The sequence below is a fragment of the Cyrtonyx montezumae genome, unplaced genomic scaffold (genome assembly GCF_038088225.1).
Source record: "Cyrtonyx montezumae isolate F1298 unplaced genomic scaffold, pur_monq_1.0 scaffold_8, whole genome shotgun sequence".
In the NCBI taxonomy this organism is placed as follows: Eukaryota; Metazoa; Chordata; class Aves; order Galliformes; family Odontophoridae; genus Cyrtonyx; species Cyrtonyx montezumae.
The window spans coordinates 81,727,350-81,866,942 of NW_027072089.1; the positions used below are offsets into that span (position 1 = coordinate 81,727,350).

Consider the following 139,593-nt stretch of genomic DNA (forward strand, 5'->3'; position numbering starts at 1 on the left):
TCCAGGTGCTACTGATCTCGTACTGCTCTTAGGCAGTCAGAATGCATCAATGTAGGACTACCCTGACCTATCTGAGGACAGTAGTGTTTCTCCTTCCAAAGTGCCAGAATCACTTAGCACTGATCTAGGCTGTTCCAGTTGTCTGCTTGAAAAAGTGGTAGCTTCTAGTCTGAGGACCAAGGACATCTGGTGTCTTCTGACTCAGTTTTAGAGGATTCAATAAGGAAAGCAAGATGCATGTTTTGGAACAGCCAGCATATATGGAATTCCTAAAGGAGCCTGCCACTCTGAATAGTTTTTTAAGGGTCCAAGTTAAAAGTTGCAGGCTGGGATTGGAGTGATGGAGTGGCCTCATTAAGACAGGAGGTAACTTCTGGCAGCAGTGTAGTGTGGAAAGACCAGTAGCTCTGGAACAAACTTTTGCAATGCATAGAATTAATTACCCCAAATGTCTTAAATGGCACTCTTTTTTTTTTCTTCGTTAAATGGGGTATGCTCTATACAGATGTTTAGTTATGGGAAGAAAACAACTGAATTTGAAGTACTAGATATGAATGACAATTCTTAGCCTAGATCCCTCTGGAGGGATTGGTATTCTGAGACACTGCTCATCTGCTGCCTCAAAGATGAACCCAGTTAATTTTCTCAGGATGAGTCCACAATGAGCATGATGGTTAAATCTAATTGCCAGTGCAAGGATATACAGGGTAAACAAGTAAATTCATGTTGTGAAGACTGAGTTTTGAAAGCCTACCTTGTATGATTATTACATACGGTTAAGTTTAAATGCCACAAGATACCAGAAATATACAATTCTTTCCTTCTTAGAAGGTTCTGCTTCTTACATGGCTTGTATGGCCTTAAAATGCTTTTCTCCCAAATACCATATGCTTTGACTGTTGCTTGTACGTCACTCACAATTATTGTATCCTCTATATAACAAAATCACAGCGAGAAGAGTTAATGAAATTAACCTAGTAATTTCTAACAAGGGAAAGGAGTTCTATGAGAACCATTACGCTTCATGGATTGCTACAAGCAGGTTTCACAACCGAGTCCATGTGCCACAATGAAGATGGAATGAATCAGGATGTGTGCAGCATCCAGTTAAATATGCTGAAGAAACCAGCAGTATATACAAAAGATATGCACTGCTTACCCGACGCATACTTTTTAAGGTGCTTAATGATGTTTTAAAGAGTGGAGCCACATATACACATACGGAGGGTACACATAACTCAATGTATATTAGAAACATAATACAGAGCCAGATATTTTCCCAGATCCCTGATTTCATTAGATTCTCTAACTCTCTTAAGAACGTATTTAAAGCATTTTGTATAAAACATCTCCACAAAGTAAATGGTAACGTTTACATAAAAATACTCCAGTTCCTTTGATTTGATTGGGTTCAGCTTTGCTTCATAAGGATGACATCTGGACCAGCGAGAGTTTGAACTGCTGTGCGTGATAAGACAGCTCTGTCACTCGGTTCACCATCTCCTGCAGTGCTGCTGTGTTTGGGTACTGCAGGGCCGCCACCTTGGTAGCCATCACGATGCCCTTGAGCAGTTCACACAGCTGGTCGCTGGAGCTGCGCACCTTGTTGCGTATGTCCTGAGATGTCAGCTGCCTCGTGAGCGTGTCTCCGATGAACACCAGTTTGTGGGCACTCAAAATGACAAGTTTGCTGTGAGCCACAAAGATCCGGGGGGGCTGAGAAGCGCTGACGCAACTGAAAAAGGCATCGATGGTGTTCAGGAGGGAGTTGAAATGAGTCTCGTATTGGTCAGAATAGAACAAAAGCGGGTGTCTGTCATGGGAGGCAATGGTGCTGTTGGCAGTCTGGAGAGCCTGAGACGGCTTCCATTTTGAGATGTCATTCTCCACAGGCTTCGTGATTTCCTGCTCCAGCCGCTGGAACTGATTGATCTGAAAGGTGAATAAAAAGTCTCTTTTCAAAGCCCGTTCCCACAAGATGTTATGTACTACAATTACATCTACCTCAGAACAGCAGCAGGTACTCTAGGACAGTCTTACACTCAAAGAAAACTAGTGTATGCTTTTAAAAATATCTTATATTGGAGAGTGAGGTGTGCTTTCAGTAACAAAAGTCCAGGCAGAGGTTGGAAGACAAACGCATCAATATCACTTCATTTGTATTTAGAAGCCTACTGCATTTACAGGCTGCTGATCATTTAGAGCATGCTGAAATCAAAAGCGAGAGCTGGATCTGAGTGGCACTGACACCTACGCAGCCTTTAAAAGCCTGCCATCCCTGTGGGATTTTGAGATGACAAACCTTCAACTCTCAGCTCCCGATTACTTCTGAAGAAAACAGAAACAAATGAGAAATTAAAGACGGAACACTTAAAAGTGATGATGAAGCTAAAGTTTAATGTGCTCAGAAGGGAGGAAAAGCAGAAGACATGGGGTCTCTTATCACTATCAAAAGCCCTCCTTATCAAAAGTGGAGGGAATGGAAATGTTCTCAGCTCTTGTTTCTTTGACTTGCCATGCAATTTTCTGCCATGTAATATGGCAGCGACACACTGCCATTAATGTCACGGTGGCAACCCTCAATCTTACACCGCCTGCTTTTTGAGCATTCAAAGTGATGTTAAGCAGTATTAAAAGTACTGCTGTTCACTGAGCAGATGTGCAGGTAATATATGTATTCAGTGTGGTCCAGTGATGAAAAGACTGCATTACAGGTCTGGAAACTTGAGTTCTCTAGCTGGTTTTGTGATTGATGTGCTCACTGTGAGATGTTACAGAAGACTGCTTTTAGAGACAGACACTACTCTGTATCATGCATATGCCACAAGCACCACAATGCTGCAATTGTAATAAAAACAAAAATTGTCTCTTAAACTGAGATAGTTGGAAACTGCTTTCAAGAGAAAGGCTTATCTGTGCCATGAGAAATGTCACTGCAAACGCTGAGAGCTGTGGCTCTGCTTCCACTCTGAGTGGAGCAAGGAAACAAGCAGAGCAGAGATGCTGGTTTTCATATATGCAGTAAATCCCTGAGCTTTCTTTGTCAGCAATGGCTGCCACGCATCCCCAAGGTCAAGAAGGTGCTGCTATCCTGATCCTCACCATTTCCTATCTGAAGCATGGCAGTCCACGTTTTTGTCCTTTGCATTCCTAAACCCCTTAATTCTGGAGACAATCTTGCTTGGAAAGAAACTAGCCTGGGGCCACTTCTTAGCCAAGACCCAATACCTTCCATCTTCACCTTATGGCATATCGGACTTCCCAACTGTTTGTTCTGGTGCTCACGCACACCTCACAGCCATGCTGCTAACAGTCACACACTGCTAAGGGAAGGGCCCCTCCTGCTTTATTTGCCCAGTACTCCTTATGTGCGAGGAACATTGCATTTCCATGTGATTACTGCACCTGAGCAAACATACCTGATGGTGTTCTAGCTCCATTTTGCTCTGCTTGATGATATTTTCTTTTTCCAGTAGTTCCTTCTGTTGCCTTTCAAACTCTTCTTTCCCCTGTTTTGCATAATGTAAAAAGACACTGTGTTAAATAAAAACCGTTCCTGAGCTAAATGACAACTTGTAGACCAAACAGCAGGTTTTTTCACTTGCAGCACACCCCTGAGAGTTCGGAGAAGAAAAGGATAGTGTGGCAAGGGCGAAAGGCTATTGCTATTGTCTATGCAACAGTCCTATTTGAGAGCAAGTAATCGCTCGGGTCAACTTGCTCTTGAATGTGACAATCTGATTGCAGCTTTCTGCCAACAGCCCCCACTTGGTCTTGCACTGAATAAGGTGTTGGTTTTACCTACCTGCAGGTGAACATAATCGTAGTCATCCATCCAGCTCTTTTCTGAGTTCTCACTAGTGGCACTGTGAAGAGGCTGACCTTTACTCAGGAGAGGAGGAAGAGAACTAAAGTGATTCTGCGGTTTTTCTCCATGACGCTGCATATGAGGATTGTTATATGCATAGTCAGGAGCATTCATATTCTCTGGGACACTCCTGAAACGTGAGCTGCCTGACACCTGTTTGAACAGGAGCTCTGCATTGACGCTGATGGTGGTGGTCAACTGCTTGGCGTCATCTGGGACTGTCTTTGCCACCATAACAAACCGATCCAGGTCATCACACTTGTTCTGCAGTCTGTTAACAGCGAGAACATTCAAAGACCAGTTGTAGCTGTTCAGGTCATGGCTGGTTTGGGTAAGGATCTGGTGAGAGTCCTCCAGCCTTTGCACCTCCCTCCTCATTTTGTTGTGGAGGCTGAACTCAGAGAGACAGGAAGCATTGGCTGCTGATCCTTTCGCAAACTGAAGGTATTCCAGCAGCGACTGCTCTACCTTATCCACAGCGGTGTGAATTTCATTGATGTGTTTCTCCATGTAGCCGTAAGACCGCCAGTCTGCTGTAGTGAAGGCCATGAGGTTACTGACAGCTGCCTCCACCGTCTGCTGAAGGCAATAAAGCCTCTCTATAGCAGTGTCTGGATCGAGGTTTAGTCTTTTGTCCTGCGCAGTTGATGCTGAGAAAGAAGAGTCCTTTGATGTTGTTGAAGATGTGGACATGTTACTCCTTGTGCTTCCCGTGCTGGAGAAAGACAACCTATTCATCCCATCAGTCACATCCTGTAAGCCTTTAGTGTCTTGGAGGATTGCTGGTGGCACATCATATACACCTTCTCTTCCCTCTGAGACTAGACTTTCATTGAGTCCTGCCTGTTGTGCTGGGAACACAGTTCCTCTCGGGGTATCATAAACATCTTTCTGAGGTGCAATTTGCTGTCCGAGAAAATGGTTTTGATGGTTTACAGGGATGTCATAAACACTCTGTTTGTGTGGCACCCCGTCAGTCAATACAAGGCCCTCAGAGGAGTATTTCTTGATCAGTTCTTTCCCAGTTGCTTTGGTGATAGGAGGAGGAATATCATACACTCCTTCTTGCCTTGCGCTGTGCCCCATTGGAGATGAAAAATCCTGCACATTGTCCCTCAGGCCTACATCATCTCGGCATGCAGATGGGGGTGTAGCATAGACCTGAAATACAGAAAGCAAACTGTGAAAACTTCGGCTAGAATACAAAAAAAATTACATATTCCACATGGCAAATAAAATGCTCCGATGGAAGATCTGCCACTGAATTCCACAGAATCAGACGCTTGTGTTTGATGGAGCATCAGCTGTAATACTTCACTTTTTAATCTCCATCTTGATGCACTTTCTTACAGGCAGCAAAATCAAAGAAGACAGGATGCTGCCACAGAGATAATCTACGTCTAGGGACCAAATCATGCTACAGTACTTCACTATATCAGTTTTATCAAACACCGTAAAAGCTTAAGGAAATCCTTAAAGTTCTGAATCTCCTTTTCCTTCAGGATCATACATGAACTCTTGCTTAAACATGTGTTCGATCACATATGAAAATACAGGATCTTGTGGAAACTGTACACTTACCCCTTTGGTAGGTGGCACATCGTAGACTCCTAAGGCTTTTGCATCTCCAACAGGAACTGGATGTGCAGTCCCCTTGGCCGATGTGGGGGGAATGTCATATATCTAAAGAAAGAATAAATGGGTTACAGAATGAAGTCACCTCATAAAAATGCTGGTCTAGGTGACTTTTCTTGGTTTCCATGTCTCCTTTCAACAGCCTGAAGATGACTAGAGCTGTGCAAATACTATGGTATGTATTAGGACCATGAATCTGCTTCATCAGGTGTAGTGCGGGTGGTCTTAATAACAGGGAGCACAGCTGTTCCAAGTATTCCACTTGGTGGCATGTCCTGCATTACAGTGAGTTCTACGTGTGGTCTTAGGCTAACTCACATCTGAATGCCTCTTGCTCCAGATTTCCCAATAGCTCCAGCCACTCAGTGTCTGTCTGTTACGTACTACTTACTGCACATCAGTGTTGCTCCCTCAATGAGCTGCACTGTCAAAAGAGCCACAGAGAGATGTGGGGCTGCTGAGTTACAGTGTGCATTGCATTACTCTGTGCATTTACTTTGGATGTCCACCATCTTGGGGACCATGTGCTAAGGTGTTCCCAGAACAAAGATGTATTTCAAGTTCAGTGACATGGAGTGGCAAATATATGATGAAAACAATTCCCTGCATGGTAGCTGTTCATCTGGGAGATAATTTTACCCTTACTGAGTGAATTACTGTCAACTACACAACAACAAAGTAAGGGGAAAAATGTTCCCAGGCATTAAGTTTATTCTGTTTAGATATTCTGTTTGATCAGAACACAGAAAACAAATGGGACTTTTGTGTTTGGTGTGCTGCCAGACCTTACTCAACATCAAAACAACTCTGAAACACTTTCTGCACTTTGTGAAAAAGCCACTGAATCTAATTGAAATAATGCTTTCTCTCAGAGAGGACTCAATTTGCTCATAAACTTCTGGTAGAAATTAATCATGTTTTGTGCCCTTACAGTGCTGTCAACAGTTTTATTGGTACTTACCCCTTGAAGAGGGCGAACAGGAGGGATATCGTAGGTATCCTTCTGGTATTTGGAAGGGAATTCATAAACATAACCTTGTCCTGACCTGACTGGAGTTACTACCTGTGAGATAAAAGAAGAGGAAACATAAGCCTTTGAACATCTTGGCACATTCTCTCTGTCACTGCATATGGTTCTTGGTGTAAACATTCTAGAATAATCAACATTCACATTTTAGGTGGCAGTGTAAGTAACACTGGTCTGCATGTATGTTTGACAGTTGAATGCTGAAAGCATTTGTTGTACTACAGTTGTACTGTTTTTTTACTTTCAGACCAGTTCTGACATAGCTGCTTGCTTATCTCCTATTTATCAAGCACAGATTCTCCATCAGATCTAAGGGAACTTAGCCCTTTCATCTCACTGACTGCCCTTTAGCACAGGCCACATAATGTGATGGTCACAGCACCCACTCACTGAGATCAGCACTTTGTACACCTTGCTAACCCTGCTGAGGTGTTGAGTGCCCTTCCATACTGACAGAGGCTCAAAGTAACACAGCCAGGCTCTGGAAGTGTTCCCCCTTTTGGTCGTGAAAGAGTCTCTCACCAACACCAGCAGAATGTCTTGCATTGCTGTGTCCCATCGGACAACAACCCAAACAACAGAGTGTGAGTTATGGCTTTGAAAACTCTTTATGTAGAAAGGCTATGCTGAAATTTACCAAAGTGGGACACTCACTTGTGCTGTCTCCATTTGGTTTGTCTGTATTAGTGGCTGAGAGGAAATATGAAGCCATTGAAGTATACAGTGTAAGAACAATCTTGGAAAAAAGCATCAAATCTACATTTTTGTCATCTTCTAAAACATTAACTACCATAATGGCTTGAAATAAAATTTGGTCAAAAATAAATGCCTTGTGTTTTGAACAGCATCTGCATGGCAGAGTTTCAGTATAATGTGGTATAAAAGAAAAAAAAAAAGATATTACCTAACCTCCAGAAAGAGCAGTTTTTACAGTGGAAATGCTGACATCTTAGCCTCTGCCAATGCAATTTATCTCCAACAAGAAAAAATATAAATACCATAACCTGGAGGCATAAAATGACAAATTACACAGGGCCATACTAGATGTGGTTTTGTGCTCCGCTGGGGAGAATTCTTTACCAGAACTACTTAACTATCTTTAGAAATGTATGCAAGATGTGAAACTGAGTTTCTGACCACATGCTCAGTGAAGACCTCATAGCAGTTTTTGCTATAAGAAATCCTAGCATCCTGGCAAAATTTCAGTGTGAGTATCTTTGCTACCTTAACAACACAGGCTTTTCTTCTTTTCACTTGCTCTGCAAATATTGCTGTGTAATTTTTGGCACTGTACCATGAAACAATCACTGGATTTTTTTCCCCCTCGGGTGACTGTTGTTTCCAATCTGGAACACTGGGTTCCATTCAATCACAAGTAGCTCAAGGCAACGTGCCCTGCAGTGGCAGCAGCTGCACTGTGAGGTGGTGTTAGGTGTTACGTGAGGGGGGAAGGACAGCACTTTATTGGAGCTGCTTTTCCTTGAATTAGCATCAGAGAACAGGGAAGATGGAACTGGAAGCAATAGGATGTCCCTCAGCTCACTGCCCATGAGACAGGTCCTGCTGAAGTGGGTGCAGAATTGATGGGTCTTAAACATGAAGAATCTAAAAATGTATTGAATTTACTGAATTTCTTTTTTCTGCCCCAGACTCATCTACTGCATTGTAAGAGAGATCTACAAAACTTAAAGTAAGACCTCCCTTGTGTTACGAGAAGCTTCCCAAAATGATCACTCCAGACAGAGCCCCTCCCCAGCCATTCTCATGTAATCCTGGGATTATGTTGTTTGCCTGAGAAACTTTTAGCTTATGTCAACACCTCTACCTCATGCTATTTCTGCCCACAAGGGCCAGAGATCCAACCAGCACAGTTTGCACCCCTTTTTCCTCCAGTTGGGTGTTGCCAGTCGAACACTTTCCACCCAAGTTAGGAACAGAAGGACTCGGCTTTAAGCAACATGTAGTCCCAAGGATCCTTCCAAGGGTTTCAAAATTACAGCCATGGCCTTGCTTCAGTAATGAGCCACTGGACTTTGAAAAATCATCCTCCAGGAGGCAATGCACAGCACCTCCATCGAAGCTTTATGGCACCTCAAGGTCTTCAACATTTGCACAGCAGTAGCACCATGCAGCTGGTGTTATTCTTGTTGATAGTCCTTGGAGATGATCCCATTTCTCAGAGAAGGCTGATGTACCAGATGCTGTATGAAAGGCTTCAGTAGCTACAAGGCTGCTGATTTCACTTACTATGCCAAAATAGCCTGAGAGTGGCCTTTCAGTATCTAAAAGGGGCTCTACGAAAGAAGAGGACAGACTCTTTAGCAGGGTGAAAGGACAAGGGGAAATGAATTCAAACTAGTAGAGGGGAGATTTAGGTTGGATATTAAGAAGAAGTTTTTTATCGTAAGGGTGATAAGGCACTGGCACAGGTTGCCCAGAGAGGTGGTGGAAGCCCTGTCTCTGAAGACATTCAAGGCCAGGATGGATGGGGCTCTGGGCAACCTGATGTGCTGTAGGTGTCCCTGTTCACTGCAAAGGAGATGGACCAGATGGCCTTTAAAGGTCCCTTCCAGCTCAAGTGATTTATGATTCTATGATAATAGAACCCTAAATAACTTCACTAAAGCTAGAGTGGTCTGATGAAGAACACCAATTTCACTTAGCTTTTTGACGCTTTTGCATTTGCTCAGACTTGACTAAGCTGACTTAGTCAGCATCATGCCTTTATTTAGGTGAAATAAGCCCCCGCTCTGGGCGACTTTGGCTGTTGTCAAAGGCAGTGTGAGCCTTAAACACAACATACCCTATTCAGGGCATTCATGAGCACAGCCTGCCTACATGGGTGACTGTGGATACAAGACTGCAGGGCTGTACTTAGCAGTGAACTGGATTTAAGGTGGCATTCATTTTCCAAATAGAATTGCCTCAGGCTTTTACGTCTGTTCATTTTCAGGCTCCTGAAATAGCAAAGACGCAAAATACAGTTTTTAAAAAACAGCAACACCCAGCAACAGACGAGGATTGTTGATACTTTGAATGACAACTTTGTTCTCCTGGTGACTCAGGTGTATTTTCCTGTGTGAGGATTATGATCCAGTAACAACACGTTCTGAGTGATTTTGTCATAAAATTCCCCACAAATGCTGATGCGTTCTGTGCTGAGTACAAGAGCATTTCCCGTTATACCTCCACTCCTCTTTCCTCCCAACAGTTTTCACTAGGTTAAACTTGCCTTCTGTTGGACTGCTTGTTCCCAGTCAGTTCAGAACAGAAGCTGCTCATCACCAAAATGTACCTTGAGCAAAAGTTTTGTTTTGTTACACTTATTAAAAGAATGCCCATGCTGCTTGATGAAATGAAAATGAAAATGTCATTTCCTCTGACTCTCGTGTTACCCAAAACACAGGTATCTCATATAGGAAGCCGAAACACGGGGTTGTACTGCTTCTCTTGAAGGAGGAAGAGGGAGGTAGCTGGGTGGATGAAGTGAGAAAGCCATCAAACCCACTATCTGCAGAGGCAACTTTTGATATGGGGTATTCACCCTTAAATATACTAAATGAACTTGCTGTTTCTGAATGGGATGCTCAGCCCTTTCAAGGCACTGTTGAACTAGTTTGTATGGTTTTGCATGTCTGACAGAACTTTAGTTTTGAAGGTGGACTTCAGAAGGAAGAACGTGGCTGCAAAGAAATGGTCTCCTTTCTCTCACTTGTGAAAAAGGGATAGCAGCCCTGCCTTAAGGATTTGTTTCCCAACAAATGTCACTGAACTTCAGACCACAAGACAATTCCTTTTCGTCTAACCTCCTCTTTTAAGAATGCCTGTGGTTATCTGAGTTTAAATAATCCTGCATTTCAAACCAGCAATTGTCCTTGTTTACGCGTTAAAGGAAACAGATGGTGTCCCCACAAACTATCTAGCCCAACATTCTCAAAACATCATTAACCACTTAATCCATGCAGAGCAACTAACAGGGACCAGGTTTGGCTCTGGTGAAACACGTAATGAGTCTACTTTAAACTTTCAGTACTGGAAAACAAAGGCAATTGAACAGAAAGTTTGTTCTGTTCTTGCCGTAGACCACACTCTTCCAAAAGCAATTACTTGAGCGTTTTCCATGCCAATTGCATGCTTCCAACCAAAAAAAGAGCTGAATGTGCATGTACTTTGCAAAATATTGAGCCCTGCGGTTCATTAAAACCCTCTTCCTTAAACATAAGGAAAAAAAAATAACATTCTATTTCTTCCAGGATTAAAATGGAAGTTCGGTTATAACAGAGAACATTCCTAACCAAAGCGGTAACAAAACAGTTCTTGTGTTTCCTGCAGACACACGAAACTGTAGTTTACATTGTTTAAAGACTACATAGGGTGAATAAGCCTACAGAAGCCAACAGAATTACTCTGCATTTGCAGCAATACCATGGAGGGCAGAACACAGCCTCTTCTCAAGAACCGCAGCACGTGATGTGCAGAATGATGGGAAATGAGCTTTGCTGAATTTCTCAGGTAAGAAAACCGAAGCACGAGTATCCTGAACAACTTGCCCCAAATCACCCAGCTGATTGCTTTCAAGATAGATGAGCGCACTTCAGAGGCGAGAAAGCGATGGCATGTGTGGTAGATCTTATAGTTATGCTTTCAGTCTGGAGGAAGAGTTGTATTGAGATATGTTTCCTTCCATGACGTTCTCCTCTTCCACCTCATGTATGACTCTCAGCAGTGGGCAGGAGCTACAATCAGAAGCAGCTGCTAGTCTCAGCTGTCGGTTCTGGCTCTAGTAAAATCAGCTGTAGCTTGCCCTCAAAGGAGTTCTGAGCAGGAAAAGACCAGTAGTAGGGTATGAAAACTGGGGCTGTTCTAAAGCCTGGACATTGGAAAACTGATTTAAAATGTAAGTAAAGAAAGAAATAACGTTTGTTCCAAGGTACTTCTTAAGTTTGTTCAATACCAAATTCTACAATTGCTGAAATTCTGTTCCTGAGCCTCGTAGGTAGGTCTCTAACAGCTGTGTGGGCTCTCTTAGGTTTGTAAGGAGAATGGACCAGCTAAAGGGCATATGAGAAAGCTGTAAGTGAGATTTTGGGAAAAAGAGTTTCAGCTCCTGCTTTCTTGAACTCTGAGCCACTGAACTATGCTATGAACTATGTAGACAGTGAGCTAATTCTCAGCTCTTTCAGTTTTGCTTTGTGTGTTCAGGAAGCCAGGTGTGTCTATTTAAACTTTTTTGGGCGAGGGGGATGGTTCTATGACTATGTGAAAGAGCAAGAATGTTGTATTTCAAATGGGCATCTGAAAAAACTGAGAAGTGGGTTCAAGCTCTGTCCTTACTGCTGAAAACACAGTGTTTCCTCTGCTGGTGTTCACAAACAGTATCAAGATTTTCAGGGACTGATAATGCACTTTCTGTAAATAGCACCTATCACATCACTCAGTATTGTCTGGTATTTTTATGGAGCACTAGCTTTAACTTACTTACGTGCTATACGTGGTGATACCAAAACATTTCTAGCTGTTTGTAAATAAAGGTTGTGGCTTTGTTCTCACATGTATTATGTGAGCAAGTATGCTTGCACTTACTAATGTTTGTTTCTGCAAGTTGCCATAGGGCTTAGGATCAGCAAGCTATAACGCTTTACTCTGACCTGAACAGTCACCAGGCCGCTGTAAAAGGTCGTGGTGGAGTATTTTATGTCATCACCAAACTGTTGGAAAGCTTTTGATCAAGGTTCACAAGCTAAAGAGAGGAAAGGATGCCAGTAGGGGAACTTCTAATGCACTGGGTTTGTAGATACAACTGTGAGTTGTTTTCTAGTGCTCTGAGCCCAACCATTTCTGCAAGGTGAAAGAAAACCAGTAGCACTGACTATGTTCTCCTTCCTGGGCTCTGCTCTGGTCATGTGGTATCGACACCCACAGTGACACTGCAGCTTTTGTGCAGGCTGCCCATGTGTGGGTGCTCCCCAGTGAGTTTTCTAAGAAGTGAGATTGAGATGTGTGAAGATAAGGATACGTGACAAGTACAGCTTTGACAGAGAACGAATCTGTTCCTTGATGCTGGGTGCATCCTTACAATGCCTGCTTATTGTTTCATATGTCTTGTGTCTGTTTGCTGTCTGTGACCCTTGCTCATGATGATCTCCTTTTCTGCTCTAACTATATGGACTCTCAGGGCTAAAGCATGTCCAGATGTCACTGACTCACAGTGTGCTAAGTTAAAAATGCCTAACTTTGCAGACTCAGGGCTTTAAATGGAAACTTTATGATGTGGGTTGGAGTGCCTCACTAGTAGATATTCAGTCTTAAAAGAGTAAAAATAAAAATACCCCATGGTACTGCAATGCAAATAATAGCAAGTAACAAAAATGAACAATAGTGGGTTTTTTTTTGTTGTTGGTTTTTTCTCCTTTTGAGGTCACGGTACTTCAACCAGGTTTAAGCAAGACTGGAGTTGTGATTCTTGAAAATGTGAAATAGAAGTTGTGAAATAAATTTAAAAATTATTAAAAACAAAAAACAAAACAAAAACAAACAAACAAAAAAACAACAAGTGAAATCACAAGCTGTCCTTGATTCCAACCACAAACTACTAGTGAAATGGGTAGAGATAGCAACTTTGCAGCTGGCCTGATCGTGACTTTTTAACCCCTGGTCCAAGCCTTTCTATAAGCCAGCACACCTAAGTAAGTCCACTGCACTATACTTCAGTTTTGTACTTTTTCCTGTATCTGAAATACAGTCTTATTTAGTTCCCAAGTGACTTTGTTCTGGCTTTACTTTGTTTGCTCTGTTGGCTTTTTTTTTTTTTTTTAAGTTACGGAGTTGCACAGATTTTACACTAAGTTTCCACTAGCATAAAATCACAGAGCTGCACTAAGTACAGTGGAATGGTGCTGATTTGCATCAGCTGTAGATTTGGATTACAGCACTGCATTTTTTTTTGCTTGCTGCTGGTGTTTGTGTTCACAAACTAAATGCAGTCGCAAAGATCCATCTTACTACAGACCTTACTGAATTAGCAGTACAAGACAGAATATAAGATCAGCAATTTTATTTCTTAATTATGCTTTCATGACTCATTCCCACTTGTGCTCACATCAGCTCTGGAGTTTTCTGCCAGTTGTGTTATAAACAGCATTCCTGCTTGCTTCAGTGGAACAGGCTTGGTGCTGGCTGCCCTTGAATAGCAAAGCTGACTGGGAAGAGGGGTACTCCCAGCTTCTGAAGTCATTCTTGCTTACAAAATGTCATTAAAAAGAGCCAAGCTAATGCTTCTGAGGATATTCTCCTTTAGAGAAGAGGAAGTGGAGCATGTACCAGTTAGTAATAAGCTATCAGCATTTTTAAGAGAACTGTGAAATAGAATACTTGTCCAATAGTCTTGTCAAGAGTTTTGCCAGTGCCATCCCCATGACATTTACTTACTTCAGACAGACTGACATCATCATTTCTGCATGTGTTGGCCAACTGGGTTAAAGAGCTGATGTGTTACAGTGCTGCTGATAGAACAATAGAGTATTCTGAGTGCTGAAATAAATGTGGAGGAAAAAAAACCTGCCAAAATTATTGTGTGATAAGTTATTCTGGTGGAGAAGAATGTGCATTTGCTGAAGTGGTCTCTGGAAACCTCTGATCAAACTTGAGCATGAATTCTCAACAGTGAAAAGCCTGTGGCAAAACCTGGTATCTCACTGCTTCAGTAGCTTGCTTGTGCTAAATACCTGAAACAGCTTCTTGCTTTGCTCATCTCGGAGTGTCTGGTTTTCTCATTTTATAAAGGCCCCAACAAGAAGAACACTTTAGCAAATGCACACTTGTTTCCGATGTTGGTAATACTTTCTCACCTCAAAGACAGAAGCCTAAATTTAGGGCAGATTTGGAGGGCAAGAGGAAAAAAAGAACAAAGATGAAGTGCTGGGGTGCCTTGCTGGAACAGAGAATAGTCTTGCTGTTACAGATGACATGAAATCCCAAAGGCTTACAAACAATCAGTTTGGTTCAGTCCAGACTATACTTAAATTATTCTGAAGTCTTCCATCTTATTTCTATTATTTCCTCCTAAATTTCTAGGTAGAAAGTGTGTGTGTGTGGGGGGGGAGGGGAGGAACATTTGGAAAACATTGAAATCAGATGTTTTAATGACTTTTTGCTTCTCTTCGAATATTTCATTTCTTCATCTGAGACATTTCTCAGAAAAGACTCTACCCTGTTAACAGTTTCAGTTTTGGCAAATTGTCATTTCCTAGTGGGAGAAAAACTGGTTGCCATGAAGCGCTGCTGGTTTCAATTCCACAAGAGTGCTCTCATAGGTACACATAAGCAGAATAGTGAGGTGATTCTCCACTTGAGAATCATGCTTCCCTGAGAGAAGCAAGCAAATAAAGGATCCCATTAGAAAGAACAACGTAATTTGATTTGTAGGTGTTCTCTGGCTCATAATCTGTATTCTGGCTCTATTTCGACTGTTCAGACAAGCTCTCCTCCTAACTGATGTTTACATTCACATAGCTTATTTTGGCAAGTTAATGGGAGGTACAGACTCCTTTTAAACATACGTTAATGCAACAGGCAGGTAAGGATTTGATAATACAGTGATTATACTAAACCTCAGACAGGTCTGGTTGTGCATAGGAAAAAGAAGATGTGATAAGACCCAACTAGGAACATGTTAGCATTCTTTAAGAATTGAGGATGGACAGTTTTATGGTAGGTTTTTGTCTCTTAGGAACTTAAGTGCAGGAATTTCACTTCAGTTCTACTCCAGGGATCTGTTTTGGTAGAAAGCTTCATTTAGATTCAGGGTTTTTGAAGGAAAAAAAACCAAAAATATAATGGAGCCCAATATTAACATTGCTATTTAAAAAATGTGGAATCATAATGTTCGGATGCTAATTAGTTTTCTGCCAAAATATATAACTACAAAATAATCCAGCACCTGCAAAGCCTCCAGCTTTCCATAGAGCTATATTTCCTGACAAAGATGAGTCTTCTTCCAACCATTTCCCATCTCAGAAATCAGGCTTCCTCCTCATGATGACAGCCACTTTTGGAATAAGCAGTTTTCTATTCAAGTTTTCCAAAATGCTCAACTGCTATTCTTCTTGGGTTTTGGAACTTGTAGGGGAAATGTTAATTACCCCAACCTATTATTTGGCTAATCTGTTTTCAGATGTAACCAAAGATCCAGTTAGCTCTTACCACCAAGAGAGAGCCCATAAGCCTGTGTTATTTACTTATTTAATTTAAGCTAGTGTTTGATCCTATACTTGTGCCAGTGCAGGCAGATTTGTCTCCCCAGGGAGCTCATCTGTTGGTTGAGGTAGCAGGACTGGCCTTTTTTCTGATGCTACAGGGAAAAAATGATGCCTTCTGATCTACAAACAAAACTGATTAAAAAGATCCCTGTACTTAGGGAGAAGCAGGGAGTAATGTTGAGCTCATATGTTTACTCAGCCTAATAAAATGCAGTTTTTTCTTAAAATAGTTCTGTACAAATCACATTGGCGACTAACTGCTGCTTACTTGGACATGTGGATGAGGTTTTCTTCACTTGCTGGGTCTGTATGGAGACTGCTGAGGATAGGTTACTGATGCAAGGCCCCTGCAGTTAAAATGGCACTTCTCTTAATTTCACATGGAAAGTTACAAGAGAAATTCACAAGACTAAGGATGGAGCTGCGTGCTGCCTTTACTGTTCAGTTTGCATTTAGTTTGAGAGATTTTCATCCTTTAGGGCACACTTCATGAAAGAGAGCCCTGAGTGCTGAGGTATGCATTACAATTCCTGCAGCACTCAGCAATTTTGCTGGGTGTTCAGCACTTTAACACTGAAACAATATTTTGTTACAAAGGCTAAAAATCCCCAAAGTGGAATTTACAATGTGAAAGTAAAAGAGAGATGGTGAGATGACTGCTCCGGCCCTTTGAGTGAACTGGATCACAGGATTTTTAGATTCAAGGGTAAATAGGGACATTATTCTATCTCGGAATGCCAAAACACTATTATGATGTGAGGAAAAAGAAAGAAAGGGAGCATATGTACTGTTTTGTAGCTTATTGGCAAAATGTGTTTGCCATACTTAAACACAGCTCTTTAGTTTGCTAAATGTATGTATTTTCATATTAGATAGATGTGAAGCTAGGCAAGTAAAAAGATGGTCAGGGAAAAGCAGGCTTATTTCTGGAGCACACATTACATATAGCTGTTTGTAGCCTCCCAGCTAAGACATTACTTGTTTAACTGGAAGGAAAAATGTCATAACACAGCTACACGACTTTGCTAATCTGTGCCAGAGCAGTCAGGGTGGTGCTACTTGTGGGGCAGCATTTCCACTTTCTCATGGATTCAACCAATGTGACTCTGATTAAAATAAAGGCCACTGGGAAATTAGGTCTATTCCCTCAGCCTGTGCTTTACCCAAACCTCCTGCTGAAGGCACTGAACTACTGAAAAAGGTGGAGAGCACAGGATAGTGAGGTGTGAAAGGGTCTGCCAAGGGTGTGTTTACACTTCAAAACAGGCTGGGGATGTTCATGTGTGAGTATGAGCTCCTTCCCTCTTCTGCTTCATCCACTTTTAAAAGGCAGATAAGTCTAAGTGTTTCCTGAACTGCAGAGCTGTAGTTTAAAACAAACAAACAAAAAAGCTGGACTGTTCCAAGCTGGCATTAGTCTCCATGTAGCTGAGTTACATGATTCCCTACGAGAGCTGCATGTCAGGGCTGACACGCCCTGCAGGGCTGTCTCTTCCCCACTTGAGCAGCTGTTGTGTGTCAGCCTTGAATTCTGTTTTCTAGGGATTCCTTTGTGATCAAAAGTTCTCCTAAAAGCTATTGGTTCCTACAGGAACCTTTCAGAATCTGTTGTAATGGCTTTCCAATGTGCAAAACATTTCCCATAACCTTTTGGCTAAAGCTGTTTTCAGGATGGCTGGGACAGCAGAGCAGATCATGTAGAGATACACTGAACTATAAAAAGAAAAGACCTGAATTATGCGGGTGATGTCCTTTAATCATTGGTTCTCATTAGGGCTTTAAACTAGGGAACACTGTGTAATTGCAGATGCAAAAGACACTTGGTGCTTTGATAGCACCTTTCTCAAAGGATTTCCTGCCACCAGCCCGTCCAGAATGAGTTCCCTTACAATTATAGCCACATGTTTTGTAGATGAGATCACTTAGGTGCAGAGACTCTACTCCAGACTATGCAGTACTCTGTGGCAAGGATAAAACCCAGGTTTCCTGAATATGTGTGTCTAAAGGCTCTTTCTCTTTGCTTTTTGTGGTGAGTAAGGCTGAGGGCTGAGCACAGATAGGAGAAATAAACTGCAAGATGCAGCTTTTGTATCTTTAAGCTCCCCAGATGCACTTCATGCTTAAGGGTGTAACTGTTTTGTGACTGAACTGGCAGCAGAGCAGTAAAAGCTTGCTGCTGCACAAGGCTAACTTTAAACCACCCCTCCTTGTCTCTGTCATTTGTAGAGTAAGTTTCAGAAGGTGGCATTTTTATTTGATAGAAGAAGCTGATAAAAGCTCTGTTGTCATCAACTTGACTCGATTCATCATCATAATCACCTGCCTCAGGACTCCCTTTTTAGTTTGCATTGCCTTTCTGGCTAACTAGATGAGTTACCTCAGTGCGGCTTTATAACATGCTTGCTGTTGATTTACTGTTACCTGAGGCTAGACAATTACTGCCTGACAGCAGTTCCTGAGCTTTGCCTGTAAAACCTGTATGGCAGCCAAACCACACATTTGCAAAAAAAACAAAACAACAACAACGAAAAAAAAACAACCAAAAAAACAGACAAGTGTGCACAGAAACTGATAAGTTAGAAACTGCTGCTGGTCCTGCTTAGGATGGTGTTTAGGACACAGTCTTCTTGAGCTACTGCTATGAGAAAGGAGAAGGCTTACACATGCAACGAGTGCAGAGTAAAAGCCTTTTAACTTCCATAGCTCTGCCAAGATGCACAGCTTGCTGACAAGCTGTTTCTGCTGGAAGAAAGCAGTGGCTTAATTACACCATTTGGACGTGTGTCATAAGTCTGAGGAAAAGTATTAATCCCTTTGGAAATCCAAGCAAAGATTCCTCAAATCAATTTCCCCCTTTCCTCAATACTAAGGACTGCTCTTACAGATCTCTAGAGGAGGATCAGGACAGGCTGGTAACTTGGACATAGGAGGCAAGTGCTAAGGTGCTTCCCCAAAGTTAGATTTACTTTCACAAAAGCATTAGCAGGGAGTTGCAGCAGCTGCTTTTGGTGAGCATAGCTGTAAGCACAGCTTTGCAAGGTTAGGATGATAAAGAATGGAGCGTTTTCTTCTTTTTACCTCACTCTTCTGTTACTAATAAACCTACAGTTCTTTCTTGTTTATCATCATTTCAGTTCCAATGGGCTCTCTTTAGTCTAAACCAGAGAATTCCAAGGGACTAGACACACGTCTGCCTCTAATCAAAGCAGGACGCTGGAATGGAGTTTGCCATCCAGCAAGCCTGCCACTACATACTGAACACTGAGACTTGGGGCTCATACATCAAATAAACTGACTCAGGATTAAAGCAGTCCCATCCTGAGTAACAAATACTAGCCAACACGAACCATGTTGATAGCTGCTTTGGTATGGGTAAACTGCTTTATAAAATGTGCACCTAGTTTATTCTACAGCTGTCAATTCACTTGCTTTTGTGCAGCACAGCTGACTTCTCATAACTTGCAAGGAATTAAATGAAACAAGTTGTAAGCCAAAATAATCGCTCTTGCTCTTCTACAGAACGTGACTTATATTCAGAAAAATGCATATTCTGATTTTTTGAAAAGTTTCTATGAAGAAACTTAAGAGAAAACAGGTGTGTTAGCATCTCTGATTTTTCATCTCTACAAGAAGTTTGTACTCCAATCTGCTTCAGTTCTGTGCTAAAACCCTAAAATACATGCTGCATCCAGACTCATGCAGAATGTTGTAGTAATTTTGGTGGAGCTACAGAAAGCAGAGGGAAGGTGAAGAGATTTTGTATGCAGAGTGCACGCACACACATCCATCACATCACGTAAACTATCCTAGTGGTCATTTATGTAGGCCAGGTCCTAAAAGGAAAGTAGCTGGTCAGTACACAGCGCTTCATCTGAGCAAGGGGCTTCCTGTTGCACTCTGAGCAGCTCTGTAGTATGGTGTACTTTGCGTGGCCTGAGATAGCTAGCTGAGGTATCTCTGCACAGGACTGTGCTGTTCTGTGCAGACCAACACTAAAATGTGAACTCTGAGTCAGCTGACTCTGCTGGGTGTTTGTTGACTGCCTTGGTAGGTGTCTAAATACTAGTGCAGACAAATAAACCACACTGCCCTGAGAATTTAGGTTAAGTATTAGGAGGAAGTTTTTCACTCAGAGGGCGGTGATGCACTGGAACAGGTTGCCCAGAGAGGTTGTGGATGTCCCATCCCTGGAGGCATTCAAGGCAAGGTTGGGTGTGGCTCTGGGCAGCCTGGTCTGGCGGTTGATGACCTTGCTGATGGCAGGAGGGTTGAAACTAGATGATCTTTGAGGTCCTTTTCAACCCAGGCCATTATATGAAGATAAAGGTTTAACTGTATCTAGCCTGCATGGAAAGGAGACACAAGATGTGGGTTTTCTTGGGAAACCTAATATGATTGCTCCAACAAAGGTCTTACTTGCAGCAAGTGCAGTTTGCCCATCTTCTTCTCCTGCATGTCCTACACAGTGTAACTGTGGAAAAGCTGAACAAACAAACCTCTCCTGTAACTTGATTTGGAATGATTTCACAGATCTTTTGCTCTTGCGCAGGAGAAGAAAAAAGTCAATTTATTTTCATCAATGAAAATGAAATTATAACAAGGAAATAGAAGCATTAGAAGAACTCCTCCATGGAAAAGGCTTCGTTTATGGGCTAAGAACAAACAGACAGAAGAACCCAAAGCAGTCTTGACAATATAAATCAGAAGTTGGAAATGCGAACTAGTCACTGACTTGCTGGCAGACACATCCTCAGCTTATCTAACAGGTAGAAATGTTACACTTTAAGCTCTGTGGGTAAAGAAGATGCTAATTGCCAGAGCTACTGAGGTGGGAATGGAGGGAATGTAGGACAACTTATTTTTGCCTGGAAGGCCAGGAGACTCTACTTCCTCGTGCAGACATGCCTTCTCTAACTCTTTCAGCCACCAAGGCCCTGCTGCCACCTATGTAGGTGGCACTGTGTGCCAATTTACCTGAGAAGGTAACATGAGGAAAAGATAGGAGATAAGGAGGGGCACAAATAATGGAAGGTCTTTCCCATGCACACTAAAAGCCTGTGGAACACTCTGCTGTTCCAATTATAGCTGTACTGTGTAGCTGCTGTAGCTCCCACTCTTGGCTGAGAAATCTGCATTTAGCTATAGAAAGGCATCAAATTCATTTCTATAAACTTTAGGTTCTTTATTAAAACAACCCTTGTTAACATCCTCATGCTCCTTTGCTCTTCCAGGCATCTCATCTCAGCAATCACTGCTCTATCTTTGAAGTTTAGATCCACTGGGACTTCTCCAGAAAGGTAGTACATCATATTTAATTAAACAGAAATTACTTGGGCAGATGATGTTACTGTTCATTAACTTGAGGGAGAGTTAATCTCACTGCAGCAACTCTCTTGAGTACATAATGCAAGGCTACCGTATGCCAGATGTGCTTCAGGCTCCTTAGGGAGCCTGAGAGGACCTAAGATAACACACCTTGCTCACCTTCAGCAGCTGCATGCTTTACTGAGTTATGAAATAAGAGATCCATTCAGAGCTGGGCCTTTCTTTTTGTCCCATAGCAGTAAAGTTACAAGCAGGGAGTGAGTAAATAGTTCAATGTGTTTATTTATCCTTCCTGTTTCTTAAGTTCGTAGCCTAATTGCTATACGCTTCTACATCACTGACAATCAGCACAAGAAACATGTTTTGAAGCTGTGACACGAAAGTAAATGCACTCACCTTGTTAGTCAGAGGTGGACCATCGAGGCATCTCTGTGTGGAAGGTGGCACTTGGTAGATATCTTGCCCTGCTATACCATGACCAGTCGGTATTTGGTAAATTCCCTGATTCAGATGGGAAGGAGGCACCTGGTAGACAGGGTCACGTGCTGAGGCATGTGAGTTTGGCACTTGATAGATCTTTTGTTGGTTGAAGGATTGATGTGTCAGTCCTGAATTGGACATATCCTGGCTGGAAGGACTGTCCTGTACCACTGGACCTATCAGAAGCTTCACACGGTTGCCTGGAACAATGCCCTGCCGGCCATGTAAGGAGCACAGCCACCATCCTTCAAGGCCTTCAGTGTTCTGCTCTATCACAGTCAGAATGTCCCCTTTGCGGAAGGCCAACTCTTCTGCGCACTCTGGGACATTATCATAGAGAGCTCTTGCCATAAGATTCTGTGGAAAAAGAAAGAGAAGAAAAATGAACAAACATACTAGGCATCCTCTAAAGCTTCAAGCATGTTCTAGGTAGGGAGAAATAAGAACTGAATCAGACAAGTATGCAGGAAACCAAAATAACACAGAAAACGATGCAACTTAACGCAGGGTTTCTCTTTCCAGAGATGCTGATGTATTAGGAACTCTCACTCTGAAAAGTGAAAGCTTTTCCAGTAATACTATGTCCAGCAGAAGCTCTTTAAATGGTTTCTCTCTTGCTCCTGTCCTTTCCAGCAGAGCACCGCTCTCAGCTCTAAGTGTTCTTAACTACTTGGGGCTTGCAACCTCACTTCTTTCCACTGAATTCCCTAAAAACGTGTATGATCTGTGTATTGCTACAACTAGCTAGTTGATATTTTAAATCAAACCTGAACGAGACTCCAAGCAATATAAACCATGGATAACATGGTGAGGGGGGAAAAACAGTGTAAAGTAGAATCTACATTGATTTGTGATCTGTGGAGTTCAGATGTCTTACTGAAAAGTGCCATGGATTGAACTAGCTCCTATCCTCTCTTGCTGCATGACTGCATGGCGTGTTTCAGTTCCAAATTATTAGCCAAGCTTAGGTATTCAGTGGAAAGTAGGTGGGCAGAACATGCTGACATTCCTGGATTCCTCACAAAGGCTGTGAACATCTCATTTCTTGGCGCTGGTGATGTTTCCAAATGTTTTGGCAGGAACTGTTCTATGCCTGCCTGCTTTTTGGTGAAGGCAGTCAGCAGGAACAGTTATAAACTAATTGTAAGCACCTGAAAAAACACAAGATGCCCTGTATCTAGAGCATTTCAGCTGAAGTATTTGGATGCAGGACACAAACCAAAATGGTGTTAATCCACTGTAAGGTAGGATGTGCAGCTGTCTTGAAAGTTTACCTTTCCTCTGTCCTAAGAACAGTGGCAAATACAGTTCAGTGTTTTATCTAGCATATTTATCCTCCCTCTTGGACAAGTTACCACTTTTTCTTCTCCACTTGTTACATCTTTTCCTATTGTGAAATACTAGTTTAATGATTCCCCATCATCTCTGAGCTTCAATGAGACTGCAGCCTTCCATTTGACCTTGCTCAGTTCCACGTTTCTTAAGTGCAGCATACAGCCAGGAGGTTGCACGAAGGGGCGATTGGTGGGTGAAGAAGGGGAAGCTCAAGTATCACATAAAAGGTAGACAAGTATGTTTTTCTCAAGATGTGGTACTGAAACAGGGTGTATGAGATCAGTTCTTTCTTCTCTGACTGGGAGATCAGCTTTCAAACATATGAGAAACATCGGCTTTGCCTTTCATCAGCATCATTATGGAGGTCAGTATAAATTAAGCTCTGGCTTGGATTCTGGCAGGACTGCCGTTTAGAGCTCAGCACTAGGAGCCACAATTCTCTCTGACTGAAGTCTGCTCTGCTCATCTATCAGCAACGATAAGAAATAGGAGCAGAGAGAATGTGCAAAGCAATTTTGCCCATTCCTTGGCAGAATTGTAAAACTCTTCCTTAGCATGGCTAAAAACAGTTGCTCATGCTCTCCTGCTGGTCTGAATTTGCTGCTCAGCTGAGCCCTTTAATAAGGAAAAGCTCCTGTCTAGTCTGAATATTCAAGTTCATCTTTTATCTTTTTACATTTCATTTGAATGCGTCTTTCACATGAGAAATCTACTAACGTGACTGGCTCAGCCTGTGTAACCAACCACTTAAACAGGGCTTTTGCAGAGAATGGTGTTTAAAGGAGGATGGAAAATACAGAGGGTTCACAAACTGAGCAGGCTCAACTTATGATAAATGCTTATTTTCCTATACTTCATTGGTTTAGGGTATTTAAAAAGCCTGATTAGGTCCTACAGCATAGCAATTCTCAGAACAAAGAATAGAATGGTGGGTGGTACAATTAGAGCAGATGAAAGTTCCCATGTGAATTTTTTTTCTGGTTGCTCATTATCTCTGTCCTAGTGACCTTCTGATCACCTGGCATACAGCATGTTAATAACTTCTGGATGTGTTTCAAGAACTTCGCTGCAAATAGCTTCAGATTCTTGTTGTCAGTGTTAACTTGGGCATCAGCATTTGAATTACGTTAATTGGTTGCTGCTTGTTTCACAGCAATTTCCCCAAAGTCTTTTGAATGGCTCGTGGTCATGCCACCAGCATCAGTCACTGATGGAGCAGTGAACTAGACTATGTATTTCTCCACATAAGCACCAGGACCAGAAACAATACTGTTGCTTGCTTGCCAATTACAAGTGGTCATGCTAAGCAAACCTCCTGTGCCCTGAGTACTTCACTGACTCTGTTCTTCCTTCGCAGTTTCTTAATGCAAGCTGCACAAAGTGTCACAAATGCTCTCATTAGTCGGTTTGTTAATGCAAATGGAAAGCTGCACAAAAATCCTTTTATATTTTCAATACAAAAAGGAAAAAAAAAAAGATAACAGCTTGACTGTGTAGCTCTGAATCTCTGTAATTTTAAGGGAGAAATGATCTGATCCTAAATGGGAACAACTGAGGCTGTGCTGTGGAAATCAGCTGCATTTCATAAAATGAACTGAAGAGCTTCAGCCTTCTGCTAGGAAGATTAAGGATGGAAGTCTCTGTTGCTCTCCCTTGATCCATCTAACCAAACGCTACGTGCAGCTGTGCTCTCTTTGAAAACTGAAAGCACCTGTGGTCTAAATACAGCTCCACTCCCCTGAGCCCTGTCTTGCAGCAGCGTAGCAGGCACACTTTAGTTAATGACAGCTTTGATTTTCTTTGAGTGGAAAGATTCGGTTCAATTTCTGAATCCTCACGTCTTGCTAGTAATGCTGCAGTGTCTGAAAGCCTAAGCCAAGGTCAGGCCCCCTCTTTGTTAACATTCTGTACAAACAAAACAGACACACAAAAATCCAACTTAATTTTTTTAGTTCTATCTCTAGGTCCATTAGTTGGACCTTTTACCAGTATGGGCCTATAGGTCTGTTAGGTGGGCCTTGGAAAGGCTCAGTGCACATCCTCTGCATGCATTAGATTTTTCTGAGTCAGGGATGTGGTAAAAGCTGTTGAGAGCAGAAGTGCTGCCCTGAAAGCTGTCCGCTGTCCTACTTGAATAACTGTAAGCTGTTTCTCTTCTCAGACACTGAAAGGCTGACAGGCCAGATTCAGATGTGTAAAGATTGAATGACGTCTATCACAGAATAGTCCAAGGTGTGCCCTCTCTCCCAAGCTTAGAGAAATCAATGGCTAACATGCCCGCAGCTGAATACAAACACATGAAAATACTTTGAAGAGCACAATCTGTTTTGACTAGCCATCCTTGCAGCAAAGGGAACTGACAGAATTCTGTTCTTTGTGGTCTGAAGGATGAAAAAGCTGCTTGTTAACGAGGCCAAGAGGCAGAAGAGGGAACAGCTAGAGAGAGTGGTGGAAACATCTACACTTTCTGTCAGAGTAAACACAGCCAGTGACGTGCGTAACAGGAACGTGTGAGGTGCACGCAGCCGTGGAAGTAAACACAGGAATAATAAATGACACGCTATGAGATTAAGTACAATGGACTCCTTAAGCCTGAGGGCTGTGGTGCCAAGCTCCTCGCACAGGGCTGCCTCAGCCAGCACTGCCATCAATGAGCACTCATTCATGGGAAAGGTTCAACCACCCATGAGCTCAAAGAAGTTCAGTCGCTTCCCTCAGAGGTGCAATCTGAGGACGTTCCATGCAGGCTTGTGTGTACTGACTCTTACTCTGGTGGGTTGTTGTTCTTGGTGGCTTTTTTTTTTTCCCCCACTTTTTTTTTTCTTTAAGTATTGCTTCTTTCATATAGAGTTCATGTGAAAATAGAACCAGGGAAGTCATCTCCATTCTGATCTGAAAAGAGATGGGACTCCTTATTTCTATATTTGGACAAACTACTTCTTAAAATGCCAAATGCTGTTTCTTCTACATTAAGATAGCTTAGGAAAAGGAAGGAAGAGAGCAACAAAAGAAGGAAAACTGAGACGCCCTGAAGGAGTGGCTATGCACAAACTGGTATCTTTGTCTTGGTCGAATCACTCCGAATTCACCAGCACAGAATATTTTTGCACAGATTCTCTCATCTCCTTTTGGTTTTCATTATCCCTTGTTTCAGCTTTAGATTTCTTTAAAATGAATCACTGCTATTTAAGCATTTATGTACCCTTCTACGGTTGTAGTTAGGCCTAATAGTAATGATCTGCCCTTGAGAATAAATGCTCCAAACATCCAGTAAAGAGTTATATTCTGAGAGAATCTGCTTGACTACAAGCAGTATTGGTGGAAGAGGGGGAAGGTCATGCTTTCTTGCACTTTCTGATAGAAGAGCTTTGCTTTTGGACAGCATAACATTGGTGCCTTTAAGCTTCTGTCTCCCCTTCTATTACTTCTTGTCTCTGTACCTGAAATAAAGATTCTGCTGTGCTGTGTTAGAAGGAATGAAACTATTGATGCATAGTAGGTTACAGGTCTAGCTACAGTAAGCAACTTTTCACAGTGGCTATTTAATGCAAGTTGTGATAGGTCAGAACGAGCCATTTGGCCTCGGGAAATATCTGCTGCTGGTCTCCTCAAATATGGAAGGCAGCAAGAACAGCGTTTACATGGGAAATGGACTGCAAAATGGTCCCTTGCTGATAGTAGCCTACATACTGGTAACAGCTGACTGCCAGCAGCAAGCTGGCCGCAGGTACTTACGTTTTATCTTAAGTCAATACCTACACGGAGGAAGCAGGAAATGCTACCACAACTTGTATGAAAGGGCTTGCTGCAGCACTAGGGTGTTGCTGTTACCACAGTTACAGGGAGGCAAGCAGAAGGCCTTCAAGAAGCCCTTAGCATCCCGTTCAGACTGTGGCTCTGAGCTGTAAGGACTGAGCTTCCTTGGCTCACAGCTAATAACCAACATGGGAGCCTGGTTGCAGATGCACAGCATCGTAATGTTTCAGGCAAAGGCCACAGTTGCACTTTTTAGGCTCTCTCTTGCTTTTCTCCACCCAAAAACAAAAAACAAAACAACAACAACAAAACCAAGCTTGCTTTTAGAGCAGACACTTTTCTGGTTAAGTGTTACTAGCCAAATAATTACAAGTCCTATTGGTTGTAAATTAAGGCAGTTTTCCATTTACAGATTTGGAAGACTGACTTTACAGTTAAGAAGAGAGCAAGCTAGGAGGCAACAGCCTGAGCAGAGCCCTAATAAGGACTGTTCTTCCACCCTGCATATGCTTGTGGTCTGGTCCTGTGCATCTCTGAACAGAGGCTGCCAGTCATGCTAGAGTATGCCAAGCTGTCTGGAAGTTGTGATGTGGAAAATATTGGGTCTGCAGAGAGGAAAGGCAAGTGTCTTATTTCAGAGCTCCTCTTAGCTGTCCCAGCTCCTCTGTTTGGCCTCTGAGGCCTGAATTGCAGAGTTTGCTCCAGGCTGTTTTTTGTAGTGCAATCAGTTATGCAGTAAAGCTGAAAAGTGGGAATGTCCCCTCTGTAATGGTTCACACTGGGGTAAACCAAAGAGGGCATGATGCCTGTCATACTCTGGCTATATACAGTCAATTATGCAGGCACACTACTCCAGACAGGAGGGATGGCAGGCAGCTAGGGCTTGGGCACTTCACACTGATGCAGTCCATCAGTTCTTCCAAAATTGGGATTCAAATGTTAAGTAAACACATGAGAGACCAAGAGCTCTCAGCTCCAAGGACATTTTTCTTTCACCATAGCTATTCCATTTTAAGCAAATACAAGACATTGATGTATGCAGGTTTTTGCAGGAAGTCAGCAAAGTACTTTACAAATCTTTGCTTCTCTGGGCAACCTGTTCTGGTGTCTCACCACGTTCTGAATGAACAGTTTATTTCTAACATCTAAAACCGAAATCTCCTTTCTTTTAGTTTAAAACTATTTCCCCTCTTGTCCTATCAGTATCAAACTATATAAAAAGCAAGCCTCCCTCCTGATTATAAGTTCTCCTCAAGTTTTGGAAAGCCACAATGCAGTCTTCACAGAGACTTCTCCAGGCTGAACAAGCCCAGCTTCCTCAACTTTTCTTCATAGGAGAGATGCTCCAGCCCTCCCATCAGCTTCATGGTGCTCCACTGGATGTACCACAGATGCCATTTGTGTCATGTAAGACCACGGTGAGAATTCAGGAGGAGCTCAGCAGAGGCAGAGACTCCTCCTCACCTTCTGTTTTGCACCCTTTGCACTGTGACTGAACAGTCCATAGCTGGGCTAGAAAAGAGCCTGCCTGAGGCAATACACTTTGCTCAGCATCAGGGAACACCCATGAGATTCACACACAGCCTCTGTGTTGTCAGGCCACCCACTCTGTTTCAGAGCTATCAGAGAAGGCAGATCTGGTTAGTGACAGCAAAATTTACAGTGAGGCGAGCAGCAATCCACTGATTGCGTATCCTGATGTTATTCCCCTGCCCTCTTGAGTTTCTGGAAGGCTGAAATCCCATTTTCTTTGCTTTTTCTGGGAATGCAAACCATATCCCCTGACTTCTTACTTTCAGGACCTGTTGATATTTTGGGAAATTCCACCACACCTACTCAAAGAGTTTTCTGTATGGTATAACCAGTTTCCTTTCCCCCCCACCCAAGGAAGGGTGTGATCTAGCTCCATGACTTTAAAAAGCCTTTGCAAATCTGTCTGAGGGCTTTGTGCTTTCTGTGACATCAACAGAAAAAAAAAAAAAAGGGGGGGGGGGAAATAAAGCACGCAAACAATAGCCTCAGTGTAAATATGATCTCACTGTGATTAAACCACAGTAGATCGAAATCAAAGAGCATGTGGAAAACGTAACCTCTTTCCCTCAGGCAAGCAATTAAAAACTTAATGAAAGGAGATTGGATGATGAATGTGTAAGAATTGAAGAAGCAAAGCAGAAGGAAAAAAAAAAGAGGATAGAAAGAAAGAATCCAAAAACGTGTGTTTTGAGTTCTGTGCTTTAGATTTTCTGGCATTGGTGTGCAGCCTTTTCCCAGACAAGTTTTCCTTAAAAGAACCCCCTGCTGCTAAGTTTAACCCTTCCATAGACAGTGCTTTGGAGAAACAATCACAGCTCAACTCTCACGAAACCATAGCTGTGTAGCAATAAGACTTCAGTATTATTGCAGACTTTCACCTGATGTGTTTGGCTTTGGAAGGTATGATTTATTGGTTTTAGATCTAAAACTGAACCAGGGCATGCTTCTCCCATCTTTCTCCTAAAATTCTCCACAGAAGGGAAAGCTGCCCTTCTCTGTAACTTCACTGTCACCCACCAAGGTCAATGAAGAGCTGCTGCAACTTGTGGTGATGCCCTGAGAATCCAGGTTACCACCAGCACAGCACGTGGACAGGAAGGCAAAGCTGCCTGCTGGTCATATGTTCACAGGGAAGGAGGGCCTGGGTGGTAGGTGAGTCACAGATCCCATCAGAGTCTTCTCCAGGGTGCTTACTAAAAGCCAACAAGTATCCTAGCACAGCTTAATTTTTGGCAAGCTGGCATTTTCTAGGGAAGCAATCCCCAAGAGGTGCAAGCAGGGAGTATGCTTTAGCAAGCAATAGTTACCATGCTTATTCTCAAATTGAAATAACTTTAACTGTATTCTTGATTGCATGAGAGAACGATTCATGCAATTTAAGGGCTGCAAATGAGAGGGAGAAGGATAAGCAAGGAGAGAGGAAAAAAATTGAGGCTATATCTGCTTGTAAACAAGGCCTTTCTATAATAATAAAATGCTTAACTTTTATTTGAATGTAAAGTCCCTAGGACAAGGGCATTCATGGATCTACTACTGCAAACTGCATGCCAAACAGCCAATGTACACTTCCAGAAGTTTTGTACTTAACTCTTTGGATTAAAAATAAAAAATCCTCAAAGAGAATCACAGGTCACCAATCATGGTCTGCGCTTTCTTCCCACCACCTTCAAGTAAGCCAGACTGTAGGAACTGAGAAACAATTCTAAGATGGTCCAGTATGTACTGAGATTTGCTGTGATCAAATGAGTCACATTATTTCAGTTTTTCAGCCCTGCTGTGAGCGTGTCCTATTTAAGAAAGGACCTCTAATGCACTGACTGTATTTATGTAGTACTAAACCTGTTCTTAAGTTTTTTCCTTCTCCAGGCATTATAATCCACTCTGAATGTAGCACCTTTAGAACAAATATAAAAATAGAAAGGCAGGAATAGGCTTTCTCTATAGGGGAAACAAAAATGTAGGGAAACAAAAATTTTGTTGTGCTACGCGCTTGAGTTTCTAGGACTGCAAACTATAGCTTTAGCAGTCCTATTTCTTGTCAAACACAAGCTGTGTCCAAATCTGCTGTGGAAAAATGAACTCCTTAAAATTAAGAAAGTTTCCACTACTGTAATGTCTAGACCTACAGGCAAAAGAAAAAGGTCATTTGCCAAGAGTAGCCTGTGATAGGGAGCAAGACGCAAGGGCTATACTCTTTACTGCTGTAAAGGGACCCAGCTTCTCTGATACTGAGAGCTGCAGCCATTTACAGGTAGCAAGGAATACCTTTAAATGCAGCTTTACTTAGCAGTAGTCTGACTTACAAATATTTGTGGCATCTATTCAGCAATATTAATTTGTCAGTACAGTCCCAGAGGACTGTCCGATTAATTCCGCTGCAGACCTACTAGAAAAGCACGCTTTGGCAGAGTACTGCTGTAACAGATGAATATCCACTGCTTTTGTGGGTATTCAGAGAGCTTGTACAACATCAAGAACCAACTTATAAATGCCTTTCAAATTTATGATTCCAAATGTAACTGAATGTGGGCTCTTTATCGTCTCTCCAGAAGTTCAGTTATTTCTCTTCCTCCAGTGCAGCCAGAAACAAGAGCAGACAGAGATACAGTTTTTCCACCTTCTTACCTGTGATGGGAACATGATGCTCATTGTGCTTATGTTACTTTAAATAGGAAATTTAAATCTAGATCTCAGAGTGAGGCATGTGCCTAATTCCTACTGATATAAGTATTTGTCTGTGATAAGCTGAAGAAACTAAGCAAAACAAGTGACTGTCTCTAGCTTGATCTATTGCATGCAGAAGTCCCCCCACACCCCTAACATCTTTGGTAATGGCAGTGAGACACAGAAAAAGCCCCATGCTTCAACAGTGTTTTTCTACTCTATGCAGGCAGGTAGTTCACAAATAGGATTCTTCTTTCTTTTAGTTCCTGAAGTTGGCCAAAGAAGCCAAACAGGTACACCCATTCCAGAAATAGAGCACAGAGATTGTGTGCAAGTCAGAATTTCCTCATTTCAACTTTTACTCAGGTCACTTGTCACACCTGACCCTAATGCAATGACTCTGGTATTTGTAATGTTGGATTACCTAGTACCTGTTGCTTTACAACCAAATAAACTTTTCCTGAGACACCACACGTAGGAGGTTCAACGTTCAGTGATAACATATCAGTACAAGTACAATCTTTTCTAACCCTGACTGTTGCCATGCTAGAAATTATGAGATTCCAAAGGTGATGCTGTACACAGGGTTAGGAATTATGGTCCAGCTGTTATCACTCAGATCACAGTAAAACTTCATGACTTCTCCAAATGCAAGCCTGCATAATGCTAAGTGGTGGTTGTTGGCTTAGAAGAGCTGCAAAACTTTCCTTCTGCCCTTGAGTTTTTTTTTCCTTTGCAGAAGATGTTTCCATGGAGCCTTACTATTAGGCAGTTCTGCTCTCTGACCTGGCAGAGCCTCCTCTGATCAAGCCTTTAGATGGCATGACATTGTTTGGAATGATTAATGTTGTGTCAAGGTGTCTCAGCGCAAAGTAATAGCTCAAAGAAACTGCATTCTTTATCAGGCTCTTAAAAGTGCAGGTGAAACCCCGAGATAAGCAAACACCCAATGCCTCTTGTAACATCTAGGGTCACAATGAATTGGAACCATCAAAAAAATATAAGACTGTTCATTTGGCAGTTCTGCTTCCCATCCTATACTAGGAACTACTGGACAAATTGGACGACTAGTTCTTGATGAAGCAGGCTTACTAATGAGCATAAAAACACATAAGTTTAGAAAACATTAAAAAATAACAACAAAAAAAAAACCCAAGCAAGCTGCTTCCTGCTGTTAGCTGAAATGATTTGTCATGGCTCTTCTCCTTCCTCCAAAACAAATCCTGTAATGTCTCTAAGCCTCAGCATCTCCACCTGTAAAATGGAATTAACAGCATCTTGCTATCCTATAAAGTCTTTGAGACTGCAAACAAATTCTGTCATAAGTATCTCAAATACCCTGAGGTATTAGACCAAGCACTTCTCTTAAGTATACAAACACATACTTGACCCCAAATTGGAGACATATAAAGCAGTCTATAAGTCAACCAGGGAGTGAAGAGCAGAAATCTGAAAATTACAGTGGTTCTCCAACCATCAAAGAGGAGCAAGGCCTACTGCTACTTAGTGCTGTTGATGCTAAATGCCACCTGAAAGCCTGATCCTGCCTGACTGTGGCGATTACCCTCTGTACAGACATAGAGGAGAGAAAAATCATGAAACTTGCATTGTAAATTCATGACTATAACAGGCAGTTTTCAGTTTGTTGGTTTGTTTCTCTAATATGATTTTTTCCAAGGTTTTACAGCTCCTATTTACTTCTAGGTTTGATTGTCACACTGTGATTACTGAGACACCAAGGAAAAGGAAAAGAAAAAAAAAAAAGAAAAACAAAGAGGATTGGTTAGTAAAGTACAGGCAGTTCTTTTCCCTTTAACATGGCCCAATGCTTAAAGTCTTTCATTGCCAGGGTTACAAGCAGCTTTTCACAGGCATTTCTGGTTGGGAATATAGTATTTCTTCCCAGTGACACTATTTTGTTTGTCTTGGCATGCAAGCATTGTAATCAAGTCTATATATTACAGCACTGTGCCTAAGCACAAATGGCAGGCATTTCAAGCTCTATTTACTTGGGTTTCTTCCTTGCCCAACAAATTATCTAAAAATAGATAATCAAGACCTCATACTTTACATCTACGTCATTCCTTTTGGCTTAAGTGAGGTAAGGAATGTAGTTGTTCTTTTTCTCTCCTCTTTCACCAACTATTTGGAAAATTCAGTAAACAGCAAGTCTCCCTTCCTCCTTCCCCCTCTTTTTTGTCTCATTTGTGAACAGCCAGTAAGACACAAAAGCCTTGTTATGATAATGCCCCCTTCCTTTTGCTTGTGTCACAATTGTATTACAGAGATAGAGCATTGGAATTGACAGGCAGAGAGAACCTCTCTCATCCACTTTTTGATCATCGATATTTCTGTTCCTACATGTTGCACTTCAGCCGTAACTGCTCCATCCTTGGAATCCTGGTCAGGGTTTGGTTCCAGAAAGGGTGGATCCCACCTTCTGTATGGATCCCAAATTCTGGTGGATCCCAAATTCTGTAAAGAATCTTAGAATGGCATCCTGTGAGAACTTGATGGGATGTAATTTTGTGGTATATGGATGCTGTCATCAAACGAGGAAGAACTCTGGTATTGCTATAGGACAGCTGCACCCTATAGGAATTAATTTCTGAAAGCAGCTTTCAGTCAGAAATGCTACCAACCAACCTGAATGTATTTGTTATGCTCAACACTTCCTATCTTCCCATGGCTCAGTTGGAATAACTTCTGTATTCTCCAGTGTTTAACCTGAACAGGCCCTAACCTGGGGTCAGATCTGTCCTTAGCTTACATATCTTCACTGAATTTCACACAGTGAGCAGAAGACAGAAGTGTACAGACATTTAAGGTTAAATTCCAAAGTTGCTGAAATCCACAGGAATGTCTCACTGGCTTGGACTTGAGTATTATCTTAGAAGAAAGCTTAAAGACTGGAATGAAGATTAAAATAATTCTAGGTAAAAGAATAAAGAGAGGGAACAAGTTTTCAAAACGTTTTCTGAGTGAAAAAGGAGAGAAGATATAGACTTAGCAGCAGAAAGGAACCATAGACCAGAAATGACCCTGGGTTAGTCACACTGAAAGTGAAGACAGTAATGCTGGAGAGTTGCACTCAGGGTCTCCCACACAAACCAGTTCCTGTTCTGCCCAACTCTTATAGTAGTATCTCAGACACTTCAGTAAATATGGCTTTCTCTCTTAGACTATCACAGTGAAAGTACAGAATGACAGCTCCCAAAGTAATGCCACCTGGTAAACACTCAACCCTGCACCTGGAAGCTATGTCACCTCTGAAGTGCTGGCATGTTCCCAGGCAGGACATGAGTATGTTCTCTTCCTTTATTTTCTGTATAGAATAAGAAGTGCAAGACTGTTGTTTTCCCATGGAAAAAAAATTAAAAAGAAAGAAAATAGAGAAATAAAATAAGAGAGACTGAATGAATATATACTTTCTTTATGTTACTCCGGGGATACAAAGTAGATCTAAGGATGTTTGTCCTAGTTAAGCAGTGTAAGGAACTGCTTCACATTTCCCCAGGGAAAGTAAACACCCCAGTCTGACAAGGTTTTTAAGGCCCAAACTCTTCTTTTATGTAAGGTTTGCTCCTTCTTTGCTCTGTCTTGAGTTCCGTAATCACTTCTTCAAACCAAAATGTTCTTTCCAACCAGACAGGGCAAGAGAAGCATTACAGAGCAGGAAAGATTCACACATTTTAGACCACCACCTTAATCGCTATTCCTGCACTGTCACTGGGCTGCATAGGAAGCGTGATCCTACAGCGCAGGAAGGATGGATGCTGACAAGACAAGTCAGGAAGCTGCTATAACTAAGACCATTATTTTGCCACTGGGACACAAGTGTCACTCTGCCATGGACAGTTGGAAGGCATGTCACGAGGTCTGGACTGATAGCACCACACTGCTCTATTACTCCCAGTTGCCTGATGCTTTCTGGTAAAGCTTTTCTAAGCAGGTACAGTGTCTGCCTGAAGTGGTCTGACCAACAGGAAAGGAATTTGACCTCAGACTTGAAATGAACTGCTTATCAGAGAGGATTATAATAATAATAATAAATAAAGCACAACGAAAAGCATCAGATCTAGCTCAAAGTTTCCAAAGCCACAAAGTACCTTTGCCTGTCTGCATCTTATACGCATTCTTACCCCTGAGCTGACAGCAGCTTTGAACGTGACCTCTAAGCTTTCCAAGTCTGGGTACGAGAGCTCTGGCAAGTTCGGGCTGAGCTCAGAGATCCATGGCAGAGGTCTCATGAGAGTGTGTGCACCCGCATCTCGTTCTGCACAGATTCTCTCAGCTTTAACCCGGCGTTACAGGGATGTGAGCTCCTCTATGCTCTGCCCACGTTCAGCCAGAGAAGATAGACTCCTGCTTCCAAAATCTCCGACTGTATAACGCGTGTGAGACTCCTCCATCACCTCTTCATTGATGCCGGAGTTATTTTTGGCAGAGAGAGGAAGGTTTTTCCTTCCCACCCCCTTTTTTCCGATCACACAAGATTACGATATGTCTGCGGTAATCTAACGCCCCGTGGGCAACGCAGAGCCTTGCCCAGGCTGCTTCACGTAATTTTAGGGTGAAACCCTCCACTTCTGCGTCTTTTGAAACTGAAAAACCTTACAGTAAGAGGTCCAAATCCCGACTTTTGCCTAGAGGGAGAAGCTATCTATTCGCCTACTTAACTGAAGTAAGGAGTTGTATTATCCTGCCTCGCCGCCCCGCCAACAGACCACCCCCAGAAAAGGTTGGGTATAACCATCTCACGGGGAGGGAAGCAGCACTACCTGCCACGGATCCCGTGCGCAGCCACTGCAGGAAGCAGAGCCCCTTCCCCCGCACGACCCGAGCCCCCCACGCTCTGTCCCCGTCCCCACCGCCGCCGCTCACCTTGTACTTCATGGCTGCGGATGCAATCCCCCGCCCTGCGCTCAGCGCCGCATCGCCAGCGCCTCTCCGCGCCGCGCCGCCCGCCCCGCCGCCAGGCTACCCCGCTCATTTGCATAGCGCTCTCCCATTGGTCGCTCCCGGGCGAGCTGGCCCCGCCCTCGGTGGCTCCCCCACGCTGACACCCGTCCTTCTCGCGCCGAGGGTCGCGGGGTGGGAGGCGTGTTTAGACATTATACCCCGTAGGTCGGGGTGGCCTCGGTGGCTTCAGTGATCCAGAGATGGCCGATAGGAAGAGGCGACGTGGCAAAACGAGGGTTCTTTGAATGGGAATCCTTAACTTTGGTACCTTGATGGCTGGGCAGTGATCCTCTGTGCTTTTTAGTTGGACCCCTTAATCAGGCGTGATCCGTAGAGCACATAGAAATCTTTGTGTGTGGGACGCACTCCAGCTTGTTTAGATGAAGAGGGAATAAATCCTCTCCTTTTTGCCCAAGTTGGCTCTTACCCAACATTTCCAGGCCACAGATGGACTCAAGACTATTTCTAGTGGCCTAAGGACAAACAGCGTACAATAATCTTATACTACCGGCCTGCAAACATAACTTCATTCCACAGTGCAGTGATATCCTTAAATTCTTATGCGACTAATCCTCTGGAGAGGGATCCTATTGCTGAAATGGCTTCAGAGCTTCGAAAGAATGCAGTACTTTTATCTGTAATCTCCTCCTCCATTCTCTTGTTCTAGGATAAAATAAGTTCCATACATGTTTACAAATGTTTTTTTTTTGTCCCATTTTCTTGCCTGCACATGCCCTATAGTTCATCAAGTGTGTGCTCTGTGCGCACAGTCCCTACGCAGTGCCATAGCATTGCTGGCTCCTTGGCCTCGTGTTGTTGTTAGCTTTTCTTGGGGTCTTGGGCAACACTCTTCTGAGTGTAACATCAAAATGAATTTAAGTAGTTTCAACAGAATACAGCCGATTTATTTGCTGTACCTTTCAGACAGTTTTTAGAAGCAACAGTTATTTCAGTGATCATGCATGACTAGCTTACTGTTAGGAGAGTGTAAATCTCTTTGGAGTGCTTCTACAACCATAGAGTTTGACCTCTGAATTTCTTTTTTGCACGATTTTACCCTTCATTCTCTAGGGATAAAAATTTTTCCTAGGGTATATGTGCAAAGGGCAGAGAATGCAATGATCAAGGTGGTGACATGGTGTTCTACTGGCACCCAAATCCGTTCCCTGAATAAAGCCGACATAATCTCTTTATGTGAAAGCCTCCCTTTCTGGCACCATTGTCATGAAGATGAATGCATTAAAGGATGTAAAAGCACGCTAATAAGGTCTGGATAAGTATTAGAGACAAAAACGAGAAAAGTAGAATCATATTTCTGACTTCATCTATATTTTTATACAGACCTTGTCTGTTTTCCAGTCAACCCACCAGTACCAATACTTCTCATGTAATCAGTGTTTTCCCTTTTTTGGTGGGCCTTACAATCACATTACGAAACCCAAGCACAATTGAGCACAAATGCCTCCTGCATTTGTTTTAGCTTGCATTGCTTTTGATGTATTTGAAGTGTCCCTGACTGATTTTAGTATGAGGTAACGGATGTGTGAATGTAAAATTCTAGCTGGGTTGTTCCCTTGAATTTATTATTTTGCATGTATTGCTCTCCATAGATCATGTTAAAAAACTTTTAATTAGGTGACACTGGAATAAAATTTTAGGCATAAAATCCCAAAATGTATTGACGTTGATAGCTATACGTTATAATTAATATTTTACAGGGTTGGAAAAAGGTCTCACACCACCTCCTTGGTAAAGCCCCACTGCTCGTTTGACTCATGCATCCTCCCTCTCATACCTCCTCCATTTACAATCATAGCTTTTCTTTGCACTTTGAGTGGCTTTTTAATTTCCCCAAGGGTAAAATACTCCCCCATAGTATGACATGTAGCAGAGCTCACAGCATGGCAGAGCTCCCTTTTCTATCACGAATATCAGGAATTAGATACACCTTGAAAGAGAGATTTGTAAATCTGATCCTGTAACCTTGGCATGTGACTACATAAAGTGATCACTGGGGAAAGTACATGTCTGTGGTTAGTGCAAGCACTTTGCTTTCTGTGATGACCTTGTTGACGGTGATGCTTTTACTGTGTATTATTGTATTTCAGACATAGCCTTGGAAAGTTTTAAATTGGTTGCCTTGAATAATCAGCTAAATTATACAATGGAACATGCTGGTGAGGAAGCCAAGACCTGGCTCTGCTGATGTCTGTGCTGTAGAGGCAACTGCAGCAATGCTGCCAGGATTTATAACGATGGGGCCCTATTGAAGTTCTCAGGAGGGCAATTCATGTAATGTGTCTTTTTGCTTCACAGCCCAGCAATGAATTGAATCACTGCCTCATATTTTATGCTGCTGCAATTTCAGTGGAGTAGTAAATGGGTTTTGTGACTTTGCCTTGTGCCTCCATCAATGGCCTTTGTTTCTTTGCTTTTGCCGAGGGCAAATTAATATTACTCTCTGCTCATTTGAGCAACCCAGTGCTTGTATTCTCACACACCACCCTGGTGAGCTTATTACTTGCTTTATTGCTCACTGTGTCACTGTTTGGAGTCCTCTCTGTGCCCTCTGGACTGCCAGCTGAGTATATTTGAGGTGTCTAGCGGTCAGCAGCAGGTGAGATGGCCCTGCAGCCAAAGGGGTGCTTAGCCAAGATCAGTGCTTACCCCACAGCCCTCAGTGCACAACATGAAACAGAGCTGTGGGCCAGGCTGGGAGGGGAACAGCCATTGAAACAAATCAGCCAGTTATCACCCTGTGACAACTGATGGGAGATGAACATGAGACAGATATCCTGCTCTGAAAGGTTACTGAAACAAAACTCCCTTGTTCCGCTTTCCCCATGACACAACCTAGGAAAAGAGAGGCACAGCAGAGTGTCTCCCTCACAGCTGAGAGAGTCTTTTCAGGAAGGGTCTGTGTGCCTGCTGTTTTGGAAGCACTGAGTGATCTTTATTTCCTACACAAAGCCCCAGCTATCCTTTGGTTAATGTTGTGAAGCATCTGCATCACTTCTTGCTGTGATACTTGGACAGGGGATTAGGATTAAAATTAATTTAGTTGTAGTATCACTGTACTTTATGAACCAAGGAGAGCCTTGATGATCAACCTTGATCCTATCACCTATATAATACTATACAGAATGGTTCAGCTGGTATGCAATGGACAGAATTTCTTCACTACAGAACACTTATGTACACAGAATGGTGGAATTTGCTTGCTTGGAGGAATCTATGAAAACAAGATGAAATGCTGCTGTTTCCTGAAAAGAAAGCTAACAAAAATTCACTGCTGATGTGGGCTGGATTCTGTGACTGTGTGGACAGAAGAGCCACCTCTCCTACCTTAGTAAGAGATAATAAGAACAAGATTTCATTCTCATCCAAAGAAGGGAATATTATGCATTTCTGTAGATCAAAACATAATCTGCTCTGTTTTCCTCTGACTAATGAAGGAAATCTTTTCAAGCAAGCAGGTTATTTCATGTAACATAGCAGAAGTCTCTCCTAACAGCACAAGGTTAGACAGTGATCCCTGCCATAATCATGTTTAAATGCAAGGGTCAGATTGTGAAAGAGAAAATGTTAATAAAACATGTTAATTAAAAAAAGTTAACTCTTGTTTTTAAATGCGACTATACTTTACCATTCTACTTAGGTCATCTTTAAACTGCACATGGTTTCACTTGCCTTGGTCTATAATTCTACATTTCCTTTAACATTTACGGACTAATCTTACAGGCAGCCCACATCCTTTTTACAATAAAGGACAAAAGCTGTTAACATTCTCAAGAAGGGCATTTGAAGTGGTGTTTCTTCAGGAATCACTCGTTTAACTTTGTAAGTCAACCATCAAGGCCCTGCTTATTGAACCTCCTTCAGAATAAATGCAGCTCCCTCTGTCCCCTCTGTTTTGCTTCAAATGCCAACCAGAAAGAAACACACTGGTGTCCTCCCACCCAAAAGATTTAAAACTGAATCCAGCCTTTGTTAGCCTGAGAAATCCTGGAAGGCAATTGCAGTTTAGATATTCTGGCACTGGGCTATCACTAAGCTACCAGCCTGATTCTATGAACAAAAAAATGCAAAATCTATTCCAATTTAACATAAAGGATGAAAATAAATACTGCTACAATTTCCACTTGTTATTTGAACCAGGCAGTCAGGTTCTCAGGTGGAAATGAACATGGGAAAGGGAAACAGTGGAATCACTATTAAAACAGCATGAGGGACCCATCTCACTCTGGGGAAAGGGAAGGAGAGAATATAAAATCAAAACAAAGGACAGGTATCTCTGTTCTAAGGCTGAGTACTGACTGCAGATGGGGATGGAGGAGAACAGCTCATCCAGGCCTATGCAACACAGCTAACCCAGTAGAGTAAAGCACTTGAGTCAGCCAAAGGGATTCTCATCCTGACCAGCATGGGCAGGAATTTCTGGAAGATGGCAGGAATTGGAGCTGGGCTGCCACCTGTGGTGTAAGAAACCAAAACAAGTAGGAGCCTTGGAAACCTCAGTACCACTCTTGTAGAATCTGGTGCCAGTGCAGCCAGTTTCTGCACTTCACAGAGGCTGCAGCACTGTGGCAGATTGGGTCCCTAGCACTTGCCTGCCTATCACCTGGTAGTGTTGAGAGGGCAAGAAGAATTTAAGGTATTTTGGGAAGGCTGGAGACAGAAAAGAATGTCAGGATGCAGCATGCACTGGCCTATTTCTTCCAGAGATACCATAAAAGGCTTATTCATTTTCCAAACAAACAAAACAGTCTTAACAGTTGTGCTGGTAGAATACGCTCCTTTATTTTCCCTTCTGGCACTGAATGTTTTTAATACATGAGTTAAAATATACAGGCTTGCTTCCAGACGTGTGGCGTGCATGCCATTCAACCTACTGATGCCAAAAGAGGGATTTTTTTATTTTTCTTAGACAAGATGAAAAATAGCATAACTATGGAGACTGCAAAAGACTTCTGTTCTCTCTAGTTCACAGTTGTGTCCGTGACATATGATAGATATCATACAGGGAGATTGCTCAAGAAGAAGATATGCTTAGGCATCATACCTAGTTTAAGATGAAAAGAATGCAGAACTGGAACCGGAATTGCCTCAGATGAGAAATTTCCCTGTAACTTACGTATGTTAAGCTCTTCATGCAGTTACTTGAAGTCATAGTGTTAGCATCTACAACCTCAGATCTTTGCCTAGACTTCCTATGTGAGCTCTCCCCAGTTTGGGCAAAACTCTAGAGCTGAGTATTAAATGTTGAAGGTTTTTCTTTGCTCTTTGTTTTTCTTTTTCTTTCTCTTTGTTTTTGTGGGAGTTCTTGGCGAAGGCTGAGCAGCCCAGCCCAGCACTGTTATCCAACAGGCTTTTTTTACATACTAGATCTGTAAGAATGAAGGCCTGACTCAAAAAGCACATATCCCCATCGTAGTGGGAATGCTAAGTCACAGCCAGGACCAATGATTTAGCACCTGGTCTGGAAGGCAGGGCCAACCCAGGGGAGCTCAGGTGCAAGCAATGTACCTGAGTGACCTGAAGGGATGGAGTCAGGATCCACCCCTTCCCAGGCCTTACTTAAGGGTTGGAAGTGGAGGCAGGAGTGTTTTCTGTTGGAGGTCTCTGCTTATCTGAGGCCTTCTAAAGGTAAGCAGTCCCTGTCCTTCATTTCTGTATCTATGACTGCTGCATTTGAACTTATTCCCTTTTGCTGTAGCTGAAGGCTTTGCTACTCTGCTATTGTTGTGGTACTTTCCGTCTCCATTGCACCCACCCAAGAGAGAGGATCTCTTTTGTAGGCTGCCAAGTCTCACCTCCTAAGGAGTTCTTAATGATGAAAGGTGTATAAGTATGGATAATTAAATAGGAAATAGTGGCCTGGAATAAAGATTCTCTTTCCCGTGTAAAAAGTACCACAACTAATTTCTGATATCTAAGAAGGTAAAATTTGAAGCATCGCTAAGTGTTTTGTCAATGATGCATATGTAACATGTGGTAATTCCCACCTCCAGAAGCCTTGTCTTGAAGGTATTTTTCTCCTAGCTGTGTGGAGGGAGGTTGTAAAGGAATATGAAGCAGCAAAATGGCATATGGATTGGCATGTGCACTGAGATCCTTAAACATCTATTACATAAATTTAAAACCACATCAGATTCCTTTAAGTCTCATGAATACCCTTTGCAGATCACTTTTACATTGTAGCTGAATCCCAGGGACCCAGGATGAAAGAAGGCCCTTTACCTAAATGCTCTTTCCTTCTCCCTGTGCGGCAAATTATACACTAAGATTAGCAGAAATTCAAAACTGCCCCTAAAATTGAGTTCCTTCTGAGAATAAATTGCCCATCAGTTTTATACCTAATCGAAGTAATTGGCCTTTGACTAGACTAGGCAATTGCATCCATAGCCTGTGTTGGTTTTTTTGTCTGCTTTTAAGGACCTTGTTTTGAACATCTCCCATACTTATTTTAGCATTGATGATCTGCTGTTGTTGTATTATATATTCTCCCTTTTTCTATCCCCCATCAACCACCCTTCCATAGCACCGGAAGCATTTTCTCCAGTAGTGTCCCTTAACAGCAACCAGTTTGTTTCAGTGGGAGGAAGGGACTCAAAAGTGAAAATGAAATTAAATGTGAAATAGGGATTTTTTTTTTAATCAGTCCAAAGGGGAAAGTCCAGTTTTGCCTATATCACTAAACTTCCCATTACGCCCTAGCCTGGAGGTGATTTGAGGGTTGAGGAATTTCAGGGAAGTTTGCTTCTTTTGGATGTGTTTAGAGGGAGAATATGCAGTAGGAAAGTGAGTATCTTTCTTTTGCTTTAGCCATATTTGTGGAGACTTGTTGATACCCATAACAGAGGAAAGCTTGTGAAATATTTCACACTGACTTATATTTTTCTCTTCTTTGGGCGTTGGTGTTTAAACTCTCATCTCATCCTCAGTGCAAATTTTAATCTCCACAAAACTGCCAAAAATGGTTATCTTTGCTGCCATCTGCTTATGGTCTGCTCTCCCAAAATCATTCCTTAAAGGAAAACGACTGATTTCCAAACCACTCCTTCTCTCCTGTTATTTTTAACAAGCAATTCAGTCCAATGTCATTTAAAGAAAAGATCATTGCCTTACTTTGTGTTGCAGGACTCTTAGGAAACAACGCTAGAAGAGGAGGAACGTGGGAACTCTGTTCCTTCTCTTTTCCATTGCTATCGTTCATGAACTCTGAATGCTTCCAGCAATAGGGTAGCCAAAGATGGGGTGAAAAGGACAGAGTGTGTTCCCATTGGCAGAAGTTCCTTTGACTTTGTTGGGACTGGGATTTGGCACACACCACACATCACCCCAAGCTTTGGCTTTGACTTAATTGGCTCTTCTTAGCAGACTGTCTCTGCTGAGGGAAGCAGCACTGTAGACATCTCAGCTGTCACATAGATCCACCACTGTTATTCTTCCACTGACTTCAGAGTGGATACTGACTGGCTGAGCTGATAGAAGCACCTGTCTCCAGGCTATGTGAAGGGAAGACTGCACATGTCTCTTTGCTGATCTCTCCTTCAACTCCTACATTCTCTTTTCTGTCTTTACTTTCTGGGTCTGTCTTTTCCCACACATCCTGATTGACTCATGTTTGCTCCTGAAGTCTGATGTCGGCTTGAGTCATGGGGCTAACATGAAGATTTGACTCCCCACCTCCTCAGAGTTCAGCCTTGTCTGGGAGGTGTAAGGCTCTGTCTCCATGTATGCTCATGGCTTTTATGAAGCTACTTTCCAAGAAGAGGCATGGCTCATTTTCTGTGCCTTAAAGCCCTCAAGTATGTATGTCTGGAAGCCATTGCTATAAAGCTCTTGGGTATGTCAAGGTATTAGCAAAGCTATCCTTTTGCTTCAGAGTTTTGTGACAGTGTGATGGCTCTGCCTCTCTGGCCAGTAAATAGGCACTGTCAAAGGACCTCTCTTTCTTTCAAAAGCAGGGCCTTTCAAGGGGCTGGCAGCTACTGTGGAATGGTTCCACAATGGTGTTCCAGAAGTTACTGTTCCTGTGAAGATCATGGTATGGATGAGTCTTCACAGAAAAAGAAGATTGAGGGGGCTGTGCATACACAATCCCTTCTCCCCAGAACATAAGGAATGGTTGAATATGACTATCTAGTTGTGTAAATGTTGGCTCAGAAACATGAGTCAAAGATGTACTTGGGAAAGCTGTTTCCAGGTGTCTACATGTAGACAGGGTCAAGAGGTTTTGATTAAAACTGCTAGGCTTCTTCATTTCATTTTCCTCTTTACTCAGAATAGGTCTTCTGGTACTGGGATCCAAAGTCAGAAGGCAGGAGGAATGCAAATATCTCATATGCCAAGTCTTAGTCTGAGCAAATGTGAAAGAAAAGTCTGTTGGTCCAATCTGTATTTGAAGGACCAAGAACCGCTGTTTGGAAGAATGGAGGGAAACATTTGCATGAATTTGTGGGGAAAGAGTAAAAATAAAATAAAATAAAAAGATGTGTAGAGCAACAGGCTGTTATTAATCAACTTAATGAAAGAGAAATAGTCTCTTATTAGGATAGGAACATTAGAGATCCAAAGTACCTCACACTTTGTGAGGATCAGTACAGATTGTGCCCTTTTCTGCCTTTTGAAAAATCTGTTACTCTCCTTATTTTGCTATTTAAAGCATTCCACACTTGGTAAATAACAAAAAATACAGTTCTTAAAGATCAAATTGCATTTTGGTAGCAGCCAGGATAACTTTATGAAGACAGACAAACTTTTGTTAAATCAAATAAGTATATATATATCATGCTAGAAAGTTATGTAAGATTCTATTTTAAAATCATCTGGTCCTAATTTACTAAATTTACTGCCTCAGAGCTAATGCCAAACTGCTACATTTGATTTATAGAAATACTTTAGCACATTTTTCCATCAGGCTATTGTAGAGTATATTTACTGCCTTTTTACTATTGTGAAAAAAATGCAGACTTTTTGAAGAGCTTACTGATAGTTTCTCACACAATGCCAGGAGATGTGCAGATAGTAAACAATGCTGTGTGCTTAGGAACATTCCATTCGATTTTCAACCCTTTTTCCATCTTTCTTCTTTGTAATTGAACAAAGTGATCCATCTGGTAAATGGATGTTTGAAAATGTCCAGTTTGTGCCAAACCACTTTTCTTAAGCACAGACTACATTTTTTTGTCTTCAGAAAAACATTTAAACAGCAGCCATACTATGATGCATTACTAACCATTAAAAAAACACATGCAAAACCCAGACAGCGGGAGGGGGGGAGCTGGGGTGGAAGAAAGCTTAACAAATATTCCATTAAAAAACTATCTAAATATATCATGCTAAACAACCCTTTTTTTTTTCCTTTTTCTGAAGTCTGTCCAAATGGGAAATGACTGCTAGGGATTAAAACCTAAGTCCTGTATTCAGCTATTCCATTGGTCATTTGCTTAACTTTATGCATATTATCATTTGTATGTGTGCTTTGCTGAACTGGATTTTGATGTGTCTTTGTCTACTTCCACAAAAAAAAACCTGTGGTCCACGACAGTTGTTTTTTTTTTCTGAAGGTTTTAAGAAGAAGTTGTTAGCTTTATTTATTTATTTATTTATTTATTTATTTTGTCATCCTGCATCCATCTCCCATGGAACTCACCCCAAAGATGCAATGTGTTGTCACGGATTTTGAATGGAGCTCCAGTTCAAGCCGTTCCATAGCTTTTTTTTTTTTGTTCTCTGTATACTGAACCAGAAGTGCCAAAATACCACAAGCAAAGGGAATTTTTCTGGTATTTCCAGCTTGAGCAGAAGTAGGTAGTATTAGACATCTGTTCTTTAGTAACTAAGACTAAATCAGATCTAGTCTAATATCTAACCATACCAATACTAGATACTAGTCATACTCATACCTCTTCTCTAGAAGTCCCCGTGTACCTAAACTACCTGGAAATTTTATTGCCTGCTTTCATTTTCATACCTTTCTTTCCTCATCCTTCTCTACCGCTGCTCTCTGTTGAGTCTCAGCTTTGGACTCTGAAGTCTGCAAACAAGTTCCATAGACCTTATCTTCAGCCTGTTTTTGAGTCTATAAAATCCATCCTATTTTAAAGCCCAAATCTCTGAATAATTCTGAATATGAAGGTACTGGTATTTTTTTTTTAATTGATGCAGCAAAGCATCAGGATCTGAAAATCAATTTCAGAAAAGCATCGGTGCTTTTGAATTGTCTAGTCTCATTGGCAGTACATCCTGATGAGTTGAGTTTGGACAACAAAAAGCTTCAGTGAAAGTATGAGGGCATTTGATTAATCCTGATCCTAGCAAAGCTGACTTGAGTTTTCATCTGTTTAGTCTCAAGAAGATGTTGTCAGCTATCCCAGTCTCACAGTGCCAAGACAAAACTGATGTCTAGTTGATATCCATGACTGTTGTACATTTATTTCTTTCTCACATCCCAAGATTTGAGAGCATTTCAGTTTGTTTTTTGGGAAACAGCTTACCAGGTTCTTGTAGTTTTTGGAGTTGCTACAGAAAATGGGAACTGTGTTTTACCCACCATGAAAGGCTCCTGCTGTTCATCAAGTACAAATCTACTGAATCTTCTCAAATACTCCTGTGATGTAGGTGCTTGAGAGACACTCATAAAGAAACAAACTGACATGAAAGGGAAGTAGAAAGTTCACATCTGGGAAAAGGAATGATTCAGTGCTCGTTTTTGTAGGCTGGCATTTGTGTTTGCAGGTCAAAGTCAGTGTAGAGTTGTAAACGTTCTGTGTTCTGCTCTAGAAAAGAAGTAACTGCACAAGCAAAGTGCTGAAGGCTAAATTTAATCTGACACCCCATGAAAATGAGACAATTGTGTGCTAGCTGGTTGAGGTCCAGAGATGTCACCTCCCATTACTGTCATTTGTTGAGTGGTTGCCAACATTTGTCCATTTTCACAGCCCCATCAATGCTATAGAAGAGTGTTTCTGGGAGTTCTCGCAGTCTGAGGAAGAGTGGAGCTTTGTTTTTCTGGAGCTAATCCCCTTAAACCACTTCCTCTTCCTATTGGATTGAGGTTTTCTTAATGTCTTTTTGTATGTTTTGTTTTGTTTTAATGACCACTGCTCTTGGGGCTGTTTCCAGGTCTCCCTGAAAGGTCAAATCTACTTTTCTCTTTGCTTGCCGTTCATATGATGAGTGGCAATTGCTCCTCCTGCCCCATTCCCTCAGGCTTTTAGGCTGCTCTGTTTGCTGACCTCAGTCCTATTCTTTGACGGTGGTTATTCCTCTATTTTACTATTTAGAGGAAAATGAACAAACAGAAAGCACTGAGTTCCTTAAAAACTTGTGAATTTATATCTGTTCTTGCTTTTATCATTAATTCATTCAAATACCTGTGTAAATAAAAAGCGTGTTTACATCTTTCAGCTTTTTCTCTGCAGCGATACAATGAAAGACACCTGATGCAGAGAGGCATTTTTCCACCTGCAGAGCTGGACAGCTTTCAGCCAGTGGTTAATGTTTGTTGTTTTCTCTTGCAGATCTTGCTCTGCATTTTAGAAAACGAAAACAAACATGCATGTGACATGTTTATGTAGTTGTGGCTTTGGAGTTACAATGTATTATTAGTAACTAGATGTCCCCAGATAATGTAAATTATGTCAGGCATGTCATTTTTATAGATACATGTGCTGTAACCACTGATTAAACTAGTCATACCACGCTAAAGACCACATCTGTCTTTGATTTGTGCATGACCTTTGTGGTGTTGAGAACCCACAAGCTGTACCAAAGCTGCTCAGTTTTATGAGTGATTACTGCCTTTGGGACCAGTCCAGATGATAAAGCTTATGTTAGAGTAGGGGACAGTTGCATTCATATGTGTAGGGTAATAATTCTAACTTCCTATGTGTAGATAAATTCAAATAGATGAACTCTAGCTGTTCACCATAAATGATGTAGTTAGGTATGGAAAAATCTGTCAAGGCATGAGGAGATTTAATTTAAAAGCAAGTCTCGCCTTCAAGTATCAACTACTTCCTTTCTAATCAAGGACCTCTCTTCTTAGAAGTGTCAAGTTTCAAAATTCAGAGCTGAATGACGTGGTGAGTTTTGCTTCCTCTGTTCATCACTTGCAAACAATTTGTGATTTTTCTCAGGTTGGCTGATTTCTGTTCAATTAATCTGAAGGGTTTTTTGCTTAGATTGTGCTTTCACCTATTAGAGAATTTCTCTTGAAGTTCTCTCCTGCTAGTCATGACTCTAATGATTCCCCTTTGAAGTTTCATAAATGAATTAATTGCAGAGCATGCCACATTTGTACCAGGTAAGGTTAGATAACAAGTATTGAGATCTAAATATGAACTCACTTCTGGACCACAACTGCGACTGACGTGAGTAAGAAGTACAGGAGAAGAAACTGGTTTATTTAGGTGTTCTCTTTAGCAGAGAAAAATAAGGAAATGCTTACGGGTTTTTCTCTAATGCATGTTGTAGGTTGGCAGTGTCTGTGTTTCTGGCTGTGCCTTGAGTTAGAGTATTAGCATCATCAGTATTTTGCAGGCAGGAGACCAAGGCACTTAGTGGCTTACAGATGATGACAGAAGTTCATAGCAGCTGCAGTGCAGGCAGCCATGAGCTCAGTGGCAAGGAGAGTCGGATACCCAGCTGTTACAGCATGGCTCAATAGGGAGCATATATGTTTGCTTGAAGTAGTGCTGTGTCTGTGCTGGATCTTATCCTTGACTGTGTTGTAATGCTACAGATAGCAACTAGTGGAATTTTCCTTGCTCTTGGCTCTGTGTCCACATTCTTTTAAAAAATAGAAGTTTGGTTCACTTAGCCATGTGAATATTTAAGGAATTAATTTTCAAAAGCAAATGTGGGTCCAACAGGAATGGGTCTGTGTTGTCTAAGTAAGGAATCTATGGACAAGTGTCTTAGGCTATTTCAGCTGATATTTAGCTGCTACTCTAATAGATCTTGTAAAGCTCACCCTCGCACAGCTTGCTGAGAGCTGGGTGCGTGAGTCTTTTGAATCAGAACTGTGAATACTTTTGGGGGTCACAGCCAAGATATCTAAAGAGCCTGGCTCAGCAAGATGGAGCTTGAGACCTGCATCTCCTCTGTCCACAGCTGCATCTCTTCTGGCAGAAATGAGATATGCAGAGAAGAGAAAACACATAAAATAATAATCATCATGTCTTCAAAATATGTTTGAGCTCTTTCCAGGTGAAATTTTGATTTAGAAATTCTGGGAGCAAGAGAGATTTGGTAGTCAGAGTTACAGCAGTATGAAAATCCAGGCCAGTTTCTGATTCCTAGGGTTCAGCCAAGTGAAAATTAATCCATTGTAAAATTGTCAAGGCCTACTCACTTATGCTGCCATGACCTCTGTCATTTCTATCACATAAACAAAGTGGCCTCTTCCATGGTCCATCAAGGAGCAGAAAATGATTCACTACAGACACGCAACTCAGTGCTTGAAGTAGCCAGTACAATCTCTCCCAGAACTTTTGAAAAGCCTGTTAGTTTCATGGAAGGCATGAAGAATGCAGGGATATGGCAGAGGGAAATCACTCCTTTTAACTGTTGGTTGTTTTTACTAATTTGTACCATGCTTAAAAACAAAGATCCCTGAATGCATTACTGATCTGGTAATCTCTGCATCAATATCCTATTCTCTTCACTGGCAATTATTTTGCCAGCTACAGCTTCAAAATGTCTTTCTGGCTTATTTTTTTGAGCGTGAAAATACACCTCACTCTGAGAATTACTAGGTCATATGCTCACATTCAAAAGGATGTGGTTTTCCTGTTCAGTAGGTTGTGAAGCAGAGCTGCATCAAAATGGACTCTGTCAGAACAAGTGCCACAGCAGTGACAAGTGCTGACATTTGGGTGGGTGCTGAAGGGCACGGTGGTACTGAGAGCACCAAACTCTGCCTTATTTTCTAAATCTTGTTCACTGTCCTCAAGTATGAAGTTTTAACCACATGGCCAAAAGACAACAGTATGAAGGCCAAAGGTAGTATATACATGCAGTGCAATGGTTCTCAATGCAGCTGTTAGTACAGTTGGCCCTTACACTTTGCTTCTACTCATGCTGAATGTGCCACCTTGATATATTTCTTTCCTCTTCTGCGGCAAGTACCTAGCTAGACTTTGCTTCCTGGTTTGATTCCATATCCACAGAGCTGTGCTGAATGAGGAATCCATATATGGCACCTTTTTACTTTCCAAACATGTACTAAGTCCATACCAGGGCTTAGGAGGTCTAGTCTGTACTCTGCAGCTTTGGAGTGTGCAAAGGTCCTCACTGTGCTCATGGATATTAGTTTCTGTAACCAATTCTCAATGAGTTATGAGATCCTTAGCAGACTCCTTAGGCATGTAGAAGAAATGCAGATGGGAACATATGCTCCCTAAACCAAATGGCAAGGTGAAGCAGCTGTAGTGGTTAATCTAAAGCTTCTTCCAAATTCTTTCACATATCACAGTTCTCTGTCCTCCTTCCTGGTAGGTTTTGAAAGATCCATGAACGAAATGAGAAAAAGAAGTCACAATGTTAATGATATTCTTCCACCCAGTAGAAAGGAGTTGACACCTCCTGTGCTAAGCAGTGGGGGTAGCCTTGATCTGACCAGTACTGCGTGTACCCGTGCAATTAAAACATCCACCCACACCCTAGGAGCATCTGCCATACCCAGTGCCATCAGCTGGTGAGTGAATTAATGCCTCCTAATGTTCCTTGGTAAATCCACCACTTCGCCACGCTTGACAAAACTAGAACTGCTGAATATACTCATGGTTTTCTTTACTACTAGCACTGAAATCATGTCTCCTTCAGAGAACAAAAAAATTAGCTGTATAATCTGAAAGTCCTTGAAGTCACAATTTGAAAATGCTACTGAAGAGAAATTCTAAGGAAATATGCAGCCATCCAATTAGTAAACTGATCTTTAACAGCAAGCTCATGAGATTGTTGCACAATTCCCACTCTCCTACTCCATAATGGAAACAGTGCCCTTTCCCTAAAACCACCACCTAGCTACAAATCATGATTTCACTTCAAGGAAAGTACGGCAAATTAATTGGATTAATTATATACATTAAATTTTAAGAATCCTCAAAACCATATTGTCTATACTGAAGTGGCTTCTCTATTTTTTTAATACTAATGAAAATGTGTAAATAATAATTATTACGCATAGGGTTGGTTTATTTTACCCACAAATCTGGCAGGGGTTTCACAATTATTTGCTTTGGGGCATAATTTTGTGTGTTTTTAATGGGGTGTACGACTGTGTCAAAATGGCTTCCAACCTGAAGAATTCATCATTCTCCTAGCAGGGCTGGAAACTGCCTGTGATTACTTAAGAGACAGTAGCTTCTCCTGGGTCTCAGGCATCTTCTCACTCTCTTAACAGAAAGTTGTGCTTTACAGAGGGAAGATGTTACTGCAAAATTTTGGCCCTTAGTGAAGATAAAAAGGTTGGGTCAGGACAGGCATGATAGTTTGGGACTGCAAATATAGATGGCAAGCTCAGGGAGTGTTTGCACTTTCCCACTAAAAGGTACGTGACACTTTCTCCAGCTCTTTCTTTATTCAAATGTTGTTACAGGTCTGCATTATTTGAATTTTCCCAGTGCGTCTTCCAAAAGTACCCATGGCAAGCCACAATACTTCTATTTAATGTTTTTGTAGCGCTGATCTGCAACTGTGGAGCTTTTATCTGGAACATTAAAGAGCTTCAAGAGGGCTTCTGCTAATGGGAGAGTCTTGTGATTAATGTGCAAGCCACTCAGTGTAACAGCAAAGCAGTTTGGTGAACTACTCTGTGCCTGTCTCTTTCCAGTATAACTTTCTAAGGTTAAAGAATCCCAAAAAACAGATGAATTTTTCCCTCACTTTTCCACCAAGCTGGTGGTAGTTATTTTACTCTGTTTTTTTCACTCTGGTATGCAGTTCTAACAGTTTGAAACCCACCTATGTGCATTTAGCTCTGCTTTGTTACACTAATAGTGTTACTTAATGTGGAGCAAAGGCAACCAGGAGAATAGCATTATCAATAGATCTATTACCAGGCCATTCTTGTCCCAGATATTTTCTGAACACTGTTGTATTTCAAATAGTTTCCAACAGTCTAGCATTTAAATATCTAAACGGTGGTAAGTGCAACAGCTATTACTGTATGGAACTCTCTGAGCAAGATTGTTAAACTCTCTGGTCTCTCTTCTTCATTTGTGAAGTATCATAACCGGTTTCAATGGTGCTCCTCATCAGCTGAGACATTTCCAGTAAGAATAACAAAACACTGGAGTTTTTTTAACTTCAGATTCCTGCTTTTGCTGATCTAGTTTCTAATTGATAACAAATATTAAGACTTCTGCACGTGTGCACATTGTATTATATGGCCAAATATACTCATTATACAGTTCTTCTTGCTTACAACTAATATGTTAAAACATTTTTCTGCTTTTTAAATACAATGAACGTACCTTAGCAGAGGAAGTAAATACTGTCCACATACTTGGTTGAGAACGCTGGTCTTTCCTTACTCGTGTTGGTTAATCTCATTCATCTTATATTACTTCTATCAGTCCAACAGAGATGTAAATATTCTGACTGATAAAGGGTGATCAAGTCTGACCCAAGCGTCTGGGTTCATCAATACAGTATCCAGTTCTGCAGCAAGACCTCAAAGGAAAAGGAATGCGAAACGTGTGTTTGATGTGTTTGTTCCCTATTTTATGCCACATTTCACTGATTATTGAAGTCAGAGCTGGACATTCCAGTTTAAAAGGCATTGTCTTGAGTGAGGGAAAGGCATGGCTAAAAGTTCTTATTGTTTTTCACCAGTGACCCCTGAAACTTGATTTATATGAAATATAAATGAAGTCCCATTTGATGTCAACTGCAGTCTGAAGGGTGAACGTAAAAAATCAGACTTGCCCTGAGAGATAAGAATTAAGAACTAAAGGCAGTTTAATTTAGAAATGGCAAGCTTTCATTTCCCCTGGGATAAGATCCACTCATATCCAAGCAATATGTAGCATGGAGAACATACCTATGTTGTTTCCTTTTGTTAATTTACAAATAGCTGCTGTTTTAGGGCACAGAATTGTTTAATCTCATATATCTCAAGTTATTTTTATATAAGTCAAACTAACAAAAGTCAACTGTTTCCCACTCCACTGTTCAAGAGAACCTTTAAGACAGTGGAGATACTTTTCCCTTTATGTTGTATCTGTGAATATTGTCTGCATGTTGTTCTCAGATACTAAAAATGAGTGCAGATAGCACAGGAAACAGCATTCACAGATCTCCTTATTGCCTAGCTAGTAAGGGTACCTGATCAGATTTTTTGGTAAGTGGAATCAAATGAACGCAGTATCTTAAGGACAGTGGTACAACAGTAACTAAGTTTTGTGTGTTCAAAACCATCTGCTTACTGCAAAGAACAATACTGACTCAAACTAAAAAATAAAGAGATGTGCTTTTTAATATGAAATCGTTCAAGTTTTGCTGGCAGAGATTAAAAAAAAAATATTCCAGAAGACTTTTATTTCTACATAATTAATTTCTGGGAAAAGAAACAGCATGCTTGTATTTTGGGGATTTCCACCCAAATTTCTCTCATTTTTCTCTTATGCATAAAAGGAGGGTGAAGCAGTGGGGTTTCTAAAGTGTCAGGTTGTACCTCATTCCCAGCTGTGGAAAGAATACAGGTAATGCTTTACTCTCTCCTCCTCCTAAGCTTTTAAAAGTATTTTTATTTTACTTCTTCACAGTGAGGGTGACGGAGCACTGGCACAGCTGCACAGAGAGGTGGTGGAGTCTCCTTCTCTGGAGACGATCCAGACCTGTCTGGATGCCTACCTGTGCAACCTGGGCTAGGGAGCTGCTTTGGCAGGGGGGGTGGACTCAATGATCTCTAGAGCTCCCTTCCAACCCCTGCAATTCTGTAATTCTGTGATTTTCCAGCATTTTTTTTTTAATGAGAGAATAAAAGCTCTATAGTAACGGGGGTGTTTCCTTTCTTTTTTTTTTTTTCTAGTGTTCTATACCCCTTTAAAAGTGCAAGCTCTTGATATACTTCTCCCTCTTCCAGGGAGCATTTGGACTGTTAGCATTATTTGTTCCTTTAGTCTGATCCAATGATCTCCACTCATCTCCAGTGAGTGACTGTCACTGCAAACACTATCCACTAAAAAACTAAAGCTTTGTGTTTTTTACTCACCATGGCTCTGATTACAGCTGAAGCAGCTTATTAATGCAGAGTAGCAAAACAAGATTAAGGCTTTTTCGCAGTGTCTAAAACAGCTACTGAGCTATTTCAGATAGGGCTTTAAAGGACCTACCCCTGATACCATGTGTAAGACCTCACCTAAAATCCAGGCTGCCATAAGGGAGAAGCATTTACAGGATATTGTAAGATCTGGAACTCATCCACAGAAATGCAATAAGGTATGTTTAAATATACAAGAATCTTCCAAATATTTGGAAATTTGAGCAGGTAGCTTTGAGAATGCCCATAAGTTAAATACCTCCTAGACCTGCACATTACATCTGCTTGCCAAAGTTTAATCCCAAATAAAAGTGCACAAAGAATCTGGCTCAGGAAGCATGTAGGGGTGCTCCTATGTGCAGACAGATCATCTTATTTTGCAAAGTCCCTTACAAATCTACAATATTTTCAATGTACAGAATAAGCTTGCACCTGAGTAGCTCCTCTAAAGGGAATTTCTGCATTGCAAAGGCATGTTTTTGGTGGTATTACTTTGTATACATCAGTGACTTCACAAGTAACTTGATATTTCATCTCCCAGGGCTGGACTATGGATGAGCTACCAGCCCTGGTTCCCTGGAAGGCAAGAGTTTTGTATTTCTTAAGTTCGGACAAATGGTCATCCATGTACTCGGTCAACTTTCTTAAAAAATACACACAGAGACTGTTACCCTTTAAGCCTTCATTTCCTTTGAAAACCAGGCACTCACACTCCCTGCAGCACACGCATATGGACTGACAACGTACTAAACTATACTAATCCCTGAAGTGCTATTTTGTCCTGTTTCACCTTTACGTAGGTTGCATTGGTAATTGGCTTTAGGAGGCGAATTAGAGGGAGTGCAAGTGAGTGTTTGTGGTTGCTTCAACGTTCACATTATTGCAAATCCCTACTTCCTTGCATGTTGACCAGGCTTGGATTGTGCTTTTGCATATTTCTATTTCTGCAGAGGAAAATCTCTCCTCTTCCTGTTTATTGAATTCTGATATTGAAATCAGAACCCAGCAGCTAGGATAGTATTTTGGTACTTTATGGCTGATAGTTCATGCATATGGTTTGTGTTGGTGTTTGCATATTTTGAATCTCAGCTTAATTAATTTTATATTATTTCTTCTGTGTAATGAAGCGAGGGCTAGACTCCTGTATCAGTTTCTCATGAGTAAGCCTCTTCTTTTGCTGCTGGAATACGTGAGTTATTTATACAGTACTAAAATAGGACCAAGTTGCACTGTTTGGTTAATGTGTAGTTCATTGGATCCTTCCAGCAAGTGAGATGTGTAATTCATTGCAATCCATCAACTATTCAGTAGAATAATGTTATGGAGTAATGCATTTTTTCTTTTAGCTAGTCAGCAGATGAATGACAGCTCTCCCTGAGCCTGGAATGTTATTGTGGTGGACTCTTTTAAAAAGTTTTGTCAGTTTAAGTATAACAAATACGCTACCCATTTGCCTTTGGTTACAAAACAACAACTAGGTATTTACCATTGGTATAGAGGACCATAATTATAATCAATTACTAAGTATGCAAACATATTTTGTATACCCAGTGGATTTAGACCTATTTTCATTCCAGACTAATTAGAAAGCTACATGGTAATCTCCAGCCCCAGGCTTTTCCTACACACCCTTGAGTGACTGCTTAACCTCTCCCTTGGAAATAAACAAAATGCTGCTACATGCTCAGCTCAGCTCCAGATGGAGGCCCCAGCACTGACAGTTGGCATGTTTTGTAGTGATTCTCATTCCTTTCACTCTGCAGCATTGTCTGCTAAACTACTAGCTTCAATTGGAAGTTTTAACTTTGGTTTCACTATTTCTAGATCAAGTTAATGTTTTTCATACGTTATAAAAGAGGAGGAAAACAGCTACATTTGAAGCAAATATTAGCTAGCTTTAAGATGAAAAAAATGTTAAAGTCTAGGAGTTTAAAGTACTGAAGCAGGTATCTGAATGTAGATAGGTATTCTACTTTCTTGTATGCTTTCCAGAGCATAAGATATGCAACTACTGGAGCTAGCCTAGAGATATCTGCCCTGCCTCTGGGCAACAAATTGTATTAGGTGATTTCATGAGGTCTCTTTAAACTCTAATTTTCTAAGGTTAATGTCAAATTAGCTAGGAGGCTGAATTGTGCTGAACTTAATCCACTACTGCTACAAATCAGAGTGCACAATTTGCTTAGCCTGAGTCCCAGAAACAAGCTTTAGTCGTTGTGCCTTTTGGTAGAAGAGAGGTTGAGTACTCATAGCTCATAGGATATTGGATGGATTTCATGATGAAAATGACTGTAGAATCTGTATTTAGTGTGCATTAGGCACCAGACTGCTTTGAGCTGAATGAGAGAAGGGTGTGCAGTATCTCAGGCTGAGATCTATGATGGAGAACAGTCGTTATCACCCGATGTGCAGCCAGGAGGTGTTGGATGGCACAGCAATAATGCTTCCATGAAAATTCAGGGAGTTTAGAATAGAAGGTTCTTTGGCAAGTTTCAGTGAAGGGCAGATGCACATTTACAACCTTGCCCGGTGTGTGGAACAGTACACATAGGTTGGTTGTAGGATGGATCTGTATTTGGGCCGTGGGAGAGACCAGAACTGCTTTTATCCATTTATAATGTCAGGCAGCCTGCCCCAGATAAATCAGACTGCCGTATGTCTGTGTATTTTGCTCTTCTTTTCTATTTTATTATTATTATTTTTTTTTTTTACATTCTGGAATACAGAGGGATGTTAGGACCTCAGAAAGAGCTGCTTGTGCAAATTACCATGCAGATCAATGGTATGTACATTCCAAGGATTCATAACTCAGGCAGGGAAAAAAAACCATCATCAAATGGCTCAAAGGAGCTTGTTTAGGGTGGCAATTTCCTCACCATATTTCAGCTCTCTGTCTCCAACTATTCAGGCTGTCTAAATCATTACTTTTTTTTCCTTTTACTTGTATTTCTCTAACAATAGGGGAAGTTAGATCAGTTTGTGTTAACTCTTTTTGAATTCTCTTTGTCGTTAAAACCAAATAAATTGTCTGCTTTTGTTGACAACTCTACCCTAAGTCCTGAGCACGCAAAATGTCTCAATAGGGTTAAAGAAGCATTTTAACTGTGAGAAACCAAATAGCTGAACTGTCTTACCCACCACTGGAATGTAATACAAACTGTTTATACAAACCAGGCCTCACACATTAAAAAACTTTACTAAGAGGTAAGATCTGTTCCCTCCTCTAGAAGCTTTTGTCCTTCATTGGAGGGATACTTGAGTAATCCCGTATCCAGTTAGGTGACTTTATCCCAGACAATGGTGAGTCCACAAAAAAATCACTAGTTGTACTATTCTCTCAGCTTAATCTCAATGTATTTACCTTTGAAGTACTGTTGGTGACAAACATGATTTATTATGCATGGTGTTAACACTGTTTCAAAATTTTATCTCTGTTTTTATACTCAAATAAGAAGATGTCCTTGAGAGGTTGAGAGTGGCTTTATAATTACAATCTGCAATTGTTTTTTTTTTTTTTTTTTTTCCTCAGGAGGCTTCTCAAATGAAATAAAGGCTCTTCTGAGGAGTGGGAGACCAAAAGGATGTTTCTGAGCTAAAAGGCAGGCAGAATAGGCTTGGCTTGTCACCAAGTTGCGCTGAATTTGACAAATGAAATTTCATTAGAAGTGCAGGGGTGGTTGTGAAACTGCCAGTAAATAACTGTCTCCCCAGAGCTTCACACTTTTTCCAGTCTATTTTTTCTTTGGATTCCATTGTGCCAGCAACAGTATTTTAAAAGCAAGAAATGGAGTAAAGGGTTAGAGCTAGAAGTTAGTAGGTAATAAAGGTCAAATGGGATGTCCCCATGATGGGTGCAAAGGGAGGGGACACAACTTCCCCTCAGTTACAGAGTCTGTATCACCTGTGAGCAGCATCTCCAATTGGAGACTTGTGTTAAAGGGAGATGAAGGTATTCAATCTCTGTTTTCCTTTTTAAAAACACATGATCTTGAGAGTGCATGTTTTTGGCTAAATCCATACCTTCTGCTGTCTGAAGGGCAGAGCTGGAATTTCAACTCTGTAATTTGTTAAAATAACAATAATAATTTACTGGGAAACAAGTCCAGCGTATCACATGCTTCAGCTGGTAATAGCAGCAATACTTTGCTGCATTCTCTCATCAATCTGTATTCCATCTATTACTGTTGTAAACAGAAGTCATTGTACTCATATTTTACAGGAGCTTGATTTATGTTATAGAGAGAATAGAGCCACACTCCTTGCTCTTTTAAGTTTCCTAGAGCTGCAAGTGCTTGCAGAACTGACGTAAAGTGTATTTCTGGTGTAGATGAAGTTGGAGGACTTGGTTTCTTAGTATGATTTCTGTTTTCTAAAATGCTAATTAGAACTTTCAAAAAACACTGATAACCCAGCTGTCTTGCCTCTGCTCTCAGTGTAAAGTAATCCTAGATGACCTTCTGCAAATCCCTTTTAATTAGCCTTTTTCCCAGGGCGTACCATGCCAGCAGATGATTAACACATTAATCTTACTGTATTTGCAGCTGCAAAAGATGGAATTTTATTTTGAGGCCCAATGAAGTTTTAGGTCACAATCATCTACTGCAAAATCTATTCTCACCCTTAGGAAAGTCTAGCCATGACTTTCTGGGGGAAAGAGAATCTAAAATAAAAACTTGCAGATGCTATTGCACAAAACAATGGTCATATACAGTGTGCTGCCAGCAGTCCTGCTGCTTAAGGACAAATCTCTCTGTCCCCTCATGAAATCTGAATCTACAAGTTGATCATGATGCTATTGAGCAAGTTTGCAAATGCCTTACCACTGTACTGCTCATGCTGGAGGCAGTGCTAATGAATGTATTAACATTACCAAGCTGTGGGGTTGTGACATCAGATATATTCCTTATTCCCAAGAATTGAGAGTTTATGTTGTTTACTATTGAGAAATAATACAAAACAATTCACACAAGAAAAAAATTCCAATTATGGCACTCAATATTTATCATGGTATTTGATAGAAAACTACTACGTGAAAGTACAATCAGGGGGATCTTGCTGAGTTTGTTAGATCCTGCATATCACCTGTTGCAAATTGGATCAGAATTTGGATCTCCAATCAGATGTTAGATTGAAATGTAACATAATACTGGGGAGAGTTCACAGTATGAGACTTTGTAGTTAAAATACTGTAATCCTTGTCAGGCATTAACTATATCAGCTGCTGAGTATGGTACTAAACAAAGACTTTTGCAATTTGTATAAAAGCATTTTCTCTGAATCTTCTGATTGAGAAAAAAGGAAAAAAAAAGAAACAGGAAAATGTACTTTTGCCATCATCAGCATTCTGAATCACGTGAGGGCTGATGGCGGGAAGGAGGATGACAAGGTTCAGGGTGAGCAACTGGTCACAAAGTGCCTGGGGATCCTAAAAAGAGGAGCTATCAATGGATTTATCTGTCCAGGTGGTAATATGGGCACCAGCTGGTATCTGGTGGTTTATAGCAGGTATGGTAAAGACTGCAAATGCTCAGACCCAAGGCACAATCTGGCCTATCATCTAGATGGAGGTTAGGGACAAGCTTCCCCTTTGGATAAACCGGTGGGCCATTTGTGACTTAGCTAGGCAGCTGTTTTTTCATGAGAACCAGCACTCCAGACTAGATTTTGAAAGAAGTACGGTGATTCCTTTGTGCTCAAACTGCCATACTGCATAGAGAAGCTCTGTCAGATGGCAAAAGCGTGCACTTGGCAGATCTACCAGTACTTTCTTACAATAGCTGTATATATACCATACAGTTAAATGCAGAGAATTGGGTCCAACAAGGCACTACCAGCCCTGTTGTTTGCTGAGACACTTCTCACTTGAGGAACAAGGGGAAAAAATTAGAGGGCTGTGGAATCTGACAGCAGAGAGATCTGAGACAGGCTACAAAGAAAGGTTCAGCAGTGGAGTTTTGTATTGTGTCCCACTATGTGCTGGGAGCCAGTAAAGATTTCTGAAGATATTTGCTTGGTAGAAGACCCACTGCTTGTTTCAATTAGCTTGGTCTCATTTTTAATAGGCACCAGATGAAAATTTTGGGCAGGATCTTGCACGCATCTCAGTATCAAGGCAGAAAGATGGGCCTGACAAACAGCTTGAATCTCTGAGCCTGTCCTGGCAGTGCAGTGAGAGTGGCGTTACCCAACCAAATTCGTTGTTTTGGTTTGAGCTGTCTTTTATGTTTTGCTTGTGAGACTTGAATCATGAATTGTCCTTTTAGACGCCTTGTTGCCAGTCCCTCTGTTCAAGGTTGCTGAGGTCTTCCTTTGAAAGCAGTTGAGAATAATCAAATACTGCCAGTAGGGATAGCTTCTCTATTAAGTGATAGTTGAAGCATGTCAGCAATCCTTGATTGATAGCAGACAAACCAAGCTGCTCTCATGTTCTCTCCATGAGACTTTTAAGTCTTGCTGACATGCCCGGGAGTGGAAAAAGCCCATGATGAGAAGTGATAACAGCTTGTAAACACCGAATGTGGCCACACCTTGCAGTGCCTACAGCTTGAGGGAACAAATCTGCCAATCTGCATCTGCCCTTAAATTCCAGGAAACAAGTTATTGGTAATACAACACAATGACCGTTCTCCATCTGCAATCAATTGCTGTTTAACTAATGATTTTAAGTAGAAAATAGCTACAGTCATCTCTTATTAGGTCCTTGAATAAACAAAGGCTGTTGCTCGAATGCTTCATTATCATAAAAGGGATGTAGTCACTACATTTTTTTCCCAGGAGTTTGTAACTGCTAAGGGTGGCATAGCTGTGGGCAGGTAGGTGGGACCCATTGGGTTACGGCCATTGGTGTTTGTTCTGTGGTGGATGTGTGCTTCTGCTGCCCAATCTGGACCAGTGCACTGAGCTCGCATCTGTGAGGCCAGGTCTGCGACTCAGCAAAGGAAATCTTTCTATCAGTGGTGAATAGCTTTGGCTTCAACTACAAAAGAATTATCAAGGGAGGAGGAGTTGAGGCTGCTTGTGAGCTCTTGAACACAGAGCCTGAGGCAACCTGCCTTTAATTTTTCCTTTCTCCTCTAAAGTGGGCTTAGGGTACAGCTGCTAGTGGCATTGCAGCTCCATCTAACAACCCAGCTGCACATAGTCACGAAGTTCCTAAGGTTTTGAAACAGATAGAGCTTCAAGATGTAGGGTGGGAATCAAGGTCCAGTGCAAAAGATGTGAAAGGGTGATGATATACTTTTGATTTGGCTCATAAAAAGGCATACGTAAGTACTCTTCTCTCAACTTTTCTAGGCTTGAACTTATTCACCCTGAGTTAGTTTATGTGCCATCTACAAACTGCAAAGCCCTGCTCTACTCCAGTGGAAAGTCTATGCCCCATATGCAAACAGGGCTCTTCTGGTCTCATAAAGCAGAATGCCATGCCAAATAAGTAATCATGAGCTTTAGAAAATCTCATGAATGAGAGGGAGGAGAAGAATAAAATCAAATAAGACTCTTTAAAAAAGTATTCCAGAAAATGAGCAGAAAGACAACGATGTTATTTCTAGACAGGTTTGGTGGTTCTGTGTTCTTTAATGGCATTCTAGTGCTGTTGCTAAGAAATGTGTGTATTCATGGTAGCTGATAGATACCCTTGCTTCAGGATTAAAGTAAATAAATCTTAAAGGTATTTTCATGGAGCTGCTTCACTTCTAGCATGCTTTTTGTCAGTTTAAAAAACAAAACAAGAAGAATTCTTAGAAGAAAATATTAATGATCATTTGCAGAAACCCAAAGCCTTACACTTGTTTTTGTATTGAAAAGCAAATATTTACCTGGAGCCTGAGCCTGTCCCTGCAGGTGTTGTGGCTGGCCCTGCTCACCTGAATAGACCTGCTCCTGCATGCATAGGGGTTGCAGGTGGCTTACCTTACTGCATTTATCTTAGCTTCAGTCTTTTTTGGAGGTGTTGCGAGTTGGTCTTTCTTGTGAAAATGTGAGTGTTTCTGGCTTGTATTAATCTAGAGAAACTGAAAGAAAGGGGGGCTGTTTTGTTCTTTTTTCCCCTTTCATCATACTCCTTGTTAATTGCTTCAGGCAGACCCTTTGTATTTACCTGTATTTAGCTCGTTGTGCTGGATTCCCCTTCCTCCAACAGGATAATGGCAGTGATTATGCATTCCAAGATTGGTTTATTTAAAATGGCTCCTCGTTGCTATAAAGTAGTTTTACTTTGTGACAAATGTGTTGTAGTCGCTGCTTTTGTGAATCCTAGTGAGCCACACAGGCACTGTGGCAATCCTATGCAGCAGTAAAACATTGAGCAGATGCTGTCTTTAGTTGTGCAAGGCACTATTAATGACTGTATGAGGAGTCAGTGCAGCTGGAGCAACCCAAACCTTAACATCCTCGTTTCTTGATGGCTCATGATCACAGCAGCTATGTCCCTGATTCTCCCTTCCATCCTTGGCCTTGTCACTTGCTGATATCTTCTCTGTTTGATCAGGGATGTATTAATTCACAATGCTAATCTCTCCTTCAGCTATATCTCCTGTTCTTGTTGCTCTCCAGGAGAGCAGAGCGTGATGTGTAACTGACATCACGGGAAAAGAGAGAGGCCTGAGCCACCTGGGGTCTGGGAGCTGCCAACTTGGGTGCAGGCACAAAGCAGAGCAGGCTGAGGCTTTTTCTCACTCTTTTGACTGCTAACAGCTCCTGAGGGCCAATCTGCCATGACTTGTACACTGAAGAACAGAACAGCAAATGCAGGGGCTGCCCACAGAGCCAGGTTTTCTTGAAGAGTTCCTTTAGACAAACCGCCGGTGCTCAGTGAGCACTGGTGAGCTGGCTTTGTTCAAACTACGTAGAAGTTTGTATTTTATAAGACAATCAAAGTGCTCGGATTTATTTATTTACTTATTTTCCCCCAGGGCCTGTTAATGAGGTTCTCTATTCTCCTTGCTGCTTCACTGGACACAAATCCCTAATTTCTTCATGGTAATTTTAATGAACTAAAATTCTGCACACAGTGTTCCAGTCACGAGGTGTGTTTCAGGCAGTTGCTACTTCAGACCTTTATCTTGCTCAGTTTTAGTGGAGGGAAACATAAATGATCTGTGTTAACTGGCAGTACAGGCTAGAGATGGAAAACTTTGACCCCCATGAGTGAAAGTATTATTCATGGAGTGAGGTGTAATCCCCAGAATCCAGGCTGGGAGAGCTGCTGCTCAGCTGAGGCCACTTTTCAAGCCTGTAAGGCAACTGCTTTCCTTGTAAACTAAGGAATTGGGTATAAATACATTTTACTGCACCTTTAAAGTACAAAACAAAACAGATGGCTGAAAGTACTGTGCTCTCTTGTCAGCTCTCACCCTCTTTATGTGGACTTGTTCCAGCCCTCCCAGTCTTTGTAGATTTTAAGACTGTTATTAATCTTTATTTCCCTCCCCCCATTTCAAGGGGGCTTTGCCTATCTCTGTCCAGACAATGCTACTGAAACCTGACTCAAAACCTGATGATTATGCTGACCTGAGATTAGCTATTGTTTGGAAATCCTCATAATTAGTCAGGGTGTATCTACTCAGGTGGAAGCCAGAGAGCTCATGCAGGAGCTTGAGGGGCTGAAACAGTTCACTGGGCAGGTAGCGCAGAGCAGCTCAGGTGGCTGTAGGACAAAGCATCAGGAAATGCACATCAAAAACCTGACACTTACAGGAGGGTGTCCTCGGGAAGGGCATGTTGTGATGCAGCTGTCTGCATGGACCAGGGTGGTTAGCTTTGTCATCCTGGACTGCAGCAGCAGATAAAACAGTGGGGGCCAAGTTAAAAACAAAAAAACTTCAAATAAAATAGAGGGCTGGTATTTTTATTTTTTACAGAATGTGGGAGTTGATAGTGTGCTGTAGAAACCAGCACGTGTTTCAGGTCTTGTGCTTCAGACAATGTGTTGTGCTGGCAGAACGGGACAGCAGAAGGAAAGCTTAGAAAGGTGAAATACTTATGCCTGTGCTTCAACTTGTGGAAGTAGAGGAGGAGGTATTTTATTTGAATATAGCTTGTTTGCAGGATGTCTCAGCCTGCAAATCAGTTCCAGCTAGGGGAGAGGGAAAACTTCTGCTAAATGGAAGGAATGAAGTGAGTCCAGCTGAAACCTTGCTAAACTTAGGGAGTCACTCACTACCTTTCAGCTCCTGCTTACCCTGTGATTTGGCAATGCTCCATTCTGCCTGCAGTTTCTTCAGTGTTACCAGGCTTTGTACAAACCTCCTTAATCCAACACAGAAATATTTTATGCAACTGCATCCAGTGCAGTCATGTTTCACTTGATTTAAATGAGAAAGTTAAATCTCAGTCTAGACGAAGTGCTTTCTAGCTCTAGTGAATCTTGCACCCGACATGATGCATCATCTATGGGTATGTTTCTCATTTTCCAGATGAGCCTAAGGGATCTGCACCCCCAGTAAAATTCCTATCGGCACAGAATTGCCTTCCAGTCCTGATTTATACCTCAATAAAACACATAACGAGAAGGAGAAAATGTTTAATTGTATAACTGCTGTGACTTTTGTGAGGTACATTTTTGGTGGTTATTTATGCACTTGTCTTCTTTCAAAGAAGTATCAAGACCCATTGCCCTCTTTTGCAGAAGGAAGAGCAAAGGAAGGGGAAAAATAAAATTGGTGACAGACAAGAAGTAAACCTTGAATTAGTATGGCTTCTGAAGAAGGTCTTTGGTTAAAAGATCCACTAAAATTATGAAGAATTTCAGGATGGATTTCAGATCTTAATGGCTCCCCAGGAAAAGAACTTTAAGATCCCTTCAGTCCCCTAACAAACCAAGCCTGAAAATGACCTCCAGTTGGGGCTGTTTGATTTTCAATGTTGGAAAGCACTTATTTTTTCAAAGCAATAGCAAGTGAAATATTCTTTTATGTTGCTTGTGAAATCTCTGATTCTGAGTTCTTGTTTAATTTATTTCACCTCTTCAAAATTGCACCGTGGTTTTCCTTTCAGATAGCTTGGGGGCTGAACATGGTGCTAGATCCAAGAGACAGGCATGCAGGCCTGTCTTCGGGTTTCTGCTGTAAGGTTTCTACTTGCCACCTTGTTCTAGTGGTGACAGGCATTGGCAGCATCTTAAACAAATGCTCAAGTGACGCATGCAAGATAAGAAGACTCCAGCATAATTAGAAGTGGGCTATAGGGAGATTGGCATTATTTACTTAATTACATCATAAGCGTGCTTCCTTATCTTTTCTATTGCCTGTGTAATGATGTAGCTCCAAAGCTTGTTCTTTAGGGGGTGAAAACTGAGGAGCAAAGTTAAGCTTGTTGTTGAGCTCCAATTTAGTCTCATTACTGATAAAGTGTTTATTACAGAACTGGAGTCAGTGCTGACATGTGCTTTGTTCTGCACAGGGCTCTTGCCTCAGGGGCTATCTAGGCTTCAAAAGAGCGGATGTGTGGTAATGCAAAGACATGCCTATATACTTGCACGTTTGGTTGATAGAAGTGTAACACGCTCAGTAGAGCTATACTTACTACCAAGACTAATAGCACTGCTGCCTGCCCAGATTGCCAGCTCTGCAAGCTGTTCTGCTTAACTGCAACCAAACCGAATGATGAAAGCCCGGTCTGACTTCTAAACAACGTGGGTGTTCAGTCAGTCTCAAGAAAGAAAGCATTTTTTTTTTTTGCTGAACTCCATGAAAAGAAAGGCAGTTACACTTGTATTAAAATGGCTTTTGACTTTGTAGAGAGTGAAACTTACCATTATCCGATGTTTCTGGCCTCCACCTACGGTATGGTAATCAAAGAAACATAGAAGCTTTGTGCATCGTTGATAGCTATCTCTATAGGAAATCCAGCCTTGTAGTAAACCATCTGGTTCTTGCCTTTCCCAATTGTTCGATTTGTTCTTCACTTCCAGGATTTCCTTGTTCCAAATACTTCTTCATAGACCCAAGCACCTTTTTCTTTTTTTCCTGTGAAAGAAAAATTCAGTGAAACAGAGATGAACCAAGGAGGAAAATATCTTTCCATTTACTTTTTATGGATTTGAATAGCTTACTTTTATTTAGTATTTCTGCAGGGTTTTTTTTTGTTGTTTGTTTGGTTTTTTGGGTTTTTTTTCTAATTGAGACAGGGCCTAGGAGCCTGACCACCATCTGGATTATGCAAACATAAAGCGAAGTCTGATCTCTATACTGCAGATCATTAATCTAAATTTAACTGACCAGTCATGCTTTCAGAGGTCATTTTGGTTTGTTTTTCAAACCTGCTTGTTGTCTCAAGTAACCCAAACGTCACATTGTTGGGGCCCTGTCTTTATTCTGATAGGGAACACACAAGCTGCTATCGTGCTTTCAGGTGCTGAGGTAACTGCCCACTGATAACCAGTTCCTCAACAGGAATGTTCTGAGATGCTTACTTTTTCAAAGACCCTTGCTGCATGAAAAGGAAGCATAGGAGTTTTCAGCAAACAGCTTTGAGAAAATTCTGAGTAAAGAGGGCTTCTGCCATGTGTGGAGGGAGTGAAGTTTTAGGTGGGCTTAGGGCATGGCTGCAGTAAGCTGTAACATTATCCTTGTAGCATGCAACTCAAAGAGTGAGCTAGGAGCTGAGTGGAGCTATTCAGCTTTGGGATCTTCTCCTTTTGCCCAGAGAGTCAGTCCGAAGGAAACTTAGAAATGGAGTACATTTACTTTTTATGTATTTATTTTTGAAGCCCTCGGTAACATTCACCACTTGTACTTCCAAATGCAGAAAACTGATCGTAACAAATGACCATTTCTCATGACTTGTTAGGAGGAGTCTCTAAGGTATGGCAGTGGCTCCTAACTTTCCAAATGCTTTTGCTATCCTGTGCAGAGTGCAAAGAACCCAGGAGGCATGACATTGGCATTTTTCTAGACAGTGCAATTTCTTGTCCAAAACCTATGGAGAATTGAAGTGTTCAGAATGAGGTAGAAATGAGCATCTTCTTAAAACAGTGATGCTGACACCTCCCCCTCCCATACAAAGCAGACAAATAACAATGGCGCTGAGTAAGCTGACTGAGAGACTGCCAGTAAAGGTTGCACAGCAGTTGCCTTTCTCTGCTCCCAACAAATGAGGAAAACGGATGTCTTGGCAAGGATTTTCCCCATCTGTCTGAGTCTCAAGCACAGAAGCAGCACTTCACAGGGAAGAAAAAGAAATTATATTCTTGTGTGTGAGTAGCAGCCGTCTGCAGGGTGGCTGGTTTGGTTGTTTGTTCCCTCTGTCCCCTGACTTCTGACACATGTTCAGCATGTTGAACCCAATTTCTCACCCTTCATTCAACATGGAGTGGATTTAAGAAACAAGATCAAAAACTTGCCCTATATCAAACACAGCAAGCTTCCTGAGAGATGAATGAGCTAAAGTCAACTAGTTGCATCTAGCCCACAGTATTAGCTCAGTAGTAATTCTGAACTGCAATCAGGTGTTATGCCAAAGCGGAAGACTCTTCGTGAAATCAGTATGTGCTCCCTCAGTGTGGGAACACTGGTATTTTCCTTTCATTTTTTTTCTTCCCTACTGCCCAAGAGAGATATGAACTTTTCCTGGGAGTTCCACACACCATTTTACCTTCTGTTTCAGTTAAGAAAATCCTGAAGGGAGTTGCATTGCTTGCTTTTGTGTTTGGCAGCAGTAAACCTGTATTAAATCCCATGAACCAAGGGCTGCAGAGTGCTCTTTATTAATGCTCAACTCCATATCTTGGACAACCAAATAGTGCCCCAGATGTAATTGAGGGCTTCTCAAATTAATATGCTGGGGTTATTGCCTTGCGTTTCAATTGATAAGTTTCTTCCTTTAGTCCACTCTGAGCCATACAGTTTGGCCATATATTTGTTTTGCCAAGCAATACCAGCAGCAAAATGATCCTTCTGTGATATGTGTGGCTTACCAGGGTAAATCATAGTACTAAAAATAATGGAAAGACAAATCCAATTAAAATCCTTTTTAAAATAAAAATGCTAAAGAGATCCTTGTCAGCTGTGTTTAAGCAAGAAAGGCAAACATGAAGTCTTAAGCCCCTCTCCTCTGAAGGACAACATTGTACTGAAAGGGCTAACTGCTGTTCTACATACTGCATGATTGTACTTTGTGCCCTTTCATAGCAGTGAGGAAAGAAAATAAGGTGTAACCCACATGCTGTCTAGATCTGCTGTAAGGCATTTTCCCCCTTTAACTGCATAATGAACAAGCGCTCTGTGCCTTTGCTTCACAAACAAGTTATTTATTGCTTGATGTTGAATTCCCCTTTTTATTTGCTGAAGGACACAGTCCTTGCAACCTGTACAGGCAATAGTGAGAGAAAGCACTGCTATGGGGATGTGAAATGACTTGTACTAGGCCTGGCAAAAAAATCAGAGGTGATACTAGGAACCAAAGCCATGTTTTTAGCTGGAAAGATGCACCCAATCTTCTCTACTCAAGTAGGAACTGGTCAGAAGAGTTGTTCAGGTCAGATGGTTACACAGAGTGTAAAGTGTTAGTATATAGACGTGAGGAGAGCTGAGTGAACTTGGAGAACAGCAGAGGCAATTGTAAACTCTGATGAATTGGCTTCACTGTTCAGAATGTGCATGGAAGCAACAATTGTGAAAAAGTATGCTTGAGTTTTATAGAAACACACTTGAATTGCCAGCACAGCTGTAGAGCAACAGGTGGTGAGAGTTGCCTGGTTCTTCAGGCTGCAAGGTGTTCATGGCAGACTTTGAGCAGGTAGGTGGATGTTCTTGGGGTCAGACTACAGGTATGGATCCCGTAATTGGTCCCCACTCATGAAATTAGGGCCACTCCTGTTGTGACATGGCATGAACCTCACCTGATAAGTGTTTCCGAACTGCAAGTAGGCAAAGAGGGACTTTAATCACCCCACTTAAATCATAAATGCCTCTCAATCTGCTTAGCAGGCTGGAAGGTAAGTGGTTGAGCGTTACTCCAGAGGTCCTTCCCCTCTAGGGCCTGGAGCAGCAGTCTGGGCCACGTGTCCTTTCTCTGTAAGATGCTTCATCCTCTGTAGGAGTGTGAAGGGTCTTGCTTTGCTATGGGCTCTTGAATTAGCTCAAGTAGAGTGGTGTAAGCATTCCTCACAGAAGGCCATTTCACAAGTGGAAATCTGTTATTCCAGTGTATTTCTTCTAGTATATTTGGAACATGATGTTAGAGGCATCCTATTAAGGTTTGATTGGACATATTGATTATACTGATAGTGCTTGTTAGAAAAAATAACGCCAAAGTTGAGGTGGTCTGACCTTTGCTTGAGGTCCAATCACTTAAACGATAAAAACTTTTCACCTTATTACTCAGCTATAGTTATTCCCTTTCTGTTTCCATTTCATACTGCATGATCTCAGGCCTTATTTTGTATGTGCAGTCTGTCCTCCTCAGCCCTGAATTGTGAAGTTACTTTTCTGTCTGGCTACCTGGTGGTGCTGTTATCATAGATGCCCTCACACCTGCCAAGTGAGAAGAGACATACTGTACAAGAGCAAAAAGGATGAAATTCATTCAGCATCATTCAGGGCAAAAGTTGGTTTGCTAGCTGACAAGCATCTCATTTGAGCTCCTTCTCAACGAGTGGAGAAAGATGTTTCTAAACCATAGGTGAGCCTTTTTTTAGAATGTTAATGAGTGATTTCTCCTTCTGGAGGTGCCTCTTTGGAGAAGTCTTGGCTGTCTGCTTTGTAGGTTAGCCATTAGCCAGTTAATTAACTGGTTAATTGAAGTTCTCAAAGATAAATCCTGCTATAGTTGCCTACCTAGTTTGGATGTTTTGAATTTGGGGGTTTTGAAGCTTGGGGTTAAATAAAGTAATAAGCATTTTGTAGGAACTGCAGTGCTTTCAGATGCACTCTGAAGTTATGGAAACTTTGATTTTTTTTAAACAGGAGACTGTGATTTTTCTTCCTACTAGCCGCATTCACTACATCAGCAGCATATTATGTCTTCTGCAATAAGTACAACAGGGCCCTTCTAAACTTATTAGAGTACAGCCCCTGACTGGTACTTAATTTACAGTATGTAAGTGATGAGGCAGTGGATTTGTGTGGAGAAGTGATAAAATGCATGTGGGTGAAGACTAAAGCTACAAAATTCAGCTATAAAGGCTGTTTATACAGGCTTAATTCAGGCTAGCTGACTTTGTAACCAAAGTATTTTTTTAAGTTGTAATCATTTTTGGTGCTCCAAGTGCTAGAGTGAGATGTGCCAGAGAGGTCTGGAGTGTGTGTTTGTGTATATACAAATCTACATACACTTAAAATGTATATATTGTTTTCAGCCCCATGTGTTTTTCCTCTTCTTTCAAGCTGTTGTGTCTGTGCTTATAGATCCAAGGTGGAAGGGACCTGGGCTACCTTGGTGTTCCTGAGAGCTGTAAGTGAGCTTGACTGATGTTTCTTGATAGTGTTATCTGTTCCAAGCAGCATTCATTCAGTCTCATTCATTCACAAAAAAGCAGTGGGCAGAATGTAAATTGCTGATGCATGGTGCTTGGTTCTAGTGGTAAATACCTTGCCCAGGGTGAAGAGAGGAAACTGAAGATTCATTTTCTAAGCCTTCTGCTCAGAAGGATGAAGTTTGTGTTTCCAAGTCAGATATGTATGGACTCTGAAAGCCATGTCCTATGTGCCTTGCCATGCAATAAGTGCCGCTGATGCTCTGCAAGCAGTGTGCAGATCCCAGACCGTGTTCCCAGATCAAGCTGTTGCTAAATGCTGCTACTCTGGTGCTCAGCAGAGAAGCTGGGCTACATGTTGGCAGCATTGGGCAATGTCTTTCCTGTCTGTTGCAGAGCAGCCCATGTTAAAGCGCAGGCAATTAGAACAAATGAATGCAAGCTCTGAAATACGCTTCTGTACCATACCATTACCTGCTCTGCTGTAAGCTGTTGCTTTGGGCCTCTCAACATATTTGCAAATAGTGAGCAACTTTAGAGAGACTGATTAGGATTGAGTACTGCACCAATAGGAGCTCAGTGCGTGCTGGGCCATGACTGCACTCAGACACGTCAGTTTGGGTGGCAGTGCAAAAGCTGGAGGCGTGTCTCTGTGGGTTCCAACTATACTGAATGAGCTGCCTAGGGATAACTACCACACAAATCTTGTAGAAAAATTTACAGCCTCATGTTATCTGCAGCACTGCAGATGGGACATTTGCCACCCACCAAGCCTTTTGCAGTGGCATGGAGTAGAAGGAGGTAAGTTGTGAGCCACAGGGGGTCATAAAGAACCTAAGGAACAGCAGACATGAGTTATTATTAAAGCAAAATAAGCAGAATAGTTAAAAGCTAAAGGGAAATAAAGCTTTGGTTCTGTGTTGGATTTGCACGTATCAGCAGGAGTCCTCATGTTCTGATGTAAGTGAAGATTTTCTCATGGGTGGCAAAGCAGAGCCTGGGGGAGGTTGACATAGCTCCTGGAGTCACTCACCCTGTGTGTACCAGGAACACCCTGGGGTCTGCCAGTGTGCAGACAGACATCAGTCCACTTCTACACAGCACATGAGCTCAACTGAGCAGGGCCAGCTTGGTCCTGAAATAAATATTTCCACATTTAGCAACAGATGAGCTATAGAAGTTGGCATGTAACCAGGCAGCAGCTTCAGGCACCCGTAGGGTTCTACCTGAATAGTCTGTAGGAGAATGGTGCTACAGCTTGTGTGAGCACTGCATAGGATGGAATCACTTGGTTCCAGTAATATTCAGGAAATCATCATCAGAAACTGCTGCTGCCTGTGTAAACATAGACCAGAACTGTGGCTGTGTCTTCTGCTTCATCACACACTAGTTAACTTGCTCCGTGCCAAAGGTGCAAAGAAAAGGTTTTCTTCCACCAAAGGCAGAAGAAAAGGTTACAAGTTGTGAGCTTTGTTCCTAGTGCTAGCTTTGAAGCCAAAGATCTCCTCTTTGAGTTAAGCATTATAAGCAAACTCTTTGGACGTAAGGCATGACAGACATCAAACATTTTAATGTATTCTATTCAGAGTGTGAGGAAAGGCTTGCAGTCCCACAAAGGAATTTGAAATGACGGTTAGGTGATGGTAGTGGGGCACTATTTCTACAATTGCCATTGAAAGTTTGCTGCAACTTGTATTTTGTTTCTGGCAATAATGTGTCAGCTTTTTGAGTTAGAAGTAGTGAATGTCACTTGAAGTTGAGTGAGGAGGACAAATGATCTAGTTAAATATTTTGGTTGTAAGATGCTTGGGTGCATAGTGGTCTGGTCTAGGTATGAAGTTTCTAGGGGAAGGAGCATGAACTTAGAAATGTAGAGGGATATAGAAACTGCCAGAGTCAGCATAACAATGATCTATCTCATTGCTTGTTCTCCTGACTGTTGGTGCCTCAGATTCCTCTATTATGAGAGCTGAGCTGGGATCCTTGAATGGTTCTCCCATTGCATGGTGTAAACAGTGATTTGCACTGGCTTAAGCTTTAGCACACTTATGAACCAAGAAGCAAAAGCTCGTTCTGGAGGGCAAAAACCACAAGCTCCTCCAGTTTTACTTTATGCAAACCTGTGAGTAACAGCTCTAACTCTTTACCAAACTGGACCTCTTTACCAAGTAAACAAATTAATACTTAAGTCTCTAAATCTCAAATTGAGTAAGCCAGCATGTTGTTTGGGCTTTAGTGGCCACAATGTTTGCCACCTCTGCTTTGTGCAAAAATGTGTGCCATGGTGGCTGGGTGCCATGTCTGACAAGGAGGGTAAGGGCCTTAGCCAGCAAACTCCATCTTTCAAACACTGTGTGAGAGTGGAGTAGCTGCCTTTACTCCTGCTTCTGTTTCTCCCAGCTGTCATGAATGATTTTCCATGTGAGATTAAGAGGCTGAAGTGCTTAAACATTAGTGGAAAGGACTTCTGTCCAAGGTGATGGTAGATTTTTAGTGTCCAGCCTCGTGAGATGAATGACCGCTGATGAAGTAAATCATGGTTTCAGCTGTCAGGGCTGTAATTGTAGACAAAAGGACTAGTTCAGACTTGTGTTCAAAAAGTAAAAACAAAATCCGAAGTATAAGCTTTTATTAAAACCAAATGTGCTTGTAAAAGGCAGGAGTTACTTAAGAAGATGCATACTTAAGTGTGTATAGTTAAGTACCAGTTGTCAGCTCTTCATTTGAAGCCCTATAAATAGGTCCTCATCCATTTCTGTGTGATGGGATGTGCATGTGATAGTGGGAGATTATCTCAGACATGCTTTCCTCTCAGCACCCATCCAGTTCTGCTCCAGGAGGATCAATTCATTCCCTTAAAGCTTGTCTTCCCTTGGCTTACTTGCAGTGCTATCACATAGTCAGAATTCTTCCTCCTGTAGATTTGCCAAAGGATAATTGCTTTCAGCACTGGGATAAACATGAAAACACTGCTTGTAATGTTCTAAGCCATTCATTGGTGTGTGAGTTTTTGTTTTTGTTGTTTTCTTTTCAGTCCATCAATCACAGCAAATTACATCCCCTGATAAACATCTCACCAGCATACCAATTACAGTCAGCCAAGTAGAAATGTATACATGCTGTTTGCTAACAAAAAGAAGGGCACACTATTTGGCAGCAAAAGCTTTCAAAGTTCAACGAGCCTCCATCATATACTTGTATAGGTATATATATACATATGATCTAAAAAAAAAAAAGGTTCTGTAAGCTATTTTCTTTATGTTTGACCACTAATGAAAACCACTTGTTTACAGGAACTCCTGTGCTGCAGCATGAGAGGCTCACCTGGAATGCTCTGGCATGGGAGGAGGATGAGGTCATGGCACAGACAGGGAGGTGAGTGCCAGGCGGCACCATGGCAGCCAAACGGTGCAAACAGGTAATGGTATTTGGTTTTCTCACATACAAAAACAGCTTTTAAGAGCTTCATGCTCCAGCAGATCTGCTGCAGAGTGTGCCACCCATGGGAGATAGTATGAGGAACTGACACCCGGCCTTGACTTGGACCGGTTCCAGGGGAATTCAGCTTGTGAGAGCACCAACTGCTGCACAGACTGTGCCCAGGGCTCGTGCCAGTTCAGCTTGGGATCTGGCATTGAAAACAGTATTTCCTTTGCTGGGTCATTGAATGTTTTCCATGTTTATATCGGTACAAGGTGGAGTGTGGTGCTAAGGGCTCTCTCCAGTGGTATGTCCTATGCAATGCCTGGTTGTCCTCTGCTCTTCCATCTCACCTCAGGTATGCAAGGCCATGCATTTTGATTTCAATAGTGGGAACGAGAGCTGTTGTGTATATTGCTCTGAGCCGTTTGATCTTGATTAGATCACTTAATGTGAAATTCATGCGCTGTAGCTCATGGGAACAAATAAATCTGGTTCAGTGCAGTATGGTTGTAGGAAACAAATCTGGGCAGACCTTGAACAGAAGGTCGTGCTTTCAATATAGACATGAAAATGTCACCTGTTGGAGCTCTGTGGACAGCTGTGGCTTCCATCTTCCAGAGATCTGTCACTGTAGATGATGCGTGCAGTTGCATCTGAGATCTATTTTAAAGGAAAAATGTTAGCAGCAGATGAAAAGAAGAGGTGACAGTGTGTAGTCTTATCAGACACCTTGGCTGCACCTGTATAAACATGCATTTGCCATAATGTGGAACAACTGGGAAATGAACCTGAAACATTGCTTCCCACTCTTTCCCTGGATCGGTCCTCTACTTCTGCAGGTGCCAGCTCTTTCTTCCTTAGTGCAGACAGCCTGACAGGAGAAGCATAAGGAAAGCAGTGGCTTTTGCATCTCAAAGCTAAGTTATGCCACAAGCACTAGGCTTAGCAAAAGAGCTGTTGGAAGCCACAGTTATCTCAGCCTCTTCCTTCATGTCTTCGCAAGGTGAGGCAGCACACACGGTGGGTGATACGACATGCACGTGCTGACTGGCTTCCTGGTTACTGACATGCCAGACAAGTGGGGCCTGGCTTCTGACCCCACCTTCTCCTTCCTGTCCTGTGGCCATCTGCCTGCAGAATTGGACAGGGCTTGCAGAAGAGAAGCTGGGAGAACTCTGCCAACAAAACTGGCAGCAGGTGCAAGCCTTGGGAGTGAGGATGAGAAGTTGCCCTTTACGACACTGTGCATTTTTCAAATGTGCTAAGTGATTTACACTGGACAAGATTGGGATTTGTGACCCAGTGGCCCTGGCAGTGCTCCCATGTGTGCATGGGCAAACTAAAGCAGACTCAGTACTTCTGCTTTAGTTTGCCACTGGTCATAAACTCATAGTTATATATAAAAACTTTTTCTGTTAGACAGATGTCAGAGGAAAAGAGTCGGCATTCAACGGGGCAGTACAAGTCATTTTCTGGTGACACTGGAACATGCTTTTCTAAGTGTGGAAACTGTGGAGGTCAGAGCAGTCTCTTCCTGCTTTTGCAATACCAGGAGGTTTCAGTTTACAGAACAGTTTCCCTGGGAGATGAGCACAAGGCGTTTGACAGCCTTGTTAGAGAAGTTGCATGGAAGTGACTTTCTCCAAGTCATTTTTGTAGTAAAAAGTCCTACTTTATTTCAAATTAATCCTTTTGATAAGAACTGATAATTTTCAGGGACTTACTAGCTGTTATTTTTTTCTTAATTTCAAAGAGCACATTTTGATATTTTTGGGTGGAAAAACTCTGGGTCACAATTATTCTTGTTTTGATGCTTGACCTTATTATAAAGAACTCTAAAACAAACAAAAAAAATTATTTATGCTCAAAACTTAAATAATACAGTGCAGGGAAAGAGGGCTATGCTTTTCTCAGATTTCTTTCTTTCTCTCTTTCTCTCTTTCTTTCTCAACTTTTTTCTTCAGACTAATCCTTTTTTAAACTCAAATATTTCCCCGATATAGAGGGGTGTATCAATAGAAAAATTTTCTTTAACAATAGATAATCTTAAAAATGTTTTTCAAGGGGAGAAATACTTAAAGCAGAGGCTTTTTCTACGTGATGATGCAGATTTCTGTCTTCTCAATGATCCTTTCCAGAAAGGATTCTTTAGAGAAGTGGATGGTGCCTCTGAACAGAGGGATCTGGATATGTGAAGGCTGTGGGGTGGTAGATGTGAAGGACAGAATGTGCATGTCAGTAGGTTGGTACATCTTTGAGATCTTGTGGTGGACATAGGACATTTCAAGCAGGCTGTAGTGCCAGCATTCTAAGATTTTCCACTGTTCTAGGTTCACCAAGTGGGACTGAAATCTCCGTTTGCCTGTTCTTTGTCCCACAGCCACCAGCAATGTTGGGTGGTCTGAATGGCAGCTGGCACCAGTGGGAGAGGGGTTTGGTGTAATTCTGATGAAAGCCCAGCAATGAGAATTTTTTGCTGGGAGAGAGAAGTGGTTGAGCTCCTCTGTGTTTCCTCCTCCTGCAGGATTTTAAGAGCTCTCTGTCTGCTTTGGTGCTTTATTCTCCTTCTACTTCCTTCCTTCACTGTTTTATCCTACCCAGTCTTATCATCCCCTCCCCTCTCCACCAATTTCTGTTGCTTTTGTTTTAAGTGTCAGCAGTTAATGTGAACCGTCCCATAGCTTAGGGCTTACTGTGAACAGAGACTGAGCAAATCTATTGCTAAAAGTGTGGGTTAGTTTTGTTTTGGTTGGTTTGTTTCAATAATTATTTGTTTTTTCAGCTCTGAAGTTCGTGCGTTTCCAGGTTAAACTTTTGGAGGTGTATCTCAGAGTGTTGCACGTGATGGTAGGACTGCTGGGAGCATCTCAAAAGATTTGCTCTGGGAACACAGTCTGACCTGAAAGAGGCTTTCCATAGCACTGCTCTCAAGTTTTCCCTATCCCTTCAGCTGAGTGGTTCTCACCCTTTTTGTAATTGAAACAAGCTGACCAGAGAGGTGCCTTGCAGCAGGTCAGCGTGCCTGCTGCTACTTGAGTGATATGCTTTGCCTCACTATTTAGCTTTGCACAAGTTTCCCCTGCCCTGTTGTTGCCCTTCCTGCTGGGAGGGAGGGAGTTCATCCAAGAGAAAGCACCAGGACAGGTTGTGTGAGGGGAAGGGTGTTCCTGACAAGGAGGAAGAAGGCAGGGTGGAGACCAAAGCTTTGTGCAAAGACCTCTTTTGGTAGTCCCTTAGCTGTCGCCTTTCACAATTCCTAGTACCTCCTGCATAATTCCAGGAAGTCCTTAACTCTTACCTAGTTTCCTAAGTATTGCCATCAGTAGGAAAATAGCACTTAAACCTAGTCCTAGTAGGTCTACAGAAACAGTGAGTGAGTCTTTGCTGGATTAACTCCAGCAGCCAAGGACCACCTCTTGAAGGCTGGCCATCCCCAGAGTAGCCGTGTAAGCTAAGCCCAGTGAGCAAATCTGTGTGGAATGGCTCCAGTGCTGCAAAGACTACTTCACGTTGCTTTAAACTCCAAAGCTGGAAAATTCAGAGCCAGCACTAAATATCTGTTCCACTTTCAAAGCTGAGCATCAGGGAGCCATTCCTTAAATACTGAATGTCTGTTCTCTGAGCGCAGATGTGCTTATAGCATAGCTCTTGCCAGCATTTTCCCTTCCTCACATGAACATGCATATGGCATTAAAGATTTTTTGCCCTTTAAATATTGTGTGAGGGGTAGTGGCTGTTTCTTCTCTGATACAGGTGTCAATAACATTGTACAAACTGTTCTCTCTTAATTGGTAAAACTTGCCACACAAGTTATCCTATTTCTGGTCAGAAGTAATAAATCGGACACAGTTTTGGAGCAGCTGAAAACTTAGACAAAATACATTAGTCAAAGACACTTCAGCATATCAGTTACTCTCCTGTGGTATGTGAGTAATAATTCAGTTCTTAAAACCTTCCATCTGGGTTTGGGAGGTCACCTGAGTTCCCAGTGCAGGAATTTAGCACTAAGTCACTGTGAGGTAGCGGTACTAACCTGCACATGAATTGATAGATGCTTTTGCATTGCTGTCTGTGAAACTAGAAACAGCAGCTGTCTCCAGCCAGGAATTTGGGATCTTGGGCTCCACTAATCCGTCTTCCTGGAACATTCATATCTTGGAGTATCTCTTTACACAGGTGGTCAGTCCTAACTTAACTCAGCTCTACCCCTTCTTTAAATAACGTCAGCTGGGCAAACTCAAGGTAATGACCATGCTCAGAGATGCACCAAGCACAATTTGACATGTCCCAAAGGTCTGTTGTCCACTCCTTCCACCTTTGGCGGCTGTGTCTTCCCAGTTTATGCAATGGAGAGGTTGTCCTAGAGCTGCATTGCTTCAAGGAAATACAGTAAGATCTTGATGTAAGAAGGAGTCAAGTCTTCGTACTCCTCCTGCATCAGCTTCCTTCCTCAGCCAAAAGAAAGGCAAGGGTGAAAGTTTTCAGAGTTTTAACCGAGTTTTCTACCACCAGTTTTTGTTTGTTTGCTTTAAGCACCCATGCTTTTTCTTCTGAGAAATTTTATTTGTAACCCCACAGAGGGGACAATAAGTAAAAGTTGTCAGAATGGCCAAGAAGCCTTCAAGTGAAGGATGGAAGGGGAGACTCAAATAGTTGAAGAGCAGGAATTAAGCTGATAAATTCTGGGGTAAACTGCAGGATACCTGATATATAGGAGTTAAGAGAAGGTAACAAAATTAATGGTAATCAGTGTAGTTTTTGAAAAGTGTATCTCATAAAAAAATAAATGTGCTTTTTGTAAGATGTCACCTGTTTATTGATAAGGGTAGTGGTTTTGATATTTACTTAAATATACATTTCTGTATAAATTTCTATAGGGCAAGTGATTTTGTTCCAGATGACATTTGGAGTCACAACAACACAAGAAGTATATAAGATGAATTCAAGACGTTGATTGAATTGCAATTTGGCAGGTAGTCATACTTGATAAAGCAATTGCAAAGAGGGAATCATTCAGAAAGGACACTTCTTGCAGATTCACCTAAAGTCCCAGTCCTTGGCCCAGAGCTGCTCAGTCACTTGGTTCTTGGCTTGAGAGCAAATAATGTATTTCATTAGACAAAAACCATGATGATACAACCAGTGATGAAGTAATTTTAGGATGGTGTCAAGGACAAAACTGTTCTGTCTGTTAAACTCCTCTCTTAGAAACAATGTGTGTTTGAATTGCATGTCATATTCAAAGTACTTGCAGACTAAAAGTGTGCTTTATAGTCATATTATATAGGCAGTGTTTTGCAAACCAGTGACTTAACCAGGCTGGTTGTTATGGTATGTAATCAGTTAAACACGTGCTTCCTTTGTGATACAGTATACCTGAGAGCAAATGCTACTGTCTTGCTGAGTAAAGGTCAAGGAGGTGATATTTCCATGTGTACCACATTAATGAGACCATTATTGAAATACCAAGTCCTCTTCTGGTGTTTACATGTTTTAAGGGGATGTTGACAGATGGGCAGAGAACAGAGTGGCTTAGCAGCATGAGCATAGGTTGAACCATGCTGTCTAAAGAGAGGAGGAAGAAGCTAAGTCAGTTTGTGAAAGACAAGATTTGATATTCTTCCACTGGTATTGAAAAGCAAAGAGGTATCTAGTAATTAATTAATGGCTAAGTGCTGAGAGTACATTCAGATTAGAAAACAGGCAACTAAAAATGTCTTTTGCTTTCAGTGTCAATATCCAACCACTTAATTGGGATGTTGGGTTTGCCTATCAGTCTATAAACAGCAAGAACTCAGCCCATTAGAAAAAGGATACTGGTAAACAAGTTTATGTGAGGCACGTGTGTCATGATGAAATACTGTGGTTTGACAATCTTGAGTAAAAACAGTGAATGTCTGGAAACAGTCCAATGTTCAAGTGTTACAGGCAGTTGTGCAGTGAAACTTGGTTTGATCTGAGTGCCTCAGGTACAGATAGCAGAGCAGGCAGCTAGAGTCATCTTTCAGCTTACAAACCAAGGGTGAAGCTCCTTGGGGATGCTGCTGCTAGCAAGAGCAAGCTGCCTTGTATACCATGTTTAGCTTAGTCCTCCTGCTAACTTGCAGCCTTTCAAGGTCTAACAAGCCCTGAAGCTCTTTCACTGTGACTGTTGAGCTGAAGACAGCCTTTCAAGATGGCAGTGAAAGAATGAAGTTCTGAATACAAAAGGAATTAACAGTGTGCCTCTTACATGGGTTTATGACACACTGAATATTGATGTCAATTTGCAATTGATTTTTCAAATCTAGCATGTCATCAGAATATAAATCTAGTATAGTATAATATCTGCCAAGCTAAAAAAAAATCATAACAAAGCATGAGTATATTATAACATAGCAATAAGTATATTGCAGTCATCAAAGAAAGATAGAAAGGGAAACTCTTGGTTCCCTTTCTGCTACTCTGTGAGGAAGAGAAGTTCTGATAAAGACTGAGAGGTAACAAAGATGCTGTACGTGTATATGTAGGGAGGTCTGAATCAGAATGAACTTCTTGATAGAAGGATAGAAACTGAAAGGGAGGTTTAGAGGGTTGTTAATCAACATAGAGATAACTGACTTTTTCATAAATGGACTGCCTCCACCACCATGGAGATCAGCATAGGCAATTTATGAGTCCTGTCAGGCGTATGAGAAGTGTAACAATATAATATGTGTAAATATCTGTCCTGTGTGAGAGTGACTTGTACCTGAATACACCCTACTAAGGCATCATGGGCCAGAAATGAGTACCAGCATCACTAATACGTTCAAAAAGCCTCTTGTCCTTTTTGAAGGGCCTTCCTATTACTTCCAACAAAATCAACACAGAGCAAGCTTTTCTCTCACAGATTGTGTATAATGCATCTCGTGTTAGTTGTGACTACTTGGGAGGCTGGAAGAAGCTTGACTTTATCTGAGAAAAAATAGATGTAAATTTCCCAAATGAAGTTTGCCTGTAGGAGGACTTCTGTTGAGTATGATTATGCCTATGCTAGGATCAAAATTTTGGAGTCTTTTTATTTTCATGTTTTCACAGCTGTGCTAGCTGAAGTGTAGAGAAAGTTTAAGGACTGGGGTCTTGAACTTTTCTTTCATATCAATTGTATCGATGTTTAGAAGTTGTCTAAGAGGCATGGTTTCGAGGGGAAATACTGGTGGTAGGTGGATGGTTGGACTAGATGACCTTGGAGATCTTTTGCAACCTTGCTATTTCTGTGATTGCCCTTATGCTTGATCTGCTTCATGGAACCTATTGATAAGAGCTTGTTTTGTCAAAACTGCATGCTTGCCTTGGTATTCCCAACCACTATATCAGCATTTCACAGAGGAAACTCAAGAGCTGACTTGTTTGGGTCAGCTGGGGAATTCAGCACTCTGCTTGCTCACACTCATAGGCTAACACTGACTCTTCATATAACCAAGGCAAGTGGCATGGCTCAGAGATGGAGGGATCAGCACTATAAAACTAAGTAAAAGAAGTGGAAACATGGACAGTGGAGGTGAAACCTTTAAACAATATGAAAATGAATATTGACTGGGGCAGTCAACAATTGACAGTAGGTTGGCATAGTCACCAGAGGATATGGGCAGGAGTTGGGCATGCAGCATTTCTTCAGGCCCACTTATTTGAAAAACTGTTTGCTATTTCAGTTTGCCTCATGAAAGATAATGTTTCTCTCCAAGAGAAGTCAGTTGTTCTTTTCTGTACGATGTTTTTTCCAGTGTGTGTGTGGGAGTCACCCAGACCCCCCATGGCAGGCTCAGCTCAGAGACTGCACTGCAGCAGTAGCCACCGTGAGCTGGTAGCTGCTGAGAAGAGCAATCCCACCCTTCCTCCTGCTTTGCTGGCATCGCCTGCTGGGAGCAGCTGGCTGCTGTACTGCTCTCCGTCCAGCCTCCCATGTGGCTATTTTTAACCTGGATCAGCATCTCAATTCCCTTCATGTGGCCTCATGCAGAAATGGACTGTGAAGCTGCAGAGTTAACCCCAGCATCTTCGATGAAAGCAGACTCCCTGCCTGCTGTCCATCTCCATCTGCTCTGTGCAGGAGCACCCTCTGCATGGACAGTGTCCCGAGGTCAGTGCCTAGCACACACATTTTTTAACCTGTGTTGGAAGCCTTTCCCATAGTATTGTGGGAAGTTTTTCCCATTTCTGTGGCACATGAGTACAGGCTCATATTGCCCAGCACAGCATACCTAGGCCTGGAATCACAGAAAAGCTATTCTATCCCACTATACATGCATTACTTGTAAGGTCTGCTAATAGAGTCAGGTATTTTTCGTTTCTGTTTTTCTCATGCTTTTCGTTATGAAATTTCACTCAATTTCTTCCTATAAGCTGTAGTACACATACTAGATAAGAAAGAATTTCTGACAGTAAATAGTTAAGATTAGAGAACTGTGGGAATAGAACCCTAAATGGGAAACTGCACCAGAAGTGCATTTCTGAATGGACTTTGAATAGTTTAGTTCTGAGTCTGACTGTGTTGACCACAACAGGCTCCAAGCATAATCCATCCCCTGGCTGAAGTCAGTAGGGGTAGGATCCATCTCATCTCACTTGAAAGGTCAACACTATACATGGCTGTATCCAGAGCAGTCAGACAGACTCCCTTTATAGTCAGAAGAGTAAATGTGTTTTGGCACTCAGTCAGAACTATTTTAGATTTCTGTCTAAAGATGTGGACAGACTTCTCTTGGTGGGCGGTCAATCAGTTGCCAATAATGAGTTCAGGTTTGGATATCTGCATTCTAAGTCAGCTGATACGTACCCTCAAACTTTCCACTTACTTCACCTGGCTCCAGACCAGATCTTGGTAGATCAGCATTTAGTCCTGGCTACTCACATAATTGTGACGATAATCTTTGAGCTTTTGCTTCGTAAGATCTTGAACTAAGTGAATATGATGTTAGTGGAGATGTATAATTTACCAACACTCTGTGTTCTTGCCAACTGTTCAGTGATGTCTGCCAGCATTTCTATGACCTTCGTGACGAGTTACAGTTTTTAGTAGAAGATTCACAGAATAACTCAGGTAGGAAGGGACCACGTGAGTTCATCTAGCTGCTCCAAGCCAAACTCCTGCTCAAAGCAGGGATCAGAACAGGTCACTCAGAGCTTTGTCCAGTTGATCTTTAAAGTTTTCAAGGGTGAAGACTGCATGACTTGTTGGCACAACTTGCTCTGCTCACTGCTTGGCTGTCCAAGTGGGGAAAATGTCTATTCTCATATCATGTCAGAGCATCCCCTATTGCAGTGCACAGCCTTTGTGTCTCATCATGCCACCACATGTGTCTGTGAAAAGCCTGTCTCAGCCTTCTTAATCATGACCTTGCAGGTACCAGTGGGCTGCTGTTAGGTCCCCTGGAAGCCATCTCTTCTCTAGACAAGATGAGGCCTGTTTCCTCAGCCTCTCTTCCCAGACCAAATGCTCCAACATTGTGGTGGCCCTCTGCTGAACTCATTGCATGTAGTTGGTGTCTTTCCTGCACTAGGGGGCTCATAGCTGGACACAGTGTTTAGATATGCTCTGGTAAGCCTGCAGCAGAGGAGAATAACCACTTCTCCCTATCTACTGGCCTTGTCCTGTTAGTGCAGTGCAGTGCTCTCTTGGATTACCTTGCAGCCAGTGGGTACTGCTGGCTCTGGCAAGGCTCCCAGGACCCTTGCAGCAGTCAGTTGGTGCCCCACCTGTGCTGTTTGATTGGTTTGATTTTTGGCAAAAGTATCATAGGGATTGGGAATTTTGGTGAGAATTAGCAGTTATTATTAGTTATCATTAAGCCACATGTTTAGAATAACTTCAGAGATCAAAAGTTCACTGGTATTTATTGGGAATATTTTCCTAAAACAAAATGCTCACTGGGATTTACGATTTATTTGAATCCTGGAAAAAAAAGGAGTCTGATGTGGAAACTTTAACAGCTCAAATAAAAAGAACAGTTAATTATATTTTGGGAGATGCTGATCTTCTCTTTTTGGCATGAAAGCTGTGAAGTGCTGAGGTGCTCAGGCTTGTTACGTGCAGGCTTTTCTTCTCTTTTTGGCACTTAGCAGCGCAGCATATGAGCAACCTGCTGCTGCTGTTGTATTCAGCCTTGTGACTCCCTTGCAAAGCAGGAATGAATTTACTCACTGTTTGAAAGGGAGAAGCTCTGGTGCAGAAACCCAGACACCTCTTGCCTAATTTTAACTGCCAGAAAGTCAGGAATCCAGACCCAGATTGGCAATCAACAATCCCTCCAGAAAGGGAGAAACAGATCTCCAAAGAGATTCCTTCTGTTACTCTTTCCTACCTATTTCTGAATGATTATTCTTAACTACTAGTCTTTAATCAAGACCCGAGGCTGAAAATCTCAGCTCAGGTTATGTTTTGATATTGCCATGTAAGTGCTTCACCCTCCAACTAGCCATGGGGAACATGCAATCCTTCTAGGATTTTCTCCAAATTAAACAGTCCTTCAGACCATCCCTCATGTTGCCCGAAAGATTCCTTGGAGACACTGTGGGCTGAGGGAGGTGGTGAGCAGATGGCTGTCCCTCTTTTCCATCAGTTCTGCCTTTGGCAGGACATTCGTTCTCCATTAATATTGATTCATGGTTGTTGGGGAGTTGGCCCTGATATTTCCATTCCCACCGCCTTGCATCTGTGAGTGGTCTTTGCAGTGGGGCAGAAAACACCCTCATTGAAAAGGGACCTGACCTATGTCAATGGAAAAAAATGTTGCTCTTTAGCTGCTAGAGTGCTTGGAATTTCTTTCAGTAGAAACAGTACTAAAATACTCTTTATTTCCTTCACCACTTCTTTGCTACTGATCTTTACTAATTTCAGTGTGTGTTCAGTACAAAGCAAAATGATGGCATCCTGGGACACAAGCTATTGGTTTTATATCTAGCCTGTGGAGGTCCTGGCTGGGTTGTACTATTCACAGGTTTGATTGAGAGAGCACTTCAAACGAAGAAACTTCAATACAGAACAGAATCTTTGATCACATTTTCCTGCATATTGAAAAGCTCTCTTGCACAGCCAGCTCATAGCAGCAAAAAGTGCTATGGGCTCCCATGCCAAGAGTGAGCCCCTGACCCAACTCTTCCTCAAAGGCGCCTCAGTGTTTTGGGTAGAAGAGTTGTGCGGTAACCTAAATGACAGCAAGTCTCAATTAAGATTTAGTTTGGAGGTTAAAACTATTCAATGATTTAGTCTCAGGGATTAAGGAAAACAAAACCTTACCGACAGCTGGATAAAATTCACATTCCTTTCAATTGTGATCATCCAACATCAAGGAAATGTTTGAAATGTTGGCAGTCTCCTACGATATGCCTGTGAAAGTTATTATATGGCTTTAAGTAATTTAAGAAAAAGGAACCAAGAGCTATAGCACAAATGTGCTATATAAATCTTCATTGGGATCACTGCTGTTTTTGTGAAAATAGTTTGATCAATGTTGGGTCCCAGTGGGTGACCTTTAAAGAGACCACATCAAATGGAGGAGCTGTAGATCTCCACCCCCATGCTGGCTCTTCACAAGAGTACCTCTAGACAGCTATGTCATCTCTAGCCATAAAATAAATTGAAGAATGTCTGTGTCACTAAAGGGTAAAAAAGGAGCCCTTTCCTCCTCTCTGCTGGAGCAGCCACATCCCTAGGCTGCAAAGTGAGCTACTCACCTTCAAGGGGGAGTAAATGAAACCTCCCTCTTTCTCTCTTTGAGTGAAGGGGTCCTGGGACAGGAGTCATAGCTACATGGCACCTTTATTTAGCTGTCTAGTTAGTGTGAGAACAGCATTATTTTCTAGTTATATTTATCGTAGACTCCTAATTCTGGAAGAAGGGGAATGTTTGATTTTCAGAGGGGCGTTTTGAAGCCCAGGATCTCCCAGGATGTGTGTATGGGATAGTACATCCCCAGAGATGCCTCTTACCCTGAGTCTTCATGCTTAATGGAGTAGTTCAGCACAACGTGGTGTTTTTTATGTGAGACTGCCCACCCAGTATTTGAACTAGGTAAATAATGCACTGATTATTGTGGTGGAAAATCTGCTTAAGCATTTTTTTCCATGTTTTCCAAATTATTTATTTATTTTTTTAATTGCAGCTTAGGAAATCTTGTTCTTGCCACTTTTAATCAAAAAGCTCAGCAGAAATAATCAACACTGTTACACAGTGGTGATGTTTTTAGAAATATATGCCAGGAGAATGTGAGACAAAACAAAATTCTGCTGGAGTGTCCTGCATTGAGTTACTCAGGGATCTGTTTTGACAAATAAGAGTTCATCTGCTCAGATGGCACTTGTGGAACAAGCCATTGCTCATAGGAAGATGAAGTGTTAATGAAAGTGGATTTGTTTCCTTTTAGCTGCATTTTGGATTCACTTCTATCACAAGAAGCAGCCAAGGCTCTTTCTGTGCTTGTCGGTCCCGTGCTGCTTTGTGGTGGCCAGTCACTCAAATCAGATTGCTCCAAATGATTTCATTGCAGTTATTTGCTATCCAAAAATGTACACTTCCAATCGAGATCTTTTCCCACATTTTTTTTCTATGGGATTTGTATCGTAAGGTCATTAAAATATCTGTATGAGTACAGGAAAGCTCCATGATGAAGAAGTTACTGTGGCTGAGGGACAAAGGGAGTACAGAGATGTGGATGCTTTTTGGCCACATCTTCCCCTATGAGCAAGTTCCTGTACCAGGTCACAGTATGTCTCAAGAAATGTTGTGAAACTAATTATTATTAATTATTACTATAATGCTTTGGCAGGGAGGTTGGACTAGATGATCTCTAGAGGAGGTCCCTTCCAACCCCTACGGTTCTGTGATTCTGTGTAATGAAGAAATGACGTGCTGATGAATCACAAGCAGTCAGGCTGGATGAGGCAACCTCTCTCAACTTAAGAATCAGAGCAACTGAGGTAATTTCTTGCTGTTTGGGTGATTTTGTAAAGTAAGATCCCTTTTACTTTCTTCTCTTAATGATCACATGGAAAACATTTTCTCTTCAGCTATTTTAGTCCTTAGTACTGCTTGTCACCTTCCAGAAGAGCACTTTAGTCCTTTTCTAGTGGCAGACGATAAGAGGAAGAAAACTAGCATGGAGAAGGGAGAAAACATCAAAGAGCACAGACCAGCTTTAGTCTGAGCATCCATAAAAGCCACAAAATCTTCTGGAGTTTTCACTGTTCCAGCTGAGCACATAGGTATTGCAGACATTTCCATACAGCAGGTGAGGTCTAGAAAGCATGCTTAGGCTTTCTAAGAAAGCTAAGAGACAGCAGCAGGCACTTGTTAGAATGCCCTATTGGGCAGTGCCCCCCAATATAGCTCAGACACTGGACACAAGGATCTTGATCAGTGTTTGGAAGGAATAAGGCAGATATTTATCTGATTTTTCCTCAACAAAACCTACTAGCAGCTGGGTTTCATCTCAGCATCTGCTGAGGTGTTGAAGGAGGTGGTGTTGCAGCTGAGCTGTGATGAGTACATCACTTGAGACTTCCTTTTTGTCTCAGGGAAAGTGTCTGTGCTCAGTCTCAGAAGTCTTCCCAACAAGAATACTGGATGGATCAACTACAGAGCATCATGTGCTTACAGCATTTTTCTGAACTGCTCTCAGGTGCCATGTAGTCACAATCACTGTGTTTTAATCACAGGGATTGCAAAGATAAATTAAAGATTTTTTTTTTTTTGTCACTATCATATAATGGTCTGTCTGTGTCTCCTGGGAATCTGGTTATTTAGACTCTTTTTTTTTTTTTTTACTGCTGAGAGAGGAGAATTGTTGGCCTTGTCCTAGGTGGGTTGTCAGTGGGTCTGAGAACAGCTTACCGCATGCTTCAAACCAAATAATGGCAAATGAAGTCCTTGTTATACCACTCACAGACAAAGAATAGTCTCTACTTTTCAGTTTGTTACCCGGATGCTGTTGGGAATGTTTTATTTGATATTCATGATGTACTCTTTGGTTAGTATTTGATTTATTCAAATAGTTTTCCACTGAGTAGCAAGAACAATAGTTTCCAGTTTCCATTCTTGAAAGTACAAATTTAAAATTTCTTTGAAATGCTGATATTTGCTTAAAATATGCTGCTTATGGTAAAATGCCTGCCACTAGGTTTGTATGGTAGAGGGCTCAGAGAATACTTTGTTCTAAAAGAACAATTCTTTGTTCTAAAAGCTAGCAAAAATGATTTTGTTAAAACTAACAGCATCCTAAAACCTACATTCAAAGATAATTTGAGTAGATATGGAATACTATTGTTATCAATTAGCCCACCTTGATTTCTTGGGAGAAGCTCTATCCAGGTGCAGATAAAACCCGTAAGTTTGGATTTAGCAGAACGTAGACTAGACATTTTAGTGCTCTGGGAGGTGTTAGAGTGGCCATCAGATACATTTTCATGTTATAGACCCTTCAGGTTTGCACTTCTCTGTGGAGTACCGCACAGATTGGACTGTATGGAGTTGTGGTGGGAAGAAAACTTGCCTGGAGTTGATTAGAATGGCTGGCAGAAGGAGCTGATTGGGACTGTTAAGAGAGTGATGCACCTTCCCCAAATGGCTTCACTGTTCCTCATCCCCCTTCCCTCTTGAAACACCAGATTCCCCTTTCCCTATCTACACTCCTCTTCCCTACTGCTGCAGGCTAGAATTTTGAATGTTTGTGCTGTGAGCTGCTGTGTTTCACCATCCTCCCAAGCTTGACCCCAGCCCATTCATTCATCTCCAGCACCAGAAGCAGGCAAGCCCTATAAGCCACAATGACACCTGGCTCAGAGGGAGAGGTGAAGCTGCTTCTAAGAGGCAGTGTGGCTTCTCTGATGAAGCACAAGCTGTTATTATCTGCCTTGTTTTGTTCTCCTTAGAAGCAGACTGAAAAAAATCCACATTTCAGACATTTAGCCTCAGCACAACACCCCCTTGACCAATCTTGGTCAAGCTTGGGCTCCTGTTTATATGATGCACTTAACAGCACATACAGCTTTAACTGACCCTGTGAAGCAATGTTGCTTCAGAGGAAGCCTTAACACTGCAAGCTGAATCTTTCTGTTATTTTCTAATTTAGAGAGGAATTAATTGATACAGACTTCAGCAACCCTTAGTGAATTTGCCAAGGATTGCTTTTTGTAAAGCTCGACCACTGTGCAGGTATCTCCATCTTTGTCTTGTCCTCCTAACTGTATAGGTACAGGCTGCAAAAAGAGAAGTACAAAGGAACCTTCCAGGACAGTAAAAGGAATGGGCCTTCTTTAGTAATTCATGGAGCATTGCTTAGCTGAATATACTCTGTGAGCATTTTCTCTGAGTATAGCTTTTTCTGAGGAAATAGTTGCTTGAAATAAGGTGAAAGCGGGCAGAATGATTCATTTTCTGCTTACAATACAGTGTTACCCAAGACATATCCTATCCCATTGCCCCTGGCTAGTGTTTCTCAGAGGCTGGCTGGGTGGTGCAGGTGGCCATGTCATATTTCCTGAGTGTTCATGTACAATCACAGATCAGCAGTGAACATCTGTGGAAAGTGAAAGAAAGGGCTGTGTGCTGCTGACACAGCTTTGCAGTTGTTATTCAAATAATGCTCACAGATGCTTTTTAGCCATTTTGTTTTTCTGCTTCTTAAATCAAATCCTACCAGCATTAGAAAACACCTTGCCCAACACCACAGACCAGCAGAGTAGTGATTGTGTTATGTTCCTCAGTCATTATGAATCATGTAAATTAAGCACACACACACAAATCATGATTAAAATTCAACCACATGAGAATCTCTAGGCTAGAAAGCCTAGGAATGAATAGGAATGATGGAGCAGACCTACTTCCAAACCTTGCAAAGAACAATCTCTTCTGTCTTTAAGACTCCATTTTAAAATTGTCTTTGAGCTTTCTCACATGCTGAAGCCCTGTTTAGAGAACTGCCACTATATCTTGATGTATCCACAACTGTCTGAACCAGACTTTACTGTATATTCAGCAGTAAAAAGGAAATGAGAAACTTCCTGTCTGATAAATACAATAGATGAGACAATTAAATGCTGATGATCTGTTTGGTAACATATAGCTTCCTTGGAGTAAGGATGGCCTTTTCCAGAACAGTTTATAGAGTTTCCTTTCAGCACTCGGCAGGTGGATGGGCTTGACTGCTCAAACAGCTCTGCAAATAAACCCACTGCTGCCAGCCAGCTTCCTGGTTCACCTTTGGAAAGGATTGCTAGCAAAACAACTCTTTGTATAGAATTTAACAGTAGTAAAAGAGTGGGAAGAGGTAAATCACAACAGTCAGCTGTCAGTCAGAACATACTCCTCCAGTAAAACACCCTGTGGCAGTAAAATGGCAAATAATGCAGCTTTCACAGAGTTTGCACAAGTTGACAGGATTGCTCAAAACCCACCGTGCTGCTGCTCAGATAAGTCCAGAGGGACCCAGCTGATCTTGGGCCAGGCAGCACTGCCTCTCAAAGCAAGGGGAACAGCTGGGGTCACTTACCAGGCTGGGGGTGCTCCAAAATCCCTCTGCAGATGCTTCCCACGTTGTTCCTTGAGTTCGTAGCCTGAGAAGGCTGTGTCCTCCCAGTGGTTTGTTGGGCAAGAGTTGGTTGTAAGAGTATGCTTGCACTTGGTCTCTCCTCTTTCTTGTAAGAGAGAGAAACTGCAAATGTTTTTCTTCCGGTTTTAGTCATTTCCTTTCAGCTCAGCAAACCTTGTTTTTTGACAGGATCTCACAGATATTCAGGCTGAGGGCGCTTTGAATAAAGCAGCTCATGCGTCGAGTTCTGCGGTCTCCTTTAGGTACCACGTTTGGTGTAGCTAACCCATAAAATCATTTCCATACAGTTCTTTCTGTGGCAGTCCTAATTCCTGAGAACATTGCTTCAGTGCTAAGAATTCTGAATCATATACTTCTGCAAAGTGACACTGCGGGCTTTAGCAGAGGGATGGCTACAGGCTGCCTCGCTCTGTGCAGCCCAGCACCAACCTAGGAAACAGTCACAGGCAACAAAGTGTACATCGGTGCTTCAGGACACTCCTTTTCATTGTCTCAAATGAGCATGAAGTTGAGAGCCTAAATTACTTTAAAAAAAATGAAGGTCCTTACTTTCACAATTGCTGAGGACCAAGGTTTCTTTCCTGTGCAGGGAGGGATGGAGGCTCTGTGTGCACCTCTTCATCAGCATGGAGATGGGACAAGGTCCCATCTAAATCAACAAAGTGGGAAAGTGGGGCTAGGTGTGCAGCCCTTGTCTTAAATTCCTACTGGTCACAAAACAGATAAAATTCATTGGAGAAAAGAGCAAGAGGTGATGAGGATAGGCTCAAGCTTCCTCCTGTGAAGTCCTTTCTTCAGTCTCCAACCCAACAGCTGTAATGCTGAAATGAGGCTCTTAAGGGGCTGTTTATAGGGTCTGAAGTGAATAAGATGTCAAGAAAAGGCCATACAGCCATGCTGCCCTTTTTCCATGCAGGGGAAAAGTTCACTAACTCAGGAGAATGGTGCTAATGTCCATCACAGGAGCAATACAGAAAAATATTAGACTGGGTATAAGGAAGATTTTTTTTACAATAGGAGTAGTGAAGCACTGGAACAGATTGTCCAGCGATATGGTGGATGCCCCTTCCCTGGAGACTTTCAAGGTGAGGCTCTGAAAAACCTGATGTAGCTGTAGATGTTCTCAGTTCTATGAATTATGTGATTCGTGATTCTATGAATATTGAGTAATTGGATATTTTGTGTTGAAATTTTGATCAGTACTGAGATGTTTCTATGTCCCCTGTGCTGTGTGATGGAGCACGCATGAAGCAGGGGAGGTGGTGTGGAAAGAGAGAGTGATGGTGTAAGATAGTTAAAATCTGAGAAAGTACTGGTCAAGGCAAGATCCAAAGAGCTCTTGCCAGTGAGTGGAAAAATCGATCCTGACCTCTGAAGCCAAAAGAAGTGGGCAGAGGGGAGTGGGAAGCAGCAGGTCTGATCTGCCATCAGCAGGAAACTGGAGATAGCGAGGGGAGATGGAGGAGTGAGTGAGAGAAATGTTTATTCACTGCAGTTCAGTTTTTCAGTCTCAGCGCACACAGCTTCAGAGTGAGATACTCACTAGCATGCTTCCTGATAGAAGGGTAAATTTATTAATTTCAGAGAACCCTCTCAGTCTGTTCCCAGCTTTGTTCTCTTCTGAAAGGGATAAGCAGCCACAGCTGATTTATCACCTTACAAACCAAATGCTGTTTATGTTTTCAGCTTTATTTAAACTGCCTGTCTGCTAGCGCTGGCCATTTCCATCCATGACATGTTTTTAACATCGTCAAATATTCCTAATCTCCAGACTAATCAGCTGCTCACTTAGGTAAACACGATTGTTAAGTTGCTTGTGGAATATTTTGCTAAAGACTGGTGTTTGCATCAGAGATAGGAGGAACCAGACCTGCAGCTGCTTGTGACAGTATTGTTCTTGAATTCGCATTTCCCTAGTGCTTCATGGGCCAAGCTTGCTACAGCTCCTAGTCCCATCAAGAATAATTTATTTTGAAGATGGCAAAAGCAAGATTACAATTTCAGACCCAAAGAAATGATTTGGGCACCCTATTCCCCCCTTGAACAAATCTTACTCTGCACAGGTTTGACTCTGGTTGCCTGCCTTGCCCCTGGTCCAGATGCTGTCCCCTGTTCTGGTGCAGCAGGCTGGCACCATGTCTACTCCTGCTCTTCCAGGCATGGCTGTGTGTACCACAGTGACTCACATCAGCTTCATCTTGCATGTGTACATGAGCTTCTCTATTAATCTCTGTTGCACTGGGAAAACTGTTGATTTTTTCCTTGTTTCAGTGAACATGCCATTTGGATGGTCCTTAATGTCTCATTACAGGTTTTTAAACCCTTTGCAGTAATTTCAAATAGGAAATATTGTCTGGGATGTAGGGAAGTCAGATACCAAATATTACAGTAAATTCAAGGAAACACATTTGAGGACCTTCCTCAGAATTGTGCAGAAACGAAAGATTATCTTTAGATAAGAGAGAAGAACCATATGCTTTTTCCAGTGTTTTGAGCAGATCAGAATAGTTACTCAGGCTCTCTCAATCCCTTTCAAGTCAAGGTCTCCACTCCCAGCTTCTCATTTTCCTCAGTTGGGCAGACTGATGTGTATCCAGATTGGCACTTCTCCTCTGCTTGTATGACAGCTGCACATCTTGCTACTTGGACTGAATGTGTAAATCAGCTTCACCTTCCATATGTAAAATTCATTGTTCTCTAAGATTTTTGGTTGAACAATTATTCCAAGCTTCCTTGTCCCCAGAAAAAAACTAGCAGGCTTTCCTGACAGTTATTGGGTTGGTGAAAAAATGACAAAAAATTGTTGCTCAAGCAACAGAGTGAAACAAGACGGCACCTTTCAGGCTGCAGCAACAATGCAGCCATCAGCTACTGCAGTGCTTTGGCTTATTGCATGTCCCTTATACAAGTGTCAGTGGCTGTGCTGCTGAACGATTTGGTATCTGCTCTTTATTTTGCTTTTACAGCTTGCCTTGCCTCTCAACAAAAGCTGTTTCCAGAAGTAGTTAGAAGAAATCGTTTTCCTATTTAACACTAGCCCAATGGATCATTCTTCAAATGACTTGTACCGCTGTTGCAGGTCTCTGTAATCGTTTTCCCCAAATCTAGTAGCTGTATTTTTCTGAATATACTTATTCCCCTAAATCCTCTTCCAACAGCCCCATGAAGCTGTGTATTTATGTTTCCCCTTGAGGCAATTGGTGCTTCATAATGCTTAGATTCATCAAGGTTTTGACCAAGCTGAGCATGTAAATACTTGGGGAGAGTCAGGGGGTGGTGAGAGGAGCCTGACCCCACCAAACTCTGCCAAAAGCCCTGTTAGTTTCATCGGAACAAAAATCTTTACTGAAAGGTTCCCAACTTCAGAGATACTGAAAACAGCAACAAGCTGTCTGCCTTTGGTCTCCTTTCTCCATCTCTCACATCAAGTTCATCTCTTTGCTGAGAAAGAAGCTATCCTGATGTTCTATAGGCATTAGAACATTTCATCCAGCTTCAGCTGTGCTTGTGTTGAAATGAGGTGAAATGTTATTCTCACTGGGCTGCTGGGTGAAGCTACAAACATCGCTCAAAGCTGCGCTGCCAGCATAGAATCATAGAATCACAGAAGGTTTGAGTTGGAAGGGATCATTAAAAGTCATCTAGTCCAGTTCCCCTTCAATGAACAGGGAGGGACACCTACAGCTACATCAGGTTGCTCAGAGCTCTGTCCAGCCTGACCTTGAATGTCTCCAGGGACGGGACATCCACTGCCTCTCTGGGCAACCTGTGCCGGTGCCTTACCACCTTCACTGTAAAAATACTTTTTCCTTACATCCAATCTAAGTCTCCCCTCTTTTGGTTTGAAACCATTTCCTCTTGTTTTATCACAACAGACCCTGCTAAAGAGTCCCCTTCTTTCTTACAGCCCCTTTTTAGATAGTGACAGGCTGCTCTCGGATCTCACCAGAGCCTTCTCTTCTCCAGGCTGAACAGCCCCAGCATCAGGGGTTTTCTGGAAGAGTTGTGGGCCAGAGGGTGCCTCTTACAGTAAATCCAGTCCCACGCCTGGTTTGACATCCCAGTCTGAAAATGGGTACATTTTAAGGAGTTTTGTGTTCTGCCAGGACGGCTGCAGTACAAAGTGCTCGGTATGTTTTTCTGGCAGTGGGGCAGAACAGCCCAGACGTCCTCTGGTTTGGATGAGGACTAAAGTGAGAGAAAAGACAACAGTGGCTTCTGGGTTGTTGTTTTTTCTTTACTAAATTGAAAATACGTGTCCAAGGGACACGCTGTATGCCCGGCCGTGGAGAATGACACACTGCCTGGTTACAGCACTGTACAGAGTCCTCGTTGCCATATCCCAGTGCACAAGGCTGTGCAGAGCAGGGAGAGGAGCCAGAATTAGGAGAGGGGAGGGACCGGCCTATAGCTGGCCTGATGGCATCATTTCAGGGTCCTGGTTCACCTCCTGGCTTTGGGATGCCAAGCATAAAAATAAATAATAGGAAGAAGTCACTGTGAAATGGGAAAACACAATCAGATCCACAATTTGTATCAGCTGCACTTTAAATCCCCATTTGTCTGCTTTGTAACCGAGAGCTTTGGAGGCAGGCTTTCACCTAGGGCAGATAGATTACTGCACTAAAATGCTCTTGGGATATTTTGTTTATCTGTGCTAAGGTTGAATTGCTCAACATGCTCTTAAGTAAATAACAAGAAAACCAAAGGTCTATCTTTAACTACTGCAAACTGTTATCCCTTAAATAACGGAATGTATAATGGCTACAGCTTGAGCAAGAGTTTACAACAGTGTGTTTTGGTATTTTCAATGTAGGGGAAGAGGGAGCAAGTCACTTGTTCTTTCCCTTGGGACCAGAAAAGTGGTTGCTGCCCTGCCATGGACTGCATCATTCTGAGGGGAAGAGGCTGAGTGGAGCTGGGGGGCTGCAAGTGTCAGGTGCTGGTGTGCAGGCTCCTACTTCCAAGTAAAATAAATTTAAACTGGGACAGGTGCAAGGATGGATCATTAGGTTCGTAAAGTGATTAGTTTTTAATTTTTATTTTTTAAGGGAAAAATATTACAAAAGCTTGTTTTTTTTTAGCTTAGCAAAACAAAAGCTTCAAGGAAATGTAACTGTCTATAGGTACTTAAGCAAAAACAGAGCAGTACAAGAAGAGAGCTGTTTATGCTGAGGGAGGAGCCTGACCTGAGAACAAATGGGTATCAAGTGCTGCTGGCAGTGCTGGAAGGAGACCTCCACGTGTGGGAGAGTAAGAAGGGGAACATTTCATTCCAGAGAAAAGCAATGAAGATGTTAAAGGGACAAGAAAACTAGAGTTATGTGGAGTGATGGAGAAACTGGGGCTGTTTAGTCTGCAGAAGAGAAAACTGAAGTGAGACCTCATCACTAACTACAGCTACCTGAAAGGAGGTGCAGGGAGGTGTGTGTTGGTCTCTTTTCTTAAGTGACAAGTGATAGGACATGAAATGTCCCCAAGTTTCACCAGTGGAGACTTAGATTGGGTATGGAAAAGAATTTCTTCACAGAGAGGATGATCAAGAGTTTGAATGAGCTACCCAGGGAAGTGATGGAGTCCCCATCTCTGGAGGTTATTGAGAAACATGGATGTGGCACAAAGGGATGTGGTTTAGTGATGGGACTTGGTGGTGCTGGATGATGGTTGGACTTGATGATCTCAAGCGTTTGTTTTTTTCCAATGTAAATTATTCTATACGTCTATAATTAGTGCAACAAGAATAAACCCAGTTTGAAGATGCAGACTGAGACGGGATATGAACTATGAGAGGGACGTCACTGCAGTGGTTGCAGCAGGGTTTTCAATGTCTGGTGACAAGAAGAGGAGTTTCTTAGCTGGTGGATGGTCTAACATTTAAGATCACCTCAGATATTTCTAATGCCTCATGCTGGCAAAGTTTTTGGGAACAGTACAGTGATGCTGTTTTGACTTCGCTTTGCTTTGGGTTTATTTAGACCAGGGTAAAATTCTGCAGTGGGATTGAGAAGACCAGCTGTGAAGAGACAGAACTTTTGTGAAGGGCTAAAGCGTTGAGTGAGGGCACTTCCAGCAGTGCTGTGCGTTGCGTGCCTTGCTTGTCCTCACTGTTTATTACCCTGTTGTTTAAAATTAATGGGGTTTGTATGTATCTTGTAAATGAACATATAGGATCATTTCCAAAGTTTCCATCCATTTATTTCTCTCCTAAGAAGAAACTAATGAGATCTGCAGAAATGGTTCATCGTAAATAAGCTCCATGACAAATATTTGAATGTCTTTGTTTAATAAGTTAGTTGTAAATATTTTTGCCATAGCTCAATTGTTACCAGAAATAAGTCAGTTCTGGAATTTACTCCCTAATATGTCAGATCTTCCTGGAATAACTGCATTCCAGAGGTCACATTCTGTAAATTTCTCTCCTCACTTAAATCACTCAACAGTCTGAAGGGTCCTATACGCCTGCTGTTGTGAAACCCAGTAGCCATCTGCATTTAATCACTTCCAGGGAAAATAGCTACATGTAGTGCTTCTGGATCTATGCTTTGCCTTTGAGAGCAAGCATCATCATTATTCATGTTTTACGTGGACATGAAGGATGTTTTTACCTTCTGTTCCCAAAAAAGAAACACAATGGGGTACTGCTGTGATCATAACGATCATTCTTCAGTGTGAAGTGGAAAAGTTACACTTTACCAATAGCTTTAATATTATTGCTATGGTACTATTTTGATATGAGGAAAGGAAAAAAGTGCACTTGGGCTTCAGTGAGAACTGAGTGCTGTGGTTTCATGCATCGTGTTATTTTCTGTCATTTAAGAACTTCCAGGCTGGGTAAAAGTTAGGAATTGGCCAAGAGTGTGGTAAGGGCACAGAGAGGAGAAGGAAAAGTAATTCCTTAAACCAGGCATGTCCAACCCACAGCCACTCCCAGCTCTGCCCTGTATAGGCAGTGTTTTTTCTCAGCTGTGTGGCCCCAGACAAGCACCCATCACTCACAACAGCACACCCATTGAACCACCCTCACGTGTTAGTTTCACAAAAACAAGCTCAAATACCCCACTCATTGTATGGTTTTGGTTCTCTCCTTTTTATTTAACGCTTTAAGAAAAAATGTTAAAAACTAAAATGTTTTGTCACTTATATACTAACAATGTTATATATCTTATGAAGGCTGCTCCAAAAGTAACACCTCCTGTTTAATTATATTGTCTCACGGTGTCAGAATCAGATGTTGGTGGTATGGCAGGGGAGGTTGAACTTTCCTACCAATATTCCATTATATTTTGTTGCTGTGGAGTAGATGGCAGCAGAGGGGCAGTCTAACAGAAAGGAGTCTTACGTGGAAGTGTTTATAGAGCAAAGGCATGTCATTGAATTCCTCCATGCAGAAAAAAATAGCCCCCATTGGCATTAATTGATGCTTCCTGGATTTTGATGGAGAGCAAACAGTGGATGTGAGTACAGCGAGGTGGTGGGTGGTGCATTTCAGCAGTGGTGACAGTGGATCACTGCCTCTGGTGGAGATGTTTGTGGGTGCAGCATGCAGGCTCTTGTTCTTCACTGGTGAAAAGACACGGCTCATGGTGGTGACTGAGTTCAGAAATATATTTTACGGCCGATAAATGTTATTGTGCTCTTTGTATTTGTTGTAGCTGCGATAGAAATAAATAGGCATTACTTCTGGAGCAACCTGCGTGTATGAGGCCCTAGACAATTCCTTTTTACTCAGTGTGAACAAAAGGCTGGACACCTACGCAATAAACCAAAGTGAAATTGTCACTGTCCTTAAGGCAGGACCCAGTTTGTTGGGAGAAGGATCAGGAAGGGATAAGGGACAGATGGGACATGCAGGTGGTGGGATGTTCTTCATAAGACATCACCTGAATCTACGGGAACTGTTTCACCTCATGTCTCCACCGTGAAAGATATTCAGGTTGCTAAAAGGGGACAGAACTAAAGACCAAACTCCCTTTTTCTTGTTTATGCCACCTCATTTTCCATTAGGCAAGGAAATTGGCTCATTTCAGGATCAGAGGGAAGCAATCATCTCTATTTTATTCCAGGTGAAAAAAAAACCCAAAACAATTTCACAATCATGTATCTTCCTTTTCTTCAAAGTGTAACTTATCGTGAATGTGCAAGCAGAAAAAAATGCTCAATCTGAACAGCCTGCATGACTTTTTTTTTTTTTTTTTTAACAGCGAGACAGTGGTCCTGGTCATTTGATGAGAAAATAGGAAAGTGGAGGATCCCTCTAGAACAGGCCCTCCCTTTTTCTCTTTTTAGTATTTTGCATGGAAAAACACTGAATTTGGCAACCTTTCAAAGCTTACAGTCTTTTGGCTGAACTATTTTGAGGCTGGGAGCATTTGGTTATTCTTTGCCCAAATGTCAGCACTTTGCTCTCTATGAGATGTGTGCAACGAATTATTTGACTTAACCAAAGCCCTGGTTTTCCACAGGAAACCATTCGCAGTGGAAGAAGGCTTGGCTTTACTCAAACATCATCCCCAAGGAGCCAGGTGCCTGAAGCAGCCTCAGAGAATGCATTTTTACATGAGCTTCTGATCAGTACTTCTGACAGCAAGCACAGAAGCCACCAGGACCCGTGGAGAGGGCATTTGTTTAGGAGTCTCTCTGAAAACGCTGCCTGTAAGGTTATTTTGCTGTTCGGCAGCTTACCTTGCAAGAGGGGACTACAATGTTCTCCAGATGAGAGAAGAGGATTTTCTGTGTTTTGGACTGATTCAGAGAGGCCCCTCACAAAATACTTTAGAACAACCTAAAAATAGCCTGCTCCACTAATACCAAGGAAACACTTCTTTTTGCCAAGAAACTGCTATCCTATTTTTCATGCCCACTGATTTTGGAAGGCAGACTTACAAGCCCCTTTGTGTTGGGCCCCTTTCTGAGTAAAGAGTATTAGGAAGATCAAGGTTGCTTTGTGCTTTGCTTGAAGAGCTATCAAACAGCAGCAGTATCAGATAATGTGGATTATAATGCTACAGCTCTCTACAGTTTTATGCATTTTAATTACTAGCACAGAATGTATTCTGCAAGACATCTGAGGCTTGGAAGCAGTCACTAATTAAACAAAGTGTGCTGATATCTCTGTTTTTCTGAACTGTGTCAACAACAAAATTCTCTAACAGGTCAACACAATCTCCTCCTCCCTCTCTCCTCTGAGCTGCCAGTGCTGAGTGGTGCAGCATTTTCATAATTATCCGATTTATGTAATGGCAGATAAACTCAAAAAGCAGGAAGAAACTGGGCCAGGAAATCCAGTGGCCTTTCCAGAGGCTTTTACAGCCTCTATCACTCCTTACCTCGAATACCCAGCTGAAATTTTACAAAAAGAAAGCCCATTTTTCTCTTCACAGGACCAGCGATGCTACAAAGACATGTTGATTCATGGAAAGTAGATGCACACTTGGCATTCCCTGCTCGTGGAAGACCTCATCCCAGCCACCAGAGCTTGACAGTGAGATAACTCAGTCTTAGAAACCTGCCTTGCTGCCCTCCCAATGCCTTTTAGGGAGCCGTTCTGTGCAGGAGCACTCTGACTCTCTACCTTAGGTAACCATGAGTAGGTTCGATCGCTGATAGAGATTCAGCTTTGAAGGAGATGTTCACTTCGAGAAAAACATTTGTTAGGGTGGAAGGAAGAGGGATGAACCTGTGCTATGGGATGTGTTAGGACATGTGGCTGCAAAGCACTGCTAGACAAGACCTCAGTGCCTCTCTACCCATCTACAGCCTTCAGCCCAGTTTGAAACTGAATAGGATTTCATGTCACTCATGAAGAGTTTAAATTATTGGTTGCTTCACACAACTCAGCATGGGCATAAGAAACCAAAGGGAAGATCTTCAGAACGGGATACACCTTGTAGAGCAGCTGGAAACAAAGTCCTATGCAGACTCTGCCTGTCACCTTCCTTCCTTCCATCTCCCTTCTTTCCATCTCCTTAGGAACTTGAAGATCATGAACTATGTACTGAGGTATTGGGAGACTAAAAGTTGACCCTGGAAGAGTGGAAAAGGGACACAGCATCACGTTAAAGAATGTGCACAGGTTAGGGGAATGTAGGCTAATTGTTAGCAAGTTATTCCAACAGCCTTCTTCTTCTGTCATAGCGATGGTATTTTAGCTCCTGTCTGGACTGCGGGTGAACAGGCTCATGTTCCCTGGCTGCAGTCTGTTCAATCATTAGCTATGTACAATATGGAAACACCAGTGCTATATAGATTTGATGAACCCTGAACATTTCTCATCTAATTCATTCCCTTCCTACACAGAGTCAGGTCCATGGGTGAGAGGCAAACCACTGTCATCCATATTTACAGGACACCATGATATTCCAAGAGGAGAGTGTTCAGAGGCCAACAGTTCCCAGTGTGTGTATGCACTCGTACTGGTGTGCGTGCCGGCTGTGCTGTTCTGCAAAGCAGGAGATAAGGATGGGATTATCCTGCGTCTGGCAGCCACAGCTCCTCAGACCTTTCTGTGAAGCATCTGCTGCTGGCTAGTGTCAGAGTTGGGATATTGACCTCTGTGTCTAAGTGAGTCTGGCAATTCCCCTGTTTCCGGGCACGGGACAGAAGCAGACTGTTTTCTAGCATTGAGTGGCTCGTATTTCTCACCAGCACTGACAGCCAAATGTCACTTTCACATTCCCTCTTGATCCTAGCCCACAACCTCTGGCTGAAGGTCAGGGGATAGATCCTGGATGTTCCCATGCAAGGAAAATCAATTTTCGTTCACAAAAGACGGAGAGGTTGGTGCAGGAGGTTCACAGCATGGTTTCAGTTGCTCTTTGGGTTTAGCAATTTGAATGAGGAGGAGGAAGGGGAGATGAACAAGGAGCTATTGAAGGAGCAGGGCTGTCTGCAGGCTGGCAGAATGAGAGCGTGAGGAGAGGTGTAGGCTGAAGGGCCATCTGCACTGGAGAGGGACTTATCCCACTGTGCCAGAACCCCAGCTATCCCCAGATCTCACCACTAGCTCTACTTTGGTCTCACTTCATCCCATTGTGTAACGGGATGCCCACCAAGTTGGGATTTCAGATATGACTGGAGGCCTTTGACTTTGTGGAGCATTTTGATACCTGTCTGCCTTCCTGCTTGCTGGCAAGCACATGGAGCTGAGCAGGGCTTCAGGTTGTAGCACCAAACCCCTGCAAATACGGGTGGTATTGCAGCTGTAACATGCACAGCACAACACAGTGGTTCCTGAGGCCTGGAGCCGCGCTGTTGTCTTCCTCTGGTAACAGATTCAGTGTCCAGCGCTTCATTGAACTCAGTGAGTTACATCAGGAGCAGAAAATGAATCAGGATCTTAGCTTGTGTTGCCAGGATCTTGGCATTTAGGTCATATTTGGTGCTGCTATAAATACATTATTTGGCTGTGCTTCTTATTTACAGATTTTTTTTAAGCTTGGCCTCATTTTCTTTTGCACCAAGAGCACGAGATGAGTCCCAAAGCACCCACCGGGACTCAAGAAGGCAGAATAGCTCGGGCAGGGCTCTTTCTGTCCTTACACTGCCTGCTGCCTCCTCACTGTGGGCAGAAAAAGCCCAAATGCTCCATTCAACCCAGGGTTGTTTGGAGTTCCCAGGAATTTCACCCCATGACTTTGACCTTTGACAAGAACACTTAATTATTTCCAGCTCTCAAGCCAGGTCATAAACCGGCCCTTTGAAGAAGTTTCCTGCTATCCATAAAGGAGAGGTCCAGGCTCCTCTCACTGTGGAGTTTACATTCCTTGAATGGTGGGGCTTCTTAAACCGATGGGGGCCTGGCTCAAGAGTTCAATGTTTGGGTTTGTTTTCAGAAGAGATGGATCCCCGCTCCAAAATTTGTTCCTCTGTCCAGACTTTACACACAAAAATTTTTTCCTTTTTTATTTCTGCTCCCCTCCTCCCCCTTCCTGTCCCCGATTCTGGAATGTGAGATTGCTTCATTACAAAGGCAGAGGTTGTCTGCATAATCATAAAACTATTGGTGGAATAAAAGCTATTCTACCCTCTTCTTATCAGCAGGGTCACACTTGGAGACTAACCAATCTTTTATTCATCCACATACTCTGCAGCAGCTGCTTTGTGCTCCTGAGCCTTGGATTTTTGGCAGCAGCTTTTGGACGTCTCTCTTCTCCTGGCTGACATGCAGCACGCTTTCTGTATACAGCAAGATAAATTTTTCTTTTTACCTTTTCTTCTAAGGCTCTTTTTGCACTCCAGTTGGCCAGGGTGATATTTCCCCTTCAGCCTAAAAATGACCAGTGTGTAAAGCTATGCTGGGCTGTGCAATGAGCTGACGGCCAGGCACCAGCGTGGGACAGGAGCAGCTGGAGCATCAGGCCAAGCTCTGCTGGCAGTGAGGTCTGATGGTGAGCACAGCTCTTCCTTCCCCTGGTCGCAGCATTACCAGTAATTGCTTCTTTTTCCTTACATGGGGATGTGGTTGGTGGGGACATTCTTTGGAAATGAAAAGGCGGCTCTTCCTACGAAACAACACTTGCCCACATTTCTAGCATGATGCACTGTAATGCAGCAAAACAAAAACAAGTTTTTACTGAAATCGCTATTTTTAGAGTGGATTCCCAGCTTTTGCAGCCGTGGGCAGGGGAATGGTACCTGGAGCCAGAGTGGGGGCAGGGCAGGGGCCGAGGGTTAGAATCATAGAACGGTTTGGGTCGGAAGGGACCTTTAAGATCATCTAATTTCAACCCCAATGCAATAGGCAGGGACACCTCCCACTAGACCAGGTTGCTCAAAGCCCCATCCAGCCTGGCTTTGAATGCTTCCTGGGAGGGGGTATCCACAACGTTGCTGGGCAATCTGTTCCAGTGTTTCACCACCCTTCAGTAAAGAATTTCTTCCTAATACCTAGTCTAAATCTACCCTCTTCCAATTTAAAGCCATTTCCCCTTGTCTTGTTACTACATGTCCTTCTAAAATGTCCCTCCCCAGATGCCTGCAGGGAACTGGGGGAGGAGGAATGAAAATACATGTGTTAAACACCAGCAGCAGTGGCAGTGGTTGCATTTTTTTGCTCTGCAAAGAAGGGATTGGTTTGGGTTGTGATGCTGTTATGGTCGTCTCATTTGGCAGAAAGGAGCTGCAAGCATCACCCCCCACTGAGTGTTGGATTCCATAGCCTGACCTGGAAAATTCCTGCCCATCTCTGGTTGCAGGGCTGCAGGCCTCCGTTTGGCTTTTCTATGGGAATTCAGACACAGAGAGGCGAAGGGGGGAAAAATAATTAAACGAAAAACAGGCAGAAAGTTTTGCAGGCCACAAGACCTTGGGAAAAGGGCTGTGCATCAAGATAAATCAGTTTAGCTCTGAGTGCAAATGGCATGCTTCTGAGGCAAGCAAAACTGATAAGCAGCAAGGCTGAAGTCCTGAAGTCCTGAATAGCTGGACTTCTACTATATTTGCCTCTTTGGTGTTCCCTGCTTATACACCATGTCCTGAAAATGTCTTCTCCTGTACAACCCCAGGCTTGCAAACAGTTGACTTTTTAATTGCAATTCCATACTACCTGAGCAGAACCCTTACCCAGAGGCTGCTTTGTGCTCCTCTAGCAATGCCAAGCTGTTGAACTACCAGTGTGGTGCAGAGAAACATGAGTGTTAAAAACATCCTCTAATGTCTTTAGAATGAAAACCATCCACTTAAGTCTTCAGAATCTTTTCCATATCCTACAGAAGCACCAAGTATTCTTCTATTTTCCAAGAAGAAAAAAAACCCATCAGCCATTGAAAGTTCCTACTCCCTGCAGTTCACTTGGCATTTTAAATATCATCTTTCAGAGCCCTTCTTTTTTTAAAAAGGAAGAAGTTTTATGGCATAAATATTTCACTGTGAGGTTAGGAAACCAATGTGTCGGACACTATGTTTTCTAACAGTTGTGGTGTATTAAGTCATGGTGCTTTGTGGTTAGGTATGACATCAGGCTGCTGCAGAGCTGTACCCAGAGAATCATGGCTTTTATCCTCTAATCGGGAGGATGAAAAGTGTTTCATTGTCAGCTATGAGAATATTATTCTTTTTAATTTGCTTTACTGTGCTCAGGGAATATATATATGTGTAACATTTTTGGTTGGTTTTTTTTTTTGTTGTGTTGGAGTTTTGTGGACTTCTGTGGTCAAAACCTCTGATCTGGTTCTAAAGCTGCACATTACTCTCTACTCTGCTGTTCTGCTTGATGAAGGGATTTAGGGGCAAATATTTGTTGGAGGAGTTGTGAGGCTCAAAAAAAGAGGGATCCCATTTTCTTCTCAAAATGACAGAGACATACACAAGGCTGAACTCCCAGGCACACCATTTGATAACGCACCAAACTGGCTTCAGTGACTTAATCCCAGGTTTTCAACGTGCTTTCCTGAATAGGGCTTGGGAGGGGGCCCTTGGAGCCCCACATGTTGTTGCCAACAGCTTGTGTGCTGTGCAGACCTGCTCATCTGAGGTAGCCCTCAACACGAGCCAGGAGGTACACCTCATGAACACCTCAGTGCTACATCATGTTGCACCCGTGCTTCACCCATGTTGGTCCCCATCTTCTGGAGCAGCAGGAGAAGCCTTATTGGAAACACTCATATCAGTAGATATCCTCCAACAAGTGCAAGATGCTCAGAGTTTTCTTGGTGTTCAGCTGGACTGGCAACGGCTGTACTTCTAACATCTCAAGGACAAGGGAATGCTCTTCCTTTGCCTTGAGTTGTTGCCAAACATAACTATTGATGGTTTACTGGCATGTATGAGAGGGTAAACAAGGAACTTCTTGACTTCTCAGGGAAGCACGTAGCGTGCTATTCCTAAACCACCAAGTAATTATTATGCTCGTGGTTTTGCAAAGAAAACCCTCAGCTAAGCGGTGAAGAGAGGCGTGGTTTCTGTGTGCCACAGAACGGCTCAGCTCTTCTTACAACTGCAGGGAATTAGTCAGGAAGCTGCTGGAAGGGAGGCTCCTTTGTGTGTTATCTGCAGATACTGTTGAGAACAGTATTGCCCTGGAATGGCCTAAAGGAAGAATTTGTCCCAGTTGCAGCAGAAGCTTTGGAAATTAGTGGAGTGATATAGCTTGTTGTTTATTTAGCAGCAAATCTTCTCCCTCCTGTGCTCTATGACAAAGATAAAGATTCTGGGTTGGAAGCTTTACAAAAGGAGACCTTAGAGGTTTTGCAGTCCTTGATTTCAGGCCCCTAGCAAGGAATTGCTTCAAGCTGTTAAAAAAAAAAAAGTCTAAACTCTCCTTAGTTAACCTCTTTTCTCTGTCAATAGTTTTCTGATACCCACAGCTGAATTTTCATGTGCTTTCTCAATGGAAAGGAAACAGCTGGAGAGAAAGCAAGGCTGTACACCCAAAGACTCGCTCTTACAGGGTTTGGAAAGCAGAGAGAATGTGTCACAGAGGCAGCAGTGGTTACTTGGGCTATTTCACCCTTCTGGTATGTTTTTACCCCAGTGATTGATGATTATTAGCATAACCAAAGTATTTGTCATTGTCATATTACATCTTTATCTCTAAATTAGAGACGTGGATGTGATGGATTGACCCCTCGATGGATAACTAATTGGCTGGATGGTTGCACTCAAAGAGTTGTGGTCAGCAACGTATATCCAAGTGGAGACCTGTGACAAGTGGTGTTCCTCAGGGCTTGACATTGAGAGTTGCACTGTTTAACACCTTTGTTGGTAACATGAACAGTGAGATTGAATGTACCCTCAGCAAATTTGCCAATGACACTGAGCAGTTGACATGCTGCAGGGACGGGATGCCATCCAGAGGGACCTGGACAGGCTTGAGAGGTGAGCCCATGAAAATTTCATGAAGTTTAACAAGGACAAGCACAAATACAGCCTGGGTAGAGAATGGATTGAAAGCAGCTCCGAGGAGAAGGACTTGTGGATGGTGGTAGATGAGAAGATAAACATGAGCCAGCAATGCACCCTTGCAGCCCAGAAAGCCAACCGTATCCCAGACTGCAACAAAAAAAGCATGACAAGCAGATTGAGGAAGGTGGTGGTAACCCTCTTCTCCACTCTTCTGAGGCCTAAACTTTAGAACTATGTTCAGCTCTGGGGCTCCCAGCTCAAGAACGTGGAGCTGTTGGAGTGAGACCAGAGGAAGCCGTGAGGATGATCAAAGGATTGGACCACCCTTTCTATGAAGACAAGCTGAGACAGTTGGGGTAGTTCAGCCTAGAGATGAGAAGGCTCCAGGAAGACCATTACCTACAGGATCCATACAGGAAAGCTGGGGAGGGACTCTATCAGAGAATATAGTGATAGGAAAAGGGGTAACAGTTTTAAGCTAAAAAAAAAGGCAGATTTATATTAAATATAAAGGAAGAAATTATTCATAATAAACGTCAGTGTCAGGGCACTGGCAGAGGCTGCCCAGAGAAACTGTGGGTACTCCATCCCTGGAGGCATTGAAGGCCAGCTTGAAAAGGGGCCCTGGGCAGCCTGATCTGGTGGGAGGTGTCCTAGCCCATGGCTGTGGAGTTGATGCTGGATAGTCTTTAATGTTTTTTCCAACCTGTTGTAGTTTAACCTGACAGGAGGCTAAGAACCAGTTAATTGTTCACTCCCCCCTGTCCCAGTGGTATGGGGGAGAGAATCTGAAGAAAAAAAAAAAAGGAAAGCAAAGCAGAACTTGTGTGTTGAGATAAAAACTGTTTACTAAGATGGAAAAAAAGAAGTGTCAAAAAGTATAATAGCTATGATTTTATATATATAAATATATACACACAAAACATGTGATGCACAAGCAGTTGTTCACCACCCGCTGACCAGTGGCCAGCCAGTCCCCAGGCAGTGGCAGCCTGCCCCATCAACACCCCCTATTTAATTTTTTTTCACATCCTATAAGGTATGGGATATGTCTTTGGCCTGCTTAGGTCAGCTGTACTTTAGGTCAGCTGTCCACCTCCAACTCCTTGTACCCCCCCCCCCCCAGCCTATCATCATCAGGGCAGTATGAAATGCTAAATCGTCCTTGGCTCTGTACAGCGTTGCTCAGCAATAACTGAAACGTTGGTGCATTATCAACACTGTTTTTCTCCTAAAGCCAAAAGGTGGTATCACACCAGACAATATGAAGAAAAAATCAACTCAGTTCCAGCTGAAACTAGGACTCAACCCATGATTCTATGATAAGGGTTCCCATGCTTGTGGTTTTACTTTCTTAGCAGGAAGTTTTTGCTTCTGATGAGTGTAGTTAATCGTAACTATCAATATAATAAAGTGTTGAAGATGAAGCCCTTGAACTCCATGTTGACTAAGATCCAAGTATTGCATCTACTTGTTTTGGTGTCTACAGTATATTGTAAAGCTCTTATCACAGACAAATGCTGCTGAGACAACTGAGTCATGTGATAGTGGCCATAGGGAAGAAAGGCAGTGTTTTGTTGCTAGGATAGTGTTTGTCTTCTGGAGGAGGAAGTGTTGCCTTTTTTTCTGATGGCTAACAACTTTCCCTGGCAGAACAGCTGGCCTTCCTAAAAGGAGAAATGTTACTGTAAAAAACAGTGTAGCTCCTATTTTCTGTATCAAACTGTATATAAAATACCACTTATTCATATGTCACACATGCATGCTAAATCCTTTCAAGCTTAGTTATGCATGTGAAGGATTTCTGGGGAGTTAGTTTTTCTGGGGAGTTAGTTTTCAGACAATGCTTGGTTGGTTCTGGGAACACTAAATGGTTCCCTAAGATCTTTCCTCCCTTGCTTGTGTGGAGGGTTTACTCAGCGTTGTAAAAAACATGTTTTCATTTTGTAAGCAATCTCTGGTGCTGCTGACACCAGCAAGGCTTGGAAATGCAAGTGTCATTCATTTTTTGATGGTACTTAGAGGGACTCATGAATGTCAGTTTTCTGTTTCAAGACCTGTTTCTCTTATAATGAAAGGAACAGAGTAATCTACCCAGTTCTGAGCTAGATATTGTATTGTCTACTGCTTCTTGGGGAGTTCGGAGTAAAACCATTGATGAGTCTAGTGACCAAGCCAGTGAGTTCTTCTCCCAGTCTGTATGCATGTCTAGGATTGCCCCAACCCAAGTGCAACACTGCTCTTGTCCTTTGTAAACCTTGCTAGGTTCATGAGGACTCACTTCTCAAGCTCTTCCAGGCTCTTCTAAATGGCATCCTTTTCATCTGTTGTATCAACTGCACTGCTCAGCTTGACAAATGGAGTATGTTGCTGGTAAAGTACAAATCTCCATCATCATTACTATGAGTTTCAGTATGGTGCTCAGTTAAAGAAAACAATCACTATTAAAAGCTTTACTAGCAGACTTGATGGAGTTACTTCACTTATTCTCTTTATGCTCTCAGCAGCCATATAGGACAAATCATCTCATCTCTCTCCTTCACTTCTCAAACATTTTGCCTGATCACACTATTCTCCTTGTTGACATGGATCTCAGAGGACTCTGCACTAGAGCAGAGATCTGAGTTGCACAGAGTTGCTGGCTGGTCATGTTGCACTGCCTGGGATATTTTATTCTCTACAGCTGAGGATGTGGTAACTGGCCTTGTCTCCCACAGCTCTGTTGAATGGTGGTCCTATTGCCCCACAAGATCACAACACAGTCTTTCTCTGGGAAATGGCACCAAATGAACTCTCCTAGTGTCACCTTTAACCTCCATGAGGTCTTCTTGTCCTATGCCGACTGTGTTGTGGGGCTTAGCTGTAGGATCACGTAAACTTATGAAGACATTTTGAATTATGTCTTCATAACTCTGATAAGAGGGAGGTTGGGACCATTTAAACATTAACTGTGGTGTGATGGGCCTAAGGGCTGATTACAGAGAATCACAGAATTGCATGGGTTGGAAGGGACCTCTAGAGATCATTGAGTCCAACCCCCTGCCAAAGCAAGTTCCCTATAGCAAGACGCACTGGAAAGTGACCATATGTATCTTTAATAGCTCTGAAAAATGAGACTCCAACGTGCAGCCTGTTCAGTGCTCTGTCACCCTCTCTGTAAAGAACTTCTGCATATTTGTGCAGAACTTCCTACGTTCCCGTTTGTGATCATTGCTCCTTGTCCTATCACTATACACCACTGAAGAAAAGAAGTCTGTCTTGATCCAATTGCATCCTGCACTTTAGATATTTATAAACATCAATTAGATCCCCTCTCAGTCTTCTGTGATCTCCTCTCTAGTCTTCTATAGGCTGAACAGACCCAGGTTGCTCAGCCTTTCCTTGTTGCCTTCCATCCAGCTCTTTCTAGGAGAGCCTGTCTTTCTGGAACTGGGGACCCCACAGCTGTACACGATATTGCAGATGTGGACTCACTAGGACAGAACAGAGGGGGAGGATCACCTCCCTTCATCCGCTGGCCACGTTCCTTATAATGCACATCAGGATCCCATTGGCCTTCTTGGCCACAAAGGCACACTGCTGGCTCATGGCCAACCTGTTATCCACCAGGACACCCAGGTCCTTCTCTGCAGAGTTTATCTCCAGCAGATCAGCCCCTAACCTGTACTGATGTGTGTGATTATTACTCCCCAGGTGCTGGCAACTTGCTTTTATTGAAACTCATCAGGTTCTTCTCTGCCCAACTCCCCAGTCTGCCCAGGTCTTGCTGAATGGCATCACAGCCTTTTGGTGTGTGATTCCTCCCTGTGTGGTATCATCAGCAGGTTTGCTGAGGGTGGACTCTGTCCCTTCATGCAGGTCATTGATAAAAATGCTGAGCAAGACCAGACCCAGAAGCAACCCCAAGGGAAAGCTGCTAGATACAAGCCTCAAATTAGTCTCTGCTGCTTATCACAACTCTCTGAGCTCTGCCAGTCAGCCAGTTCTCTACCCACCTCACTGTACACTCATCTGTCCCAGACTTTCTAAGCTTCATTACAAGGATGCTCTGGGAGATAGTGTCAAACATATTGTTGAAGTCAAGGTACACAACATCTACTTCTCTGCCCTTGTCTACACAGCCAGTGATGACATGGTAGAAGGCTACCAGGTTGGATGAGTACAATATCCCCTTGGTGAATCCATGATTGGTTTTGGTTTAAACAAACAGATTATCTTATGAACTTTTTCCGTATATATTCTATTAGGGAAAAATGATTTAAAATTTGAACAATTAAATCAATTAAATATAAATGCACTTATTTTAATTAGGAATGCTCCCCTTCCCTTGCCCAATGAAATAGTGTATTTGGATTTTTTAACTGGATGGTGACTGGGGACAGTGAGACCTTTGTTCTTTCTTGGCAGCACCTCTGGCTGGTGGGCTGGCTTTCTGTAAGCCACCATCCCTTTCACCTCTTTAAAAGGGTGTACTACGATACCAACCTATTTGGCAAAGCACTTTGAGATCTATCTGAAAAAATGTGCTGGGAGTTGAGGGGTGAGATGCCATTGCAAGTTTTACATGTTTCAGGCTGGTACACTGCTACACCTTGGAAAACAGGCAGGTTTTGAAGTTTGTGATTCATCCACAGGGATTTCTTGTCTTCTTTAAATTCTTCCCTTATTTGTGGGTATTTGCTGTCTGGCTCATTAAATGGGCTGTTCTCAGACTGTTTGCCACACTCCACATTGCTCACCCTCCATGGGATGTGTCACGCACCATCAGCTCTCACACTCCCAAGGCAGATAAGGCAGACGGAAGCACAGCTCTAGGTTGGAGCAGAGCCCATGGCTCGTTGGGGTGTGGTAGGCGGCAGCTCCCCATCCCATGTAGGATGATGCCTGTCTATGACTCAGGTCAGATAACAGGGCAAAGAGGAGCTGTTGTCTGGGGTAAACATACCAGCACTCCCAGTGCAGATGCGGTGTTTGGCACGTCTTGGAACTAAGTACTACACGTGGAAGGAAGGCAACTGCAGTGGAAGCATATGGAGATCATTTTATCCATAGTTACTTCCTTGATAAAATAATCAGCAAGCTGTGACAACACTTCCTCTTTTTTCCCATAGCTCCACTGTATGAATATATCCATTCAGTGTCCTGAAAAATGTTGTGCTACTTTGAAACCTCCTGCAGGGAACAAAACCACAACCCTGTCCTGCTCGTAGTTTCTAATGAATTGGTTTCCAACATTATATGTGGGCATTTCGACCTCAGTTTGGTACTCAGATCTTCCATGAAAGCACACAGTCGCCACTTGAAGGGAGATCAGTGATTCAATGAGTTGTCATCTTATTGTTGTAGTTAATATGAAACAGACTTGTATTATATTCCATCACAATTTATTTTTTTTTAATACAAATTAGAGCTACACCTTCTTCAGTATCTAAACTTCAGTATTTGCATCTTCCTCTTAGTATCTAAAGGGAGGCTGTAGGAAAGAAGGGGACAGAGTCTTTAGCAAGGTCTGACAGGATGAAGGGAAATGGTTTCCAACTAAAATGAGGGGAGACTTAGATTAGATGTAAGGAAGAAGAGTTTTACAGTCAGGGTGGTGAGGCACTGGCACAGTTTGCCCAGAGAGGTGGTAGATGCCCTGTCCCTGGAGATACTCAAGGTCAGGCTGAACAGGGCTCTGAGCAACCTGAAGTAACTGTAGGTGTCCCTGTTCATTGAAGGGGAGTTGGACTAGATGATCTTTAAGGATTCCTTTCAACTCAGATGATTCTGTGATATTTCAGTCTTGTTATCATCTCCTAGCTTCAGAATTTTGTCCCAATTCCTTGTTATAGCAGAATATCTACTTTATCTACTACAGGAGATAACAACTTGAAAGTCATGGTCTGCCAGAGCTCAGGCAGAAAATATCACCACAAGTGTTAACACATGGATCCTCTCTGTGGGAGAGGAGGAGAGAAATGCTGGCATTGGACATTTGCAGCTAATGCTGCTGGTGTGATGCTGGCAGCCTGTGGCTCTTGGAGCCTCTGGAAGCTGTACTCTCTGTTTAGCATCTGAGCCTGAATTCCTCCATCCTTGTTTATTCACTCAGGACTCTCTTATAAGCCAGCTGGGAGAAAGCAAGGACAGGATTCTCAGGCTCTCTCCTCATCTGGCGATGCCAGGAGAGTCTGGATGGCTGTCTGAAGAAGAGTGGTGTGAGAGAAATTACCTCTTCTTTATTCTCTTCCTTCCCATGTAGTATGCTTTGTTCCCTGAATGCATGAACCAGACTTAGTAACAACTTTATTCCCAACAGTCCTTGATAACCAATTTTAACTTAAAACCCACGCATATCCCTCATAGCCCACAGCTTTTTCTGGATCTGAGGAAAAACAGAGCTGTTGTCATGGGATATTTTTACACAGGCCAGTAGTGATGGAACAAGGGGGGAATGGTTTTAAAAACGAAGGGGGGAGATTAAGGTTAGATGTTAAGAGCAAATTCTTCACTCTGGGAGTGGAGAGGCGCTGGCACAGCTGCCCAGAGAAGCTGTGGTTGCCACATCCCTGGAGGTGCTCAAGGCTATGTTGGATGGGGCCTTGGGCAGCCTGAGCTGCTAGTGGGCTTTAAGGTCCCTTCCAACTCATTGTGAATGACTTCAATTTTATCTTTCCTTCTTCAGTAAATTGACAAATGTGTTACATGAACTTGAGTGTCTCTATTTTTGTTGTTGTGGGGTTTTATTGTTTGGTTTTGTTACTTCCAAGTTCTTAAGCCTCACTACCAGCCTTGCTCTCTTCCCCCAGGTCTTATCCAACAGAAAACACTGAGGTAATTCCTCCCTGGGACGGAAGATACTGGCCTTTGGTCTCAGCATAAGAGCAGGTGAGTGATCACAGCACCTTCATCCATAACCCTGGGGACAGACACCACTGTCACACTGTTGTAAACCTGTGAGGCTTTGTAACAGAGTGGCAACGACCTGGTGGAAAGACAGCAAATACCCAGATGCCTGTTTTCTGATGTACAGCAAGGAATTGTGTTAGCCATGCTGGAGGTAGGCTGGGTGTTCTTCCAGGTTCTGGTTTTCTTCCCTTTCAATGCTGCTGAGGTATTTGGGCAGCCAGTGTGTTCCCTGTTTACTCCCATTGCTGCTTTTCTTCTCTAACAGCAAAACTAACTGTGCTTGTGTCTCAGTAATAGCAATAGCTGCTCTTGAGGAACCCCAGTGGGCACAGCACAGCTTTTGACTGGGAGATGCCCATCAGAGTAAAGTTTTTTTTTCCCCCATTTTTTTCCTTTTTTTTTTTTTTTTTCCCCAAGGAATTAAGCATCTGAAAACAGAAGTTCATTACATGGAACACAGGATGCTGCTGAACGCAGAGCTGTTCCAAAAAATAAACATTTATGAAAATGGTACAAGTGCTCTTCATTTCTGCTTTCTGAAGAACAAACCAAGGAAATTAAAATGTTTCAGGTTTTATTCAGGCTCTACTTCAGGAAGCACCTGCTGCCTTGGGGCATGAATGAAGTGATGAACTTCCAAAATGATTCAGGCAGCTGATGCCCATTTTAGATGCTCCTGTCTATGTGCAGACCCTAAAGCCTCTCTGCTGTCCCAGGGGACTTGGCAGCCCAACTCTCAGCCTCAGCAATGTGCTGTTCTCAGGAGTCCCAAATTTCTCTGCCTCATTTTGGTTTCTCATCTGTGGGGTATGATGTGAGCATCTGTATCATGTCAGAGCTCAGCATGAAATGATGACTGCTGCTTCTTATTCCCTTGTTTTCCAAAGGGAGGATAAAAGCACTCACATCTTCCCTACCCAGGGGCACTTATTTGAATTTGTCCCCTTTCCTTCCCCTGAGTAGAGAACTGGAGTGTGCTCTAAAGCAGTGCTTTCTATTACAACTCTTTTAGTCTGAAGTAATTAAATGGTTAATTTAGAAAGGCTGACTCTGTGTGGTGGTTAAACTCATTCTAGGCCCCAACTCTTACTCCAGGATATTAGGATTTATTTATACATTAATTTATGTAAGAGCAGTGTTCAGTGAATTGTTCAATTGAGAAGAGAACAAAGACAGCTTATTGAGCCTTCACAAAAGATTGCATTAATTCAGCTCCAACGTTTGGGGCTGTTATATATACACAAACACAGGCTTTAAAGGCCAAGATTCAGATATTTTCAACTGAGCAAAGCACGTTGCAAGCAGCCCTGTCCTGCTGCAAAGCAAGATGGCAATGGCAGCAGCCTGTGTAATGGAAAGGAAATGCTCCTCTTGCTTGTTCATAGGAGGCGTGACATCAGATGGGTACTTTCATAAGTGATATCATGCTGCTGTGTTACATCTATGTCGTTTAGACAGATAGAAGGATAATCTAGTTGCAATCTCCTCTGCTTCCAGCTTTCTGTGACCCTTTTGCTGATTTCTGGGCAGGACATTCTGATCTTTTACATGTAGCCCAGACTGGAATAGGAATTTTATCCTAAATATTCAAGGTAAACATATTTCTGGAATTTCTTACCACCTAAAAGAACAATGCCAACTTCTTCATAAGTATCTTCTTCAAAGCTTTCTCAAACTGGTTTTGTCTAATATGTTTTTCCCACTGTTTGTATCATTTTGTCTGGCCACTCATACAGCATCTGGAGGGCAATGCATTACAGCAAGATTGTGCCATTCTTGCATATCTATAGCAATGCACTCATAGAATCACAGAATCATTCTGGTTGGAGAAGATCACGAAGACCATTAGTCCAGCTGCCAACCCATCCCTACCATGTCCTCTAACCACGTCCCTCAATGCCACATCCACTCTGTTCTTGAACACCTCCAGGGACAGTGACTCCACCACCGCCTTGGGCAACCCATTCTGGTGCCTCACCCACTCTCTGAGAAGAAGCTTTTCCTAACATCCAACCTGAACCTCCCCTGGTATAACTTGAGGCCATTCCCTCTCATCCTATTGCTGTTCCCTGGAAGAAAAGGCTGACTCCCAACTCACCACAATCTTCTTTGAAGTTGTTGTAGAGAGCAATGTTATCCACTGAACGTCCTCTTCTCCAGACTGAACAATCCCAGTTCCTTCATTCACACCCCATAAGACTTGTGCTCCAGACCCAACGCCTTAGTTTCCTTTTCATTAGGGATGAAAGCAGTCACTGAAAGCAGCTACTGAAACCCATGGCTGCCATGGCAAGAGTGCTGAATCCTTGAGATCTTCTTTCAGGCTGCTCATGGCCCCTCGAAAGGTGACTCTTGAACCTCTTGTTGGACCTGCTAAGAAACAGCAGTTCCATTGGACAGGTTGATGTATCCTAAAAAGCCAGGACAGACGTGAGGTAAATCATGTAATTATAGCCCAGTGCAACTTCACTCTGATTGTAAGGAGATGGTGTCTTCCCTGTCAGGATTGTGGGTTGCCCAAACATACCCTCTGAATTTCCTTCATGGGCCACTTACAGACAAGATCTACTTCCTCTGCATCTATTGTTTTATGGAGCAGAAAATAAGCCCACGTGCCTCATTTCTCCCTCCCTGTGAGGTTCAGCAGCTGCTCTTTGCAGAACCGCCCTTTCCTTTTCCTCCTTTCAGCCCTCTGCCCTGGAGCCATGCCCTCTCCCAGAGCTGTGCCGCCTTCCTCAGAGTGCACTCTCCCCAGGAAGCAATGACAGATTATATCTCATGCATTTTTGAAAACGCACAACCTCTTACCTGACTGTTTTTCACTAAAGCAGCAGGTGAGCTTGTTAACTCCATCTGCTGCTCTTAGCATGGAGCGTATGTTTTTTAAACAAACCTTAATACCTCCTTCTAAATTAAAGAAGCGATGAATTCAGCAGGAATACCCTCAGTGTGATCATGATATACGTACGTGCCCATTTAAAAGATAAATAATAATAATAAAAAAAAAACAGTAGTGAACATCTGCTGCTTTCTTAGTAAACACTGTGGTATTATGTCATGAACTCAATTACGCTGATCGCTGAGGCATGGGCACCGGTTGCTGCTTTTTTAAGATAGGTGTTGAAATAAAGCTTTGATTCAGGTGCTGCAAACCCATTACTGGATGTTCATCAAAGGGAAAGGGCTCATTTCAGCAGGCTGTGCGTGCTTCCCTTACGTCAGTGGGACATTGCCTGGGCACAGCAGCTCGCTTCTTATTGACTCGGGTATTTATAGGCAGGGTCAGTAAGCAGCACCAGTTGCTGCTAAGTCCACCAGCAGACGTTCTCTTTTCCTGAGTAAGCACTTGCATCCCGATGTCTGCATATGCCTGTTGGGAAATGATAATGACTTTATCAGCTCTACTTATTGCCCTAATATTGCTTCTTGGGGTTACAGGCTGTGGGATTGGTTTTAGGAAAATAATTTTCTATTTAGAAAGGAAGCATTGAGTGAGTGTGAAGGAGGAGGCAAAAGAGAGTTATGTTTATGTGAGGAAAAAATCTGACGACCCTTTGAAACCCTAGGTGTGAAGATTCTGGGGAAAGTCAGAAGGAAAGTGAGACTTGGAACTGGTGGAGAATGCTTAAATTCACTGAGCAAAGGCAGCGTACTGAGATGGAGAACAGATGAGAAGAAAGGCAGAAAATTGGCAAAAAGATTCAGTGAGCATTTAAAGAAAGGGATGCAGGAAAGGAGGTTGTGTTTCTCCTCCCTCTCCCAAGAAATCACTATCTATTCATTGAAGAATTGCAGAAGCTTGAAAAAAAGAACTCCAAAGTTAAGAGATGCTTGCTCTAAGTGGGCCCTTTTGGATATAAATAACCTGAAGCACACTAGGCATGATAATACAGCAAGCAGCATCTGCTAATTGAATGAGGAAAGCATCATTCAGGAGGGGAAAGAAGTTTTGAGTCTATAGGCAATTTGTATTACAAATCTAAGAGGAGGATCATGGTTGTAACTCCAAATTTAGAGCTCACAGGCAGCTTTCAGCCTAGCACTTCAAGGATCTTTAAATGTGTGTGTGTAATTGGCTTATTCTACATGCACAGAATATGTGAGACATGCTCCTCTTGTTCTCCTTTAGCACTGGTAAATTGATGCTGGGATGATACATCTGAAGTCTAAGAAGGATCAATCCACAACCTTTCTCTCATAGGTTAGTTTTTTGTGGGTTTTTTTGTTTGTTCATTTTATTGTATTTTACAAAAGCACATGAATCTATTGCATTCAGTAAGGCACAGCTAGAGAGCTTTTTGAGGTTCCCATGGTCTGTTTACTATTCAGGAGGTGCCTGTGTTTAATGCGGGGGGCACAGTGTGCCTGATCTGTTACACCTGTTTGGTTCTCAGCTAAAACCCACTAGTGCAAAACTGCAGCCCATTGTGCTCAGCAGACCTGGCTGTTGGCAGGTTCATTGTGAGAAACAATACGTATCCCTCTGGCTGAGCAAGACCTTGATGAACTTGTATCAAAGGACTTTGTGAACTCGTTTTGGAAGCATGATGTGAATTATATGGGGCAGGTGTGAGTGCCAGAGGAAGGCGGAGGTTGGTGTCACACTTCACAGCTGAAAGCCACCCACCATCAAGGCAGCTTTTCATGTGCTTGGCCAGAGAGAACTGCTGCAAACAGAAAGCCCTCTGAGGTTATGGCAAGCCTGAAAGGACAGAGCAGGCTTTTGAAGGAGGAAATCAAAAAGCGCTGGAAAAATTCCTGCTTTGAGTCAAGGTAACTTTTAATGACTTGTTACTCAAAACAAGACCGAAGGAAAAACACTACACTTTAGAGAAATCCTCTCCCTGCCTTCAGAGTAAGTAGAATGCTTTCCAGATCAAATCAGCTGTACAACTCCATTGCAGTTGAACAGAAGGCTTGTAGAGAAAGAAAGTTACAATCCTAGCGTTGTGGTGCTGCCTTCTGTTAGGAAGGAGTATGTGGCTTCTTGTCAGATTGTGCCATGTTATGTATGGGGACAGAGTCCTTTGGGAAAGCAACCCCTTTCCTGGACTGCAGAATGATACTGTGCTGCGTGCCCTCACTTTTTTTTTTCTCAAGGAAATGGCAACTTGTACCCTTTTGTGCTACTGGGGTTGGTTTAGAGCCACCCAACTTTCAGACTCTTTCCTCTTGGTGTTAAAACACTGATGATGCCCCAAGGGTACCTACAGAATGCCTTCAGCCTGCAATTTTGATTCCAGCAAAGGTCACCAGCTGCTACAGCTGACAGAGTTTTGTTGGCATGGGGTTCATGAAACTTGTTGTTTGCAGAGCATTTATGGCTTGCTCCTTGTGGTTAGGAAATGCTTATGTTGTACACAGCCAATAACAAAAACTGGCAAATTATTTTTGTCATTTTGTCTCCTGAGGCTCTGATACCTTAATTGTTCTTCTGCTAATGCTTATGTGCTTCCAGTGTTAGGTGCTCTGGAAGGCACCTAAGCCTAAAAGAGAAATCCCAGTAGACTTGATGGAGACTGTATAACCAGTCCAGTATGGCATAAACCTGAATCATGAAGTGACAGAGATTTGGGCACCCATACTCTAAGAGTTGCTTTTGTCAGACGTTTAGGTTTTGTATTATATTTCTTATCTGTTTACTCTCCTGCATTGATCCTCCCTGGAGGAAGGGATGCCCTTCATTTGCAGAGCTCTACCATGGAAGGCATCTCTGTGGGAGTGCTATTAAACTAAAATATAGGCCCTCCACTGCAAATATGCTGCACCAGGTTTCACTAAATAAATCTGTCCCATACCAGCATTTTTAGGTGCGTAGGTTTTTACCCTCTGCCTTGAAGGGAGTCAGGATTAGCTGTTCCTTTGGTGATTCTAATATAATGTTTTGTTTTTAGCAATTGAAATTGAGGGAAACAAAAAATAGCGGTATTGGGAACACAGCAAGTTACAAAGAGAAGCAAGAAGTTTGATGGACTGTCACACAAAGGAGGCTTCCTTCAAAGATAGACTTTCTTGACTATGTTGGGGCATACCTGAAAAAAAATTATAAGCTTCTCTATGTGTTTCTGATTATTTAAAAAAATGACGAAGATGGATAACAGAGTTACCCAATATCAGCATACCATACATAATTCTAAGGCAGTTAAGTTACACAATTATAGGTTGTTTAAATTTATTTTTCACAGAAGATCTTGAATATCACTGTGTAATAATAGCTATCACTTCTAAAGGAGAAGAACACTTTCTGCCATCTCTTAAGAGTTGCTTGCAGAAGTGACTTTGGTAAGGGATTTGCATTTCAAAGCCTTCTTCTGAAGTCATGTTCCTAGTAATGTTCTGTTGGTGTGAACTGTAATACCTATGCACAACCTCACATACAACAGTTAATGTTTGAATAAAGTCTTCTGTCTAGGTTAGAACTTCTCATAATTAAAATTTCATGTAAAAAAAAAAGGTTTTTTTTCCTATTTCTCAAAGCCATCTTAGTACATCCTCCCCCCAGCTTTATTGCTTAAATGATTCAAGAGAATATACACGTCAGGTGATGCATTAACATCTGCAAACTTGAGTTAGTTTGCCAGCACAACATTGTTTTGAGAAATAAACTCCTTTACCCATTTGTGGTGAGTGGGACTAATAGTTAGAATGTGCTACAAGAACGAATGGGGATGGCACATGATCAAGTGGTACATGGGTTGCAGAGCAGTACAAGAAGAAGAGCTGGGTTATCCTAACAGGTTTCCTTATTTGTAGTCTTGATTTGGCACCTTGCCTTACCTGTTGAGTAGAGCCCACTCTGTCTTACGCAATCCTCTTGTTCTTCTCAGCTGCAGAATGATGTAGAGCAGGCTGAGTCCTCTGACTAAAATCCTCCCAATGAACTAATTTAAAAGAACACAATGTCACAATTGCAGTCCAGTCAACAAACAAGTGGAACAGAATAGCTGAGTTATAGCCATGAACTATGTGTTACTTTTCACCAGTAACAGCCTTGAGGTGGTAAGAATGATGACTAATTCTCATGGCATTAAGGACCTGGGGACAGATCAGCAGAGGACTTCAAACTGCTCTAGGAAAGGTGAAAGCTAATGTTTTCCCAGACTGGCATTTGTCATCCTGTTGGATGACAAACAGGACTTGTAAGACTATAGGTGACTGCAAAAGACACTTCTAAGATAAACATTTGCAGGAAAGTTAAATGTATGAAAGTAAAGAATAAATTCTCCTTCATTTTCTCTTCTTTTGAGAAGTGCATGTGTGATGTATCACCTCTGCCATCAAACAGGCTTTGTGTTTGCTATCATTATTTCCTACTAGCCCCATCTCTTCCATCATTATTTCCCATGAATGCTTTTGTCTGGGCTTGTTCAGCCTGGAGAAGAGAAGGCTCCATGGAGCCCTCACTGCAGCCTTCCAGTATTCAAAGGGAGCTTATATACAGACCAACACGATCTGTTAGTGACAGAACTAGGGGGAATGGTTTAAAACTGGAACAGAGGAGATCTAGATTAGGTGTTATAATTTTTTACTCAGAGAGTGTTGAAGCTCTGGAACAGGTTACCCAGAGGGGCCGTGGATGTCCCATCCCTGAAGGTGTTCAAAATAAGGCTGGATGGGGCCCTGGGCAGCCTGAGCTGGTGGGAGGTGGCCTTGCCCATGGCAGTGGGGTTGAAGCTGAAAAGTCTTTAAGATTCCTTCCAACCCATGGTTCTATGATAACTCATGCTGGTAGTTTTACTTTTTTTGCTGGAAGGTTCTGCTTCTGAAGGGTGTAGTTCAACATGACTACCAATAGAAAAAGTGTTTGTTGGGGCCCTGGGTAGTCTGATCTGGTGGGAGGTAGCCCAGCCCTGCTCACAGTGTGGGAGTTGGAACTGGATGATCTTCAATGGTCCTTCCCACCCAAGCCATTCTGTGATGGCATGAGTAAGAGCAGGTACCAAGGGCCATGGCAAAAGGACATTTTTCTGAACCAGTCTGCTGAATTCTGATGTTCTTTCCATTTTGTGGTGGTCCCGTTGCCTCCTTGCTTTCTTTTCCCTTTAGGTGTTGAGTGACGTTGCCCATGATGGAAACTGCAGATATAGGTTGGTTCAACATGCCCTCCATCCTGCCTTCACCCATGGTTTATGGTTACTTTAGTCAGGCTCTTTTGCCCCTTTTAATATAATATAACAGGTGGCAGGTGCTGATGGCCTAGAGTAAGGAAGTGTGACGTAACATTCAACTTAACTTAGTTCTTCCAGCTATTAGATTAGAAAAGTGTATTCCCTCTTGCAGCAAACTAAAAATAGTTGAAAGCTGCAGTTAGATACTAAGATGGAAAAACTCGAAACTGTAATTTGATGCTTTTCTTCGTATCCTCCAGTAGGTTGGGTTGTTGTTTTTTTTTTTTCTTTTTCTTTTTTTGGATGCTTTTGGTGTGCTTAGATTGCTCTTCTGGAGTAGACATCATGGATATTGCTCTCCTAAATTCTGTTTGGAAAGCAGCTCCTGTGCTGTGATGGCATTCATTGCCATGCTGGCATAGTAAGGGACTGCTCGGAACAAACGTGTGACAGAAGTGAAATCATCTGTTTTTGGAGTACTTGCATCGATGTGCATCTTGCTGATATTTCAACTGAAACAGTGACAGAATCAAAATATTCAGGGTGGAAAAATACTACCAGACAGTATAATAATACCAAACCATCAAAGCCTGATTCTTCTGATTGTTCAATGGATCCCCTTCACTTCTTCAAAACCCTTTGAATTCATCTGGATTAAAGCATTGAACAAATACCACGCAGTGTGTTACCGGAATTATGAAACCTGTGGCAATTGTAGTATAGGAGAAATGTATGCTGAAATGCCCAATAGCTTCTGCAGCATCCAGAACCCTGGTACAGCGTAATGAACCTGCTAATGAAGTAATCCAATATTTTTTTTCCTACTTTTTTACTGGTCACTATGAGGGGTTCCCTGTGAAATGTGAGTGTAGAAAACAACGCTTTCCACTTAATGCTAGCTGCCTCTTCTCTTTCATTTAATCAGTGATGTTTCTTTTAGTATGGAAAGGCAGCTATCACGGGCTGCAGGTGGGGGATAAACCTGCCTTGGGTTGGAGAGGTTGGCTGCTGACAGGGAAAATGGCCGGTGCTCTTTTGGCAGCAAAACAGCACCCACGGGGGAACTTTGTTGTAAGTAGAAGCTCCTATGGCCTTCTTGCTTAGGTACCATTCCTAAATACGGATGGCACAGAGGGAGATTTGTGGGAATAGGGAAGAGGAAATCTACAGAAAAGAGGATGGATATCTGAGCATGGAGATTGTACTTGAATCTAACGAAAGATTTTCCCTCTTCTTTCACCCTCAGTTAGAGGATGTAGTTATCAGAAGCATGTTATTTACTGGCAAGGCTGGTCTAAGGAGGCTAATGAACTCTCATTCCTGTAACTGTGCTGCCATACGGAGCCTTTCAGCTCTGTCAGCAGAATTCCCATGATCCTGCACGCTGAGTGGTTTCCCTTGCCAAAGGACACAGAGGGCACTGACCATTTGTGCACCAGCCACTTGGCATGCTGAAGACTTGACAGACCTTTCCGGATAACGTCATGCAAAACTGTCAGGTGATAATGCAACGATATCCCATCCAAAAAAGCTGAAAGCGGCTCTCACAAGACTCCTAGAGAAACCTTTAGGAGGGCATCAAGCTATGATTTCAGCTTATAGCTAGGTTATGTTTGTCAGAACATTTTATTTCCCAAAATGCCTTCCAGGAGACTGTCCTGCTCTTGCCTATCGTATTTTCAAAAGTGCCAAATAGCACACTGAGGTGTCCCATTTCTCCATTTCCTACCCTCCCAATAAGATCTCCTATGAATTATGCTCTTCTTTTTCAAGAGGTTGAAACTATGCTGCACTGTCTTCTGTAGATGTGAAGGAAATTCAGTCCTACTGGGCAATGTTCAGCATATTTCAGATGTCCTATAGGAAGAAAATCTGCCTGGCTGTCCTTAAATTGTAGCTTCTGTGCAAAGTAGTCCTTTAAAACTTCAATGTGCTTTTCGTAGTTACAGTGTTGACAGCTGTTCACTAACAAATATTCTAATTGTTTAGAAGTATAGGTCTTTGGGGGAGAAAGAAAATTGCAGGTTGTACCTTATGAAACTGTTGTGAGATATGCAGAGTCTGATGGCCTCCTGAATAATGAGAGAGAGACTTGCATTTTAATTAGAGTAACAGTTTGCTCCTCAGTAAGAGAGAGGGCAGTTTGCCCTCAGGAAAGATACATGACAGAAGTCTGTGTTCTTAAAATGCTACAGTAAGCAACACCAGCAATATTATGTAGATTTAATATTTATAGGATCTAATGCTACTTGTCTGTGAAATCAAATTGAACCACTGGCTCCTATGAGACTTATAACATTCAAATCATTCCTAGCTGAGTACTACTTTATACACCCAAGTGCACTAAATGCTTGTTACAACTCTCACCACTATTGCTAGGCATCCTAGCAGGCCATTGTTTATTACAGTTGCATTAGTTAGAGGGCTTTTAGGTAATGAAGCATTAATTCTCCAGAATCATTTGCTCTACCAGCCACACGACAAATGCAGAACTAGTCCCATTTCTGTCTAAGTTTGGTTACTCCACCTAAAGATTCTCTTGCACTCAATGCCCCTGTTGTCTTTACTAACTTAAATCAAAAAATAAAATGAAACTCTCATCTTTTTCTAGCTAGTAATGTAGGACACATAGGGCAAAACGTGCACGTTTCTGAACCTTCTGTGTACCTCCAACTCAAGATATATATAGCATGCCTTGAAATTTGACTTTTATTTCCAAGTCATCTGTGGCATGTGGTTGAGTCAGCAGAGAAATCAAAATGAGTTGCAGCTGGATGAGAAGGAAGCTGGAATAAAGAGAATGAATGGTTGTGCCCAGTGCTGTAGAAAGGAACTTGGTAAATTCCACAGGCTGGCATTACAATGTCAGAGGTTACAGGTTATAGGAACTGATTGGAAAGCAGTCTTTTGCTACGCCTGTAGAATTATTATGTTAATAACATGAAGATATATTTTGAACTATGGACACTTTGTTATGTGATGTTATGATGCGATGTTAATTCTGCAAAGAGCTCATGCTTCACTGTTGAAGCAAATTTGGCAGCCTTTCAAAGGCAGTGTTTTAATTTGCCATGGAGAAGGACACGATCTTGAGCTTGTTGAGACAAAGGCTGCAATAGAAGGACATGGAATTGATAAGATAAAAGGAGTGATTTCAGAAACGTGCTTCTCCTTTGTTGCTGTTCTCATGAAGGATGATAATTCAGCCCTACGTGGAGAACCTGACTACAGCCTAGGCAATACCTATCTGGTTACATTCAAAGCTTGTAACGTTTTTATGTAAAATTTATTAGTCCCATATCTGAAGAGAAGACCAGATCTACTTAATTCTGCAGGAAACAAATACAGCTGCTGGATTCATCTGCCCAGGTGCAGTTCATATTATGTTATTCTTGTTGAGCTTCTTTAATTTATCTTTTTAGGCAGAGAAAAAGAAAGGTTTATATTGAAGTGTGTGTTTAAGCACTGAGGGTCTTACTTTCCTATTTGATACCATCACTGGGGGACCTCCATTTGACGTTCTTATTTCAAATACAGCGTTAGTGTCAATACCAGAACCTGTAAGCAGAGTGAAGTAGTGAAAGTGTCAGAAGCTGGCCTTCCACTACAAAGATTTTATATTTCTTTTGGCTTCCTACTGTATTTTGGTTCAGTCTGTTAAGATTGGAGTGAGCAGAAATAATAGTGACATTGCCAACTGTCAGATCAAACATCAGACTAATATTCTGCTTAGCAAAAAGAGCATAAGGATTCACTCCTGTGGAGTGCAGAACTGAAGGGATTATCTGCTCTGTTAAATCTTATCCCTTGCGATCAACTGACCAAACTGAGCTGATCTTGCACACCAGATTCTGCAAAGCATCTCTCAGAAGTGTTCAGTGGGTGCCAGGTCTGTAATTAAAGATGAAACACAACGCAGTGTACACCAGCTGAGGACCTGTTTGATTCCCTCTGCTTTTCTTTCTGTTTTGGACCTTTAAGATGTATCTTATTCATTTATTTATTTATTTTACCGTGTCTGGTTATGAGTATCTTTTACTAAAGCACAAATGCCCAAAGTGGCTAGAGTCTATGCTGCACACTGAAAAAAAAAATGTGAAGGGACTAAGCTAAATATCTATAATTAAAATTATAACACAAAATAATGTACTTCATAAAATACTGAATGTAAACGGCAATATTGGTCTTGGTCAATAAGTCATAATGTGTTTTAATTATGCTGCTTAATGTTTCTGATGAATTTTCCACATCAGACATCTGCATGGTAGTGTTAGGCCAATCAAGCTGAGATTGTTATTCTAAGTACAGGGTGAAATAACCTACTACAACCTGGATTATAAAATGTTGACATTAAAGGTCTGCTGCTCCTTGTAAAGAGTGTGTTTTTATAATTTAAAGAAATCTGATCTGAAAGTGCCCTGCTGGGCTTGCAGCTGACATCATATTAGTCTGAGTTTTAACAGATTCAGCAGGACTAGTATGATTAAAACAACTTTCAGCTCCCTGAATATTTGGAAAGGAGCTGTGGAAAAGACACTTGGAGTTAAAGATGACAGCTCCCCAGAGTTCTTGACTTCATCAGCCTTATTAGAAGTTAAATTACAAAACTCCAAGCTGTAACAGTAAAGGATCCAGAGTTTATTTGTGACTCCTTGGTTACCTGTGAAAAAAATATTTCTCAGCTGTGTTAATTTAGGGTTAATGTGAAGAGTACGTGCCCAGGAGCAAGTTACCACAAAGCAAACTAAAATTAGAGGTTGCATTTGCAACCTCTAATTTAACATGGCAGTAGCTGACTGTGCATGTGCTTTTGCCCAGCTACCAGTAAATGCATGGTAGCTAACCTCTCAGTAACAAATTAATGGCAAGGCAGTATAAGAAGGCATTGTCCTTGCTTTCTGGTGATTAAATAAAGAGCAGACCTTCAACTCTGTAACTGCACTGTTGGCATTTTATCGCCACACTCATTGAGAAGAGTAATGGAAGGCCTAGAAGGAAACAAGTGCATGTAATTACCACATATGCAAACAGAACAATTGTATGCATCAGTGAGATAATTCTTATCTACAAAGGACAGCAGGTAACTATACCTGTTGCACTCCATTTGTACAGAGAATGTCAACTATAAGGTATCAAGGTGTATTTCTGCACGTAGACCTCAAATATTGCTTTAAATCACAGGTACCCAAAGCACTGACTTGCCTGGCAGCACTGAGTGAAGAGGAACTGTCTTGGACTAAGTATTGATATATATGATATCATTAATGTCAATAAGAAACAAGACTTCTATTTTTTTGACCTCTTGATCATTGCAACTACCATCACTACTATTACATTTTGTCAGGAAGATCTTCTGGAAAACTACTCTTGCCTCATGAAAAAACATTGGATATCAGCACTGTGAGGCATCTGATCTTGCCTACTATATTGACGAATGAGTTCTTCAGCACAGTCTGGAAATGTGAGTAATGTTCTCACCTTGTACACGGGTTACTCTGACAGTAATGCCTCCTATTTTTTTCTACAGAAGCAACAATGGATATAAAGAGCACAATGCCACTATTTGATAGAGCAAATTCTCAGCTACAAAACACTATTTTTCAGCGTAGCCACCAAAACTAGCCATGCGTTTTCACCAGTGATGAAAAGAGCTGGTGTGCTGCACTTGTAAATATCTACACCCACTGTCACCATTGTCACTACTGAAATGTACCACCCAGTGCCTCACTGTGCTCTCATCCACTGTTTGGTCTCCATAAATGTTTAGCAAGCAAGCAGTAGTGAATGCCAATGAGTACCATTTTTTCCACCTGGAGGAATTCAATGACACACCTTTGTTTTGTATGTGCTTCCACGTCAGATGTCATCTTGTCTGCTGCCATCTGTCCCACGGCAACAAAATGTAACAGAATATTAGTGGGAAAGTTCAATCTCTACTGTCATACTACCATTTGCTTCTGACATCTTGGGCCAACATAATAAACTTGGAGACACTACTTTCAGAGCAGCCCTTGTACTGATCTCATCACTTAGCAGTGAATTTCTCTTCTTAGAAATCCACTCAAAACTGCAAAATCAAAGTCCAAATGTAACCAGCAAGTCCCTGACATAAAAAAAGAGAAAAGAAAAAAGAAAAACCCCAAAAACACAAATTCTACTCGCTGAAGTAAAAATAATGTTATGCAGCCAAATAAACACTATGGCCAAAGCAGTATCCACTAGAAAACCACAGAAATAGATAAAATTTTCAACTAAAAGATGCTTTAACTTTAATTAAAGCCCAATTACAGTTACTCTAGAGTTTTCAGATGCAATTGGAGGGAATCTGTTGCTTTGAAACATTCAGAAGTTAATGACCTTGATGAGGGGACAGTGACCACCCTCAGCAAGTTTGCTGATTATACAAAGTTGGGAGGATTGGCTGACACACCTGAAGGCTGTGCTGCCATTCAGCAAGACCTGGAGAGCTGGGCAGTCAGAAACCGGATGAAATTTAACAAAAGCAAGTGTAGAGTCTTACGCCTAGGGAGGTATAATTGCATGCACCAGTACAGGCTGGCGGGTGACCTGCTGGAGAGGAGCTCTGTAGAGAGGGACCTGGGTGTCCTGGTGGACGACAGGTTGACCATGAGCCAGCAGAGTGCTCTTATGGCCAGGAGGGCCAATGGCATTCTGGGATGCATTAAAAAGAGCATGGCCAGCAGGTCAAGGGAGGTGATCCTCCCCCTCTACTCTGTCCTGGTGAGGCCTCATCTGGAGTACTGTGTCCAGTACTCCCCAGTATAAAAAAGACAGGGATCTCTTGGAAAGAGTCCAGCACAGGGCCACAACGGTGGTGAAGGGCCTGGAGGTTCTCCCCTATGAAGAAAGGCTAAGTGAACTGGGTTTCGTTAGCCTTGAGAAAAAAAGACTGAGAGGGGACCTGATCCAGGTTTATAAATACCTGAGGTGTGGAGGACAAAGTGGCGAGGCCAGACTCTTTTCAGCAGTGTGTGGAGACAGGACAAGGGGGAATGGACAGAAACTGCAGCACAGGAGGTTCTACACGAATGTGCACAAGAACTTCTTTACAGTGAGGGTGACGGAGCACTGGCACAGCTGCACAGGGGGGTTGTGGAGTCTCCTTCTCTGGAAATATTCAAGACCCGCCTGGACGCCTACCTGTGTGACCTGGTGTAGGGAGCCTGCTTTGGCAGGAGGGTTGGACTCGATGATCTCTTGAGGTCCCCTCCAACCCCTATGATTATATGATTCGATGATTCTATTACTTGAAGGTGAGTGGTCCAAAAAGATCTCTGCATGGCTATGGAGAACTGCAGGGAGCAATCTGTCCAAAAGCAAGGCAAGTAGTAATCTTGAGATACATCTTCAGCACACAACTTAGCCTGGACAAGCCTTGCAGTTTTTATGTCTCCATCACTGTATTGTACAGACTGGTAAGGATAGTGAAGGTGGTGCAGCTCTAAGTCCTGGGCCACACCCCCAGAGGAACTGTGACAGGAATGGCTGCTGGCAAATTGAGCTGAGTTGCTGCACACTGGTGGCACAGTTCTCTTCAACTAACATCATTTGGTTTTGAAGCAGTGCTGGTTTCCTCTGGTAGCTATGGCTGTGGGAAGGTTGGAGCTGCTTACTCCCACTTCCTCCCCAGACAGACAGCCTGTCTGAGGGCTCTGTGCCAGAGTTTGTGCTGGCACATGGGCTCAGTCCCTTGTCTGTAGGGTTTTGTTACTAATGCATTTATAAGATTCATGCCATTAGTACTTACATTACTGTCATTCGTGTTACAGAAGCCGTGTTTGTCTGCTTCTGCACTAAAAAGCAGAAGGAGAAAGAGATTTTTTTTTCAAGTTGTGTAGTGAGAAGTGGAAACCAACACTTAAAAAGTTTTTTCCTAACATTCTGTCCCACTGCACTGTATTGCTTTGCCCCTAGAGGCTGACACAAAGAGAGAACTTGGAGCAACCTGTGTTTCTCTTTGTCTCACAAACTGACCAAATTCCCCTTTCAGATGTGAGGTAGTACGTGTATACATGCTGCAAAACCGAGCTGTTAGCTAATCCTCAGCTCTGGAATCTGTCTGACAAAGGGGTAGAGTAGTGAGACGTGTTCCTTTTGTAATCTGTTTAAGTAAATGAAATTTAAACTCTTCTTGGCCAGTTTTAAAGATCAAGTCATGAAAGCCTGGAATAGTCCAGTTGTATACATTTCCCTTGGAAAGTATCTGCTTCAGCTTTTCTCATTGTTAAGCAGATCTGAGACATCCATTAGAGCATAATTTATTCCCAGCTTCAGTTAATATTTTTCAAATGTGCTGTGTTTGTATGCGTAAAATCCTGCTATCTCAGCTCTCAAAGATTATCTGAGGACAGGACAGCAAATCCCTACTTGAAACCAGGCAGATTATTTTCCTGTTGTCGGTGTAGGGACAGGAAAATCATCCGTGGAAAACAACTTGCTAAATCAGTTGTGGCCCTTTTCTTTTTATAAGATTATTCCTGATTTTAATTATTTATTTATTATTCAGCACATACTACAAGTAAATGTGCTTTGTCTTAGAGAAGCTATAGTCCACTCTACCATTTCTGTGTTGATCACTACCCTCATGCATTAATTCTACTGTACTGTTTCTTTTCCTGAACATGAGCCAGCAGTGTGCCCAGGTGACCAAGAAGACCAATGGCACCTTTACTTGTATCAGAAATATCATAGTCAGCAGGACTAGGGAAGTGATTGTCCTCTTGTATAAATGCAGTGGTGAGACCATGCCTCGAATATTGTGTTCAGTTTGGCACCTCATTACAAGAAGAACAGTTATCAATTAGCTTGAGTGTGCCCAGACATGAGCAAGAAAGCTGGTAAGGGACTGGAAAACAGGAGTTATGAGGAGCAACTGAGGGAACTGGGGCTGTTTAGTCTGAAGAAGCAAAGAGAAAACCTCTTTGCTCTCTACAGTAGAGGTGATTGTCCCTCTCTATTGTTCTCTCATGAGGCCCCAGCTGGAGTACTCTTTCAAATTCTGGTGCCTTCAACACAGGAAAGCTGTGGAGCTTTAGGAGAGTGTACAGAGGAGGGCCACAAATGTGATCCAAGAGCTGGAGCACCTGTCCTGTGAAGAAAGGCTGATGGAGCTGGGCTTGTTCAGCCTGGAAAAGAGAAGGCTCCATAAGACCTCACTGCAGCTTACCAATATTTAAGGACAGTTTATAAACATGAGGGAAATCAACTGTTTACACAAGTAGATGGAGATCAGAAAAGGGGGAATCGTTTTAAACTAAAGAAAAGGATATTTAGATTAGATGTCAGGGGGAAGTTTTTTACTGAGTGAGTGGGTAGGTGCTGGAACAATATGCCCAGTGAGGTTGTATATGCTCCGTCCTAAGAGAGGTTTAAGGCCAGATTGGATGGGGCCCTGGGTAATCTGATCTAGTACTTGATCTAGTGGCTGGCTGCCCTACCTGTGGCAGGGGGGGCTGGAACTTGATGATACTTGAGGTCCCTTCCAGCCCAATTTATTCTATGATTCTATGGACTTCTGGAGAGGAGGTTGTAGTGAAGAGGATATCCATGTCTTTCCTTACATTGCAACTGATAGGATGCAAGGAAATGCTCAGGTTGTACAAATGGAGCTTAATTTGTGATATCAGGAGTAATTTATTCACGGAAGAGGTGATCAGGCATTGGAACATTGCAATGCTATAGGCTTGGGGCAGAATGGCTTGAAGAATGTAGAGAGGAAAAGGACCTGGGGGTGTTGGTTGATGCTCGGCTCAACATGAGCCAGCAGTGTGCCCAGGTGGCCAAAAAGGCCAACAGCATCCTGGCCTGTATTAGAAATAGTGTAGCCAGCAGGAGCAGGGAGGTGATCATCCCCCTGTACTCAGCTCTGGTACGGCCGCACCTCGAGTACTGTGTTCAGTTTTGGGCCCCTCACTATAAGAAGGACATTGAGGCCCTGGAGCGTGTTCAGAGAAGGGCAACAAAACTGGTGAGGGGTCTGGAGCACAAGTCTTATGAGGAGCGGCTGAGGGAGCTGGGATTGTTTAGTCTGGAGAAGAGGAGGCTCAGAGGAGACCTTATTGCACTCTACCACTTCCTGAAGGGGGGTTGTGGTGAGGAGGGGGTGGGCCTCTTCTCCCTGATAAATAACGACAGGACGAGAGGGAATGGCCACAAGTTGCGCCGGGGAAGATTTAGATTAGACCTGAGGAAGCATTTTTTTTCTGAAAGAGTGGTCAGGCACTGGAATGGCCTGCCTAGGGAGGTAGTTGAGGCACCATCCCTAGCGCTGTTCAAGAAGCGTTTAGATGAGGTGCTAAAGGACTTAATTTAGTAGTTGGGTGATAGGAGGATGGTTGGACTAGATGATCTTATAGGTCCTTTCCAACCTTATGAACTTATGAACTTATGAACTTATGAGCAGGCTGCCTGCGGAAGTGGTGGAGTTACCATCCAAGGAGGTATATACAAGACATACAGACTTGGTGCTAAGGGACATAGTTTAGCAATGGACTTGTAGAATAAGGTGGATGGTTGGATTTGATGATCTGAAAGGTCTTTTCCAACTTCAACAATTACATGATTTTATGACCTTAAGAAGCAAACAGTAAGTGAAAAAAAATATATGCGAGATGGTCTTTATTACCTTATCAGGACTTGGATTATTTTTAGGAAAGGGTGCAGTCAAAAGCTAACATTGTGTATACTGGGAGCATTGCCATTTCAGTCTTTGCCACTTTGGGTGAGATCTTACTTTGAGAAGTGATAAGTTTCCTATTTTCTTCTTCTGCTGTTGCCATGCAAAGCAAGAATTTAAGACTTACTTGTGTACTGACCCAACTACAAATATCTTAAAAGAATTTTAACTCTTTCCTTCCACTCCTGCAGCCAAAGCAGTTTTCAAGCAGCTCAGCTTACCACTATGATCTCAGTATGCAGTTTTGCCATTGTTGGCTCTGTAGGGGACCCAAGAGAAGAGTATGAGACTCATTTCCACTGTCAGTGCCACCTTCAATGATTGAACTGTCTATGAAGCTGCACTTTTATTTAATTAGGGCTTTGGATAGGAAGTCTGGCAGCTAAAATAATTATATTTGCTTGCAAAATGTCTCTGACTGTAGATATTTCCATGCAAGCAGGTGTGGACTACTTTCATGCAGTTCATCCTCCATGACACCCTGATGTGGGAGTGCAGAATGAAATGCAAAAGGCAGAACTCCTTCCACACACAGGCTTATGCAATCATTGTGGCTTGACTGCTTCCATACTCAGGATGGCAAGAGAGTGTTGTACTCTGTAGCATTCTGTTACTCTCTACTGCTAGGTGCTCTGCACAAAAGAAAATTACATTTTTTCCCCCACATCAAAGAAGGAAGGAGTTTCTCACAGCTGCTTACAGAGGGAGGCCTTGCCCAGACATAACAACTGAGGACAACATTTGAGAAGAAGAGCATACTTTCTGTTCTCACCTTTTCCCCTGTTCTTGAGATCACTGAGTATCACGATAACCCACTTGGAAAGGACTGGACTAAGTGCTTGTGAAGGTGATAAATAGCAGCTCGAATTTCACTTTTTATTCTCTGTATAGTTTTAAAATAAACAGAGCTTACAAATTTAGCAAATCAAACACTTCTACCATCAGTGGTACTAAATGGCACGCAAAGCACTGTGGGCTGGTAGCCAGAACAATAACAAAGCTGCCCCTGAAAGTATTTATCTTATGCAATACTTTTTATTTCTCATTGTTGTCTATCTGAAAATTTCAGTGTGAATTAAACCTCACAGGTAAGGTTATCTTTCTTTTCCAACTGCAGAAACCAAAAACCAGAAGGGTTACAAATAGAATTTTACAGACCCCTTTGTGTTTTGAGTACCGTCCAAGCCCTGAGACCCACAGAAGACAAGAGGGCTATTCACAAAATGTGGCACTACATAAAGTGGGTCTGGCCATGTGACTTACCTGTCAACATGGGGCTGGTCTGGAAAGAGATATCGTTTCTCTTAATTCGTGGTTATGTGCTTCAGGTACACTGCTGCTTTCTTCCTCTTAGAAGGATTGTTATTGAAGAGTCAGGCAGTGGTAGTATAGAAGAGCTTGACAGTACAGATGAACAGTCAGAAAAAACACTTAAGCATGTGGTTTGATCACAAAAGTTTTCAGTAGCATCAAGGCATGATTCAAAATAAATGCAAGACGTACTTACTGAGTTAACAACTGCAACTGTGTGCAGTTTCTTATACCTTTGATTTTCTTTTCCTCAGAAGGGTTTAAAAAAAATGTTGAAGTGGCCTATATTGTAAAATGACCGTAACATGGATTTTAAACCCATTTGTAGATAAATGGAGGTAAAGTATTGCATGGATGTTCAGATTTCAGTTAATTATCAGGCCTTGTTAGACTGTGTCAAATAGGAGTCAACTTAATTGACGTAGATGCAAAATGTCACATTTTCATGAAAAGGTGTATTTCCATAGCAGAGACTGTATTGTGCAAACCTGGGCTAGGGAGCTGCTTTGGCAGGGGGGCTGGACTAGATGATCTCTAGAGGTCCCTTCCAACTCCTACAATTCTGTTATTCTGTGGTGATACATGTAATAATTTATGCTTCATTAGAAATTTCGCCTTATGTAGGTAAGTCCATGTTATGGACTTTTGGAAAGCTAAGTCCTTTTGGAAAGCTAAGACATTTGGAAAGCTAAGTCCTTTTGGAAAGCTAAGACATTTGGAAAGCTAAGTCCTTTTAACATTTGACTTAAGAATTCTGGACCTGCTGTCATTGAGAGAGAGAGTCTGTCGTGTTACCTATGAAGAGGAATTTCTATCCTCATAGCTCCAAATTCCCTTCAAGTCTTTACCTGTATCATCCCCAGGCAAAAGCTGGACTTTAGATTTTCCTCTCCTAGTTCATAGGTCAAACCAATCACAAAACTTTGCCACATAAATATGCTTTCCAAAAGTATTTAACTTTGCATTGTTGAGCAAAATGACATAAAGTAGAAAAAAAAGAAAAAGATCAGCTCAGCTCATACCTATAGCAAGAGAGGAAATCAAAGGTATGACAAGCATTCAAAGGCTTGTTAAAACAGCTTCAAAATTTCAGGAATCCAGATGGTACCTTCAGCATGGTCCAAACTCGTATACACTTGAGATGGTGTCAAAAAAGTGAAATTAACCATTTAATAAAAATAAAGACATGGGTCAGATGATGAATTTCATCAGATTGTAGAAGAACTGGAGGAACTAGGGATAGAAAAATGATGGCAACACGGCTGTATATTTTTCAAAAGGAAAAGGAAATATCCTCCAAAATATTTCCTGGATAAGCCTGTGTCAGTAAAATGGAGAACTAAGTTACATAAATCAGCACTGCAAACATGTTGGCTTAATCAAGAGCTTTGTAAAACTATATAAAGCTGACATACTATAAGGGAACGAAAATACATACCAGTGGTCTTTATTGTCATAAAACAACTATTTATTCTCCTTTGCAGCTAAATAGATAGTTTCATTAAAAATAATTATAGTTGATAGATAAAGAGAAGACATTCTGCCATTCAGAAATGAATATGAAGACCACTGGTATCAGTTAGATATTTCCACTTACTTCAGTGGGTGTTGAATCAATTGAGGAAGAACTCGTGTTAGAACTTACTGTGGTACTGCAAAGGGCACCATTGATTTGTGCATAGCACAACTGCCCTGGGGGGAAAACTAGGAGTTCTGAGGAAATGTCCTGTTTTATGATGCTGATGTGTCATCTCCTGTCTGCTTATGAGTGCACTGACTAAGGAGCAAACAAGATGAGGAGAGATAGAATTTGATGTAAGGGTGGGTGTTACAGATCATAAATATATATATATTTAGATATTGCTTTAACTGTGGAGGTTTCAGCTACAGGAATTTCAACAACATTTACAATTATTCAAGAAGCATTTAGATGAGGTGCTAAGGGATTTGATTTAGTAGTAGGGTAGGGATAGTGATAGGAGGATGGTTGGACTAGATGATCTTGTGGGTCCTTTCCAACCTTATGAACCTATGAACCTATATTTCTTGAAGCTGAGTTTTCCTAAATCAGAAAAGAAATGCAAATATGTTTTACAAATTAGATGTGTTAGTAAATAGGATTGTATAAGCAAGATATGCATAAAATTCTATAGTCTGTCCAGAGAGTGACATGCTTTTGTGAGGTTTAAATAAAAAGTAGTTTAATAAAGGAACAGATTTCTCTACCAAACTAACAGGGACTTCAAAACAAAGAATTTTAAAATAGTGTATTTTAAAACTAATAGCTTGATAACATTATGTTCTTACCAAAGTGTAAGAGAAATCAGAATTGACTACCATGCATCAATTGGTTGACAAATCTCTTGATTTTGCTGTGTTATTTAAAAAGATAATGGGGCTGGAGTAGAGATGAGACAGGATCTATTGTAAAAGAGAGGAGGCTCGCAAGAGGTAAGCTTTTTGCATTTTAGCCAAACAAGATTTTTGAACACGGCACCAAGGAGAGCAAAGGAGAAAGAAGTGTTCTCCATTTTTATTACATTCTGAAGGAACAGTGAAATTAGTTTCACCCATGTTTCAAAAGATGATAGCATCCTCTAGCCTATTCCAAACATTCCTGAAGAAAATTTTTACAGCTAATTGTCAGTTTTCAAAAGTTTTAAAAAAGGGAAATGCAAATGACAACTTAGTTTTCAGCATGAAACCCGGTAATAATCTTATTTTAAGAAGAGTACTTTGAAAGTGTGAACACAAAGTGAGACTAATATAAGGTAGCATGGTTGATTCTAGCAGCAGGCCTGACTCAGTACGTTGTGTACGTGTACGACCTCGGCCGGCCCTGCCGAGATCTTGGTAACACCGAGCTCCATCTACTGGCGTCCGGGAGAAGCCAGGAGTCGTGTGCGTACCACCTCCTCCCCCTTGACAAAAATACCTTCTTCGGCCTTGGAAAACAGTGCTGAACGAGTTTTGGCGGCTTAGATCTACTTGTGGGGCTGTTCTCATGCTGGGAAGAGTTGCAGTATTTAGCCCATGATATCACCTTACTTCCTCTCCTACATCAAGGCATCTCCATCTATCATCAGGACCAGGGGCTGAGATCACCTTTCAGCCTTTTAAAAGCTGACATTACCAGGACAAGTATCTCCCAGTGACCCAGTTCTCAAACCACGGCTAGCTGCAGCTGCCAACTACTCTGGATGAGTAGTAACTGCTGTGCACATAGTGTTGGTATTAAAGGAGTGTAAGTGTAAAGAAATCTATTTGGTAACATCTGAGGTATTCATTTGCTATCTGCACTTGGTAATGTCTTGTCAGTGACTTGAATCACAGGCTAAATAAAACAGCTTTTAAGTGGAAACAAGTACCTGGATATCCAAACTGTGCTGGGATTATCCATTCAGTAAAGGTAGGATGTCTTGATCAGGTCTTTAACTGCAGTGCCAGTCAATCTGCACAGCTAACTCAAGCTAGAAATATTTTCTTCGACATAACCAAAATAAACACTTTGGATTTTGACTTGTACAATTAGGGAAAACTGATTTCATGATGCAAAAAGTATTTGTTTCAAAATTTGACAGTACAAGATGCCCGGTGTCATTCAATTCCTTAAAAGAGATGTGACTTAAGAAACTTTCATTTTGAAATTTACCTTTTCAAATGGAAAATGATCCAGCCAGGGGCTTTCCAGTCAAATTTATGATTATGTCTTCAGCTTCTGTAAGTTAAAACAGAAGTTCTAAACAGTATACATAGAAATATCTTCTAAAAATAGTCTAATCTTTTACAGAGAAGGCATAGAAACTACATTGACTTGACTTTTCCACATATAAAACTGATCTCCTTCATCCAAAGCCATGTTTTACAGCTAGTTTTTGTTGTTGTTGTTGGTTTGTTTGTTTGTTTCAAACTATTCTTCACATTTACACAGCTCAAAGAACTCAAAGAAGCATTCAAATCTCACAGCTATGAAGGAGGAAATGGGGAAATGAAGGTCTGCTGGGAGGGAGGTGAGGTCTACTGGAATGAAGATTAGTCTGTATTTAGGTTTTCAGGAGTTCCTTGTGGACATTTTCATCGATGTGTTCATACTTATAAAGGCAGACCTGAGCCTTAAAGACCTAATTAACACAGGTGATCAAGCCATCTCTCACAAGCTTTGTGAGCTTGGAGCATAATCAGGTACCTCTGCATTCCCTCTCTTCCCAAGCCATGGGAAAGAAGGAGGCATCTGAGCTCAATTAATGTGTACCTCAGCATGGATATTACTGGTTGTTTCACTCACCACTCTTTCATTGTTTATCTATGAAAAACTGTGCCCAGGACTTTTCCCTCCAGTTATAAATCTTCCCTTAGTTCCTGATCTAATTGCATTAAAGGCCTATTTATATCTGCTCTTTTTTTTTTTTCCCGTTTTTTTCTTTTTTCCCTGACTCTGCTATAAATCACCCCCCTTTGCTGGTGGTTATTCCTGTGGGGTGTTGATATAGGTTCCAGTTACACACAATTTGATAGATTCCATTCAGCTCTTCCAAGCCTACCAGCCAGCTCTGCTGGCCCTCTCTCACCCTGCAACTTCCTCTGATCTTTCTCAGTATTGTCTTCTGTGTCTGCCCTGACCAATCTGCAGAAAAAAATCTGGGAATTCTGGTTGATAGAAAGTTGAATGCAAGCCAGCAGTGTGCCATGGCAGCCCAAAGGGCCAATCATACCCTGGAGTGCATCAGGCCCAGCATGTCGCTGGGCAAAGGAACAGGTTGTTCCCTCTGCTCTGTGCTGTGAGGCTTTACCTCTAGCACTGAAGAGCAGGTCTGGGTGCCACAAGATATGGACATAAAACTTTTACAGAGTGTCCATAGAAGTGCTTCAAAGATGAGGAAGGCTCTGGAGGGCAGGATGTACGGGAGTAGCTGAGTTCCCTTGGTCTGTTCGCCTAGAGCAGAGGAGGCTGAGGGGAGGGCTAATGGTGGCTGTAGCTCCTCGCAAGGGGAACAGAGGCACAGCGCTGAGCTCTGCTCTCTGGTGACAGTGACAGCACCCGAGGGAATGGCATGGAGCTGTGCCAGGGGAGGGGCAGTTGGGGGTTAAGGAAAGGTTGTGCACCAGAGGGAGGGTGGTCAGGCCTTGCAACAAGCTTCCCAGAACAATGGTCTCAGTTCCAAGCTGCTGGAGTTCGAAGAGTGTTTGGACAATGCTCTCAGATATAGGGTTTTATTTTTATGCAGTTCTGTGTGGAGGCAGGAGTTGGACTCGATGATCCTTGTGGGTCCCTTCTGACTTGGGATGTTCTGTGATTCTATGACTCCTTCCTCTCAACACAACGTTCCACAACAGTGTGAAGCACATCAGATGAGGGTTCAGCAAGCCCTTAGAGAAGCGCTACTTCTCTTTTTTAATCTTTAGAGCTTAAGGGAACTATGTAATGTGGTTAAACAGTAAGATCATGTTCCTATGCTTTTTATTTTTCTGCTTTATTTACCAGAGTTATACCCCGTGTGATTTCTCCTCCTTAAGACCTTTCCAGCCAACACTGCCTAGGTGTCTCTGCCAAAAGTATAGACCTCATTCTCTTATTGGGTCACAAGTTCAGCAGCAACCTAAGCAGTGCTGCTTTGTCCCCACTGGGAAGCTCATTCGGCATCCCTTTATGTCCTCTTCATTGCTCTGTGTGTCGCTGCCCGCAGAGCTCCTCATAATCCCTACAGTAGCACAGGGAGTTAATATTCTCAGGTCTTCCTTGACAACATATCCCAGGTGACGGAGGCTTCTGAAAACAAAATGCTGGCCCCAAGTCCCTGCTTGTATGATGTTACAGCTTGTTGGAGTTGGTTTTGACTATTTCTGCTTTTATTTTTTTTTCTAATTTGACATTCAAAGCACTCCATTCCTCCTGCGTGGCTCACCCCAGGATTGTGCTACCATTAAATGTCGTTGTCATGTTCCACCCTTTTTTTTTTGTTTGTTTGTGTCAATAGCCAAATAGAATAAAAGTTTTCCTCAGTTATCCAGTCAGACCAATATTCATACAACAAAAAGCACTTTTCAAATATGTTTGCAGATCACCTCCTCAGTGGCCATAAAAGAGAACAGGTCATAACAGAGAGAATCCAAGTAGAACATTTTTGAAAGCCAAATGGAGGTAGCATATCCAAAAGCTCTGTAGGAGCCGTTGGTTGAGTTACTTGCAGGGGCAGTGGAGAGAGACCTAGGGAAAGCACAAGATAAA

At 42.2% G+C, this 139,593-nt stretch overlaps 1 protein-coding gene across 4 annotated transcripts; it reads right to left on the reverse strand.

Moving 5' to 3' along the window:
• Window positions 1-862: 862 nt before the first annotated feature.
• On the reverse strand, window positions 863-90,611 carry NEDD9 (neural precursor cell expressed, developmentally down-regulated 9). 4 transcript variants are annotated; one of them, XM_065752305.1, is made up of 9 exons: window positions 90,462-90,611; window positions 85,214-85,303; window positions 65,872-66,085; window positions 21,509-21,949; window positions 6,465-6,566; window positions 5,450-5,551; window positions 3,806-5,029; window positions 3,420-3,509; window positions 863-1,932 (listed from the first exon to the last, which is right to left on the reverse strand). In XM_065752305.1, the coding sequence occupies exons 3-9, from the start codon at window positions 65,872-65,874 to the stop codon at window positions 1,423-1,425; spliced, it is 2,472 nt and encodes an 823-aa protein (XP_065608377.1). In that variant the 5' UTR covers window positions 65,875-66,085; window positions 85,214-85,303; window positions 90,462-90,611; the 3' UTR covers window positions 863-1,422. The 4 variants fall into 4 exon arrangements, with proteins under 4 accessions (XP_065608377.1, XP_065608376.1, XP_065608375.1 ...); XM_065752304.1 differs by lacking the exon at window positions 85,214-85,303 and adding an exon at window positions 89,356-89,489; XM_065752303.1 differs by lacking the exon at window positions 85,214-85,303.
• Between the last annotated feature and the right edge of the window lie 48,982 nt (window positions 90,612-139,593).

What these genes read in the sequence shown, in the direction of transcription:
- NEDD9 (XM_065752301.1), bottom strand. An exon ending in GTCCACCTCTGACTAACAAG is followed by an intron (nt 6,567 to 21,508) that starts GTGAGTGCATTT and finishes TTTATCTCACAG; the next exon opens with GTAGTAACTCCAGTCAGGTC. An exon ending in TGGAGCTAGAACACCATCAG is followed by an intron (nt 1,933 to 3,419) that starts GTATGTTTGCTC and finishes TTCACCTTTCAG; the next exon opens with ATCAATCAGTTCCAGCGGCT.